General features: G+C 46.7%; 4 protein-coding genes, 1 long non-coding RNA gene and 3 pseudogenes across 7 annotated transcripts; 3 read left to right on the forward strand and 5 right to left on the reverse strand.

Moving 5' to 3' along the window:
- The first annotated feature begins 361 nt into the window (after positions 1–361).
- Positions 362–65899, forward strand: LOC149362067 (neprilysin-1-like). The gene is made up of 4 exons (XM_089568218.1): positions 362–553; positions 58833–60158; positions 63584–63916; positions 65534–65899. The coding sequence occupies exons 1-4, from the start codon at positions 362–364 to the stop codon at positions 65897–65899; spliced, it is 2217 nt and encodes a 738-aa protein (XP_089424344.1).
- An 8069-nt stretch (positions 65900–73968) lies between these two features.
- Positions 73969–74933, reverse strand: LOC149362068 (uncharacterized). Its single transcript, XR_016288980.1, has 2 exons — positions 74624–74933; positions 73969–74245 (listed from the first exon to the last, which is right to left on the reverse strand). It is a non-coding gene; the product is annotated as an uncharacterized LOC149362068 (long non-coding RNA).
- Positions 74934–91608: 16675 nt separating this feature from the next.
- LOC149362069 (uncharacterized) lies at positions 91609–98344 on the reverse strand. Of its 3 annotated transcripts, XM_089572909.1 has the most exons (4): positions 97338–98344; positions 97161–97241; positions 95495–95584; positions 91609–93831 (listed from the first exon to the last, which is right to left on the reverse strand). In XM_089572909.1, the coding sequence occupies exons 1-4, from the start codon at positions 97587–97589 to the stop codon at positions 92632–92634; spliced, it is 1623 nt and encodes a 540-aa protein (XP_089429035.1). In that variant the 5' UTR covers positions 97590–98344; the 3' UTR covers positions 91609–92631. The 3 variants fall into 3 exon arrangements, 2 of the variants coding, with proteins under 2 accessions (XP_089429035.1, XP_089429036.1); XM_089572910.1 differs by having other exon boundaries at positions 97161–98344; XR_016288978.1 differs by lacking the exon at positions 91609–93831 and having other exon boundaries at positions 95343–95584.
- A 2540-nt stretch (positions 98345–100884) lies between these two features.
- Positions 100885–102699, forward strand: LOC149362070 (uncharacterized; annotated as a pseudogene).
- Positions 102700–103234: 535 nt separating this feature from the next.
- LOC149362071 (uncharacterized) lies at positions 103235–121298 on the reverse strand. The gene is made up of 6 exons (XM_089568219.1): positions 121254–121298; positions 120141–120229; positions 117202–117320; positions 111433–111600; positions 110977–111060; positions 103235–104969 (listed from the first exon to the last, which is right to left on the reverse strand). The coding sequence occupies exons 1-6, from the start codon at positions 121296–121298 to the stop codon at positions 104629–104631; spliced, it is 846 nt and encodes a 281-aa protein (XP_089424345.1). The 3' UTR covers positions 103235–104628.
- LOC149362072 (uncharacterized) lies at positions 109293–110969 on the reverse strand (annotated as a pseudogene).
- Positions 121299–121671: 373 nt separating the features above from the next.
- LOC149362073 (uncharacterized) lies at positions 121672–124285 on the forward strand (annotated as a pseudogene).
- Positions 124286–126281: 1996 nt separating this feature from the next.
- On the reverse strand, positions 126282–142348 carry LOC149362074 (uncharacterized). Its single transcript, XM_089572911.1, has 4 exons — positions 138976–142348; positions 138223–138283; positions 137994–138159; positions 126282–126996 (listed from the first exon to the last, which is right to left on the reverse strand). Exons 1-4 carry the CDS (start codon positions 140122–140124, stop codon positions 126876–126878), a joined length of 1497 nt encoding a protein of 498 aa, XP_089429037.1. The 5' UTR covers positions 140125–142348; the 3' UTR covers positions 126282–126875.
- Between the last annotated feature and the right edge of the window lie 1459 nt (positions 142349–143807).

A 143807-nucleotide genomic window follows, 5' to 3' on the forward strand; every position in this document is an offset into this window, starting at 1 on the left:
CTAAATGAAGCTTCCAGCGCCGTGTATTTGTCGGGATGACTGATGGTGGGGATGACAGGCTGATTTCAACAGGCAGATGATCGCTTCCATATGGGTTGTCTAAAACATCCCATTTAAAATCGCTAAAAACAGATGGAGAACTAAAAGACAAATCTAAAACACTCATTTTTCTAGAGCTAGGACAGCAATAAGTGGGCTTACCGCTGTTTAGTAGACAAATATTATTAGATAGTATAAAATCCTCAATGACATGACCCCTGCTATCAGTTTTCTCACTGCCCCAAAAACAAGAGTGTGCATTAAAATTTCCCGCTACCACGTACGGCTCTGGCAACTGTTCTAACAGGTTCTCTAATTCATGATGTGTTACTACGAAGTGTGGTTGAAGATATATGGAACAGAGTGTGATGGTTTTGTGAGCAGCCACAGTGGCTGCTACGGCTTCGAATCTAGTTTTCAGTTTGAGCTCGCGGGCTGCTACTCCAGGCTGCACAACGATGGCTACGCCTCCCGAAAGTCTGCTCGCCCCTTCTCGGTCCTGGCGGAAGACAGTGTATTTTTTTAGCTCCTTTGTGTGCCGAGGACCTAAATTGGTTTCCTGCAGGCATCAAGCAACAGGAGAATTCGTGTTTAAAGTGTCTTTGATATCTGTATAGTTATTAACGAGTCCTCGGCAGTTCCAGTGTATTATGAAAGCCATCTTTATGTTGTGTGTGCGTGAAGAGAATGCCGAATTAACTTGGATTTGGCCCCGTAACTCGGAACCTCAAATTTTTCGATCTATCCAAGGAGCTTCGCTGTCCGCCCGACGTGGACGGCACGGGGCTGCCTTGGGTTGTGTCCATCGCCTCTGCAGAACGCTGGACGACCGAACAGGAGGCATGTTGATTTTCAAGTTAGACCTCGACCTGTGGGAAGAGGTCTTGAGGCCCGCCGACCCGGGGGTCTGCGTTGCCTCCTTCGGGATTGGCGGAATAGCACTAGCTACTCCACTCGGGGGCACGGATGGCCCCGCCACAGGCTCACTGCGCGTGGCCTGGACAGGTGCTGGAACCTGGTGTGGTGTGCCGCGCCCACGCACCACATTGGCGAAGTTTGTTTTTGCACTGAAGGAGAATGTGTTTCTTTTAGCATATCGCCTTCTTTCTTCCTTGAAAGAAATTTTTTCGGTAGTCTAGAGAGTAATTATTTCTTTTTCTTTCTTCCAGAACGTACAAGGCCTGGAGTAGGCAGCATGGTCTCCTTCACAGTTTACACCCCGGGTGCTACACTCCGCGGTGTAGCAACACATTCTTCAGATTGGTGTTCCTTCGACGAGCATTTTGCTCAAGTATTGCGGCCGCGACAATTCTGTGAGCCGTCGCCGAATCTCTCAAAATTGAAACATCTTCGTGGGTTCGGTATATATGGTCTTTCATTTATTTTCAGGTAACCAGCTTCAATGCTTTCAGGCAGTGTGCTCGTATTGAAAGTTAGGATCAGGTGTTTCGCGTCTATTTCCTTGTTATCCTTCCGGATCTTTATGTGCTGAACATTTATGACATCTTGGTCAGTAAGGCCCTCAAGCATTTCTTTCTCAGATAGGTGGATGAAGTCGATTTCAGATATGACGCCTCGGACAGTGTTTAAAGGTCGATGTGAAGTGACGGAGACCGGGATTTCCCCAATGGACACAAGGTTTGGGAGTTTAGATTGTTGGGCAGTGTCACGTAGTTCCAGCAGTAAGTCACCGCTGGCCATTTTTGATACCTTGTACCCAAGGCCCAAGGTATCTGTAAGGCACTTTGCTGCCAGGAACGGGGATATCAGTCTTGCTTGTTTTCCTTCTGCTTCGATATGCACAACATGAAATTTTGGGAAGGATAGCTTTCTTCTCTGAAAAAAAATTATCTGCATCGCTCCGCCCTCTTTTGAGAGAGCGATCTGGTTTGGAAAGGGGGAAGCCATAAAAAAAATATGTTTTTCGGTCATGGTGCCAGCCACCCACAATGGAGACCAACAAGGGGACGGGACAGGAACTTACAAGCAAGCCCTGCCCACGCCAGCTGTACACCCCAACTATAACCAAATATGACGCAACTCAGGGTAGTTGGCCACACAAGGTTAACCCTAGCCGCCTATGAAGAGTGAAAAAAAACGAAGAAAAGAGGAGAAGACCGGAGAGTTGTAAGAAATCGATAGGAAAGTTAAAGATAGAGGGGAGGATAGGAAAAGGAGACTGCCGATTTCCACCGGTCGGGTCAGGCCGGAGGTGCCGTCTATAGGAAGCTGGGGCCAAAGTGGTGTGTTGCCTCCGCCGAGGGATCCTTAAAGGTCCAAACGCTCGGCATTGGCTCAACCACCAGGATCCCCTTTTCCCCGGACACGGCGATGCCACGCACGGCTAAGCGCGGATGCTCGGGTCCGTGGTGACGCATTGTTCACCATCATCCCCCTGCGGGGATGTCCCTGCGGATGCTCGGGTTAACCCCGTGGTGTCGCCACTCACCAACGTCTGCATGCGGGGTGCAGCTGAGTCGGCTCTCTCGTTACCCTCTATGCCGATGTGGCTCGGGACCCAGCAGAATTTTACCATATCTCCCCACGTTGCGACTTTTTCGATGCTGAGAATGACGCCGCCTACTAGGAGTTCGACTGCATTTCCTGACTGTAGCGCTGTGAGTAAGCTGAGGGAGTCAGTGTAGATTATACTTTTTTCGATGTTCTCATGTCCAATTTTGTCCAGAGCAATACGTCGCCAGGTCGGAAAAAAGCGACTCGAGTATTCTGGAATCTCTCGACACGCTTAACCAATGGCGACACGTGCCCGATCGGATGGTGAAAAAGCGGTTGTATGGCTGACGCTAAGTTGAACCTCGTTACAACGAACTTGGAGAGGCCGAACGATTAATTCGTTACAGCCGTAGCTTCGTTATAGCCCATAACGACCGAGCTTTCAATGAGAATCACCATTCGTTCGTTATATCCATTATTTCTGTATAAACCGTTGTTATAATGACGTTCGGATGCATATGTACGTATGTGCGGGCCTTCATTGGCGAAAAGTGGCCAACAAACGGGGCGTGACCTGTTTATGAGAGACGTTAAGCGCCATTGCTCAACCCGTGTCATAGTTTTAGTGGTTTTAGTATCGACGCAGTAGTCCCCCACATCATCCGGGTTAACACCACTCGCTCAGCCAGGGACCTGCGAGGCAGGGCTCACCAGTCTTCGGGAAGGGCTCATCGCCATCCTTGGTCGTCGGACTGTCGTAGTGCCCTGAGGAAATTGTTTTCTTTTGCTTCCTTGTTCTTGTTGTTGCAAAAGCTTTCCTTGTATTGAAGCCTCTCTCTAGTGACACTTTGCATGTATTGCATTGTTTTCGAGAACATTGTGCAGATGTTCCTACGAATGTTACGCAAATCATCTTTATCATCTTTTTGCTGAATAAAGTTTGTGTTTTTTGTTAACCTTTGGCTCCAACCCATTCCCTAGATCGCGAACAGCGGAAGCTGGACACGAAAGAAAGCCCCCCCCCCCCTCTTTCTCCTCCATGTCACTTGGCTGCTGGTTTCTGCTACCCCCCCCCCCCCCCCCCCCACGCTCTAAGGGTGTCCGGGAGCGCAAACAACCATGGCACTTGCGACACCTGCGTAGCTTCAGATCGTCAGTACACAGAAGGTAGCAACACCGTGACCAGGTAACCAAGCGTCATTTCAGGCGTACTGCTGATCTCAGCGGAGCATGAACGTGGCACCAGCTCATTCTGAATGAGTGCATCTAAGCATAGCTTGCCTAAAGACTGGGTACATACTCTAAGTGAAAGAACCTCTGGACTAGGCGTGTGCGAATATTCGGAAATTTCGAATACCGAATCGAATATGATCCGATTCGTTTATTCGAAGGAATCAAATAGTGTATGTTGAAGATTCTTAGAAGCCAATCAAATATGCCCTCAAATTTTCCGACACATTTTGAAAAATTGGTGCAAAGTTCGAACCCCCCCCCCCCCCCACCAAAAAAAAATGATGATCAGTGTTTCGTCTCTAAATAGATACAGCTGTAACTGCGAAATCTGTTCCTCAAATCGCGAAATCGCTGTTCCTCACGATTGCTCATTGAATATTCGCTCACTGAACACTCAAAATATTGAATCCGCGATTCGGTTCGCTCACTGTTCGATTCGTATTCGATTGGGTTATCAGCTAAATTATTCGTATTCAATTCGTTAGGAAAGCTACACTTCTTTTTTCGGCTCGATCTGCAAAAATTGCGAGGAACTTTAGCGGCTAAAGTGCTGAAAGGCGAAAGCCTGAGTGCTGCATTCTGCTACACGATTGTTCACTTCACATTTTGTTGGTGCATTAATTAACTCCCAATTAATGACCCTTAAGCTTCGCCTTTAGGAGTGGAACGCGACAGCGTGTTGTAGCGCTGCCACGGAGTCCATTGAACGCCACCACCCGTTCGGCGCGATGCCTTGCCCTTTGAACGCAACGCTTTTTAAGGAAAGTAAATGGCGCAGTAATTCTCTGTCGTCTCGGTGGACACCTGAGCCGCACTGTACAGGAAGGGAGGAAGTAGAGTGAAAGAAGAGGGGCCGTAATGAAGAAAATGAAAATTGTATTTGAGGAAAGGAAATTACGCATTAACTGTCTCGCATACATCATAGCCGAAAATTGTATTTGACGAAAGAAAGTTGCGCAGTAACTGTCTCACATATTTCGGTGGACACCCGTCAAAATTCGCGCGTGGTGATATCACGACAATTTGGACCAATCTGAAACGCGGACAAATACGCCTTGCTCGTCAGTAAATTGTTTTTTGAGGAAAGGAAATGTATCTGTCTCGCATATCTCGGTGCACACCTGAACCTCGCCGTAACGGGAAGGGAGGAAGATGGGAGTGAACGAAGACACCGTATTCACTAGACGCACCTTTGTTCATTCCAAGCCATCGAGCTGGCATAGCCGAGTGGTAGTGTGCTCGACTCGCACTCCGGAGACCGGGGTTCGATTCCCAAGCTCGGCCAATTTCTTACTCGGTTTTATTTATTTATCTGGCCTGACTAGAAGGGTTAATTTGACTAATTGGTTAAGTAAGCAATTAAATAAACTCAAACTTACTTGGAGCATCACTATACGATCCCTTTAATTGGTTGCATGGTTAGTAGCCAAGGTACAATTGGCCCCGTTTGAAATTCGCGCACTGTGACGTTACGACCGTTTCGACCAACTGAAAAGCGTGAGATTTCTTGTCGACAGCTCCTGCTTACAACGATGAGGCATTAAAGGCTTCCGCCTTAAAAAGTGCAGTTCTCACGCCCCTAGTGGAGACTTAGGAGCCTGCATATGCCAGCACGCTTTACGCGTGACTTTCGCCTACACTGTACATTTTTCGGTGTTCAGGTTCGACGCGGAAGATCGGCGAAGAGTTGCGGGACGGCAACGGGAATAGCGGCAAATTGACGCGTGGAAAGTTCACATCTTGCCTGTTTACAATGTGCTTGTAGTCCTTAATAATATCGCCACGCTCAAAATCACACTCACTCAATTTAGACGCGCGGAACAGCTGTACTTCGGACGCCATATCTGCTCCCAACTATTACACAGGGCGTCATCGGGGGCAGGTCTGAAAAAAATTACCGACGATTACGTTACTTCCTAATGCGAAATTTGAGCGCAGCAAATAAGCTGTTTCACCTTTTCGATAGATTGAGGCAAAGAAATCGAGCAACACATGTATGCGCTATCACAGAATTTTTTTTTTTTTTCACACGTATTCGCAATTTCGGCTCGGGCGGTGCACATATACAGATCCGCCGCCACCGATCTGGCTCTCTGATTGCCACCGCACAGGGGTTGCATTGGAGGAGGAGCGAAGAAAGGAATTAAGTTCGAGCCGGCGCTTTGACAACCGGAGACTCGCAGGAAGAGGGGGGAGGGGGGGGCGTGTACACCCAGCGGCAAATGATGGGGGCAGAAGCGCGCGCAGCAAGCGGACAACACGATAAAGGGAGGAGGGAAGAGATAGCAGCGACTGACTGACGCCGCTGACGCCGATAGCGCTGGGGGGATGAAAGGGGGGCGGAGCTGGTTACGAGGCCGACGCCGACGACGACGCGAAACCCAGGAACGGACGCCAAAGAGCTGCGCTCTAAAATGACAATCGATGGTACTGTTTCTATTGTTACGTTTGGCGCTGACCGCAAAGCACATTGCATGTGTAACATTCGCTGCAAGTCATCATGAGCACAGATTTCACCAAAAAGAAGGTTCCACAATCTCTGCGAGCACCATACACGCAAAAACCAGCTTGAAAGTCGGACTAGCTGTCGATGTTGCAGCGAACGATGCTCCAGACGTTCCCTTTCTTGTGTGCGTGTCTTCGTTGCGCTGAAAATCCGGGCAATATGTCGGGATACTCCGCGCGGAAACTATGCAGAAGAGCTCGACAACAGTGCGATTAGTTTCCGCGACTCAAGCCTCAGCGCTCCTCGTGAGCTGAGCTTAGAAGACTACCTTGTTTTAGAACGCTGGTCATGGGCAATGAAAATACAGAAAAAAAATTTAAGCAGTAAGCTAAGTTTCTGCAATTCCAATAGAATATTGAGTTCAGCTTTTAAGCTATCCCACAGTGCCTGAGAACGGAGCACTCTGACGACATTTCTTCGCTACTCGAAAACTTTAAACTACATTTCAAAGAGTTGAGTTAAGTTGAGTTATTTGGTGCTGCAGGTGGCCTTGCTTATTCTGCCGGCAAATGCTCCATCGTAGCGTCACTTATATGTTAATAATGTACTAAAACCGTTCAGATTTTCCCCGCTATGCCCACAGACGCTTATAATAGAACATAGGCCACTCCCGCAGTCACCATCTATGCACACATTCACTTACAGCACAACAGTATCCACTCCAGAAGTCACCATCTATGCACATATTCAGTCACAGTAGAACATAGTGCCACGTATTATTGTAGCGTCCGTTCGTTCGCGCAGAAAAGGGGTGTTATCATTTTTGTTCGTGACGCGAGAAGCGACCGGTCTAATCTCGATTGTTCACAGCCATGAACAGCTGCATCTACGTGTTTCCAGATTACTCTAGATGATCTCGACCTGTTATCTCGAAGTTTCCTTGCCGGCTTTAAATTGAACGATGCCGCGAGCAGCGGACATTCGTAGTTCGACGATTCACGAGCACGCGTGTTGCTTACGCCGCCACCGAGTGATTCAGTTGTTTTGCGGGCGCAAGTCAGCCCAAATAAAGAGCTTCGTTTGCAAGTCTTTCTGGTGTCTTCGTGACCGCTGGACTGCCGTCACTACAAAGTGACATCTGGTGGAGGTGCTGGGTAGCCTTCCAGGTACCGGACAACCCCTGCAAGTCGTGACGCCAGCCCTTTGAGTTATTCACCGGAGGACCTGACTCCAGTCTACCACGCAGCCTCTGGAGCCTGCAGCCATGACTTACGCCGTAGCAGTGCGCCGTCCTGTACCTCGACGACGGGACCCAAGCCCCCATCGCCCTTAGCCAGCTGCGCTGGAGCGCCGCCCTCTCGGCCTAACCCGCCCGTCCTACGAGCGTCGCACACGGCCGAGGAAATGCGAGGAGTGGAGAACACCCGACCAGCGCCGCCCACTATGCTTCCACTGTGGACAAGCCGGTCACATTCTCCGGTACTGCTCATACAGGAGAATGGGCATCCGAGGCTTCTCTTGCGACGCCCCACGACCACCACCCGGCCAGCGACCAGCCGAAATCGTAGTTTTTGCGTCGGGAGGAATACTCATCGCCCGGCCGCCTATCACGTACCCCGTCGCCATCGTCACCGCGCTATGTATCTCCTGGCCGAGGCTGCGCGGTGCGTGTACGCTCCCCCAGCCCTCGAAGGTACAACTGAATAAAGCAGCCTCTGGAGGTGAGGTTGCTTCTGGGCGCAAGAACTGAGTTCCTGCATCGACGAAAACGCAAGACTATGCCTAAACTACGACGAGAGCTACGACGACCCCTACTACGACGACAACTACGACGATGAAGACAACTACGACGATGAAGACAACTACAACGACGACGACAACTACAACGACGAAGACAACTACAACGACGACGACAACTACAACGACGAAGACAACTACAACGACGAAGACAACTACAACGACGACGACAACTACAACGACGACGACAACTACAACGACGAAGACAACTACAACGACGACGACAACTACAACGACGACGACAACTACAACGACGACGACAACTACAACGACGACGACAACTACAACGACGAAGACAACTACAACGACGAAGACAACTACAACGACGAAGACAACTACAACGACGACGACAACTACAACGACGAAGACAACTACAACGACGAAGACAACTACAACGACGACGACAACTACAACGACGACGACAACTACAACGACGAAGACAACTACAACGACGAAGACAACTACAACGACGAAGACAACTACAACGACGAAGACAACTACAACGACGAAGACAACTACAACGACGAAGACAACTACAACGACGAAGACAACTACAACGACGACGACAACTACAACGACGATGACAACTACAACGACGAAGACAACTACAACGACGACGACAACTACAACGACGAAGACAACTACAACGACGAAGACAACTACAACGACGAAGACAACTAAAACGACGAAGACAACTACAACGACGAAGACAACTACAACGACGACGACAACGACGACGACAACTACAACGACGACAACTACGACAACGACGACAACTACGACAACGACGACAACTACGACAAGTACGACAACTACGACGACAACTGCGACAACTACGACGACACGGCTGGACTTGAAGCTTTTAGCGCTGCCCTTAAACCTTATTATGAACGCTAAAGGACTCGAAGTTAGCATTCTGCGCGTTTATTTTCATTTTAAAGCATCGAGACGATGCTTCTTTGAGAGGGGGTAGTGCCACGTATTATTCTAGCGTCCGTTCGTTCGCGCAGAAAAGGGGTGTTATCATTTTTGTTCGTGACGCGAGAAGCGACCGGTCTAATCTCGATTGTTCACAGCCATGAACAGCTGCATCTACGTGTTTCCAGATTACTCTATATGATCTCGGCCTGTTATCTCGAAGTTTCCTTGCCGGCTTTAAATTGAGCGATGCCGCGAGCAGCGGACATTCGTAGTTCCACGATTGACGAGCACGCGTTTTGCTTACACCGCCACCGAGTGATTCAGTTCTTTTGCGGGCGCAAGTCAGCCCAAATAAAGAGCTTCGTTTGCAAGTCTTTCTGGTGTCTTCCTGACCGCTGGACTGCCGTCACTACAACGTGACCATAGTCCATTGCAGAGTCACAACCAATGCACACATTCACTCACACAATAACTTTGGAGTGGTCAAGTAGACCACTCCAGAAGGCACCTTCTACACACACATTAAATCACAGAATACCATAGACCATCCTTGCTGTCACCATTTAGAGTGAGTCAACATTCCTGCAGTGTCCAGCAGGAATGTTAAAAGAATGCGTGAGGCCTCTCGTCCGCATGTCTGGTTTCCACTCGGGTAGAGAATGTCCTGAACTGTACTTTGAAGGACTCCTCTCCTCTTGAAGGAGGCCAACATCACGTTCCTTTCCGCGTTGTACTCTGGGCAGAACATAATATAATGTTCTATATCCCCGCACACACATATAGAACATGACGGAGACGATCGGTGGTACTGTTTCAAACTTTCAAGATTTCAAACTTTTCCCTCTGTTCGGATGGTTTAATGCATAAAGCATTTAACCTGGAACATTTAACTCTCTGCTTTCAGTGTTCAGCCTAACCTTCGAGTTATTTTTTAACGCACTTCATCTAAGTGACACACAAGTGCACTTTGGCACTCCTGCTGAAGTTGAATATTAGGAATTTGAACATTTAACCAGGAAAAACTTAAGCGGTGCTTTCTGGAGTAGCTTTGCTCCAATCGCGCTAGTGGGTTTAGGGCGCTCAGCGCGCCCCGATGCACAGATGTGCCCGCAAGATAATTAATACGCTTGGTTGTCGTGCCCAGACGCCTTACTAGACAAATTGCCAGCTAAGTTCTTGGTTCTTTCTTTGCCTGAAGTGCTTCCACCAAGCAGGACGAAATGAATAGCACCTGACGTGCTCTTACGGCTCCTGAAGAGATCTCAAGTAGACCACCGGTGATTACGACAACGAAGGGAAAATCGGCAAACTCAAACTCGTTAACCGACTGCTTTGTGTGGAGGAATTCAATATGGACCGTTGTCCGGCGGAGGAGCCATTTTCATCGGCCCTTCAATCAAGGGCTCGAGTGAGTTCTTCGTTTGTTGTTGCGGTGTTCTTCGTTAAGTGTTCCTGAAGGCCATCAAGCTTCGAATACAATTACCATGCCTGGCTTCTGTTAGTGCCTGTGTCCCGTCGTCTATTGTTTCCTATCTTGGTTATGGGAGAGGGTTTGCGGTTTTCGTCGTTACGGGCAGATTTCTACCCTGATCAAAAACAGCACTCGCAAATCTAGTTAGAGCAAAACAGACCTGCGCGAAGATGACAGGACAAAAGAAGGCACGAATACACACACACAAAGCGCACTGCGCTTTTTGTGTGTGTGTGTGTGTGTGTGTGTGTGTGTGTGTGTGTGTGTGTGTGTGTGTGTGTGTGTGTGTGTGTGTGTGTGTGTGTGTGTGTGTGTGTGTGTGTGTGTGTGTGTGTGTGTGTGTGTGTGTGTGTGTGTGTGTGTGTGTGTGTGTGTGTGTGTGTGTGTGTGTGTGTGTGTGTGTGTGTGTGTGTGTGTGTGTGTGTGTGTGTGTGTGTGTGTGTGTGTGTGTGTGTGTGTGTGTGTGTGTGTGTGTGTGTGTGTGTGTGTGTGTGTGTGTGTGTGTGTGTGTGTGTGTGTGTGTGTGTGTGTGTGTGTGTGTGTGTGTGTGTGTGTGTGTGTGTGTGTGTGTGTGTGTGTGTGTGTGTGTGTGTGTGTGTGTGTGTCTTGCCTTCTTTTCTCCCGTCGTCTTCGCGCAGTTCTGTTATGCTCTAACCATGAACCGGCTAGACCAACATCATGTCTTACTGCAAATTTAGTGTTTCATCATTTCACAACGTACCTTGAACGTCATTATCGCCGGGTAAAAAACTTGGACGACGCTTAACCTAAACTTCACAGTAGTACGATGCGATATAGCACTAGAGATCCCTCCCGTGCAAGTACTCGTCCTCTTCCGTAGATTCATAGATCACGGGAAGTCCTCATAGCACTGCTGCCGCAGTCGTGCAGCCGTTAACCGATGCGCCCCCACTGATCTCCACTAGGGGCTGGATGGCGCATCGGGCGCCCGAAAGTGAAGCCACAGGAAGTAAGCGGCCTTGTCCCGGAAGTCAGCCTTTGTAAGTGCACGAAATTGGACCTCAGCACGGTTTTGCAGTTCCAGTTTTGTTATCCCACTTATCATTTCGTCTTTTCGCCGTTCTCGTCTTTTTCCACGACAGTGCCTACCTGTTGCGCAGTCAGCTGAGCGAGGAGACCAGCGAAGTCTTCGGGAAAGACGTTTCAAAAATAAGGGTCCATTGCATCGCAACGGGACGACACAAGCAGACGACAGGACGTCGCTACATGCAGCAAGTATGGAGCCTCGTCTGCTAAGCTCTATGCCGTCCCGTTGCGCTAGCGTCGCCAACTCTGCCGTTTACTGCGATGTACGTTCCCGCGCTCAAGCCCAAATTATGCTATCAATCGTGGACAAATTTAAGAAAGAATAAGTGGAAGCTTTCACCAGGCAGCCGACTTTGCAGTGACCCTTTTACCAAATTATGTTTAGACCAAACCGGAGCGAGGGCGAGGCTACTGTCTGGGGAGTTTCCGGAGGCGTTCGGAGGGTTCATATTAGCGCCTCCAAAAGGTGTGGCACTGCTTTTTCGACGCAGTGTGTCATGCACTGTTTCGTACTGCAGCATGTTATGCCTGAATGGGCTTTTATTCGTGAAGCTTGGTGCAGTTGACTTGTAACCGCGCTTCTCACGCACGCTGCAGCATTCGTCTTTCTCGTCGGTCATTTCTCTCGTGCAGTGCTGCTGAAGTGTGCCTGTGCTTTGGAGTTAGGTTAAAAAGTACAGGAGATATATGACGCCGCAAAGCGATAAACATCCCCTGCCTTCGACGAGAAGAGTCATAGTCCGCCACCAGCTGGAAACTGTAACTGCGGCAGCTGTATAACGTATAGTTCTTCGAGTGTAAGGATATCCGCGCCATCGTTCGCCTTTTCATTGCTGAATGAAAATTCGGGTTTAAGAAGACTAAGCCTCATTGCCATTCCATTACTTCTCCTTTACATTCGGGCGACAAGTACCAGCTAAGAACATAGTGTTTAAAGCACGTGCTCCTTTGCCGCGGCAGGGTGAGACCTGCATGCTTGTTTTCTTCGGTTTATCTGAAATTACAGGGCTCTGCACACAATGCTCACATTTCTCGCGTTCAACCTGCTTGTTCCTTTCATATAACAGCAGACATTACACGAGAGCAACGCAAAAAACTGAGAACGAAAGGGCGAAAGACGCGACTTTTTTCATTGAAATACACAACAGACACCCGACTTCCGGGACAAGCCGTCCAACTTCCGGTGGCTTCGCTCGCGCTCGCCTCGGAAAACGGGAATGCGGCATCCAGCCACCTAGTGGGGATCACTGTGCGCCACTGCCTCGATAGGAGTCTATGGTAGAGCGAGGGCAGGCACATGGTTTTTTGACACTCATAAAGTGACTAAGGTAGGGGAAAGCCTCAGAGTGCTTGCCAACGTTTCGGCAAGAGGGCTTGTCTGGCAAGCACCCTGTGGCTTTACCCTCCCTTGTTCATTTTGTGAGTGCCCAGGAAGGCAGTTTCAAACACAGCCACCGGTGGAGCTTGTGATGCCCGGGCTGCTGTTCCCGCGCTCCCGTGAGGCTTATTTGCGGTGCAACATGACAGCCGAGCATTAATATGACGCAGATCACAGAATCAGCTTCCAAGATGCCACTATTTTTGCAATCGAAATCAACTACCAGAAAATACTGCTACCGAATCCCTGGAGCATTCAAACACTTCGAACGATGTAAACGGCTTACGGAGCAACCTCCCCAGGGTTCATGGGCAGGAACTTTGCTCCGCAGCTCGCAGGAACGAAAGCAAAAGAAGAACAGCCACCAGAAGCCATCCCCGCACAATCTTCAGAAACTGGCACCGTGATTTAGAGCCGTAGCACGCAAGTCTACAACTTTCCCTCCACCCCGGCCGCACCTTTCACAACGTCTTATTCTATCTCCGAGCTACCGCTTCCTGTCAACTTGAAAGCTGGAAAACAAACTGCCCTCCGTCACCCCTGAAGAAGGTGCCTAGCCAGGACTGAAACGTCGAGAGTTCTTAAACTGAAAACTTTCGGCTGAAAAAAATGTCTCACGATATACAATAGTATCCATTGAGTATCCTTTTCTTGTATTTTATTCACTCGTTCACCACTACTATTAGACAATCTACGTAAATGCTAATTGATTTGTTTGAGAAGATATGCGTCACAGTTTTTTTCCTGATGCCAACGACGGTGAAGCAACAGTGCAAATTCACGAAGCACTACGATTTATGAGTGCCCTACGTCTATAAGTTCAGGGTATATATCGGCAGGGAACGTCGAAAAAGGCTCTCTCCCATTACGAAAAAAGGAAAAAAAAAGATGAGACGAAGTAGACACTCACAGACGCCAGACATGTTATTGGGATATCAAGCTTAAAGGCCTTGCGGAACACTTTACACAGAGAACGTAGGAACAATAAAAACATAAATAGAACAAGAAACATAAATGCCCTACCGCGTTAGAGCGCTTGAGCAGGGCAACGAAAACGCCGGTGGACGGTCGGTTAATGAATATGGGTTTGCCTAATAGCGCTACGCATTTCAACAACCTCTTTAACAGCCATGATTTCTGAAGAGCCCCGTTTGTGAGGAGCACGTGTAATGGCATTCACTCCGCCAGGCAAAATGGGAGAATTCTAAGTAAAGCAAAGCAAGAATTCAGAGCTTTCCAGCCAAGCACTCTAATTCAGCGTCCCGACAGGGCGACTGAACGTACCGAGTACCGTGAAGACACAGATGTGCATCGGAGGGCATATAGTTCCCGGAAGCCATCAGCGCGTTAGGACCAAAGATCTACGCGGAAACGCTCGCTAGGACTGTGTTTATTCAAAAATGTTGAGATTCACACGTCAAACCTAAACAGAGCTTACAAAGTGCACGTGTCTGTCACGCATAGAAAAGTCGATTCTTCGGCGAAAAAAACTCAAAGGATAACTTTATGAATGTGCATGCATAATGCACGTTCTATGTTAAAGGTTGTCTCGCATTAAAACAACCTGACCGTAATCGAGAATTTGAGATCTGCTATAGGAGGTTCGAGCAGCGAATCGGCGTTATCATAATGCTCTCTTCTCGCGTAATACACCTCAGGCACTTAATTGAATACTCTCTTGAGTTACAGCTGAGCCTACTGCTTTTGTGTTTCGCGCATTTATATTGCGTACGATTTCCGTTTTTGTGTGTTATGTGCTGAAGTGTGTCCACTGCGAATTCCCAACTATTTGTGAGCACACTAAAGCTAGAGCCCATATCTTTGTTTCAGACGAATTCAGTACTCATCTCAGCGCAGGAAGTTGAACACTCGTGCTCGCTAGCGAATTCTGCAATAACATTCCTCAATGCAATGAGCTTGTTAACACAAAATCAGATAAAGTTGTGTGGAGCGACTTTATAACCCTTAATATTTATACGGACCAGAAGACGAGGAAGGGAGCAGAAGCGCGGAGCGCTTCGCCTAGGCCCCCAGCCATTTTTATTTCTGTCACCATGCTGTGTATTCATCCGCTTTACACCGTGTTAAATTGCGGTGGAGACGCTAAAGTGCATCCTCATTCCAAACCTGGAGCTTCGATATCTTCCATCACCATTCGTCGTCCGCCGAGTGTTCCAGGGTACTACCTCCCGGATTAGCCTCAGTCCTCTCTGACATCACCAATCCCTGCGCTCTTCCCTGCCCCGTCCCCAGCCCGGACAACACGGCACTACGACTAGTTGAAGACGCGACACGACGATACGGCCTTACGAAGCATCACTGCCGCCGCGACGACCATAGACACTATGGCACCCTCCCCATCTCCCTCTTCGCTCAAGCCGTCCGGGGTATCCATGAGCCTTGACCTTCGGCTTGTAGCGACTGCTGGTCATCAAGCTCCTGGGATTCGAATTCATCAGACCCATTCATTCCTCGCAGTGCAAGCGTGTCATTCTATCCCTTTCTAGCCCACATCCGCTGTTATCTTACCCCTCAGATTTTCATTCATTGATAGGGGGTGATCGCTCGGTGGTCCCAGGTAATGTAAAGGACAAGATGATGATGAAGCGGGAACAAGCGCAGCGCTCGTGCTAGGCCTGCAACCGTTAAATCATATTTCATGCTGTCACCCTGCGTTCATCCACGGGATGTAGCCGATGATAACATTATAATTTTTTCTGCTGATCTAGCTTCACATGTATCTAAGAAAAAAAATACTTAATTTCTGACCATGGTGCTTAATCACACGGCCTTTTGTATATGCCCCAAAAGACGCGGGTTCGATCCCTGCCGCGGGAGTCGAATTTCGACGGAGGCGAAATTCTAGAGGCCCGTTTATTGTTTGATGTCAGTGCACCTCACAGAATCCCAGTCGCGCGAAATTTCCGCAGCCCTTCCCTACGGCGTCCCTCATAGCCTGAATCGCTTTGGGTCGTTAAACCCCCATTAAACCTATACCTTTTGTAGATGCCTGAAAAAAATAACAACTGCTCTTTTGCGTAGCACACCTGACTAAATAGCTTTCTTGAAGCCTGTACAGAGGAGTATTTTGGCGATAAAAATAATTTTGAAGAGAAATACTGACTGAAATGCAAAATCAAAATTCCTCGTGTAACCCCCGAACGGAGGAGCCTATAGCAGGGTCTGAAACGTCGAAACCTTTTAAGATTAACAAGTTGTGGTGGAGAAGATGCATCACACTTTCGTGTAAGTTATTCCCAACCACCTACTACAGCACACCCTCATCTTCTGTAGCACAAAATTATCAGAAACCAATGCCGATTTGTAGGCAACGTCATCATGGTGCAGGCGGGCGAAACCTACTTTCGGTATATGCAGCAAGTTTGTCACGGTCACACTATGGGCTGGAACTTGTCCATTATTGATAACAGGTTATCAACACCACACGAGCATATGTGATGAATGTTCTTTATAAATTGACAACCGCATTAGACGACTACATTCGATTCTTCTTGAAAGCTCAACACCCGCTATAACTAATTTTCTCGCAATCCCTAGCGTCTTAGCGCATACTGAAAGTACCAAAGCTTGAAACAAACCTTTGTAGAAGTTTCCGCCCGCAAAATGCGGCTCCTAGCATCCCATGATGTCACACTGACAGCAGAAGTAGTGCCCAGCAACTCGTCCTCTCATGACGTTCGGAGTACGGCAGCACGAGCGGCACCACTTCGCACTTCGCACGTGCTTCCAATGCTTTGCACCCCACCACATTTGAGGTAAACGCAACAGTGTATCTTGCAATCGAAAGCACGTTTTCAGATACTTGCTATGCTCTTCATTCAGTTGAAGGACAACCCCAGCTTGTGGAAAACAGTCCTTCAGATGGAGTTTAACATAACCGCACCAGTATCAGTGCAATTGACTGGCAGCAGCGACGGGCTGACGGGATGTTCGTGCGGTCCATCCCGCTCTTCTGCTCCCAAGCAACGCTGTCGCGGCTCGCTGAGAATATGAGAATAGCGCCAATCTGTCCGTGTTCCCTTAGGGCGCGCCACCTGTGAAACGTTGGTTGAAGCTGCCGGTTTCCGCCGCCAGCGCCATCTCGTATATTTCGATCAAAAAAACTGCTCAACGTCTGAGCGCGAAATTGGCGATGTAGAAGTTGACCTCCGTTTTTTAACATCCGTTGTTGTCTGTATGCAACTGTGTGCTTGGGCAATGTCCAAATTGTTCTTTTTTTTTTTGCTTCGGACACTAACATCTTCCGACAGGGTGTAAAAAGGCATGATGGCATAAAAGATAAAAATTCCTGTTTTAGTGTCTTGTTATGAAAGAAGATGCTGTGGAAAAGACTCAGGCGTGAAATATTTCTGCGAACTCCTAGATTAGTCACCCCAAGTTTAGTTTTCATTAAAGAAACACTAGCCGTGCGAGAAAAGTTGCAAAGTATGAAGCGAGCTCTCCGGTTCTGAACAGATTCTATAGCATCGATTAAAGTTGTTGTGTTGTGTTGTGTTTAATGGCGCATAAGCAACTAAGGCTATCATGCGCCAAGCTCGGGGTAAAGAAAATTGTTTTATATAGGATGTTATACAAAAGACTAAATGAACGGTGGTGTAAAGGGCCTAAAAAGTTAATTCATGCAACCTAGTATAAACGTAAGACAAAAGTTTAGAAGTGACTTATGGTCAAAGCTTTAAAGAGGGTTGGACACCTCAGCAGCCATCCTTGGCTGTGCAAGGATCTCGAGGTCCCCAACCAATGGAATAGGGACCTCAGCCGTCTTCTCGGGAGTGAGAAAGTGGCCGAGGTGCATTAGAATTAAAACAGACCAGTGGGTAAAACACATTTAGAGACACTTAAGAAATCCTGATTCTTTAAGAAAGCTAAAAACATGTGATATATCAACAATTGCATTATCTCCTAAAAGCAGTTTAGGGTGAAAAGGGATGTATTCGTTATAAAATTGAGTAAAGTACTTTTTCCTTATTTTTTCCAATTTTGTACAAGAGAACAAAATGTGGTTAATCGTAACTTCAACTCCGCATTCCTCGCAAATAGGTTGATCTTTTTTTGTCAGTAGGAAATTGTGTGTCAGGTGAGTGTGTCCTATGCGAAGACGACAAAGAATGACTTCTTTGAAGCGTTCTTGGTGGGTGCAGGATTTCCATTCTCTTAAAACTGGTTTTATGAAGTGTAGTTTGTTGTTGGCTTCATTTTCCCAGGCAGACTGCCATTTTTTCTTTATTTCACAAAGTACCGAGTTCATGCAATCTTTAAAGGGAATATCTACTTTCGTTATTTGCTTGCTACGAGCCTGCGCAGCGCAGAGGTCTGCTCTCTCGTTGCCTTTAATTCCGACGTGACTCGGCACCCAACAAAGTTTTATGTTTTTTCCTTGAGCTATGGCTTTTGCTATGTTGTGTATGATGTCACCGAGGATCGGAGTAATTGCATTTCTAGAATGGAGAGCTGTAAGTAAACTAAGAGAGTCTGTGTAAATTATACTGTTTCTGAGGTTTTCATTTAATACTTTTTTACGGCTAAGCCTACAGCATAACATTCGGCTGTGAAAATTGATGCACACTGTGGAAGTCTGATTATTTCTTTCTCATGACCCCGTACTACTGCACTTCCTACGTAGGCATCTGTTTTTGAACCGTCCGTATAAAAGTCCGTAAAACCATTGTATTTTACCTCGAGTGCGAGAAATTCTTGTACTAAATGTTGTTGTGGGGTTTGCGTTTTGTGAAACTGTGTAAGAGTGAAGTCGCATATTGGAGGAAAGTTGTACCATGGAGGTAGTGGCTCTCCTCTGAGCGCAATGTTAGGCAACGTGTTTAGTACCCCGAGACTCTCGCACATCTCTTCAAAACGCAGGAGGAGTGGCCTGGTAGTTTGTGGTTTGGTATTAAAAAGTGTTCTGGATGGACACTTTGTAACTATTTCGTAACAGATATGTTTCGGTAGGGAACGGATTTTTAGAATGTATGAGCATGTGAGCATGATTTGTCTGTCTGTAAGTGATGGTTCATTACATTCAACATAAAGACTGGTTATAGGCGACGTCCTATAGATAGATAGATAGATAGATAGAACTTTTATTCACGTCAATTGCCAGACAACATAAATCAGGCCTACCAAAGCCTCAAAGGGCTTGAGTGGCAGCGCCTGGCAGACAGCTAACATTGGCAAAACAAAGGAAAATAGAGACGTTGCAATGAACTTTGCAAAAAAAGAAAATGGTCACCAAACAGAATGAAACAAATATATAACTATTACAACATCAAGAAAGATTACAGTGATTTGAAATTAATACAGTAAATAGCTGAAATAACTACGGGGCAGGAAGCAACACGGAGACATACCGCAAAGTTTTTTTCAGGGTGTATTTAGTTTTCATGCGGAGTACAGTAGGAGGCAAGCTATTGAAACAGGCAGGTACATAGTAATGACGTGTGCGCTTACCGTACCGGGTTGAGGAGCGAGGAATGCAGTAGCGGTATTTTGGTCTTAAATCCCGAGCAGGGACATATGGAACGGTGAACTGACTGTACCAGAAGTGTTTTAGCACAATAGTTTCTGTTAATAAAGAGTTAAAACTTGGAAGCTTTAGTCTTCTGAAAATATCAATGTCATTACCAATGGACAGGTCGTAAGCAATATTCTTTAGAAGCAAACGCAAAAGCGAATTCACCCTATGTTGCCAGCGAACCGTGCAGTGACCATAAACAGTAATTCCGTACCTAAGTACACTATAGGCTAGAGCATGTACAACACATTTACGGACAGAAAAAGGCATAAAATATCTAATGTTATACAGGACACACGATACAGCACGAAGCCTTTGGCAAACAAAAGAAAGGTGCGATTTCCAAGAGAGATCACTGTCGAAGGTCAGGCCAAGATATTTGACCGAATGCGCATATTCAACTGGTACACAGTTGCAATTAAGACAAGAGGAAGTATGCAAATAAACAAGGTCAGTTAATTCAACTTGTTTTAATGGGTTATGAAAACAGATCAGTTTTGTTTTAGAAGTATTAACATTAATAAGATTAAACTTAAACCAGTCCATGGCTTTAATAGCAGCTATCTGTAATGCTGTAACAGCATCAGTGTATTTCTTTGCACATGCAACAATAACAGTGTCATCAGCATACTGAAACAGCAAAGATGGCACACTGTTAGCAAGGTCGTTAACGTATAGATTGAATAATAAAGGACTTAATATAGAACCTTGCGGGACTCCAGAGGCAATTGCCGTGAAATCGCTATGGAATCTTGAAATCGACACATATTGGCGCCTATCTTGTAAAAAGTTAGTAAGCAGTTCCAAAAACGAACCTCGAAATCCCAGCGCAGAAAGTTTATCAAGCAAAAGAACGTGGCAGATGCTATCAAAAGCCTTGCTAACGTCCAGAAAAAGAGAACATGCGACTTGATTCTTATCAAAAGCTGAATTTAGCACGTCAGAGAATTCTTCAAGAAGAACCGTTGTTCCTTTTCCTGCTATAAAGCCGTACTGACAAGGTGATAGAACACTGTGCGTATTCAAAAAATTCGTCATGGTGAGTAATAGATGCTTCTCAAAAATTTGGCCAATGCATGGTAGAATAGAGATAGGTCGGTAATTACTCATAATGTTTCTGGAGCCACCCTTGTACAAAGGTATAACTTTAGCAGTTTTCATTGAAGCAGGTATTATACCAGTAGAAATGATAGTGTTAAGGATAACTAGTAGAACACCTTTAATTACTTCAAAATTTCTGCACAATTCAGAAATCGTGAGGCCGTCATGACCAGGAGATTTGCTACGTTTAAGACTGAAAAGTATACACCTTAAATCACTTTCAGTAATATCAGGAAGGAAAGCAGATTCCATCACACTGAGAGGCATAGGACAGTCGGTAGGAGGGGTTCGAGATGCACCAGAGACCAGAGAAAAAAAATTGTTGAAGTCATTCGCAATGCTCTGTCCATCTTTATGAAAATGCGAGATGAAATATGTATCATTGTAGATAGCAGCGCTCCCTCCTTTCAGACTATTCACCAATGACCATGTTTTCTTGCTGTTAAAACGTGCGTCATTAAACTGAGACCTAAAGTGGTTGCGCTTGGCCAGACGGATCATGGCGTTGACACGGTTTCGTTCATGTTTAAACTGCAGTCGTAGCTGAGAACAGTTTGGGGCACGTCTTGATCGAGCCCAGAGCAGATCCTTCTCTTTAATGGCTGCCAATATTGCGGGAGACATCCACTTATTGTCTAAATTTCGTTGTTTAACATTCACCATGCGGGAAGATTCTGCTTTGTGTGAACGAAAAACATCGACGAACCGATCATATAGGTCCGCAGGGGACACACTGTGTATAAAAGAATCCCAATCATGCTTTGCTATTCTTTCGTCAAGACGCTTATAATCAAGTACTGAGACCTTTTGCTGGCTGTGCATAGATGCAGGATGGCTGGAACTATCTGTTAACGAGCAACAAATGAAATAGTGGTCTGCAAGCTTGACCTCAACCACAGTAGACCGCACCGACAGGTTTTGAGAACGCACGTTGATGTGGTCGATGCAAGACGCGACCAGCTGCCCAGCTAAGTATTCCTCACGTGTAGGGCTGTGGATTGTAGTCGCTAGCCCCCACTTTGATAAAGTGTCCAGATAATCTGCGACCGTTGACACAGTGGGGCGTAAAATATCGATATTCATATCACCGATAATGCACACGTGTTCTTCGCGGGAGAACGATGATAATGCAAAATCTAGCTCAGCTAAAAAGATTCGACCGTTACAACACGGAGGGCGGTAAATTGTGAGAAGAACCAGCGACAACCAAGGTGTACTTAGGCGGAGCGCAACTACTTCTGCTTGAGTGAAAGGAACACTAATTTCAGAAACGGACCAAGAATCCTTAACAAAAACTGCGATTCCTCCTCCCAATCTTTGTAAACGAGTGTAAGAATATAACTGGTAGCCTGGCAGCGAGAACTGTAGTAACACGTCTGACGAAGCGTTCACTTCCGTGAGAGCAATGACGTCAAAACTTAAGTGAAAAGGGTGAATTAACGCACAAAAATGGTCCCAGTGTTTCCGTATACTGCGAATATTAACATGAGTAAACTGAAATGAATTGCCTGTTTGATACTGAAAGAACTTCCGGACTTCAGAAAAATCGGAACACTTCACGAAACCTGTATCAGACATGGTTATGTTAGTTTCTCAAGATCCGAAAACTTGTTGATGCGAATGAGAGGTGCGCCTTCGGACCGCTTTGCAAGGACCTTCCCATTTTTGGTCCAGACGAACTCAAAACCCTTTTGTTTGCCCCGAGACCTTGCTAGTCGGAACAGCTCGCGATTAACCCGAGACAGGTTATCGTTAAAAAACAGCCGAGGAGACTGGTCGTCTTGCACCAAATCAGGAAGGCCCTTCCGAGCTCCGAGCCATTTCTGCTTAACAGAAACCGACTGAGTCTGTACTAGGATCGGTGGGATATAGTCGCCTCTGGACGGTAGCCGATGGACTGCTGAGATATCTGCTGGTTGAAAATCGGTAATGTTTAGTTTGCCTGCTAAGGTACTTAAGAAAGTGTGCAAGTTTTCATCAGATTTGACCGGAAGGCCGTGAATCTCGAAGTTACATCGTCTGCTGTATTGTTCGAGATCATTTATCTCTCCACTCATCCTGTCAATCACTTCTTTCTGGGAAACTACTGTTGAAGACAGTGATTGAACTTGTGACCGAAGATCTGCAAGCTCAGCCTGATTAGTGGTCACTCCAGCAAGCACAGAGTCATACCGTGACGAAAGGAAGTCAATAGCTGACTGTATGTCCTCGACTGCTGAAGCAACCTTTTCACTAGCTTCCTTGACCAACAACAGTTCTTCCATTTTCCCCATCAGTGCTGATACAGTGGTAGTCAAAGTATCCAGCTTCACATTCAGAGCAGACAGTTGCTGCGAGAACGAACCACCATCGGGGTTGGATGCTACGTCAGGTTGCGCCACCGAATCATCCTTGCATGAAGGACACTTCCATGTTTCACGTGTTACCGTACTCATCTTCTTGTAGGCGTTATCAGTAACTGACGAGCAGTTTTTCCCCAAGTGAAATTCGCCCTCACAGGCACAGCAAGTCATAAATTTCCCATCTTTCGGTATGGCTTTTGAGCAAGAAGTACACAAAGAAGACATGGTGCAGTCAGCGGCAAAACACGAAAAGTGATGAATTACAACAGGTGTAACCAACACTCACCTGCCAAAAGCGAAGCAAACGTTTAGACCGGGACAAAGGTTTGCCGCTGACTGCAACGGTCCACGAAGTTGACGGTCTTTAAATAGTCGGTGATCGGCGCCAGGGGGACATCTTTGGCAGGTCCAGAGCGAATGAAGGCAAGGATGGCTTGCGATGTCGAAACAACAGCTTTCTTGAGCCGCATGCGCAGATCAGTCACCCGAAGCAGTTGCGAAGGTGATAGCCGTTGAAGATACGAGCCGCTTTCCGGCTGATACTGTCCCCTGGCTTGCAGAGCTCACCTGCCAAAAGCGAAGCAAACGTTTAGACCGGGACAAAGGTTTGCCGCTGACTGCAACGGTCCACGAAGTTGACGGTCTTTAAATAGTCGGTGATCGGCGCCAGGGGGACATCTTTGGCAGGTCCAGAGCGAATGAAGGCAAGGATGGCTTGCGATGTCGAAACAACAGCTTTCTTGAGCCGCATGCGCAGATCAGTCACCCGAAGCAGTTGCGAAGGTGATAGCCGTTGAAGATACGAGCCGCTTTCCGGCTGATACTGTCCCCTGGCTTGCAGAGCTCACCTGCCAAAAGCGAAGCAAACGTTTAGACCGGGACAAAGGTTTGCCGCTGACTGCCAAGCACCAGTTGAAAGACCTAAACCTAAATTGTGCACTGGGTCAAGTCGCTTCAAGTACGAGGGTCTTGCTGAACCATATATTATACTACCATAGTCTAATGAGGATCGTACCACGGAACGATAAATTTTTAGAAGGCTTGCTCTGTCAGAACCCCAGTGTTTATGCGAAAGGACTTTGAGTATGTTTAGTGATCGGGAAGTTTTCTTTTTTAACGCGTTAATATGAGGCAGGAAAGTGAGTTTTCTGTCAAATGTTATGCCTAGAAATTTATGTTCATTTTTTACGGGTAAATCTATTTCGTTCAGGTGTAGGGTGGGGTCTGCCTGTAAGCCTCGTTTGAGTGAAAACGGAATGGCCACTGTTTTCTGTGGTGAAAATCGGAAACCGTTTTTGTCTGCCCATGTTGTCAGTTTATTGATTGTCAGCTGTATTTGTCTTTCACATGTTGATATGTTGGAGGATGTGTAAGCTATCTGGAGGTCGTCCACATAAAGTGAATACATAACAGACTTTGGTATTATTTTGTTAAGAGAATTCATTTTTACAATAAAAAGAGTTGTGCTTAAAATACATCCTTGAGGCACTCCATTTTCCTGAATAAAATCCCTCGAAAGGGTTGAGCCTAGACGGACATTAAATGAACGGTTAGATAAAAAGTCTTTAATGGAGTTCAGCATTCTGCCACGGATGCCAAGTTCAGCTAAGTCCTGGAGGATCCCGAACCTCCAGGTTGTATCATATGCTTTTTCTAAATCAAAAAAGACTGCAAGACAGTGTTGTTTGTGTATAAAAGCTTCTCTGACTGCATTTTCGAGACGGACTAGGTGATCTGTAGTTGAGCATCCCTTTTTAAAACCACACTGGTGGATATCAAGAAGTTCACAGGATTGAAGAACAAAGGTTAGTCGTATATTTAGAACACTTTCGAAGGATTTGGCGAGGCAACTGGTCAGGGCTATGGGTCTATAACTGCTAGGAGAGGTTGGGGGTTTACTAGGTTTAAGAAGCGGCACAATAATAGCTTTTTTCCAGGCTTCAGGTATTTTTCCCGATATCCAAACTGTGTTAAAGAACCTTAAAAGTGCTTCTACGGCAGGTTGAGAGAGATGGGCCAGCATTTCGTAGTGGATTTGGTCGGGTCCTGGAGCGGTTTTTTTTCCAGCAGACAGTACTGTATTTATTTCTTGGAGGGTAATCACACTGTTATATTTTTGGTTTGCCCCTCCACTAGTTGGAAGTCTTTGTTTTTCGGCTGTGTTTTTGTATTTTAAGAAAGACTGTGTATAGTGAGATGAACTTGAGACTGCAGCAAAATGTTCCCCTAATATGTCTGCCTGTTCCTCTATGCTTGTTTGTGTGCCGGGTGTTGTTAAAAAAGGAATTGTGAATGGTGAAAAGGTGCCATTTAATTTTCGAACCTGCTCCCACATTTTTTTAGATGGGATCTGACTGTTGATAGATGAAACATAATTTTGCCATGAAGCTTTCTCGGCACTGCGACGGACGTACCGAGCTTTAGCTTTTGCCTTTTTAAAATTCAAGAGATTTTCATGTGTCGGATATCTGCGGAATTTACCCCACGCTCTATTTTGCTGTTTTTTTGCTTCTTTACATTCCTTTGTCCACCATACTTTATGGTTTTGTCGCCCTACTCCTGACGACTGAGGAATAGCTGTGAGTGCGGCAGTTATGATACAGTTAGTGAACTTTTCGTTTATCTGGTCGATGGAGAGATTATCTAAAAGTATATTTTCTAAATTTGCATTTGCTCTAAAAAGCGACTAGTCGGTGAGGTGAAGCTTCCAGCGCCGTGGCCTTGTGGGGATTATTTCCGGTGTGGATGTTAAAGTGATTAGTACAGGGAGGTGATCACTGCCATAAGGGTTGTCAATAACGTCCCAGCTAAAATCGTTAAAAACAGAAGGTGAACTAAAAGACAAATCTAGACAGGCCATTTTACCTGAGGCAGGGGAGCAGTATGTGGCTTTTTCTGTATTTAAAAGGCATACACTATTTGTGAGGATAAAATCTTCGATTATTTGACCCCTAGAGTCATAGCGCTCACTTCCCCAAAAAGGGGAGTGAGCGTTAAAATCCCCGACTACTAGATATGGTTCTGGCAGTTCATTGATGAGTTCCTGTAGGTCACGGACTGTTAATGTTATATGTGGAGGAAGATATACAGAACAGATAGTTATAGTTTTGTAGCTGACAATGCTGACCGCAACTGCCTCCAGTTTTGTTGTGAGTCTGATCTCTTGAGCAGGGACGCCGCTTTGTACGACAATCGCGACGCCTCCCGAGAGTCTATTTGCCTGCTCACGATCTCGTCTAAAAGTTTTATAATGCTTCAGGATGTTCATATGTTGTGGACCTAGATTGGTTTCCTGGAGACATAAGGCTACGGGTGACATTGACCCTAAAATGTTTTTTATGTCATCGTAATTTCTCAACAATCCTCTACAGTTCCACTGAACTAGAAAAGCCATGTTTATGTTTGGGGTAGGGACAATAAAGTGTTTACTTATTTTCTGGGCCCGTTATGAGGGCCCTGTCCTTCTTCCGCTCAAGAGAGCTGTTCCGCCGCTGTAAAGCAGGCGGGCTGGGGGTTAGATCCATCACCTCGTCAGAGGTGCTGGAAGACCGCGGTGAAGCCGCGGGCGTGTGGAGTTCAGGCCTCCCCCGACGGGGGGAAGTCCTGCGGGATGCTGGCCCATGGGCCGGCATTCCCTGCTTTGGGGTTGGCAGAGCAGCTTTCGCTGTCTCTGCCTGGGGCGTGGGTGGCACTGCCACAGGCGCGGTGGAAGTGGCCGCGGCAGGTGCAGGAGTGCTGTGTGGTGCTACGCCCCTGCGCACCACATCAGCGAAGTTTGGTTTCGCTGTGAAAGAGAAAGTGTTCGTGACTGCGAATCGCTTTCTTGCTTCTCGAAATGATATATTCTCCTTTGTTTTTATGGTGATTATTTCCTTTTCCTTCTTCCAGGACGGACATGCCCTGGAGTACGCAGCATGGTCGCCTTCACAGTTAGCGCAGCGTAGAGCTGCGTCACATTCCTCAGAATGGTGGTCCTTTGACGCGCATTTCGCGCAAGTTTTGCGGCCTCGGCAACTCTGTGATCCGTGTCCAAACCGTTGACAATTAAAGCACCTTCGGGGGTTAGGGATATAGTGTCTAACATTTACTTTGAGGTATCCAACGTCGATGGTTTCTGGCAATGTGCATGTGTTGAAAGTCAGGACCAGGTGTTTGGTATCTACATCTTTGTTGTCCTTGCGGATTTTGATTCGGTACACATCAATGACGTTTTGATCGGAAAGGCCTTCCAGCATTTCTTTTTCTGTGAGATGTAGAAAATCATTTTCGGAGATGACGCCACGGACAGTGTTGAGGGATCGGTGTGCTGTGATGGAGACAGGTGTCTCCCCCATACACACTATGTTTGCGAGTTTGGAAGTTTGAACATTATCTCGGAGTTCCAGCAATAGATCGCCGCTGGCCATTTTTGATACTTTGTAGCCGGGGCCCAAAGCTTCTGTTAAGCATTTCGATACGATGAAGGGGGATAGAATTCTGGCCTGTTTATCTTGCACTTCACTGTGGACGACATGGAATTTGGCGAATGTTGGTTTCTTTTTGGAAAAAAAGTACTCTGCTTCGTTCCGCACTCTTTTAAGAGAGCGATCAGGTTTGGAAAGGGGGGGAGCCATAAAAAATTGATGTTTTTCGGTCATGGTGCCAGCCACCCACCATGGAGCCCAACAAGGGGACGCGACAGGAACTTGAAAGAAAGTCCTGCCCACGCCAGCTGTACACCTTAACTATAACCTAATATGACTCAACTCAGGGTAGTTGGTCACACACGGTTAACCCTCGCCGCCAGGAAAAAGAGGAAAAAACGAAGAAAAGAGGAGGATACAGGAGAGTTGTAAGAAAGGAGATAGGAAAGTGAAAGATGGAGAGGAGAACAGGAAAAGGCGACTGCCGATTTCCCCCGGTCGGGTCAGGCCGGAGGTGCCGTCTACAGGAAGCTGGGGCCAAAGTGGTGTGTTGCCTCCGCCGAGGGGCCTTAAGGGTCCAAACGCTCGGCATCGGCTCAACCACCAGGATCCCCTTTTCCCCGGACACGGCGATGCCACGCACGGCTAAGCGCGGATGCTCGGGTCCGTGGTGACGCATTGTTCACCATCATCCCCCTGCGGGGATGTCCCTGCGGATGCTCGGGTTAACCCCGTGGTGTCGCCACTCACCAACGTCTGCATGCTGCAGACGCCTCCCTGCGGGGATCGATTAAAGTGAGTTGTGCGGGGTCCCATATTGATGATGCGTATTCCAGTTTTGGCCGTATTAGTGTCTGATATAAAAGTAATTTCAGATGGGATGGAGCCTGAGATAAGTTTCTGCGTATGTAACCAAGAGCACGGTTTACATTGTTAATAACATTTTCTATGTGCATGCGCCAGGATAAGTTGTTAGTGATGTGAACACCCAGATATTTATAAGAGGAAACGTTCTCTAATGAAACTCCGTTAATCTTGTCATCAAATGGTTTAGACGGGTTAGATTGGCATGAGATGAACATAATTTTGCACTTTGATGGATTGAGAACCATGCGCCACCTCTGACACCAAATTAGGACTTTATCAAGATCGGACTGAAGGAGGGAACTGTCGTTAATGTTATGTATTGTGTTATGTTATGGTTAGTTGTATGCATCAGTTGGAATGTTGTTAATTGCACAAATTGCTTTTTTTTCTGTAGTACATGGAGTTTTGTAATATTGGAGACAGTGGTTGCACCCCAGACTAAGAAACAATAATTTATAACACTGGTGAACGAAGAGTCGTATAAAAGTTTTTTTATGCATTGTGGAAAGTAGTACCGAAACTTGGACAGCATACCTACTACTCTTGAAATTTTGGCAGCTGTATTATCAACATGAAGATCCCAAGATAAGTTCTCATGAAATGTGACACCAAGGCTTTTAACGGAAGAGGAGACGTGTATTTTTGATGAACCGATTGATAACGTTAACTCAGAAACATACTTATTCCGAGGTCTAAAAAGCACAGCTTTTGTTTTGCTTATATTGATATTCAGCGAATTGGAAAGTGACCAGTGGCGTAGCGAACGCAGGCACCGCGCAGCATCTGTTTCAAGACTAGATACTCATGGTTCTCTGAAAAATAGGCTGGTGTCATCAGCGTAGATAACAAAAGTTGTGTTAGGGCCAATGTTTACAATATCATTAATGTAGAGATTAAAAAGTAGCGGTCCGAGTATGCTACCCTGGGGTACGCCGCCGTCAGCAATACGCTTTGGGTCAGATAGTGTGTTATCAATTACAACCTGCTGAAAACGGGCCTCTAAATATGATTTAATTATACTATAAAAACAACCTCGGAAGCCATTTCTGTCTAGTTTTAGTAATAAGGTTTCGCGATTAACGCGATGGAACGCCTTAGAAAAATCTATAAAAATTCCTAGTGTTAGTTCTTTGTGTTCAAAAGAATCTAAAATCAGCTCCTTCTGTGTAAGAAGAGTGGTCTCAGTGGAGTGTAATTTCCTAAATCCATGCTGACTGGGTGTGATCAGCTTATGCTTTTCGCAAAAACCTAGAATCCTGCTATGTAATAGATTTTCTAAACATTTGGAAAATAACGGGAGTATAGATATCGGACGGTAATTGGATAAATTGTAAGCATCTCCTCTTTTATGAATTACGAAGACCCTCGCAGTTTCCATCCGACTTGAAAAGGTGCCCTGGGTGAAACAGCAGTTAAAGACATGGTCCAAGATAGGACAAAGGACATCAATTACATGTTTGAACGGTTGGATCTGGAACCCATCCACGTCCTTCGACTTGCTATTTTTGAGGCTATTAAAGCATCGCTTACTCGTTTTGGTCTGCTGGAGCCAGGAAAGCGGTAAACGAGTTTGATTGACCAAGATATCTCATGCAAGTAGGGTCATGAATGGTATGCGCAACAGACACAAAGAAATCGTTAAAAGAATCAGCCAGCTTTTTTCCTGATAACGTCTCATCATCTATCATGACTTCCAATTCACTAGTGCTCTTGGATGGATTAATAATGGTATTAAGTTGTTTCCATACTTCATCACTTCGCTTCAGAACACCCTTGTTGTATAGACTATGCAAGTACTCCATCTTTGCTGACGCAGAAATGATGTCACCTTGCTTCTGTACGCCTTAAATATATGAAAGTCATCAGTGCTTCTATTCTTAATGAAACGATAATAAAAGTAGTTTTTGTGTTTTATCATCTTTAAACATTCTTTGTTTATCCATGGCTTACGAGCACTCTTTGGTTTTCTGGTGTTCCGATATGGGAAGCATTCAATATACACAATATAGCATTGCTCTTCTGTTTGCAAGAGATGGTTTATTTGTTTCTGCAAATAGATTGTTTATGGAGGATGTTCTGTATGCACCAGTTAATAGACGGAGACGTAGGTTTCGCACAGGATCTAGTTTTTTGAGGTATGATGGCCTTGGAGACCCATACACAATGCATCCATAGTCCTAAGTGGACCGTACTACGGAGCGGTAGGTCTGTAGAAGGCATAACCTATCGGACCCCCAGTGTTTCCGTGAGAGCACCTTCAGTATATTTAGAGATCGGGAAGCTTTCTTTTTGCGAGTGTTTATGAGGGGTAAGAATGTCAACTTTATGTCAAAAATTATGCCTAGGAATTTATGCTCTTGTTTTATTTGTAGAACAATTTCATTCAAGTGCAGGCTGGGATCAATCTGCATGGCTCTTTTCAGTAAGAAAAGGACGGCAACTGTTTTTTTTTTTTTGCGGAGATAACTTAAATCCATTTTGGTCTGCCCAAGTTGCTAGCTTGTTCAGTGTAACCTGTATCTGTATTTCGCATGTTGATAAGCTGGAAGGTGTGCACGAAATTTGGAGGTCGTCAACATATACGGAGTACATGATGGACTTTGAGATTATTTCCGATATTGAGTTCATTTTTACAATAAAGAGTGTGGTACTGAGAATACACCCCTGTGGTACGCCATTTTCTTGGTAGAATGTTTTTGAAAGCGTGCAACCTAGACGCACACGAAATGAACGGTCAGAAAGAAAGTCCTTTAAACAATTCAGCATCCTGCCACTGATACCTAGATCTGCGAGGTCATGAAGAATCCCAAACCTCCAGGTAGTATAATAAGCCTTTTCCAAGTAAAAAAATACTGCTAGACAGTGCTGTTTGTGTATGAATGCTTCGCGGACTGTGTTTTCAAGACGGACGAGATAGTCATTTGTACATGCTTTTTAAATCCACATTGGTGGATATTGCCACCTAGCATTGCCAGGTGGCGCATAGCTGCTGACGACGACGAAGAAGGGCTCGCGCCGTGTGGAATCTACGAAGAAGGGCTCGCGCCGTGTGGAATCTGTCGCCCTTGCTGCCCCAGCTTGCGTGGCCTTGTCTGTCTTCGCACTTGTTATTAAAGCCCCCCTTCGTCAACAAGTACGTTACAGTTTGGTGGAGGTGCTGGGTACCCGTGAGCCCATGCAAGAGACCCCTCCAGGCAGCCGTCGCGCCAGCCCTGTACCACTCGACACCCCGGTACACCGCTTCAGTCGGAGGATCCAGGGACTGCCTTCGGAGGTAGGACTAGTAGAGAGCGGCGTCATGGAGACAGCCGCTCCTTCTCCTCTGCAAACTGCCGCTGCCGCGCCATCCCACTACACCCTGCAGACTCCGCGGATTCCCAAGACGTTCCGTAGGGAACTTCTTGAGGATGTGGAGGACTGGCTCCTTCATTTTGAGCGCGTAGCTGCGTTTAACCAATGGGACCACGCAGCCAAACTCCGGAACGTTTACTTCAGCCTCGAGGATGGTGCTCGCATCTGGTTTGAGAACCGAGAGGACGTTTTAATCTCGTGGCATGAGTTCCGTCGTCGGCTGCTGGAGGCCTACACAAGCGCTGATCGTCGTGAACGAGCTGAGCGTGCACTACAATCTCGCATCCAGCTGCCGAACGAAAGTGTCCAGATGTACGTCGAGGACATGACGCGCCTTTTCAGAAGAGCTGACCCGGCCATGCCGGAAGACAAGAAACTCCGGCATTTGATGCGTGGCGTCAAAGAGCAGCTTTTCGCAGGCCTCGTGCGCAGCCCACCATCGACCGTTGCTGCATTCCTTACAGAGGCCACAACGATGGAAAAGGTGCTGCAACAACGTTCTGCGACCTACGACCGGCCCGTGCATGCTGCTGCTGTCACCGCATCGTTTGCTGCCTCCGGGAGCCACCCTGACGATCTGCGTGAACTTATTCGCACCATCGTGCGTGAAGAGGTCCTGAAATTTTGCACCCCTTCGCAGCCAGCGCTAGGTTCGATTTCTGCTCTTGTTCGCGAGGAAGTGCAACAGGCGTTCAGGGCTCCTGCTGTCGAAACACCTCCCCTACCAGGAGAATGCCACCGCCCCACCTATGCTGAAATTGCGAGGCGCCCGGCTGCGGTTTCGCCACCACCGTTTCCGGTAACGCCTCCTCAGCCGCGGTCCTCAGTGCCACCAGTGCAGTATTTCGACGATCGCCGAGCGCCCTTGCGGAAGGCCGATGTCTGGCGCACACCTGATAACCGGCCACTCTGCTTTCACTGCGGAGAACCAGGACATCTCTACCGTAACTGCTCTTATCGACGTCTCGGTCTACAGGGCTTCCGAGCCGATTCACCCAGACCCCGGTTTGGCCATCGGCCCCCTGCCATTGAAGATTTCCTAGCGGAACAGCGAATTTCAGCCCGCACGCCGCATCAGCCGCGCTCATCGTCTCCGAGGCGCTCTTCCCCGAACCCCCACAGCTCCTCGCGAGCACCACAGGGTCGCTCGCCCAGCCCTCGTCGGGAAAACTGAGACCGGCGACCTTCGGGGGCGAGGTCGCTGGGAGTCGCTGCGCTGAAGACCTCCCGTCGCCGCCGCTACGTTCCGACCGTGAACAGATGGCACCGTCATCCGACCTAGACAGCCCCGTTTCTTTGGACATACCTGTTCTTCTCGACAGTCACAGAGTCAGTGCATTAGTGGACACCGGGGCCGACTATTCAATTATCAGTGATAAATTGGCGACTCTTCTGAAAAAAGTGCTTACTCCATGTTCTGTGGTGCATCTTCGTACAGCCGGTGGTCATCTCGTTACCCCAAAGGGCATTTGCACGGCTCGCGTTCAGATTCATGGATCTACGTTCGTCATCAGTTGTGTAGTTCTGTGCAATTGCTCCCGCGATCTCATTATCGGCATTGACTTTCTGCGGGAGTATGGTGCTGTGATCGACCTCCGCCACCGAATCATCAGCTTTTCGACCAGTCAAGCCACCCACCTCGCCGACTCTTGCCACCGCAGTGCCGCCCTTCGAGTTTCTGCTGACAGTGTCACGTTGCCGCCACGGAGCAGTGTTTTGGTTGAAGTCGCCTGCAACGACTTGCATGACGCAGAAGCAGTCGCCGAGGCTAACTGTTCACTCCTGCTTACTCAAGGCATCTGTGCCGCTCGCAGTCTACTAACGCTTCGTAGTGGCCGATCTGCGGTGCTGGTCACAAATTTTTCTAATGAATACCGACATCTTTTTGCAGGAACCGCTATTGCTTCTGCCGAACCTTTTATCGATACTCCTGTTTGTTTTGCTTCCGCGGCAGCCGGCACTGACGAGCCCTCCCTTAAAAACGTCGACATAAACTGCCACCTGCCTCGGGAACAACGACTGGCTTTGGAGCTTCTGCTGAAGGAATACAAGCCGTGCTTCGCTTCTTCCTCGAAGGTTCGTCAAACACCCATCACGCAGCACCGCATCATCACCTATGACGACGCTCGCCCTATACGACAGCAGCCTTACCGTGTTTCTGCTAAAGAACGGGCAGTTATTCAAACCCAGGTTCAGGAAATGCTTGATGATGGCGTTGTTCAACCTTCCCAAAGCCCGTGGTCTTCGCCTGTCGTCCTCGTTCGGAAGAAGGACGGCGCTCTCCGGTTTTGTGTCGACTATCGCAAACTGAACAGTGTGACCAAAAAGGACGTCTACCCGTTGCCGCGCATTGACGATTCGCTGGATAGATAACGGCGTGCTAAGTACTTCTCATCTATTGACTTGAAGAGCGGCTATTGGCAAATTGAAGTAGATGAACGGGACCGCGAAAAAACCGCTTTTGTGACTCCAGATGGCCTCTATGAATTCAAAGTGCTTCCTTTCGGTTTGTGCTCCGCCCCGGCTACGTTTCAAAGGATGATGGACACCGTCCTCACAGGCCTCAAATGGCAAAGCTGTCTTGTCTACTTGGACGACGTCGTCGTTTTTTCGGAAACGTTTGATCAACATCTCCAGCGCCTGCGGGCTGTCCTCGACGCTCTCCGCTCGGCTGACCTTACCCTGAAGCCCCAGAAGTGTCATTTCGGTTACGAAGAGCTCAAATTTCTGGGTCACGTTGTGAGCGCTGAGGGAGTGCGGCCGGACCCCGAGAAGACTGCCGCCGTCGCGCGCTTTCCCGTTCCAACCGACAAGAAAGCTGTCCAGCGCTTCCTGGGTCTCTCTGCGTACTATCGGCGCTTTATTGCGGACTTTTCCACGATTGCCGAGCCGTTGACGCGTCTCACCAGGAATACCACCTCCTTTGTCTGGACCTCTGAGCAACAGACCGCTTTCTCTACGCTCCGCCAGCGCCTTCAAACATCTCCCGTTCTTGCGCCCTTCGACGAAGATGCCGATACCGAGGTTCACACCGACGCCAGTAACATCGGTCTTGGAGCTGTCCTTGTTCAACACCAAGAGGGCCTTGAGAGGGTTATCGCCTATGCTAGCCGTACTCTCTCCCGCGCCGAGAGCAATTACTCCACGTCTGAAAAAGAATGTCTTGCGGTCGTGTGGGCCACCATGAAGTTTCGCCCTTATCTATACGGCCGCCCATTCAAAGTCGTAACCGATCACCACTGCCTATGCTGGCTGGCAAATTTGCGAGACCCATCTGGACGCCTGGCACGCTGGAGCTCACGGCTCCAGGAATTTGACATCACTATTGTCTACAAGTCCGGCCGCAGACACGAAGATGCCGACACACTGTCGCGTGCACCAGTTCATCCTGGCGACGCAGCGCCCGATGACGACAGCGGATTCCTTGGTACGCTCACCGCCTCCGACCTACTGACCCGGCAGAGGGCGGACTCGGAACTTCGCCCTCTCATTGACGGCCTTGAAGGTAGCGATACGGCTATACCTCGCCACTTCTCTCGACGTCTTGGCTCCTTCTGTTTGCGGCAAGGCCTCTTGTACAAGAAGAACTCGAGAGGCAACGATAGACCTTACCTTCTGGTCATTCCAGCCGATCTCCGAGGTGACGTTCTTTTCGCCTGCCACGATGAGCCCACATCTGGCCACTTGGGTTTTTCACGTACGCTCGCCAGAGTGCGGAACATGTACTACTGGCCTGGACTTTCTGATGATGTCAAACGCTACGTTAAAAGCTGCCGAGAATGCCAGCGCCGGAAAACGCCACCACTTAAGCCGGCGGGTTTTCTCAAGCCCGTTACAGCCCCTCGCGCTCCGTTCGACCAGATCGGTATGGACCTCCTCGGCCCTTTCCCTTTGTCGCAGGCCGGCAATAAGTGGATCATAGTTGCTACCGACTATGTGACTCGCTACGCCGAGACCAAGGCGATCCCTCGTGGCACAGCTTCCGAAGTCGCGGAGTTTTTCATGCACAACATCGTCTTGCGACACGGCGCCCCATCGCACGTCATTACAGACAGGGGGACGGCGTTTACAGCGCAGCTAATCGACCACATCTTTCGGCTGAGCTGCACAACGCACCGCAAGACCACAGCCTACCATCCGCAGAGTAATGGCTTGACCGAAAGATTGAACAGGACCCTTTCGGACATGTTGTCCATGTACGTAGATGTCCAGCACAAAACTTGGGATGAGGTCCTGCCGTATGTCACCTTCGCCTATAACACCGCCCTGCAGGAAACTACGCGCTTTACACCGTTCCGCCTTGTGTACGGACGTGAAGTTCAGAGCATGCTTGATGCCATGCTCCCGTGCCCAGAGGATGACCAACTCGACCCAGACGCCCAACAATTTGCCCAACGTGCTGAAGAAGCCCGTCAGCTGGCCCGCGTGCACATCGGGCAACAGCAGAGCTCCGACGCGCGCCGTTACAACCTTCGCCACCGACAGGTTGACTACAAACCCGGTGACCAAGTCTGGGTATGGACTCCTGTCCGTCGCCAAGGCTTGTGCGAGAAACTGCTCTGCCGCTATTTTGGCCCTTACAGAGTGATCCGGCGTGTGAGTGACGTAAACTATGAAGTGGTTCCGGACGGTGTTGCGCAACCCCGACGCCGACAGCCCAGCTCTGACATTGTGCACGCGCGCGTTGTACGGCTTAAACCGTACTATACTCGGTGACGCAGACGTGTTGATGTCTTGGAACGGTTCACTTGCGGAACTTTGCTCGTTTTTTGTTTATTTTTTTTTGTTACGTCGACAGCGCTCTTTTTTCATAAGGGAGGAATAATGCCACCTAGCATTGCCAGGTGGCGCATAGCTGCTGACGACGACGAAGAAGGGCTCGCGCCGTGTGGAATCTACGAAGAAGGGCTCGCGCCGTGTGGAATCTGTCGCCCTTGCTGCCCCAGCTTGCGTGGCCTTGTCTGTCTTCGCACTTGTTATTAAAGCCCCCCTTCGTCAACAAGTACGTTACAATATCAAGAAGTTGGCGCGATTCAAGGATGAACATTAACCTAATATTTAACACACTTTCAAAACTTTTAGCAAGACAACTCGTAAGTGCTATTGGCCTGTAACTACCAGTCGAAGTTGGTGACTTCCCAGATTTGACGAATGGCACAACCACGGCCTTTTTCCATGCCTGTGGCTTTTTTCCAGAGTGCCATATTTTAATAAAGAATTTCAGAAGAGCTTCTACAACATCTTCACAGATGAGCAAGCATTTCATAATGGATTTCATCTGGGCCTGGCACTGTCTTTTTACTCTATCGATTTCGTGTAGTGTAATTAAATTATTGCAATGTTCATTTGCACCGCCACTCGTCGGTAGTCTTTGTTTTTCGGCTGTATTTTTATATTTTAAGATTGACTGTGTGTAATGTGAGGAACTGGAAATTCTAGAGAAATATTCTGCTAGTATGTCTGCCTGTTCCTCAATACCTGTTTGTGTATTCAGATGTGTTAAAAAAGTAATTGTGAACGCAAAAAAGGCTTCCATTAAGTTTGCGGACTTGTTCCCACATTTGTTTAGAATTAACTGAACTATTTATAGATAAGTAGTTTCTCCAGGATGTTTTCTCGGCATTGCGACGAATGTAGCGTGCTTTTGCTCTCGCCTTTTTAAAATTTCTGAGGCTGTCGTGTGTGGGGTATCTTCGGAATGTTCCCCAGGCTTTATTCTGTTTCTTTTTTGCTTCTCTGCAATCTTGGTTATACCAAACCTTGTGGTTTTGCCGCACTACTCCGGACGACTGCGGAATAGCTAGACGTGCAGCCGCAATGATACATGCTGTAAAAGTTTCATTTAGCTCGTCAACGCTTAGATTATCACAAAATATTTTCTCCAGGCCGGCCTTCTCTTGAAATAGTGGCCATTCCGCTAAGTGTAGCTTCCAATGGCGTGGTTTAGTTGGAATGTTGGGGGTGGTGATGAAAAGTTAATTAAAAGTGGAAAGTGATCACTTCCGTACGGGTTATTACAAACATCCCACTTAAAGTTAGCAAAAAAAGGTGGAGAGCTAAAAAACAAGTCTATACAACTCATCTTTCCTGAGGATGGAGTGCAATATGTGGGTTTACCCGTATTGAGCAGGCAAACGGTGTTGCATATAATAAAATCTTCTAAAACCCGACCTCTAGTGCCTGTCTATTCACCACCCCAAAATGGGGAGTGCGCATTAAAATCTCCGACTACCTGATATGGCTCTGATAATTGATTTAAAAGTGCTTCAGGTCATGGAGTGCTACTGTCAGGTGTGGTTGAAGATACACTGTTCATATGGTAATAGTTTTAAACCTAATGACGGTGACTGCAACGGCTTCATAATTCGTCTGGAGCTTTATTTCATGGGTTGCAACACCGCTCTGAGCTACAACAGCAACGCCTCTATAGAGTCTGTTTGCCTGTTCACGGTCACGGCGGAATACTTTATTATTATTATTTATTATTTATTAGTTACCTGCATCGCCCCGCCGAGCATTACAGCAGGGGGGTACAAACTTCATTATAGGTATCAAACAATTATTGCAGTGCATGGAAAAATGCATCATTAGATTTATACTTTTTAAAAACATTTTTATGAGAAGGTCCCAAGTTGGTCTCCTGCTGACACAGTGCTACAGGAGATAGAGAATTTAAGGTATCTGTTGCATCACTATAGTTATCCAGAATTCCACGGCAGTTCCAGTGGATAAGAAACGCCATGATGATTTCGGGCGGGGGGGTGGGGGGGGGATGTACTGAGACCTTAGGTCTGTTCCTGTTGAGGGCCTGTTATTAAGGTGTTTTTTTTTGCGATCAAGAGAGCTTCGCCTCTGGAGCGGCCGAGGCGAGCTCTGACTTGTGTCCATCGCCTCAGTGGACACATCGCGGTGGAGTTCCGCGGAGAACCCGCGGGCAGAGGGGTTGCGGGCTTCTCCCGAACGGGGGAAGCCTTGCGGGCTGTCGACGTGGTAGCCGGCGGGCCCTTTTTCGGCGGTGGAATAGCAGCTCTCGCTGCGTCTGCCGGAGGCGCGTAGCGCCCTACCTCAGCCTCACTATATGTGAGATGTGGTGCGCCGCGCCCGCGCACCACATCGGCGAAGTTTGTGTGGGGTGTGAAAGAAAAAGTGCCTTGTGACATTGCATAACGCCGTCTCGCCTCTCTAAATGTGGTATTCTCTTTTTTCTTTGTTGTAATTATTTCCTTTTCTTTCTTCCCAACAGAGCAAGTTCTTGAATAAGCAGTGTGGTCGCCTTCGAAGTTTCAACAGAGTGGTGCGGCATCGCAGGCGTCTCATTGGTGGTCATTTGAGGCACAGTTAGCACAGGTGTTACGGCCGCGGCAGCTTTGGGAGCAGTGGCCAAACTTCTGGCATTTGAAACAGCGTCTAGGGTTGGGTATATACGGACCAACGGAGATTTTTTCATAGCCTACCTCGATTGACTCGGTCAGGGTGCAGGAAGCAAACGCCAGGACCTTGTGCTTTGTCGGAATCTCTTTGTTGTCTTTGCAGATTGTAATTTTATGAATATTGGTTACATTTTGAGGAGACAGTCCTTCAATCATTTCTTTCTCTGTTAGGTGCTGAAAGTCATTGTCTGAGATGGCACCACGTACTGTGTTCAATGATCTGTGTGGTGTGACAGAAACAGGAATATCGCCAAAGATTTCAATTTTTGCAAGCTTTGATATTTGAGTTATGTCGAACAGTTCGAGCATGGAGGTCGCCATTAGCCAATTTTGTGACTTTGTACTGAGGGCCCTATTAATCTGTAAGAACTCTTTAAACAAGGAACGGGGATATTTGTCTGGCAGGCTTTTCTTTTTTCTTTACTGTGGACGATGTGGTACTTTGGAAAAGTTGTCTTCTCTTTCTTAAAAAACGACAGCGACATCGGTCCGCCCCCTTTTGAGAGGGCGATCGTCGGAAAGCAGGGAGGAAGCCACAAAAACCATGTTCTTCGGCCATGGTAACAGCCACCCACCATGGAGCCCAACAAAGGGGCGGGACAGGAACTTTAAAAACAAGCCCTGCCCACGCCAGCTGTACACCATGCACTGCTATAACCAAATATGACGAAACCCAGGGTAGTTCGCCACACAAGTTCATCCCTAGCCGCCAGGAAAAAGGAAAACCAAAAAGGGAGGAGGAGACAGGAGAGTTGTAAGAAAGAGATAGGAAAGTGAAAGATAGAGGGGAGGACAGGAAAAGGCGACTGCCGATTTCCCCCGCTCGGGTCAGGCCGGAGGTGGCGTCTACAGGAAGCTGGGGCCAAAGTGGTGTGTTGCCTCCGCCGAGGGGCCTTAAGGGTCCAAACTCTCGGCATCGGCTCAACCACCAGGATCCCCTTTTCCCCGGACACGGCGATGCCACGCACGGCTAAGCGTGGGTGCTCGGGTCCGTGGTGGCGCACTGCTCACTCATTTTCTGCGGGGATGTCCCTGCGGATGCTCAGCAACCATGGTAACAGTGGTGTCACAACTGACCAGCACCTCCATGTAGCAGATGCCCCTGCGGGGGTTGGTTTGGTTTGGTCTATGGCGGTTTAACCCGTTACCCTTAAAGACCAACGGTTTTCTTGCCTTCGCATTACATGCCCTGCGCAAGCCCATTTCTTCCTCTTGATTTTGGCTAGGTGTTGTGTTGGGTTTAATGGCGCACAAGCAGCTAAGGCTATCACGCGCCAAGCTCAAAGTATAGGATATTTCTTTTATGCAGATTTCTGCTAATATGTGAAAAAATGGTGCAGAGTGTCTAAAGTTTGTTCTACTGAGTAATGAGAGAGGGAAGAAATTTTAGAACTATCTACAAGTAAAAGCCTTTAAGGAGGCCGGGTAACCTCATCAGCGGTCCTTGGCTGGGCAAGGAAATTGAGGTTCCCAGCCAATCAAATAAAGACCACAGTCTTCTTCTCGAGGATGAGAACAAGGCTGAAGTGTATTATATATAAAGCGAAGCAGTGGATAAAATATTAGTTTTTCAAGAACACCTGCTTCTTTTAAAAAGCTAAAAACGCAAGACGAGTTAACAATGGCATTTCCACTTAAGAACAACGCAGGGTGTAAAGGAATGCTTTCACTATAAAACTGAATAAAATGTTTCTTAGTTTTCCGAGGTCTGAACATGAGAGTAAAATATGGTTTATTGTGAGCTCGCCTCCACATCTTTCACAAAGAGGTTTGTTTTGTTTCGTTAGTAAGAAATTATGTGTAATGTGTGTGTGTCCAATGCGGAGACGACATAAAATTACTTCCGGAAAGCGTTCATGGTGCCTGCAGGTCTTTCATTCACCCATGACGGGATTTACCAAGTGCAGCTTGTTGTTAACTTCGTTGTCCCATGAAGCCTGCCATTTTCCTCCAAGTTTATTTTCAACAAACCTCATGCAGTCCTTCTGCGGTATGTTTACTTGTTTTACCTCACGACTGCGGGCAAGTGCGGCACATGCATCAGCGCTCTCGTTTCCGCTGATTCCCACGTGACTAGGAACCCAGCAGAACTTTATTGTACGCCCTTGTGTATCAGCTTTTATCACATTGTGTATTATGCTTCCTATTATGGGTCCGACTGCATTCTTGGGGTTTATTGATGTAATTACGCTGAGGGAGTCAGTGTAGATAACACTGTTCTTTATGCTTTTCTTCATTATTTGATCGACAGCTACCGCATTCTGCTGTGAAAATTGAAGCGCACTGGGGCAGCCTGACAACTTTCTCCCATTTACCTTGTATTAACGAACTCTCTACATAGAGTTCTGTTTTAGAACCGTCCGTGTAGAATTCGAAATAATTCTTGTATTTTATTCTTACTGCAAAAAACTCTTGCTGTATGTATTCCTGTGGGGTTTGCCTTTTGTGAATATGTTTTAGTGCGAAATCGCATACATAAGGAAACGTGTACCAAGGGGGCAACGGATCGAGGCTCCGTGCAACATCGGGGAGTGCGTCTAGTATGCTTGTTTCTTGACTTTTTTCCTCGAAGCGGAGGAGGAGTGGTCTGACAACTTGAAGTTTGTTGCTAAAGAGTATTCTGATGGGGATTTAGTAACTATGGGGTAACACAGATGTTTTGGTAGCGACCTTATTTTGAGTAAACATACACAGTTAAGCATTGTTCTCCTGTTGTTGAGAGGTGGCTCACTTGCTTCTACGTGAAGACTATTTACAGGGGATGTTCTCTACGCCCCAGTTGCGAGGCGCAAACCAAGATTCAGTACTGGATCTAGCTTTTTAAGGTACGATGGCCCCGCAGACCAGTATACTATACAACCATACTCTAAGAAAGAGCGCACTACTGACCGATAGATGTGCAATAGGCACATCCTATCGGACCCCCAGCGTTTTCGTGAAGGCACTTTAAGTGTATTTAGGGACTGGGTTGCTTTCTTTTTTAGAGCGTTTATGTGCGGTAGGAACTTGAGCTTTTTGTCGAAAGTTAGGCCTAAAAATTTGTGTTCTTGTTTTACTGGAAGTACGGCTCCATTTAAGCGCAGAGTGGGATCAATCTGCAGTCCTGTTTTGAGCGAGAAAAGAACGGCAACTGTTTTTCGCGCGGAAGACCTAAAACCATTTCTGTCAGCCCAGATTGCTCATTTGTTTATGGTAAGCTGTATTTGTCTCCCACAAGTTGATAAGCTAGAAGATGTGCATGAAATCTGGAGGTCATCGACGTAGACTGAGTACATAATGGACTGCGGAATTATTTTTGCTAGGGAATTCTTCTTTACTATCAACAATGTAGTACTTAAAATGCATCCCGGAGGCACACTATCCTCCTGGATGAAATTCTTCGAGATGGTAGCATCGAGACGAACTTGGAATGAACGGTTCGACACAAAGTCGCTTAAACATTTATCATCCTCCCGCGGATGCCAAGCTCTGCCAAGTCACGAAGAATCCCGAACTTCCATGTTGTGTCATATGCCTTCTCCATATCGAAGAAGACAGCAAGGCACTGTTGTCTGTGTATAAACGCCTCTCGGACCGTGTTTTTAAGGCGGATGAGATGGTCAGCTGTGGAGCATGCTTTTTTAAAACCACACTGGTGGACATCAAGAAGCTCACGGGATTCTAAAATAAACATTAACCTAATATTGAGAACATTTTCAAAAGATTTGGCTAGAGAGTTTGTAAGCGTTATAGGCCTGTAACTGCCAGGGGAGGTTGGTGGTTTTCCAGATTTTATGAATGGAACAGTAATGGCTTTTTTCCAAGCCGCTGGTACTTTTCCTTCTACCCATATTTTGTTGAAAAAATTTACCAGAATTTCTACAGAGGGTCCAGATAGATGAGACAGCATTTCATAATGAATTTCATCGGGACCTGGTGCAGTTTGTTTACCTATAGACAGTACTCTCTGAATTTCCTGAATTGTAATCAAATTATTGTAGGGTTCCTTTGTACTGCCTGCCGTAGGGAGCCTTTGTTTTTCGATTGCGTTTTTGTATATTAAGAATGACTGTCTGTAGTGTGACGAACCAGAAACTGTTGAAAAATCTTGACCCATAACGTCTGCTTGTTCTTTAATGCTCGTCTGTACACCGGGGTCTGTTAGAAGAGGAAGTGTGAATGGGGAGTAGCGGCCGTTTATTTTTTTAACCTGCTGCCACATTTTTTTTTATGTTATTGTGCTGTTTATGGAGGACACGTAACATTTCCAAGAGTTTTTTTCGGCATTACGACGTATACGTATATCGTACTTTAGGTTTTGCCTTTTTCAAACTTATGAGATTCTCGTGACTTCGATACCTACGAAAAACATCCCAAGCTTTATTTTGTTTTTTTTTTTCGCTATCCTACATTCTTGTGTCCACCAAGCCTTGTGGTTTTGGCGCACCCCGCCTGTGTACTGGGGAATAGCTAGGCGTGCAGCATCGATGATACACTTCGTGAGAATTTCATTTAGTTCGTCTACGTTAAGTGTGTCTGAGAAAATGCTTTCTAAACTGGCTTTTTCGCTGAATAATGCCCAGTCAGCTAAATGGAGCTTCCATCGTCGTGGTTTAGTTGGGAGAATGGTAGGTGAGGATGATAGGCTAATAAAAACTGGCAGGTGATCGCTCCCATAGGGGTTGTCTAAAACATCCCATTTAAAATCGTTAAAAACAGATCGTGAGCCAGAACACGTCTAAACAGCTCATTTTTCCAGACGTTTGGGAATAGTATGTGGCCTTTTCTGTATTTAAAAGACATAGATTATTTTTTAGAATAAAATCTTCGATCATCTGACACCTAGCGTCACAGCGTTCGCTTCCCCAAAAAGGGGAGTGAGCGTTAAAATCCCCTGCTACTAGCTATGTTTCTGGCAGTTCATCGATGAGTTCCTGTAGGTCATGGACTGTTAATGTTATATGCGGAGGAAGATACACAGAACAGATTGTTATGGTTTTGTAGCTGACAATGCTGACCGCAACTGCCTCCAGTTCGGTTTTGAGTCTGATCTCTTGAGCAGGGACGCCGCTTTAAACGACAATCGCGACGCCTCCAGAGAGTCTATTTGCCTGCTCGCGATCTCGTCTAAATGTTTTATAATGCTTCAGGATGTTCATATGTTGTGGACCTAGATTGGTTTCCTGGAGACATAAGGCTACGGGTGACATTGACCCTAAAATGTTTTTTTTATGGCATCGTAATTTCTCAACAATCCTCTACAGTTCCACTGAACTAGAAAAGCCATGTTTATGTTTGGGGTAGGGACAATAAAGTGTTTACTTATTTTCTGGGCCCGTTATGAGGGCCCTATCCTTCTTTCGCTCAAGAGAGCTCTTCCGCCGCTGTAAAGCAGGCGGGCTGGGGGTTAGATTCATCACCTCGTCAGAGGTGCTCGAAGACCGCGGGGAAAACGCGAGTGTGTGGGTTTCAGGCCTCCCCCGACGGGGGGAAGCCCTGCGGGATGCCGACCCATGGACCGGTGCTCCCTGCTTTGAAGATGGCAGGGCAGCTTTAACTGTCCCTGCCTGGGGCGTGGGTGACACTGGCTTGCTCGGTAAAAGTAGCCTCGACAGGTGCCGGAGTGCTGCGTGGTGCACCGCCCTACGCACCACATCAGCTAAGTTGGACTTTCCTGTGAAGGAGAACGTGTTCGTAAGTGCAAATCGCTTTCTCGCTTCTGTAAATTAAATATTTTCCTTTGTCTTTATGGTGATTATTTCTCTTTCTTTCTTCCAGGACCGACATGCCCTGGAGTACGCAGCGTGGTCTCCTTCACAGTTAGCGCAGCATAGAGCTGCGTCACTTTCCTCAGAATGGTGGTCCTTTGACGCGCATTTCGCGCAAGTTTTGCGGCCGCAGCAACTCAATGAACTCAAGAAAAGGAGAATAATTGCTTTGTGGCACAGATTCGGCCCCAGAGCGTATGATAGGGCGTTCAGAACACAGCTCAACAAATGGGCACTAAAGCACATTTATCATAGCATCTGATTGCTGTGACGTCAGTGCTGCAACCGCCGGAGAGAACATCGTGACACACTCAAGAATATTGGGAGGATCTACACGTAAGAAGCCCAAGCATGCCTCACCTTGTGCCTCGTTCAGATATCGTTCGTCTCAACGTCGAAAAGTGTATCCTTGTGCCCACCAAGCAGAGTGGTCTTTTCGCCATGTACCGAAACAAGTTACGCTATATTCTTGTTTGTTCAGGCCGGAAAATAATGATTTCGTCTGCAGTTACGTGTGCAGAGTCTTTCTGGAGGCGTTGCAGACGATGAGAGACATGTAGAAAAGCGCGCCTGCAGCGCTGCTAGTTCCAGCGACATCCACGACAGCGGTGCAAGTGAGCGGCAGGTATGGAAAGCTGCGAAACGAACTGGCTAAGAAAGGCAGTCTCGAGGATTAGGCAAACTGCGAAGGCAGATAGGCGCAATGAGCATCAAGTACAGAGGGCCAAATTCATATCTATAACCGCCGAATTGCGTGCTCCGGGCCGCTCGGAACTACGTGCGCGACGTCTAGCGATATAACGCCTGGTTCGAGACGACGGAGAGTAGGCATGCGTGGCCAAACTGATAACGCTGCCTGCCTTTTCGTGGCTCGCAGGCGGCCGCGGCTTTACCTCCTACTTTTGTCGTTAGTAGCGCTGATTTGCGCTACCGTCGGCGAAAGGGCATACGCGGCAGAGCGCACACCACTGGCTTCCTTTTTTTTTTCTTTTTGTGAACTTGCAAAGCTCTGGCGAGGAGCGATTCACCGCATCGTATACGCTCCGGTGTACTACATCGTCATCGCAGCTATGAGCCTTAGATAAGGGAGCGAGTTTTGGCATTTTGCGTTCTTCGGCAACTGCAGGAAGGCAGATAGAGTGTTTATAGCGTGCCATTGTGGTCCGGCCGCAGAAGACGACGACAGTCCCAGTACTCCTGCCAAGCACGCGCAGACTGGATTTGGTGGCTTTTTAACTGCAAGGCCAGCGGCGCGCTGTTCCGTTCCCGCCCGCCTGAGCGCGTCGAGCCGAATATATTTGTGGAGACCCGACGACGACTGGTGTCTACGATTCGTCTCCACATGTTCAATGTGCCGGGAAGCACAGTCGCCGTCAAAAGTAAATGGAAGGCGACTTTGTCAAAAAAAATTAATTTCTTTAAATCTAAAGCATAATGGTCCATGTTTGTTGATGAACAGTGCAATTCGCACAATGACAATTAGCCTGCACATATGTATTCAAGGATGCATGAATTGAGAGGGCAATGATTAAATCTTTTCGTTAATATTGCCTTCCATTCACTTTTGACGGCACCTGTAAGCGTAAGCGACGGGTTTATTTTTATCGCACTGTTTTTTTTTTTGCCTCATAAAAAATGCAAGAGATCACTGGCTTCTCATTTCACGTTGTATTATTTTTTCCACAGGTTTTGGAGGGGACAAACGAATAGCGGATTGGGGCTCCCCCAGAGACTTCTTTAGGCTCTCGATTCTCCTCGGGAGTGACTCGTTGAGGGAGCCGACGAGAGAAAGGTCATTGCGGAGGCGTCCCCACTCCCTTTCAATGGATTCCCACAGCTGATCTTGGTTGCTATTCGAGAGCCCCGATTTCTTGGATGGGCTTTCTTTTATCAGTCCTCTCTTGTTTTCTAGAATGTTTAGGTTGGGGCTTCTTGCAGGCCACGGAATAGTCGTAGCGCCAAGGCTTTCAAGAAGGTCTCCGACAGCCTTGGTTGTGTGCACAGGCGTTCCATCTTGTTGAAAGTGATACAACCCATCCGGAAACGGCCCATCAAGCACAGAAGGCAAGAGGACCATCTCTACCACCTCCGCGTAGACCTCGGCCGTCATACGTCCAGGAATGCGGTACAGGGGTCCTAGCCCATTGTAGCTGATGGCTCCCCACGCGCTGACTAAAACACGGCCGCTGCTACGCACATTCCAAGTGTATTTTTCTTCGTCCCTGCATGTGGTGAAATGGGGCGTCATTAGAGAAACCAAATTGTCATTAAACGTAATGATACCTGATGTGGTAGCAGTGAACGACAGGAGGCGACGAGAGAACAACGCATTGAGAGATTGAAGGCATTATGGTTCGAAATATGGAACGTCAAAATCTCCATCCGCGAGCTCGTTATGCTGGCTTTCCAGCTTTGTAGGTTTTCAATATGGCGTCGCAGCGCATCGAATAATACCTGAAATTAATCTAGTGTATTTTATATCGTCATAAAATTCGCGCACTGTTTAAGCTTAAGAATACAATTTTGTGAGGGTGCAGTATAAAAAGGTACCTAACGAACAATTAAAAGCGCGATTTTGACATTGTATATTTCAAATAACATTGTCGATTCTAAACACATAAAAATTGAGCTTGCATTATACATTCAGAACCTTCAATTTTGCAATTTATCATTTCGCCCTGAAACAAAAAATAAAATTAGTCATTTAAGTTATATATGCGTCGTTCATCTCTATTTCCAACGTAATTTCCACTGTGCTATACACAAGGGAGGGGAAAACCTCAGGTTGCTTGAGCCAACGTTCCGACAAGGGGACTTGTCTTCGTCTGCCCAGACGAAGACAAGTCCCCTTGTCGAAACGTTGGCTCAAGCAACCTGAGGTTTTCCCCTCCCTTGTTCATTTTGTGATCGCAAAGGACCATCTACCACACCCTCTCTCTACCATGGACTGTGCTATACAGTTTAACAACTCAGACTGCGCCCACCTACCTTTCACTGGTTTTAAAATATAAAGTTGGCAAATTAAAAGAAGCCGCCCTGTGCATTCGCCGACCGGCGAGCACATTGAAACACACTACAATCCTACCGTGCTTTTCCCGGCCGCCACACCCGCTTCTGCTGGTCCCAGCGTTTGCAGAAGGTGGCTTCATCGCTGAACACCGCTGCCCTCCAGTTTTCTGGTGTCCATTCCTCCACCACTGGTGCAAATTCCAGGCGCATGTCCCGATGCGAATGTCCAAGTTGCGTTTTCTGAAAAGCTATTCTACTTTTCACGCCCGCTGCATGAAGTCTTTTTTTTTCTCTCGTTCAAATTTAAGCAGCGCTAACTTTTAGGACGAATACACAGAGGACATGACAGGACGGGCGCTGACTCCAACTATGTTTATTGAACACGTTTTTCGTAGAACATACAAGAAAAGACGACCATGAGCGCATGCGCATCTGTGTCTGACCATAGAAGTAAAGGCCAAGAAAACGGGACGGGGGCAAGAGTAAAGTGAGGTCGCTTTCTTTTTTTTTCTCGAAGATGACAGCAAAGGTAGATTAAGGTGAGCGGAACGTATACTTCGTCCCTTATTTTCAAGCAATCTGAATTCGCTGGCATGAAGGGAGACAGAAGTGGTGCTGACACACATGTCGCCTCTTGTCTTGATAAAAAATGCTTCGGATAATTCCCGAGCTAATCTATCTTTGCTCCTGGTTAGAATTTTGATTTTGTCAAGCCGCGGCTCACAGTTCTGATCGTTTAGGTCCTTGCAAGAACGCAATGGGCGGGTAGATTCAGGCATGAGTCGGATGCGTTTTCCAAACTTCGTTCATGTTCCCTGGCACGTTCGTTAACACAACGCCCTGTCTGGCCAACGTATACTTTGCCACAAGAAAGGGGGATCTCATAGACCACACCCGTGGCACACCGGACAAAGGGCTTAGCGTGTTTTTTTCCACAGCCGGATGTTGCAGGGCCACTACTGCTGAATTTAGGGCACATCTTGGCCAGTTTACAAGGCGCAGAGAACACCATCGGAACGCCGTACTTGTTGCCCACCCTTTTTAGGTTATGGGACACCTTGTGGATGTATGGCATAACGACTGGTTTGGCGTTCCCGGGTCTTTCTTTTCTGCGTGTATTTTTTTGCCTTCCCTTGAAATTCTGTAGGAGTGCCTCGATCACAGCTGTCAACACGTGATCAGGGAACCCTGCTTTTCGCAGTCTTCCTACCTCGCCCCAAAAGCTCTCTTGCATCATGTGAGGACACGACTTAGCAAGTGCGGATTCTAGAGAAAGGGTCGCAATAGCCCTCTTAACAGTTTTTGACTGGGCCGAATCAAAAGGCAAAAAATCTTTCTTGGCTCTAGGGCGGTATAGCACCAGTATACACACTTTTCTCCGATCATGATGTTCAGGTCCAAAAACTGGAGGCGGTTAAGCCCCGGTAACTCTTACGTAAAAGAGAGCCCTTTTCCATGTTGTACAAATTGTTTTAAAATATTACAATATTTTAGAACAATTTGTACAACATGGAAAAGGGCGCCTTATAACTTGAGCTATAGCTCTTTGGAACATTGTCCGTCACATCTCGGGGATGGTTTTTCTGTGGTCTAACGTCAGTCGTGGCGCCATCGTCTGTGCCTTCACGCATCTGGTCTGTTTCACTTGCAGGGTGCGAAACTTCATTCCGGTTACCGCATATCTGGTCTTGTGTGTCCACTTCACCTCAGGCCCCAGTATGCTTTCAATAATCACATGCCTATTTTAGCATTTGCCGAAGAACGCAAAATGCCAAACCTCGCTCCCTTATCTAAGGCTCGTAGCCGCGATGACGATGCAGTACACCGGCGCGTATATGATGCGGTGAATTGCTCTCCTCGCCAGAGTTCACAAAAAGAAAGTAAAAAAAAAAGAAGCCAGTGCAGTTCGTTCTGCCACGTATGTCCTTTCGCTGACGGTAGCGCTACTAACGACAAAAGTAGGAGGTAAAGCCATAGAGAAACCAATATCTTTCTCTATTGTAAAGCCGCGGCCGCCTGCGAGCCCCGAAAATACAGGCAGTGCTATAAGTTTGGCCACGCATGCCCACACTCCGTCGTCTCGAACCAGGCGCTATATCGCTAGACGTCGTGCACGTAGCTCTGAGTGGCCCGGAGCACGCAGTTCGGCCGTTATAGACATGCATTTTGCCCTCTGTACATTCCGGAAAGCAGTACTTGGCCTGATAACAGGAAGGGTTCCTAGATGGTAACAAGGGCCCCGAGTGAGCTGTCGAAAATGCGCTCTCATAGAGTCGACACGAATGCATCTAGTAATAGAATGTTGACGAGCGATAACAGTTGTTGGAATAGAGGCACATTTCGGCAGGCCAAGACAAGCACAAAGAGCTTGCGCTTGTACACTGTGGAAGAAGTAAAAAACAGCGCAGCGACGACGGGCAAGACGGAAGGAAGAAGAAGGACAAGAGCTGACTAACAACTGAGGTTTATTGGAAAAAACACATGTATTAATACCCTCCAAAAAATAACCACGACGCATGCTACCCTGTTCTAATCATAGGAATCAAGATACTTTATCTCACAGTCGCAGAGAAGCACCGAGGCGGTGCTTACACACGTGTCACCATTCACGTGGATGCGATATGCCTCACACAGTTTCCTTGTTAATTTATCTCTATGCCTGCAAACAGCTTTTGTCTCATAGAAAAGAGGAGTGCACAGTTTCTTATCAGGGGAAACCGGGATATTATTCAGGGGGCAATCTCTGTTCTGTAACGCAAGGCTGGATGATGGGGGACCTTTTAACGAGATATTATGCTGACGTGGACAGGTGTTCACACAATTTCCGGTTTGGCCGATGTATTTCTTTAACTGTGTATTTCTTGATGTATTTCTTGAAAGAGAACGGTGTGAGGCATATCGCATCCACGTGAATGGTGACACGTGTGTAAGCACTGCCTCGGTGCTTCTCCACGACTGTGAGATTAAGTACCTTGATTCCAATGATTAGAAGTGATTGCAGGGTAGCATGCGTCCTGGTTGTTTTTTGGAGGGTATTAATACATACGTTTTTTCCAATAAACCTCAGTTGTTAGTCAGCGTTTGTCCTTCTTCCTTCCGTCTTGTCCGTCGTCACTGCGATGTTTTTTACTTCTTCAATATGCACCAACTCGCTCAGTTATCGGTTCTTCTGCAGTACACTGTGGAATGCCAGGGCTATGGTCTGTTTACAATTCCCAAGCCCGCGAAGGGTTACCGCAGAAGAACCATAGATAGCGAATAGTGCAGTTGTAGGATCGATCCCATTAACGGGCCCCGTGAATTTTCCGTGAGAAATGTGAGAACATGGCCAATCCCGCCAGTCTCTTTTTTCATGTACGAGATATAGTGACTAGACGAGAAACTATGCGACGGCTTCTCTGGTAAGGAATTGTTTTACTCTTACATCGTTATCAACCTAGCTAAGCGCGATGTAGGACATGTGCTTTTCTCATTTCCATCCAATGAACCCCGTACTGTGCCAGCTGGACACCATAGCCCCGCAGATTTCATAATCTCATCCGCCCACATTACTTTCTGCCACTCTTAGTACGTTTGCTCTCCCAAGGGATCCATTCCGTGCAGGCCCAGTTACCTGCACTAATTTCTTCTTAATTATCACTAGAAAATTATCAACTTGCGTTCGTTCTGTGACCCATTCTCCTCTCTCCTTATGTCTTGAAGGTATAACTAGCTTTCTCTTTCCGTACCTCGCTGCGCTGCCCTCAACTTTTTTCTTTAGCCTCCACGTTTCTCCTCTAAGGTACAGATCTTATATACTTGCCACTTGTGGGATATTGGTAAACTGCTATTCTTCACCTAAGAGTGCATACCAAATGCTCTCCGCCGCATTTTTAAGTGCCTAATTCTTAATTCTCGTGGTCAGAGTCAGCGGTTACGCCGTGTACTAAGTAGGCGCATTTCCTGAAAACCTCCAATCCTGCGCTGACTATCCTAAACCGTTCTGCCCTTCCAAGGCCACTGAAACTTAGTTTAGATTTTTCTATATCAATTATTAGGCCCAACGTTCTGCTCTGCCTGCCGTAAGACCTTGATCACGCTTTTGTAAGACAGACCTTCGGCTCCGGAATCTTCAGCGGCTGGCGCTTAAGGAAGAAAAGTGCTGAACGCTCAGACGCTCGAGCGTGCTCTGAACTGACCGCTGCCACTGGTCTGAATCTGGTCTGTACTGCAAGTTGTTCGCGACGCAGCGACTTGTAGGACGTTCTTTATTACACATTGCAATTTGTCCGCTTGGTACTTATAGCAAAGCGATGTCATCAGCGAATCGCAGATTACTCATGTATTCTTCATTATCATGCACACCCAACTTTTCTCAATCCAATTCTCTGAATACCTCCTCTAGATCCTCGGTGATAGTATAGCAGCCACCACAGTAGGAGCTGCGGGGTTCGATCCGCAGTGCCGCCTGGTATTCCCAAGGAGGTTACAAAAGGTACAAGCTTCCCAATGGCCCGCTGCTTGGCTTCTGAGATGTGAAATGCTTGGAAATGGGTCCTTCACCCCCACCCCCCTTGCTCATCGAAATACTTCGAGTCTTGGCTCTCCTTGACCAAAGCTGTCTTTGTGCCATTAAAATTCATTACCACAGACAGTACTGGAGGCATCGTGCCTACCTGCCTGCCTGCCTGACCAATGCCATATAGAAAGACAAAGCATGAAAATTTCCTCCTCCCCATGCGACCGAAGTCGTATGGGTGGTCGGCGCCTCCGTGGCGGATCGAATCGAGCGTGGACCAACCTTGCAAATGACTACTTCCGCGGATGGCTGTCTTTCAGAATTCACAACAACCGCTTGCTTCATCCTGACCTGCGATATAAAGCAAACCTTCCGTCTCATGATTACTTTTCGTGGCTCACAATAAATAACATGCAGCCACGCTCGTTTTCCAGCTAGATGCAGAACAAGAACGCTCTCACTGGTTCGTTCAGACGTCTGTGCCTCTCACGAATGATAAAAATCTTCTCCGGCAAACATTTGTTTTCTACCGTCTCAACAACAGGAAACGGTTGAAGAACAAGAACGTAACGAAGAAGACGAAACTGGCAGTGGCGCGGGACTCCCGCTAGGCCAGCGGCCATTAAATCATCTCTTGTCCAACGTTGATCACGCCTTATTCTCTGGCTGGCCGCCACGTAACAGTATCAAGCCGCTGCTCTGCTCCTGTCAGTGGAATTAGCCCCAAGTTAAAGCATTTTGGGGGTGAAAGATTGCAGCACGACAAGACCAAAAAGGAACAGCACTGGATGCAACACGGCGCTGCTTAACGCTGACTGTTCATTCGAATCGCCAATCGCAAACGCTCGTGCCCTTCATCTTAAGGAAAAACAAGGAAACACGAACCACCAAAAACCGGCCACGATGTACGCATACGCAGTGATTTTCGTACATTCCACACAAAACAACCGTGAGTGAAAGTCAAAAGCATTTTCTTAGTGTGAAATAGGGATGTATGGCGCTCCCACGCAAATGCGCTGGGAAAATGTGCGTGAGCACTGCGTCTATCTTGCAGTAAAATAAGAAAGCTCGTTTTCTTGACACAAGCGCACACAAACACAGTCTAGTCTAAAGGCTCTGTACCATCTACACTGTTCGTTTCCCGCAATATGAAACAATTGTTCTCACCAAACTGCTCCAGAAAGTATTTGCATTAGTTTTCCATGCAACCGCAAATACCACTGTGCGTCTTCCGCGCTGCTAAAAAAATTGTGTTCCATCAACCCGTTCAACCACCTGTGTCCACGAACTCAACCTTTCGCATCGCCTTATTAATGCAAAATGTAAAGCTAAGAAACACTTCCTTCATGTATCCTTTTTTAAACACAGCACACCGACATGGCACATAACTGTTAGAATCAACAATGTCCTGCCGCACTTATTCATGATTTAGAAGGTAAACCCTAGCTGAAAACACGCTTACATCAGAGGCTGTACAACTGACCAGAGGCATCAGAAGTGGAAGTGTGGTTAGAAGGGAGATAGCATGGAGGAAGGAAAACTCAAGAGAAGCCCTCGCGATCCCAGCCACACGCCAAAAACGGTGCGGGAAGTCACGCGCTTTCGCAAGGACTGCGGGAGTCTTTCATCGACGGCGCAGCCAACAGTAATGCTGGATGCAGCGGCGTCGTCTGCTTCAATGCTTGCTGCGCATGCGCAAGCGCGCCCAGACGGCGGCGGCCAAGTAGTCAGGGGAGCAGGGGGGAGCCGGCACCAAAAAGTGAGACCGTCCTCCATGGCAGATAGAACCATTTTGAAGGACCAACTAAGTAAGGATAAGGCATGTTTCACAGGGAGCACTAATATAATTATTAACAACGAAGAGTGCTTTGGTTATTTCTACTGCGCATGGAGTTTTTTGCAGATATGCCCATTGCGGAGGGCATGCCGAACGCAATCACACTAGAGGTGAAACAATAGTACGTCGCAACCAGACTGTAAAAAAAAAAACTTCTGACTGCTACGACTCCATAGTTCGTATTCCTGGCTTCTTCGCCTCCTTATTCTCGCATTTCTGGTAGTGTCTAGCTCACTTCTTGTTTTACCAGGCTACTCCCTCTACTTGATAAAGTTGTTAACTTCAATAGCTGCTTCGGCAGATACAGAAGCAGAACAACATTGCAGCCGACGAAATACGGGTGCCTCACCTGTGCCGCTTAATCTCATTGTGCGTTTGGGGTTTCCCTAGTCCTACCCGCTGACGCTAGACGTGGCTTCGTCGATGCTTTGCCGTTCTTTTTTCTGCATCAGTGCTTACAGGCGGCGTCAGAATGACCCAGCAGGTTCCAGAGAACGCTGTTTCTCTGCACTGTGGCTTGGTATTGTGCCCGTTGTTGCGCTGCTGTAGCTGAGCAAATATTAAGCGTGGAGGGGCGCATACAGCTTGAAGGGAGGTCATTGCACTTTCTGGCAGATGAAAGCATCCCAGCAAACCAAAAACCTCTAAGAGACGTCTAGCGAGACGTCTCTGAGAGGTTTTTGATTTGCTGGGATGCAGAATCGAAACCCATTGCTCCCTGGCAGTTTTGTCGTCTTGGAAGCGCACTTCGAATATTTCGGATATAGCAAGACAACTTGGTCAAGAAAGATATTCTTCCATTAGCGTTCGCACGCTTATTCCTCCGTCACATGGCAGAACATTCTTTCAGTTTTATACCAGCGACGAAAATCGATGGGGAAAGGGCGAAAACCGGGTGAAAAAAGAGATAAAAAACTCCTAGAGGTAGACCGTTGGACAAATAAGCTCTCAGTGCGCACATCTAAGGAAAATAGGAAATGGAGGACATGAATTAGCAAATAAATGCTGCCCACAGACAAGTGCGGTGAGCTGAAGAAAGAAGAAGAATGAAGCCTGCCGTTGTTTTCCACATACGTGCCGTTGTTTTCCACATCAGGTTCACGGGTGCGCGCATTCTATTTCGGCCTCTGCTCGTCATTTCCGCAGTTTTCTTGCCTACCAGAAATAATAGCAAGCCACACACTAATGCCCACCACCAGCAGCACATCCGACAGCACAGACCATCTTGAAACAGAAGAAGAAGAAGCCTGCTCGGAGATGCCTGCGTTGTCGAAGAGCCGTCGGTCTTCAGCAGCCTCCAGAATTGCGAAATCAGCAAGCTCGCCGACGCGATCGCGCCGTCGACCGAAGAATGAGACACCTCAGGCAGCGAGGAACAGAGGGGAAAAGCCAACTACAGCCAGGCGCACCGTTCCTGGCAGCGAGGCGGGGCGACAACCCAGCGGCCTCTGCCACGGGGGCACTGATTCAGCTCCTTCCTCTCCGCGGACCGAAGGGCGATGCTGTGCGGTGAGTTCGCACGAGGAGCGGGCACGGTAGTCAGAATTCTTCTTTTCTTTTCTCATAAACAATGTAGGCCTTCCACCTTCTCCCTGTGCGAAGTGGACAGTGCCCATTGCTTGGCTAGCACTCGGTCAGGATCCATGTATTCGCCAAAAATTTTCGGTTAGAACACAATATTTATACATTTATTTAAGCAACGGCACACAGGATACTTTGCACGATCTAGTTCAAATGAGTTCATCAGTGTTTGCAAACTACAGCGTAGTTTTTTCCTAAGGCAATATCATGAATGTATACGTCACCACACCGTCAGATGTCGCTCATAAAATACGGACGCAACGCCTGGTCATTTGAATTACGTATTTCATTACATACAATTCATTCACCCGCAAAAAGCTTATTTTTGAGGCGCATATCATTTAAGAAGACATTTTAATGCGGCCTTAATGCTAATCCATGTGAAACGCCTGAGTGTACAGTCTTTGTCAAAAGAATACAGCCCAAGGGATCTGCTTCTCAGCCCTACAGCGCGACTCCTCTTGCATACTGAGGGACAATATTCTCACCAAACAGGGAGCAACTTAGGTCCTCAACAGTCCCAAGCTTAGGACAGTCATATATGCTTAAAATCCCCGCCACACGCCTTAGAAGCAAAACCCTTTGGGCTGTATATTTGTGTCAAAGACTGTACAGGCGCGGACAAAAGTAAACGGTGCACGCAACCGTCTTCGAATATTTTTTACGCGTCACCTAATTGAAATTTCCAGCAGTGGTACGCGCATGCTGGTAGAGGAGGTTGGTGGGCTTTCTTGTAGACAAACAACGCTTCTTCATTACCAATGGAGAAAGCGTGATTGCACTTCGAACGCAATAGCGTGCTCCGTTTACTTATGGCCGCGCCTGTACGTCTGCGGAGGTCGAAGCTCCACCATTGACTTGAGCACATTGTTTCCGTACTGACAGGTGTTCTTGAATACAGTTAAGCAAGGTGTTGTTCTTTAGAGTGAGTTTTTGTCTGAGCAAACATTAGAAGTGACGAATGGGGTCGCATGGTTTTTCACAATCGAGAAAGACAAAGGCAACTTGGCTTTGCCAGTCTGAAGCTGTTGCTAAACAGTGAACTGTTTCTGTGAGCTAAGTTACGGTCGAAAAACCATGTTGTCTTGCGTCAGTTATTGTGTTGCCGGTCAGGAAGAGGGAGATGTGTTTTAAAAATTCTGCGTTTGAGGGATTTTCCGCATCTGCGGAGTGAAGAAATTGGCCAGTATGATGTGAATAGGGACTGATTTTTCGTTTTAGTTATCCACTCGGTTGGGAGTCCCCGCGCATGACTGTGATTTTTAGAATATTAAAGGATAGAGACCTAATTTTAGTGGCATTTTTTTCCTCTACAATGATGCGGAAGACAATATTATGCATGAATCACCATGTGGTATTGGCCTCCGACCGCTAAATAAATTACAATCAAGATTTTTATGCTGTTTAGGCTTCGATTTCAACAGCCGAACGATGTCTGTGACGTCAAAGTGTGGTTATGTCACGTGAGGCGTGCGAAAACTGCGATATAATCGCTGCTTTATCGTTTTAATTCACTACAGTGCTGAAGCCAGCCTTCCTCAAGAGCCTGAATGACAGCGAATGTAAAAGCAGCTAATGTATCGCAACTTTTTCATCCCTCACGTGACCTATAGCCACGCTTTGATGTCACAGTCATCGTCCGCCTTTTGAAACCTAATTAGAAGAAGCACGAGGAAGAAATTCGGTTATAAATTATTTAGCGCTCGTAGAAGAATACCACATGGTAATTCATGCATAATGATGCCTTCCGCATCACTACGACGACGAAAACACGCAAGCAAAAATTAGGTGTCTATGCTCTTTTAGGTTTAAATACTCAAAAGATACACAAAAAAGGTTTCGGAATGCCATCAGCTCCAGGTGATTTTTTTTAACGTCGAGATTGCTAAAAACAAAATCGTCTCAGGTGAACAAGGCGACTGCCAACGATATACAACGGGCTCGCTCACCTATACTTTATATTTCAGCCTATACTATTTTTTTCACCTATACTTTTCAGCTGTCATGGAGGCATTGCGGAATCAGGGTGTAGAAGAGTGCTATGTGAAAATATTGGAAGATATTTATAACGATTGCACAGCTACTATAGTTCTCCATAAAGTCAGCAATAAAATTCCAATACGGAAACGTGTCAGGCAGGGAGACACGATCTCGCCAATGCTCTTCACTGCCTGCTTACAGGAGGTATTCCGGGGACTGGAATGGGAACAGTTGGGGATAAGAGTTAATGGAGAATACCTGAGTAATTTGCGATCCGCTGATGACATTGCCTTGCTAAGCCACTCAGGACAAGAATTGCAAAGCATGATCAATCAGTTAGACAGGCAGAACAGAACGGTGGGGCTAAGAATTAACATGCAGAAAACCAAAGTAATGTTCAACAGCCTAGCAAGGGAACAGCAGTTCGCCATTGGTAGGGAGGTGCTGGAAGTAGTAAGAGAATATGTCTGCTTAGGGCAGGTAGTGACCGCAGATCCGGATCATGAGAGGGAAATAACTAGAAGAATAAGAATGGGGTGGAGCGCATATGGCAGGTTCTCTCAGACCATGAATGGTAGCTTACCAATATCCCTGAGGAGAAAAGTATACAACAGCTGTATCCTACCGGTACTCACCTATGGGGCAGAAACGTGGAGGATAACAAAGAGGGTTCAGCTTAACTTAAGAACAACGCAGCGAGCTATGGAAAGGAAAATGATAGGTGTAACGTTAAGAGATCGAAAGCGGGCGGAGTGGGTGAGGGAACAAACGCGGGTTAATGACATCTTAGTTGAAATCAAGAGGAAGAAATGGGCTTGGGCAGGGCATGTAATGCGAAGGCAAGATAACCGCTGGTCCTTAAGGGTAACGGAGTGGATTCCAAGAGAAAGCAAAAGTAGCAGGGGACGGCAGAAAGTTAGGTGGGCGGATGAGATTAAGAAGTTTGCGGGGATACAGTGGCGGCAACTGACAAAGGACAGGGTTAATTGGAGAGACATGGGAGAGGCCTTTGCCCTGCAGTGGGTGTAGTCAGGCTGATGATGATGATGATACTTTTCAGCCCTTGGCTCAATTTAACTTGTACGCCCGGTATATAGAAATGCAGTGCATTTGTTCCGTGCAGTTAGGTCAAGGCGATGCGACGACAACAAGGCCACAAAAGGCACACAGGAAGATCATTAGGTTCTCTATGCGGTTTCACTGCTAAAGTCGCACAACACAGTGCTTGAACGTATTCTGACTCGTAATATCCAGTATAAAAGATATATTTAGCTGCCTTCACAAATTTTTCCCAATACGCATTTATTGATCCTCCACGCGACAAAACGGCACGACACTATCCTTAGCCAAACTCCTTGACTTGTGCAGCGACATGCCCGCGAAGAGACGGATCTGTCCAACCTGCTGTCCGAAAAGAAGAGGCAGCTGCAAAACGCCGCCCTTGTCGGCTGCTTTCTCGTCTCAATCGCCATCTGCGCCATCGTCCTTCTCCTGATACCGCTTCACCTCAGAAGTCCGGAGGTCCACGGGCGGTTCGAGGACGTCTGCAGCTCGAGGGCTTGCTACCTTCACGAACGCTTCTTGCTGCAGACCATGGACCCAAAGGCAAACCATTGCAACGCGTTCGGAACTTACATGTGCGGCCGCTGGACAGACGACTACCCCGCGCTCTGGGACTTAGAAGCTCTGGTGAGAAAGGACGCGCTCCAGGAAGGTGCCAACTGCTTGCGCTTGCACCCTCACAAATTTCGCGTGGCTGAGAAGGCGAGTCGCATGCTGCAGTCCTGTCTACAGCAGCAACCCGAAAAAACCGCGCGTGATGTGGTTCGTCGCTCGTTCCGGGCCTTCCTCCGGGCACGCGGCCTGTCCTGGCCCAATGAGCCACTAGAAGACAGACATCCCCTTGACGTCCTCCTCGACCTCAGCGTCAACTGGGGCATGGACCTGTGGTTCAGACTGCGTGTCCGCAAAGACACGTTTAGCAGACTTCAGATCATGGATGTTCCAGTCACGTGGTCCTTGCTAGGAAGGACCGAGCACGCGGACGATCTCCAGGCCGTGACCGAAGCAATGTTCTACGCGAAAGAGTTGGGCGCAGGCCTCTTGTACAATAAGACGCGAGCAGTGACAGTGTACCGCACTGAGGGGAGCGTGTTAGATTCCTTCCAATCTGTCTCCTCCTTAAGCGGGCGTCCTAATCGTCTTCTCGTCTCGCAAGTAGCAGGGCTTGCACGATGGACGCCGACCGTCACTTCGAAGCAATGGCTGGATTTTCTAAGAAAACACTTGAGCGATGCAGTCAAGGTGCATGCTTCCACAGAGGTCCTGGTAGACAGCGCACATCATCTTAGCGCAGTTGGAGACCTCCTGGGGAAGTTCGCACCAAAGGAGCTGCTGGATGTTATCGGATGGTGGGTGGCTCGCCTTCACACTGACCTCATCGCGCTCGCGGTGAAGAAGGATGAAGAAGCACAAGCTATTGCGCCACTGGTTTGTCAACGTCGCGTGGAAGCCTGCTATGGTCTTGCCGTGGCTAGCGAGACGGTCGCGCTTTACTGGTCTCCAGACCTTCGGGTGCAGGTGGAGAATATATTTGACGCCATTAAGAACCAGGCCATCGTCTTGGTTCATCGGTGCTCCTGGATCGACGTCGTCAGCAAGAGAAACGTCATCCAGAAGCTGGATGCTATCAAGGTAACGCGCATAAGCTACATACTTAAAATATTTTACAACCATTTTTCACACGGGCTGAATAAAACCCACTTCGCCCGGGGTTCCACTCAACACAGAGATACTCGGGAGTACCATTAAGGCTATTTATTCAATTAATTATTGCAAATACCTGCAGCGCCCGTAAGCATTATTGCAGCGAGAGGATATAAGCAGCACGCAAAAGAAATCAGTATTGCAAAAAGAAAACTACATGAGAAGTAAGCACCAAAAGATGACACTACATATATTTACATACCTGATAAGATCATCTGGGACATCGATTCGGACCGACTTTTTACACATTGTTGAGACAGCCGATGCCAGTCGTGTATTCTAAGTGGAGAAAATGCGCTTTGATAAGCGTTAGTTTTGCATTTTATTTTTTTATTTTCCATTCTTGATCCAGTTTTGTTCCAACTGAGAATGCGATAGAAGCGAAATAAATATTTCTACCTTTCCACGATAAATTTTCTATAACAACCCTAACCGAAAGTTCTTTCGGCGTGTACGTAAGAGCTCCCATCCCATCGGTAATTTAACGTTCGTAACAGTACAGGTCAAGTGCTTCGTAAAGTATTCGTATAATCTCGAGAGCAGATCGAGCCGCACAGCTTTGTACACCGTCAATGATATGCCGAATTTACAGCTCATAGGTGCCAAACAAAAGCATACTCTAGTACTGGACGAACATAAATAAAAAATATCTATATTTTACTTAACAATGCCGCTTTAAATTTCGTGTCAGAAAATCTATCATTATACAGGCTTTAGAAGCAACATGCTCGACGTGCTTAATCCACTTAAGATTCGATGAAAAGCAAAGGCTATTTAGTCACATATTCTCGACAGTCGGTTTCAGTCTAATATTTAATCAGCCAGGAAAGGATGATGATGCTTGGTTTGGTTTATGGGGTTTAACGTTCCAAAGCGATTCAGGCTATGAGGGACGCCGTAGTGAAAAGCTCCGGAAATTTCGATCAACTGGGGTTAGTTAACGTGCAATGACATCGCACAGTACACGGGCCTCTAGAACATCACCTTCATCGAAATTCGGCCGCCGCTGCCGGGATCGAACCCGCGTCTTTGGGGTCAGAAGCCGAGCACCATAACCACTGAGCCACCAAGGTGGCCCGGATGATGATGCGTGTAAAGGAAACAAAGAGACACTTTATTGGATTTAAGAACAACTTCCACTTCCAACACCACTGCTGTATGCGGCCAAATTAAGTTGCACTGCAAATGTCAGGAATCTAAATTCTTTCATATGGACCATATGCGTCCATATAAAGACGTCGGTTGCATGATGTCTATATGCACTAGAAATAGCAGAGGCCCTGGAACAGACCCCTTCGGTAGTTCCAAAGGTGCAGCAACATAATCAGACTGGGAACTAATAATCAACAGACGTTGTTTACGTCTTAGCAGATAATATTGAAGCATAGGGTACTAAATGATTCGCTTTTCTGAAATGTAAGAAAGTGCAGTCCGTTTGTACACCAAGGTCGAATAACAAAAGAATATCATGACTAAATTATAAGAGCTGAGCGGTAGTCGAGTGACTTGATGGGAAATCATGTTGAGCATGAGTGAAAAAGTGATTTTCTTCTGAATGCTTCATCAAAGCGTTTGGAATTACATATTCAAGAGTTTTGAAACTTACACTAGTAAGCTATCTCTGCTTGTAATTACCAACAATGTTATTCACACCACTCTTATTACTGGGCATTATGTTACCGTTATTCCATCCTTGGGGTGTTAATCCAAAGATTTTGACTACAGATTAACCAAGTAATGAACAATTACTTCAGCACCTACGTCAGACACGACAGGGAACGACGTCGTCGGGCCCTCTGACCAAAGACACTTGACGAAGCAGTTTTCGCAGGGCCCCCGCCGCTGGCGCCCCGTCAACGGATGAGGCTTCACACATACCTTGTGTTTTCCAGCTTTGCTAATGAAGTAGCGCTATCCTATTAAATAAGCGCAACCATAGACGAGACACCGAATACGAGAGGACTCGCGCAGCGTTCAACTTACCACTGCGTGTATTGGAAAATCTGCATGATATTTAGCATTTAACCCCAACTAAGCGCGGAAGCGCATTGTCAAAACGCTGCACTTGTCACCGAGAAAAAATCGCTCTCCCCTATCAAGCAAGCTCATTTCCTTAAAAGACAAGGCTAGCGTAGCGAAGTCTGCTGAACACAGCCACTTGCTTTCCTCGATATTTGATTAGCTTCTGTCACTTACATTGTGTAACGATCGTTGTCCGCATAGTAGATTTACGCGTCAACAAAAGGCGGCGTACACTTGCAAGTCAAACAGTGCTTTATCAAGTTAGATGAAATCATCTTTAAGGAATCCTGATGCTCTGAAAGTCTCACGTTAATACGGTAGCCGGTCCGCCCTATATAAGTCCACTCCCTCTCGCACGAAATTAAGTAGGCGCAAGGTATGACCTTAATGTCTTATTCCCCGCTCCGAACTAAATGCTAACGTGGGAACAGCGGTCCAAAGAAAAGGAACCATGTTCGTGCTCTGTCAGGTTGCTGTCCTCTACCAGATGCCGTTGGCCTGCGGCCGCACCTATATAGAACAGAAAGGCTGGTGTATTAACGTGAGACTTTCAGAGCATCAGGATTCCTTAAAGGTATATTCCAATAATTTGGCAAAACATTGGTTCAAGCAATGCTTTAATGGCGGCTAGCTCGTTTGTCATCTTCAGATTGGCGCGCTATACCTATAGGCACACTTGCGAGTGTACACCACATTTGGTTGGTACATTAATTTTATATGTGCACAATGATCCTTAGACAAGAGAAGTCGCAGAAGCTTGTCATATATCAAAGAAAGCAAGTGGCTGTGTTAGCCAGACTTCGCTAGCCTTGTCTACTAAAGAAACGAGCTTGCTTGATACGTGACAGAATCGGTGATAAACGCACGTGCGTCTATGGAGCGATTTTTATCGGTGACAAGTGCAGCGTTTTGATAATGTGCTTGCGCGCTTGCTTGTGGTTAAATATTATGCAATTTTCCAATAAACGCAGTTAAAGGTTCAGCGCAGTGTTTGTCCTCTCATCTTCGGTGTCTCGTCTCTGGTAGCGCTCTTTTTAAACAACCGTGAATAACGTTTTCATGATACGTGAAACAGCGCGAAAGAAGCAGCCCGAAGGCGAAACAAAGAAGGGACAGGAAAGAGCGCTGCAAAGAGGAAAATTCAGCGCTCTTTCCTGTCCCTTCTTTGTTTCGCCTTCGGGCTTCTTCTTACGCGCTGTTTCACGTATGTCAGAATGGACCAACTAGCCCAACAAAAAGTTGTGATTGATAACGTTTTCGTCTCACGCTGAATATTACTTGGGGCATTTTTGACCGCTGTAGCAAAAAAACTTTCTTTCAACGTCATGCAGCTGAGCATCTGGCCCGACGACGTAGATGACAATGCACTCGACGATGTCTACAACGAGTTCCCCGTGCAAGAGTCTCTCTACATCGACTACTGGCTCAAGGCCAAGGAGGCCATGCGCTCTCTCCTGGGCAAGCCGGGGGGTCGCCGTCTGCACCAGCACCTGACCGCCGGCTCGGACCCCCTAGCGGAGTACGATTACTGGGACAACACGCTGAGTGTGTCCCTAACCGCGCTGCGCATGCCTCTCTACTCGCCCAACGCGACGCAAGCCATCAACTACGCCGGTCTGGGAGCCCTGTTTGCGAGGGCGCTCGTGCAGGCCTTCGACTTGAGGGTATGTTTTGCACAGCTCTGCACTAGGCTCCTTCGATGCTAGCGCCCCCGTTTAAAGCGCGAACGCACCTCTTCAGGAGTTGCTTGAGATTAAGTGATTTAAGCGCAAATTGGACGGCAACACACAGGAATGTTGACAAGACTACCGCCGTTTCGCAAATGAGGGATTGTCAGAAACACGCACGCAAAATAGGGCTAAATTAGTACACATAAAAAAAGACAAATACAATGATTTGAGCAAAAGAAACGAAGGCCAGATAACTTCAACGTCGCGTGCTATCCAAAATTTTATCGCGATTCTTCTCTGTCACGTCCCTCTTGAGCTGAAGTCACTTAAAACGATAGTATAATCACAGCTCGTGACTTTCGTTATTTTGGGCTTCAAATTACCTATGCCATTAACTAAAAATGCACGCTTCCTCTTTCTTCGGGAACTCGAATAGTTTTCGTTTCAAGAAAAATCGCTGCGCAGCAGACCTGTATAGATATTGAGATTGCTTAAAACGCACATGTTGATAGACCGTTCGACCCCGGAAACAAACACAATCTGTGTACGAGGACAGGGGAGTTACATTCTCCGGCAGTTGGGTTCTGAGACAATGACAGCTCTCCAGTTAAACTGCTGCCATTTCTGTGCGCCAGTACTTTACCGTGATGACGCCATTCGTGTGCCCAAATCGATAAATGCCAAAAACCGAAGCAGAAGTTCGCATGAGTGCTGGCATTGATGTGTGTGTGGCTGAACACTATACGGTATGGTGCAGGTTACGCTAGAACGGATTTCAAGACGAATCTAGAGGTATCCACAGGCTTCACAGTGGACATCGCTAAAAAAAACTGGCGCAACTGAACGAAGACGAAACATTAGAAACAGGACAAGCGTCAATTGCCGGCTGAGCTTCTTTTTCGAAATAACGGCTCATAGCCACTACATAAATACACACAAGGTAAAATGCACAAGCTCCTCCATTGCGCCAGTTCCCTTTTCTTCAGCTGTGTTTCGCAACTACCAACTAGCTCAAAGCAAAGACTTGGCGTACACTGGAATAATTGGATCCCAAGGGAAGGGAAGCCTAGTAGGGGGCGGCAGAAATTTAGATGGGCGGATGAGATCAAGAAGTTTGCGGGGGTTGCGTGGCCGCCGCTGGCACAGGAGAAGGTATGGTTTATGGGGGACATCCCAAAGCGACTCAGGCTATGAGGGACACCGTAGTGAAGAGCTACGGGAAATTTCGACCACTTGAGGTTCTTTAGCGTAGAGTGACATCGCAAAATATACAGGCCTTTAGCATCGCCTCCATCGAAATGCAACGCCGCGACCGGGATCGAACCCGCGTCTTTCGGGTCATCAGCCGAGCGCCATAACCACTGAGCCACCGCGGCGGCGCACAGGACAGCAATAATGGGAGATATGGGAGAAGCCTTTGTCCTACAGTGGGCGTCGTCAGGCTAATGATGATGACGATGAAGTCACACTGTCGGTTAACGTGGCTTCCGGTGTAAATGACAAATACTTGATAGTTGCCGTCCTGAAAAGAATAAGTTTGAAACTGTTATGGCATAGACTGGCCAACGCTTTCCGTTTCGGCGAGCTATGGAATCTGCCTATGGTGCGCAGGGCGTGACGCTGTCGAGCGCCGACGATCGGACGCCCCTGCTGGTGAAAGGCACGGAGCATACTTTGGAAGAGAGGCTCGCATGCTCCGACCCGGCGGCCGAGCTCACCGCAGCCGCCTTCTTCCGCAGCGCGTGGCGCTCTTCATCTGTGCCGCGTGGACTCGAGGTGTCCGGTGTGGCGCGCCCCGCAGCCCAGGTCTTCTTCATGGCCCTATGCCGCATGATGTGCGGAAACACCAAGAGGCCCTTCTGCGCCCACGCTATCCGGCGTGTAGACGCGTTCGCCAAGGCGTTCGGTTGCAAAGAGGTGCCGCCCAGTGTGAAACACAAGGAAGGACATAATACCTCCTGCCTGTTTTTTACGTGACCTGGCCTCGCTGTCCCGGCATAACTGTACTAGGGACTGCTACTGCCTTTCTTAAAAACTACACGGTGCTATCATATGCTGTGTTTCATGACTGTGAACGAATTGTGTTTTGCAACGGAAAGAAGACATGGAGTATAGCAAGGACGTTGAAGCTGCGAAGTGTGAACTCAAGAGCTAATTCGGAGAAGTTTCTCTGGAACGTACATTAATCTCGTTCTCAGATTTTAGCACAGGGTCACTGGCTCCCAGAGGTGACAAGACAGACGAAATGTTTATTAAGAAATATATGTATTTAGTTCTGTAAAGTTTTTTTCTTAAATTAGCTGATTGCAGCAGATATAACCACCCTGTGTTTGTATCCCAAATTGCCGATGTGCAATTAAATACTGAATATTACTAGTAATAGACACATTTCGTACTCAGTAATGGCCGTCGCAATTCTAGCTTTAAGACAGCTGCGAACTGCTGATGACATTCCGCAGTACAAAGCCTGTACACCTCTTCCATCAGTAAAAAATGCCCGTCAATATGCAATTGCTTTCGATATTTCAGATTCACTGGCGGGTGCTTTCCTCTCTGAGGTACGATAACAGTGTACCATTTCTCAGTTCACTCCGAAATATCTCTCTACGCGACCACAGTCTCATGTATAATTCTCGGCGGGCACTCTGCTCTGAAACGCCGTTTACCATTTTTTCCTGGCCTCCTGGCTTTTCGCCACGCCGCTCCACAAGGGGTATTGGTGTGGTTTATTGGGGTTTAACGTCCCAAAGTGACTCAGGCTACGAGGGACGCCGTAGTGAAGGGCTCCGGAAATTTCGACCTCCTTCTTTACCGTGCACTGACATCGCAAAGTACACGGGCCTCTACAATTTCGCCTTCATCGAAATTCAGCCGCCGCGGCCAGGATCGAACCCGCTTGGAACCCGTTGGAACCCGTTGGAACGTGAACGGCGCAGAGCAAAGACAAAGCGGAAGCACCTTAAACTTGTATAGGCCGCCGGGCATCACAAATCCAGTCTTCTCTCCGTCTCTCTGATCCACCTCGGTTTCTCAGTATCCGCTTTTGAGGTCTAATGGGGAGAAGTACCTGGCGTCGCGTAGACGGTCGAGGGCATTATCAATCCTGGGGAGCGGATAGGCGTCCTTTTTGGTCACGTTGTTTAGTTTCCGGTAATCGACACAAACTCAGGATGCCATATTTCTTTTTGACAAGGACTACTGGCGACGCCCATGGGCTCGTCGAAGGCTGGATTACGTCGTCCGCAAGCATCTGATCCACTTGCGTTTTAATCGCTTCACGTTCTTTAGGAGAAACCAAGTACGGGCGTTGGCATACCGGCAACGTGGTCTCATCGATGATGATGCGGTGCTTGGCGACAGGAGTCAGACCGACCTTGGAGCCAGTGGCGAAGCTGTCTTCGAAATCGGTCAGAAGAGCCGAAAGAAGATTCCCTCGATTGGGGCGTCAAGTCCGGGCTAATTTTAACGGTTTGAAGGACATGGCAAGGTGTAGCCTCTTCTTGAGGGTTGGCCCCGACGGTGCATAAACGAGGCGAGGCAGTTTCCTAGGCGAGGTGCCGCCTCTCCTTAGCAAAATTCGTCAGGAGGACAGTAGCACAATCGTTATGGAGTTGAACGAGTCCTCGAGCAATGGCTATTTCCTTCTCGAGAAGTAGCGCGAGGTGCCCATCCGCGATGCCCTCGTAGTCGTGGAACAAGTCATGCCGCAAGAACCAGCACACTAAACCGTGCTGGCACCCTCACGTCATCGTCGACAATACGCAGAACGTTGAGTCCTGGATCCTCGTTTTCAATGCGCCCCACGGACCGTTTCGTCGAGAACGTCACACGCGCTTCTTTCAGGTCAATGACAGCGCCGTTAGTCTACCAAGGATCAAGTCTTTCGAACACTCGCGAAGTTCGACGAATTCTCCGACATACACAAACCTACGGATGCCGACACGCGCTGTGCACTTGCCTGCAGGGGTAATCAAGAGACTCCCCGCCGTGCGAATTTTCGGGCTGGACCAGTGCGTTTAAACTTCCTTCAATTCGCGGGCGAGGCCATGGCTCATTACCGAGTAATCAGCACCGGTATCGAGTAACGCGTGACACCGGCTCCATCAATCTTTACGCACAAATCGAAGGTAGTGTGTCGGATGCTGTCGCTACCTGTCCCAAGCGGAATGTCATCGTATCGGTCGGAGGAAGCGCGTCGGATGTTGTTGCTATCTGACCCCAGCGAAATCTCGTCGAATCGGCTTGACGAGGACGGAGGATCTTCACATTTCCCGACATCAGCGACCCTGCCTCCGAAGGCCGCTGGTATTAGTTTTCCCGGCGAGGGCTGGGAGAGCGACGGCGTCGGGGATACCTTGGACTTGAGGAACGGTAGCTTGTCGGGGACGTAGACCGACGCTCTTGGTAGCCGGGCGTGATAGGATACTGTTGCGCAGCAAGGTGGATTGCGATTTCAGTAGGCCGTTCGCCATTTCGAGGGCAGGGGTCGTCCGGTGCGAAACCCCGTGGGCCGAAGCGGCGATACGGGCACGCCCGGTAGAAGTGACCTTCACCACAATGGTAGCAGAGGGGCCGACGGTCGCGGGCCCGCCACACTTGACTTTTGAGAGGTACGAGTATCGATACACCGCACCTCCCACAGAAAATTCCCATGCTCAAGCTACTGGCCGTTGTTATGGTGGACAGTCCTTCACAGAGCTCTACTTTGGCGATTTCATCCACTACGAGTGAGATATTCTCCAACAGGAAACGAATGCGATTATCCTCCAAGTCCTTCACACTGCTGATATTTCGAATTTCCTCCTGAACAGCGGAAGCTGTGCCAGAGGGTGTGCTTTCGGTGGCAATCCAATCATCAGGTTGTTGCGACTGTATAGATGGCGTGCCACCGTTGGCTGCAGGCGACTGCAATGTTTCTTTCTTGCGTCGCAAATCATAAAAGCTTCGTAATAAGGGAGTAATTACTCATTGACGTCCACCTCAGCGCAGCCATACGGCTACAAAGGAAAGCTATACAGCTTGCCGTCCCGGTTAGCTCAATTGGTAGAGCGACTGCTCCGGTGAAGCGGTGGTCCCGGGTTCGATCCCCGGACCAGGACGAATTTTTCTTTTAACTACAAAGTTTCTGAGAAAGCTGTATAGCTTTCCTTTGTAGCCGTATGGCTGCGCTGGGGTGGACGTCAATGAGTAATTACTGCCTTATTACAAATCTACTCCACCTTGGGGGATTCCCCTAAACATTTGGTCATAAAAGCTTCCCTTCTTCACAACACCACCACTCTTTGAGGTGTGCGGTAAAGGCGTAAGGGCCGAATTCTAAAACGCTCCTTCACTTACACCACTTCCTTACCTTTCATAAGGAGGCCTTCATGCTGCCTAAACGTAAGGCAGCCTAAGGGGGCCACTCGGAATGCTGAAAGCTTCCATGGGACTTCCTCACGAAAGGAGCCGCTTAAGGAAGGAGGGCAGGATCGTGGCCGTACTGGTGTCGAGATTATGCACAATAACTCTTAAAGATTTTAGCAGCATTTGTCACGATTAAACGTAATGTTCTAATAAAATTACATTTATTTGCTCTGCGTCAGCACAGCGTCTACGAATACTTGAGGGACGCAGAAAAAATAGAAATATTAGTCTCGTTTGGACACCAGCTCACGAGGCAGTTCCAGGAAACGAGGCGAAAAACGCCCTGGCTCGAGATCTCTACTTCCGAGCCGCGGCACGACCACCCGATAACAAGGAACTGGACGAGAGACTGATAAATTACACAGAAATAGTGGAAAATTACAAACTAAACAGGAGTCTCTTTCCTCCGCCGGACAAAGAGCTCGCTAACACAGAGGCTACGGCTTGGAGGAGACTACAGGCTAAAAATTTCATACACCTAGTGTGGGCATCGCATGTCTTAAAAGATGAGGATATTGATGATAAGTGTAGGAAGTGCGGGGAGAGGGGGACCCTCGGCCATGTGATTTGGGAATGTGCGGATTCTCCAGGGTTCCGAGAGAAAATAGACAGTAGAGAGGCCTGGGAAACCCTTCTGCAAAGCACGGACCCCGTCGTGCAGAAGAAAGCGGTCCATCTGGCGATAGCTGCCGCGAGGAGCCAGAAGCTCCTTGCCTGTCTCTAGTCGCGGAGGTCCCGGCCCCTGCCCCTCGGCCTGCGTGCCGGAGGTAGGGAGTAGGGGGCCTCCATTCTGTTAGAAAATAAAGGTTTATCAACAACAACAATATAGTTAGTAAAAATTTTGTTTACCGTTCTTAAACGGTCAATTTTTGCGAGTAGCAAACTGAGTCTGGCAACAACAAAAAATCAAGCCGTAGTTGCCATGGCTCCGCTGGGACTGGTAGGGTGCAGTGCCGCTCCTCCTCCTCCCCCCCCCCCCCCCCCCAACTACACCCACCTCCCAATTCCCTTCCCCCTGGTCCCCAAGAGTGATGCCACTAACTAGCCAACATGCGCCAGGACCAGTATCCTGTCCGGGCCGATATGCCCGGGAAGTTGCACTTTTCCGGGGAAGAGAAAGATCTTCAGGAGCTGTTAAGAAAGTACAAGCATGCAGTCGAATGCGAGAAAACCGACGGTGTCTCGCTCACTCCGAAATCGAAAGCATGGGAGCGCTTGTGCTGTGAATACAACAGCATGCCAAACGTGCGGCCTCGCGAGGTGAAGCAATTGAAGAAACTGTAGGACAAACAAAAGCAAAAGGCGAAGAAAGGAAGGGCTGGGATATCAAGAGCAGTTATGGCTACAGGTAAGTTTCCGTGTTTTTCGCAAATGATAAGTGCTAATTAGAAGTGTACATGGTTGATGACAGGTGGGGGTCCTCCACCGGAGCCGTTGGACGAAAGGCTGTCACAAGTAGAAGCGATTGTGCCGCACATCACTACGACCGCAACAAGCACTTTTGACAGTGACCGGCCTCGAGCCAGCGCAGACGTCTCTGATATAATCGATGCGATGGTCCACGGGGATGCCCGGCTCGACGAGAGTGACGGCGGTAGGTGCAACTTACTGGGCTGTTTTTACCATGTAATTTTTTTTTGCTGCTACTACTGTCATAGTTGCATATCTTATCTATCTATCTTATCTTATCTATCATAGTTGCATATCTTATCTATGGCTGTTGGCTTCTCTCATATTTATAATGAGCCCCTCATTCCCCTTTCCTTGTCTGCTTAATTGCTTAACGAGGGCCTCGGTTCTGGCAGCCTTGATGCCTTAGGAAGCATAAGAGGGTTCTCACATAGCTCCCACCGTCGCCGTTCGATGACGTTCTACATCACATCAGCGGTCACTCAGGACGTGCTACGTCCTCCGCTTAAGAACGTGGGTGGCGCTGGTGAACACTCCCAAGGTTAGGTTATTTGTAAACATAAATACCCCCGAAAGCAGAAGGTTTGACAGCCGTCGCCGTAGCTCAGCGGTAGAGCACCGGACGCGTAATTCGGAGGTCGTGGGTTCGGATCCCACCGGCGGGCATGTGGTTGTTTTTTCTTCTGCTTTTCTAATCAATTAGCTTTAAGCGATAACATATTCAGTAACATTATAAATTGATCAACACCACAAAATAAATAAATAAAAATGAAAAAAAAATCCCCTGTGCCCCTTGGTTTCTGCGGCTGTTGGCTTCTCTCATATTTATAATGAGCCCCTGATTCCCCTTTTCTTGTCTATCTCTATGTTAGGCATTTAGCCAAAGAGTAGTTGTCTGTAGTCAGAAAATTTTTAGTTAGCAGTGCTATTATAATGGGATGTATTTTGTCTTTTAAAGAGTGTAATGACCGCGACTACCGGTACGGACTTGCTATGTCAATATATTTGAAGAATAGTTTCGGCGTCCGCTCGGCGAACGACGAGAACGCTTTCTTGTCTTGAGTCGGGTAGCTTTTCGCAGCCTGCAGTCCCACTTGTCACCGCGATTACAGTGGCTACTGCGTTGCCAGAAGCGCCTCGGAGAAAACAAAGAGAGAGAGAGAAAGGAATTTTAATGAGGGAAAGGTGGAGAGGTCGGCCGGTGATAACATGGCCCTGGCCTGCTACTCCACACAGGGGAAAGGGAAGAGGAGGAAAAGGAAAGTGCGAATGAAGGCTGATGATGGCATAATACAATGAGTTTCTCGGGTGGTGTCTACACACACACCACACACACCACACTGGCTGGCACTCGCATCGCGGTGAGTAGACGCACATAAAACTCATAAAACTGGTGTCAGCAATACAAACACCGACACATGTCATTAACCATGTAGGTTGTGCACAGGCGGTCACAGACGAGTATCCAGGCCTGTTTCACACAAAAAGGTGAGCAGGGCCTTTGTCACACGGCACCAATCAGAACGTCTCGTCCTGGCGCCCAGAAGAGTTTCCTCAGAGAGAGGGCGAGAGTCCAGTCGTTTCACGGTCGCCTCCAATGTTGTTCTTTCAGCAGTATAGTTCGGGCACTCGCAAAGAAGGTGTCCAATAGTCTCTGGAGTGTGGCACTGTGCGCAATTTGGGTTACTTTCGATGCCGATCTTGTGAAGATAGTGTTTGGTGTAGGCAACGCCAAGCCGTAGCCGGTGGAGTAGAGTCCCATGACGTCGCACCACCATAGATGGCAAATGTAATCGTGAGCCAGCGTCAAGCTTACAGACGCGGTCCTGTTGATGACTCGAATCATGCCAGTGCGACTGCATTGCCGCTTGCATTAAATGTGCCAACAAGGCTCCAATGTCTGATCTAGAAAAGGCTATCTCAATGAAAGCACCATCACTATGTGCCATCCGAGCCTCGGCGTCAGCACGCTCGTTTCCCGCTATGCCGCAATGGCTCGGCATCCATTGAAACTTTATGATATGGCCGCGGTGGAAAGCTTCGGCTAACAAAACCACAATTTGTTGAACCAGCTGCTCGCATGCCCTTGGTTTTAGATAAGTTTGTACGACCTGCAATGCCGATCTCGAGTCGCAGAATATAGTCCATTGCTGCGCTGGCTGGTGACCAATATAAAGGACGGCTTCTCGTATGGCTGCCAATTCGGTTGCCGTAGAGGACGTTTTGTGCATGAGCCTGAAACGGTGACATGAGGCATGAGGCATAAAAATGGCAAACACAAACATGCCACAGAAAACAAACACAAACATGCAAACAGAAAACAAAGAGCAGCGCATCGAATAGGTAGCTGTCGAAGGGGCCGATTCCCGGAAACGGCGTGGTGTCTCATGGTGTGCTAAGCCGGTTCAGCCGCGCTTCCGGGGTCCCAATGTCGACGGCTGTCGTACGAGCTCCCTTCGCTTCAGCACTCGCGTAGTGTCAGTGCACTTAACAAGGCGGCTTGAGTGCTTCCACCTGACGAATTGGCGGCGGTCGTGCCAACTTGAAGGCCAGAGAAACGCTGGCTTAGCTCATTGTGAGAGCTATATATATATATATATATATATATATATATATATATATATATATATATATATATATATATATATATATATATATATATTATGCCGAACTACCGGCAGAGCAGAGGTCAACCAACATCATGGAAAACTACGCGTTCAGACGAAGAGGCATGTTTGTGTTTGCCATTTTTTTCATGTAGGAATGACAGAACTCTACGGAAGCTGTTCGGCGGGACGCATAACACGGAGCCAGTCATTTCCAGACAATTTCTAAGAATTCAGCAGCTTATTTTTTGCGTGCATTTTCGGGAGAGTATTTATTTGTAGTCTGGGAACTAATCAAGGTTGGAATTTCCTGTGATTGGGTAGTGTAATATATTGACCGTACCTTAGGTCTTGCTGTGGAAATGTACCAAGATGCCTAAACTTGTAAGTTGTGTAAATTATCCCTCAGTCCCATCGCAAGACCGTCTCCGGCGGGGCACCTCTGGTGTGAGAAGGAAGCCTTTCAGTTATCTTGCAGGTCTTTTAGCAGGTGTTTATTCTCGTCCGCTTTATTCCCAGGGATGCAGGCCGTTTTTGTAAGCAAACCTGGTGCCCAATATAAGAGACCAGGCTAACTCATCTACCTGCTGATGGCCAGAAGTCGCAGTTTGCAATCTCCCATGCTTTAAACTTTGAAACTGGATTACAATTCTTTATTTACATTTTTTTACAGAGTCTACTGTGATCCTTGAAAGTGAAGACAGAATTTCTGATGCCATAGTGCTGGCCTCACCAGCGCGTGACATTGGTGCTGCTGGGCCGTCAATTGAGAATGCGAGAGCGACACCACCGCGCAGCCTGGATGAAGTAGCGGAGCCTGTAGCACGCCGCACGCAAGGAGGTCGAGCTGCTGCTGTCGAGCAGGCACTGTCTGCTGAGCTCGAGGCTCGTCTTCAGGCTGCTGAGGATGACGAAAGTCAAAGGCACATTGAACACAAATCAAGAATGAAGATGATTACTGATGAGCATGCAGCAAAACAAGAACAATATGAGGATGAAAAGCACAAGAGAAATGCCATTCACAAATTGAAAATGAGGTTCTTGAGAGCGAAACTAAAAACTGAGCAACTTAAACAAGTTTTTCTTTCAAAGCAGCTTGAAGCAGTGAAAAGTACCAAACACAATGGCTTGAATATGCCATGAAGGGCAAAATAAAGTTCTTTTGGACTCAGGTACATTGCATTGTGCTTTCTTGCATGTGATTTTCTGTTAATAGCTTTTTTTTCAGCCCCCTTATTTCGGGCACAAATTCTACATTACAGTAATCGCATAGTATTACCTCTAATCGGAATCCATTTCTCTGTCGTTTGAGTCACTTGTGAAGCAACATTCGATAGGACGGTTTCTACGCTGCGTGCCCAGGCAACTATCCGGAACACTTGGCCCTGCTTCATCATCCTCTTCACGTTCCGGCTCATCTCCATTAGGCAGTGGGTCCCTTAAAGAGCAGGCAACGTTGTGAAGAGCTGCACACGGTGTGATGATTGCTATCGTTCTTTCAAGTTTGGTTTCCAGTTTCTTGCTGAGGCACGCAAACCTTTTTTGCCACACTCCAAACGCACGCTCAAAAGAGTTGCGAGTTTTTATGTGGCTTCAGAAAAGGAAGATAAAATAATAAGCTCGTATATTCCAATTCACTGCAGTGAAATTGTTTTACTTGCCCTTTTTGCGCAGAAGTACGAGGGTTTCTCAATGGTGTCATGAGATAAGGCAAACATCCGTATCCCTGATCACCAAGTAGAGTGCCAGGTACTTCCTTCTCCTCATACCTCACCGTGACCCTACTGTTCTCAAAAATCCGGTTATCATGGACAGAGCCGGGCCACCTTGCGACGTCGTCATAAAACTGCAGCGCAGGCCCTGTGACAGCCTGTAAAACATCAGTCATTGTGTGAGTTTAACCCCAGGATACGTGGATTCATGTGAAGTGCATTAATTCTGCACTACCAGTTCAAGCAGTCCTGATAGCAGTTATTTTGTTGACATTTACCATCACGTAGTGCCGTTCATGCAAATAAAGCAATATTATGACACAACGATTTGTAATTATTACAGTGAGTGAACATTGGCAGGCACTATTCAAAGAGTGTATGGCGGTCACTTACCTGCACATTTCATGAAAATACACCTTTTCTGTCTCTGTATACTTCAGCGTTATCCCCACGGGGTGCAATCAATGCACCCCGTGACGCCGGGAAACCCACCGATCTCGTAAAATTTGGTCATCGTGGCCCTTGCTTCCGTTGAGCTCGGCGCGTTCACGTACTTGGGAAATAGCCGCACACATGTTAGCTGCGTCATCTCCCAAATGCTTCTGCAGACTGCAGGCTGCGACACGTTCACAAGGTCCCCCACAACAGTCTGCATGGCACCGGTCTCAGAAAACCGGAGAGCAATGAGCAGCTTGAGTGCGGGTGGTAGTGGACCTCCTCTATTATCTCTCTTGTCCTTAATTTGCAGCTCCGCCAGTAAGGCTAGCACAGCTTCTTTGGAGAAACGGTAGCGTGCTGAAAATTCGTGGTCGTTGTAGCATCGTAACGGGTTGAGGCGATCTGCGAGGCTCCGCAGCCGAGGCGACACCAGCGGTCTATACACATCGTCGTGCAGAAGTCCATCTGCGCGGCGTAAAAACCTTGGACAGGCTTCAAAACAGCCGTCGTCAGAGACATAAGCGCGTGACAGCATTCTCGCGAACTCAGGAAGCACACTTGACGAAAATCACGCACCACGGGAAGAAGGACAATGGAGCGGGCGCTTCGCGACTGGTTCGGCGGCGGTCATCTTCCCTACGCGCGCGCGAAGCAGCTGCGTGCCGTCTGCATGAGAACCGCGCGCGGTATCCCGTTGTGGGAAAGCAAGCCTTCAGTCAGAGGAGAGAAGTTAGGAAGCATGAAGGTACCACACAAGCTGCCTCAGCGAGAGGGACCACCAAGGAGGCCTTAGCTTAGTGCCTCTCAATAAGGGACGTTCTACAATTCACGTGAGGCCGCCTTACTGTCGGTAAGGCGACCTGAGTAAGGTAAGGAGGGTTTTAGAATTCGGCCCTTAATATTTATCAACTCTGGATGTTCTTTGTTCGAGTGATTCGAGCTGAAGATTTTGCAGTTGTTCCACGGCTGCTTAATATTTGCCGTCTCCGGATTGGCTGGTTCTACTTTCTTGTCCCGATGCCTGTGCTCGTGCCACTTTTTCGATGGTGATGACTCCTCTATCTTCTGCACCTTCCTTGGGGGAGAGTGACACTTGTCACGGTGCTTGCTTCCCTCTTGCGTCAATTCCTTTTTCTTCCTGCTCTCGCTAGGCTTAGATGAAAGCTCCTTCTCCGTCTTGCAACGGTGAGACATTGCGTCCCTTTCATACGACTCTTTGTGCTCGGCCTGAGCCTTGTGCTGTTTGCGACAGGATTAGGTGCTATTACCGCGACATGATGACCCTATTTTGCGGCTCTTCGCTTTCTTTTTGCCTCTATGAGACGACAGTGTTTTGGACTTGCTTCTCTCCTTGAGCGGGCGAAGCCTACCTAAGCAATTCCAAGTGGACTGCACTAATGGGCAGCTGTCCATAGATGCTTCAGGTTCGCGGCTGATGGCACAGGATGTTTGCGGGAAGCCTGCTCTCAGGTGTCATTGCCGCAGATGCTACAGGGGTCCGAGGCTGCGTCGTCCTGGTAGCGGCCGAAAGGGGTCCGAACTCCGAGCGCTCTCCACGTAGGCGGCGGCGCTGGGGGGCACGACATCGTTGCGGCCATGCGTTTACGCATCTTTTTCGCCCAGGTTCTTACTTTGCCACTGCTGGGTGCTGCATCAGAGGATCCTGACCTACCGTGGAATGGCGCAAGGCATGAATCTGCTTCTGTGTCATTCAACAAGGAGGGCAGCAGTGCTCTGGAGCGACGGCATCGTAGCTTTGAAGCTCATCCGTGTATGCATCCAGGCTTGACTCCGACGCAACAGCTCATCTGGCAACAACCAAGGGACGGTACTTCTGTGGAGCGGCTACTTAAGCGGCCACTCAGTGCGAGGCTCCCGGGGCACGACATCGTTGCGGCCATGCGTTTACGCATCTTTTTCGCCCAGGTTAGTTATTTGTACCCTGCCTCTTGTTACCGGAGTTCGAATCGCTGTGTTATTGCGGTGTCGTGCACCAGCGACCTGTTTCGTCTCGTGCGAGTGTGCCATGTCTTTATAGATTGCGTATTGCTCGGTTTGAGTCAGTTTTTACTGATGCTCTCCGGGGACGTTGAAAGCAATCCTGGCCCTGATTCCGCAAACAGTACATCGAGTACATTGAGTGTAACCACCGATACTGCCACTATCGCTGGGATCTTTGAGGTAGTTAATGCTTAGAACTGGGCCAAACTAATTTCCTTCAAGAACTACAGGCAATAAGAGAGAACCAAAATGCCATGAATACATCTCTGGATGGTCTTCTGGGTAGAGTTGCAGCTCTCGAAAATGATATGGAAGTGATAAAACGTAATGAGGCTGCTTGTGTATCTGCTCAACCACAAGCCGTTGATGATCTAGCGCGGAATTTGGCCGAGCTTAAGACATCGCTTGATGATGCGAACAACAGATCGAGAAGAAATAACCTGGTTCTTCTGGGTTTGGCTGACTCGGCTACAGAGACATGGAGCGAATCTGAAGAGAAGGCTCGTGCCTTCTGTCTAAACCAGTTGGGTGAGCCCGTTCATTCAGAAAGTATTGAACGTGCACATCGTATTGGCCAGTTCCAAGACGATAAAAACCGCCCGATAGTCATTCGGTTCTGCAACTTTAAAGACAAGGAACGCATTTTGTCTTGCGGAAGAGCTGCGTCGTACACGAGTAACCTGATCTGAAACCTTGCTGAGCTTAAGTGATAAATTCATTGAAAGACACGAACTTCGCGATCCGTGAAGATTTCACCCGGGCTGTGCGGGTAGCTCGAGCTAAGCTTTCGCTTAAAAGTATTAGTTGCAAAACACTTGAGCACATAATATATAGCGCATTGATGAAGCATTTGGAACAAAATTAGAATTTAGCCATGATATTTTTTCATCATTTGACAAGGGTCTACAAACGGATTGCATTTTTTTAGATTTTAAGAAAGCGTTTGATATGGTACCTCATGATTTGCTACTGTATACATTATCTTTGATCAAGATTCCGACTTCCCTTCTAAACTGGCTTCAATGTTACCTGCAGGGACGCAAACAACGTGTATTGATTAATGGGTCCCAGTCTGATTATGTTCCTGTATCTTCGGGGGTACCGCAGGGGTCTGTTTTAGGACCTCTGCTGTTTCTAGTTTATATTAATGACATTTCTAAATATATTATTTGTAAAATACGTTTATATGCTGACAATTGTGTTATCTACCATGTTATTAACAGTTCTTCAGATTCTTGTCATTTGCAGTGCAACTTGGACCGCATACAACAATGGTGTTTGAAGTGGCAGATGTTTCTGAACCCAATAGAATGTCAGTTTATTTCTTTCACACGCAAGCATCACCCATTCTTGGCTGAATACAAACTAGATTCTACCCGACTTTCTAGAGTTTCTCACTGTAAATACCTCGGCGTTTACTTTTCGTCCAATCTCACCTGGAATGAGCACGTCGAGCACGTTTCTGCTAAAGCTTATGGCATGCTAAATTTTCTAAGAAGAAATTTTAAAATGGCACCACTAAAAGTTAGAGAGCTTCTATATTTCACCTATATTCGGCCAATATTGGAGTATGCTTGTGTTGTTTGGCACCCCCCTACTTTAAATTTAACAGACATGCTTGAGCGTATTCAGAACTTTGCCGCTCGGTTTGTCTCAAGTAATTATGATTTTAACAGCAGTGTTACTAACATTAAACACTGGGATGGGAGCTGTTACGGAAACGCCGTACCAACTCCCGGTTACAAATGCTGTATAATATCTTTCACCGAAAAATAAAACTAGGTAAAGAAAATTATTTGCTTCCACCGTATTTCAGGTCAAACAGACTTGACCATGGATGGAAGATTAGAGAAATTAAATGCAAAACTAACACTTATCAAAACGCATTTTTTCCATCTACCATTCATGACTGGAATCGCCTGCCCCATGAAATTGTTGAGTGCCGTTCCGAACCTATGTTCCGCGCGTTGCTGTCGGATGTATGAGTGCGCAGTTGGCCTTTTTTTTCTCGTCATGTCTTGTTCTTTCATATTTCATTCATTTGTACTTGCTGTGTCATGCCTTGTTGTATTGCTTTTTATTTCTCTTTTTTTTCTGGCCTATTCTTCTGTTATGCATTCCCACCACCCCCCTGCAATAATGCCTACGGGCGCTGCAGGTATTTCCAATAAATAAATAAATGATGTACCGGAGTAAGCTCCGTAGTGAGAGGTAGGTTATGCAGCACTGGAAGCGTACCCTGCACTGCCTCCGCCTGATTTGTAACGTAACGTTACAAAGAAGTCACACTTGCACCGAAGAACACCAGCAGCCAGTCAGGTCAGCACAAGACGAAACAGTTTTACTTCGTCTTTTCCCAATCGCCCGTATCGCCCTTCGCCATCTTCTAAGGAAGGCATGTGTCAATATAACTAAATTAACTCGCACATCTTATCACAGTGTGCAATGACTGGGGAAAGTATAAAATGTAAACAGGAGTTTAACGTCCCTAGAAATGACTAGAAAAGGGAACAAGACAAAACATCAAACCCTCAGGTGCGATTTTCAGGCCTGCCGTAGGCAGCTGAGTTGACCTTCTCAATCATTTCTAGTGGAATACTGAACCCCGAACTTGTGACATTCCACAACTGTAGACCAAACTTTATCCTCAAGATCGATATAAGGAGGTCATCGGACATCCTGTTTCTCAGCTTGGTCTTAGCCAATGCGACGGTTGAAAATACTCGCTCCGTGTCGGCGTTCGATATAAGCAAAACAAGCACCTTCATGGCTCCATCTGCAAGATCCTCCATGGGATTGATGCGAGATGGATCTTTGTGCTTGTAAACTTTGGCCGAGAAATCAAAGGTGGTTGCTTCAGAGCTCGCAATTTCTGTAGCAGTGAGGTGGCATTTGCAGGCGCTTTTGAAGGTCACATATGCACAATCGGAGGAAAGAAAAGAATTGGCGCTTCACAGCATCTTTCTCCTAATCATTGAAGTTGGATTCTTGAATGAATCCAGCAGGCTGTTGTTATCGTGTTGCTGCAGCACATGCGTCTTGATGATTCTGATCAGAAGGCTCCTAAAAAGCTTTTCCAGCTCTTAAACAAGCCGAGGGGGTCAACGCTTTGTCCTTGAAGAAGTTTGTTCACTCGTCGAATTTCGGAGAGAATTGGTTGCAGGAACATTAGATACGCGCGGTTCTTTGCCTCCTGGTACATTCCTTCAGGAGCCCTATGTTGTAGCCTCTGTCCACAACAGTGGTGAAGCGGTTCTTTAGCGTGTCTGAGAAAATATACGCTCATTGCAGTCAGCAATGGCAAGCCAGCGTGCCCCTGATGGAAAAAGAATCATCAAGGGCTCTTCATTGCCGGTCGCTGTACGTAGCATCGCGGTAGAGATCTGTAGGCTGCCTGCCCTTATGAAAATTTCTTTAGACAGTCCATAGACTGTCTATAGACAAATCCTATAGACTGGTCTATAGACAGTCTATAGATTCATGGCCATACACTTTTAGTAGACTTTTATCTATCGACCGTCTATAGACAAATGTCTACTGAAAGTCTATAGGTCTATAGGAAGTCTATAGACACAGGTCTATAGACAGTCTATAGACGATCTATAGACTTATGGCCACATTTCCTATAGTTTTCTATAGACTGTCTAGACGGACTATGGACGACCTATAGACTTATGGCCATAGACTTCCTGTAGATTACTGTCTATAGACAGTCTACAGACAAAAGTCTACTGGTCCAGTAGACATATGTCTACAGACTGTCTACAGACATTCCATAGGTGTGTGGCCTGGCAGTGTATAATTATAGACCTTTGTCTATAGACAGTCTATCGACTGCTGTCTACTAAACTATTAGTAGACCATCATCTATAGACTGCCTATAGACAGACAGTCTACAACCGTTGAAAAAGGTCACCAGACAGAGCTCACAAATGAAACAATCAATATACTTACAAATTTAGTTTATTTCCAAGCTATCCAGGCTAGGAATATGCAATACATGCACCATAAGAATGCACCACAGTAACATAAATGTTGAAAGTAACAGTCTGGCTAGTTTCCTCAGAAGCATTCTTACAGCCTGTTGTCTGCAGTCAATCATCTGGGCATGTCCACCTGAACAGCACAAAGGAAAAAATAATATGAGGAACTGAAAAAAAATTCTCATTCCATCTCTACACATGTGCTTTAGAATGCAAGGCATATCCTGGCTATGCCATTCTAGAAAGGCAATCTTTATGGGGTTCAAAGACCCAAGGCGGCATGGGCTACGAGACGCTGAAGTGAAAGGCTGCGGAATAATTTCGGCCACCTGTGCAGAGTACACAGGCCTTTAGCATTTTGCCTCTATTAAAATGCGACCGCCTAGGCCGGAATCGAACCTGCACCTTTCAGATCGCTAGACAAACATGATAGCCACTGAGCTATCACGCCAGCTAAATCATTTCAGTAAATACACGTCAGATTATGTGTCTTCATAAAACATTGTAACAAAGACCCATAATACCTGGAGCACTCTACTCTGAATCCAGTACTGATACTGATTTCTGTATGGAAATACTGTTACAGCCAATACTGATCTCTGTATGGCAATCCTTTTACTTTATTTGTATCAGAAGACTTCGAACAATTGTGCCACATATCTGCATTGACTCGCAAGGAGCTGTTGAGAATGCCACCTCCACAAAATACAGATTCAGTGCACCTTACACAGGGATCCAAAAAGGAGAATATTGCGGCATTTATTCTTACAATCGCTATAGAAGAAGCGCTTCAAAATAACCTGCGTGAAACCTGGTACACCCGGCCAAATTTTTTTAACTGGCTCAGGTGTTGCATCGCTAAATGCACCTTGTAAAAAAGGCGCCTTCTGGCTACACTGCTGGCATATTCATGCTGTAATTTGACGAGTGAAATGTCATTTCGTGGTTTCTTTTTGTTCATATAATGTGAGTGGAGTACTTGCGTGTTTAGATCAACGTTATCAGAAATATTCGTCTACCACTATGAACAGCTGAAACAAGCAGCATACGCAGCAATGGATCTGGTACATATGGCCTCATCCTCTGTGTAAACTACCACTCCTTTCATGGCAGACAAGTCGTTTACCCAGAGTAAGTGCAAATGCGCCACCAGAACCATTGCTGCGTATTCCGCTTGTTTCGGCTCTTTGCAGTGGCAGACGATGAATATTTCTGATAACTTTGATCTAAACACGCAAGTACTCCACTCAAACATTATATTAACAAAAAGAAACCATGAAATGCCATCTCACGCGTCAAATTACAGTATGAATATGCCAGCAGTGTAGCCGAAAGGCACCTTTTTACAAGGTGCATTTAGCGATGCAACACCAGAGCCAGTTAAAGATTTGGCCGGGTGTACGTAAGCCGATACTCAAACGGGCACAAGCTATACAAAACCAGCAGGCAGAAGCAACCAGTTCACCACAGATTTGCGCCAATAACTTGAAGCACATAGACGGAACAGCATACTCATACAACAGCGCGTGCTCTTAGAAACAAGCGGGTTCCAGCGCTTCCATGCCGCGCTCATTATTCAGAAAACTCACACAGCAAACAGAAGCTGCAGCTGCGCCGTTTCAAAAGCAGTCGCGAGGTGCTAGAAAAATCAGCGAAAGCATTGAACGCGCTCAAAGTAGGAAGTACTATAATGAAACAATTAACGCCTTCAACAGGTGCAGCTATAATAACACGAGAGCTGAATTGCATTTTAGGCGCTAATAAGCGGCGAGTTACATCGGCGCTTTCGTAACGTAGCAGTTTGAAAGCAGAAACACATACTCTGCCTCTCGCGCAAGTGGTATTCGAGAAATCTGTGCACGGGTGAGCGGGATTCATGAACGAACCACTCGGAACGAAATGTAAGCCACCTCTTCTCGAGCCGACCTTTACCCAGCTTTCAAAATGAAGTGCCCGCAGGCCAGCTGGCGGCGGCGGTCAACGGCTCTGATGACAGACATGGACGAATCCATACGTGTGCAACGAAGGGGGACGGGATGCAGCTCGTGGTTCTTCGCGGTGTTTGAGCACGCCGGCCATTCGCGCCGGCAACCAATTTTACTCACCCATCACACTATAAGCATTCCTCCAGCGCCGCTTGACTGCAACTCTGACAAACATCCCGCGCTCCAATCTACAGCGTTACAAAACACCTTTGCTGAAACGTCGACGTCCACGACGCGCACCGAGCGAGCGTCCACACGTAGCAAGCAATGCACACCTCACAAAGAACAGCACTCCATGGCCCAGACAGGCGATAACACAAAGATTAAAAAATAAATGCAATCCACCACAGAACGAGAGTGTATGTAAGTACAGTCTTTGTCAAAATTTTAGAGCCCAGGGGGTTTGCTTCTAAGCCTTGTAGTGGGACTCCTGAAGCATTCGTGGCAGCCCTGCCCATTAGAGGAGGCAGGACCACAAATCATCTTACCTTCAGGAAATTTGTAGCGCGGGCGATGCATTACGAACCACAAAGTGTGGTTCGGAAGCAAACCCCCTGGGCTCCAAACTTTTGACAAAGGCTGTACGTTTTCGGAGGTGCAAAGTAAATTGAGCTCACACGGCGCTAACTAACGCACAGTTTCATTTCGGCCGTCATTCACAGGCTAAACGACATTTCTGGCCGCGCAGCTACCTAGAAACACGAAAAATCTAGTAGACAGCTCGCTAGGAGCGGCTTATCATCAAGGGCATCGCACAGACTGCCTTTCCGCGCGTTAGCAAAGACCACAAAGCCGGTCGTGGCAAAGACAGCGGCACATAGATAAGCGGCATTAGTCGAGAACCCGTTGGCTTCCGCCTTAGAAACGAAGATAGGACGTTTGTCGCTGCGCCCATCATCTTTTCTGCGCACAGAGCTCTGCTTAGAGTGGTTTAGGTGACCAAATGAATAAAACATAAACGTGTAGACTTACCGTGAGCGGACGATGAAGTTGGATTTTGAAGAAAACGTAATCCGCGAGAAAACACGCCAACGCCACCACTGCATCCATGGAGGAAGAAAAAACTAGAAGGGAGCATGACGTCACAATCTTGAAGGCTAGTCATAAAAAATATAGTGGAATGCATAATGGGAAAAAGGCCCTCACGTGACAAGGCAGCGGTAGCTCTTAGCTGGATTTCGGTTTCGCTCTCTCGCTCTACGAGCAACTGACGGCTCCGTGGTGAGCACAAACTGCTCGCTCGCCGCAGCGGCCACCATCCCCGAGCGACGCGTGCGCTGACTGCGGCGCAGTGGAGATATTGGAGCACATGTTCCTTCGCTGTGCCGCTTCTGCAGTGCCGCGTCGCGAAATGCTCGCGGCCTACAGGGCGCTGGGAATCATCCCGGACAGACTCTAAGCGCTCCTGTGGCCGCGCGGCAGTGCGCGCATCCGTGACAGAACAATAGTGAGCCTCTGTGCGCCGACTAAGCCCTTTCAGCAAATGGGGATGGACCTCCTCGGCCCCTTTCCGACTTCATCATCAGGTAACAAGTGGATCATCGTAGCCACCGACTACATGACCCGCTACGCCGAAGCAAAAGCGTTGCCTAGTGGTACCGCAACAGAAGTTGCAAAATTTTTTGTCGAACAAATTCTCCTGCGACACGGCGCCCCAGAAGTGCTCATCACAGACAGAGGAACGGCATTTACAGCGGAGCTGACGCAAGCCATTTTAAACTATAGCCAGACAAGCCATCGGAGGACAACTGCCTATCATCCACAAACCAACGGACTCACAGAGCGTCTGAACAAGACCATCGCAGACATGCTCTCCATGTACATCGACGCCGAACACAAGACGTGGGACTCCATTCTTCCCTACGTGATCTTCGCTTATAATACTGCCGTCCAGGAGACAACCAGGTTTACCCCATTCCAGCTGGTATACGGCAGGAAGCCCACGACAACACTCGACGCAATGCTCCCGCACGTTTCTGATGAAGACAACCTCGACGTCGCCGCCTACCTTCATCGCGCCGAGGAAGCCCGAAGACTTGCGCGGCTTCGCATTCAATACCAGCATCACACCGACGCCCGACGCTACAATCTGCGCCGAAGAGACACGCATTACAAGCCAGGTGATCGTGTTTGGATATGGACGCCAGTTCGCCGCCGTGGATTGAGTGAAAAGTTGCTGCGACGCTACTTTGGCCCGTACAGGGTTCTCCGTCGCATCGGTGACCTCGACTATGAAGTCATCCCCGACGGCACGACAGCATCTCAGCGACGCCGCACACGCCCGTAAGTCGTACATGTCGTACGCCTGAAGCGACATTATGAACGCTAAAGGACTCAAAGTTTGCATCCTCCGTGTTTATTTTCATTTTAAAGCATCGAGACGATGCTCCTTTGGGAGGGGGGTAATGCCGCGTATCATTGTAGTGTCCGTTCATTCGCGCAAGGCTGCAGAAAAGGGGCGTTATCATTTCTGTTCGCGACGCGAGAAGCGACCGGACTAATCTCGATTGATCACAGCCATGCCGAGCTGCATCTACGTGTTTCCAGATTACTCTAGGTGATCTCGGCCTGTTATCTCGAAGTTTCCTTGCCGGCTTAAATTGAACGATGCCGCGAGCAGCGGGCATTCGTAGTTCGACGACTGACGAGCACGTTTGTTGCTTACGCCGCCGCCGAGTGAGTCAGTTGTTTTGCGGGCGCAATTCAGCCCAAATAAAGAACTTCGTTTCCAAGTCTTCTTGGTGTCTTCCTGGCCGCTGGACTGCCGTCACTACAACGTGACAATATCATCCAAAGTTCTCGAAGGTTGCCTTTGCTTCGAGCGAGGCTTTTGTCCGCGTATAGGGCTTCTCCTTGATTTTAGGCATGCCGACGCGACCACTCGAGTGAATCGCGAAAAGCAATGAGCTGAACCAAACTGCTGAACTGCAGACGTGAGCAAGGAACCGTCCGCGGCTGCCTGAAATGTGTGACGTGTGGTCCGAAGCACTATGGTCCACCAAAGCAGCTAAGCACCGAAGTCGCACGAGTCCACAGCCGCCCGACCACACACAACGGCACGGCGATGGTAACGGTGGCGCGTGGTAACTACCACAGCTACTACATCATAAGCTACATTCTACCAGTGTCAGTAAACGTTGCCAGCCTAAAAGCATGCTAGAAAGGAACAACGCGTTTTTTTTCTCATTTTTATTAGCACATTCAAATATTTTCTTATTTTTTTTATTTCGCAACGAAAGTAAGACTCCTTTAACACAAAAAATTTAATACCTGCATGTTATATATTTCGATAGTTGTTCCACTGCATTGTAAAGTGCCACAGGCGCTGCTTCAGTAGCGACAGTCCACTAAAAAATACTGGAAGCACATGGCCTGCTGGCCCGCATATTTCCCCAAGCAACCACAGATATCCGTCGGACGTACGAGCTAGATCCGAACGTCCTTTGCCGAGATCGGACGTCCATCGGACGAACGAACACAACCGATTTCGGATATCCGTATTCGTACATTCACCGGACGTACGGACAGTGTCCACTTTTGTATATCCGCATGAGAGACAAGGTGTACGTCCGAAGGATGTAAGGCCGAGTATTTTCCCAGGCCATGAGTATGGACGGTTTTTTTTTTTTTCACAGAAAATTCGCGCCTTTAGTGTATGTATACCGTTTCATTTGCATCAGTTGGAGGGTTTGACGCGATGTTTGTAAATTGGTGCGATTCCACTCCTACCTGCAGTGCAACAGCCGCCAACGAGCTAAATTTATCTAAGAGGAGAAGCAGATGTTGGATAATTTTGCATGAACTCAATGACTAGTTTTATATTTATAAAACTTCTCCAAATTAGTGGAGTTGTGCGACATGTCCACCGTTTTGCTAGCTAAACTTGCCATTGAAACCACTCGTAAGTATCAAAACTACCGCGCATTCTGCTATCGTCATCATCATAGTTGTCAGTTCGCGGTCAGTCCAATCCAATCCATCAGTACGGCCAGCCAGTACGGCTCCGTAGCGCTGTTGTTGATTTGTCGCGTAGTGTTGTGCTGCTTTATAGCTCTGTTATTATAATTCGTGGCTTTGTACGGCCTGTGGACGAAAGTAGTTATGTAACTTAAGCAATTCGAAAGATACGGGAAGCGCCTGAAGCTCTTCTGGAACACCGGAATCCCATACTGCGTCGACCTTGGTTTTAAGAAGGCTTAGTGTACATGTGACTTCCTACGAAGGTATGTATCCAGTACACTTCTTGGAACTTGCTTCTAGGACAATGCAGCATGCTCATATAACATTCGTTCACAGGACAGTGGGAGCAGTAAGCGCGAGGAGATGGCTTCTAGAAGTGTGTGCTGTTCTCACACTTTCGGGAGCCTACATCACACAGCTGCGGGAGCCCTCAACTCGCGCGGCTAATTCCCACTCGTCTTCAAAGTTGCGGGACGGAGTATTTTCGCATCTTGTTGATTTTTAAGGCATCGCTAGGTTCACTGTGCCTATAGACCAGATTTTTGAGCCTCTCCTGGGCGCGGCCATTTTGCACCGACTGGCGCGCCGCGGTGCGAGCATTTCCCAGGGGACTGCGGGATAGCAGACGATCGACGCTTTGTCGCTGCTGATGATGGCTGCTTGTTCGGGCGCCGCGGCTGTATTGAAGCTTGGTGAGTACATTTTGGCATCTTTGTATTGTACGATTCGATAGTAAGTGAATGAGTGGTGACAGTGGTAACACGCTGCTGCGCACTTGTGCTGTGCATGTGCGTTTGTGGTCGTGTATTTGACCACCGTCGAGCGCCCTTCTGCAGAGCCGCGAGGCAAGTAACATGTGCGCGCGTTTTTTCAGTTGCGCGAACTAATTCTTTTATTAACCCTTTGAAGGTTTTTGCCGTATATGTACGGCGGCGGTTTTCTGTCCCGCAAGGTCTTTGCCGTACGGGTACGGTTTCGATCTTCAGTTTGAAATTTTGCGCCAAAAGAGCAATGCGTGCTCACTGGGGGGGTGCTGCCACCTCTTAAAACTTACAAGAAGTGTTTGAATTTTGTGCTGCCTTCTTACGGAGATAAGCAGAACTTATGTCTAGCTTTAGCGCGGCGGCACAGACTGCGGCAACACCCCTTTTGTAGTTTTGGTTTCGCCGCGTGATCGCAACGGAGTCGCGCGAAATTTGAGTTTTCTTTTTGTCAGCACTATCTTGCAGGGGCTGCCGAAGTTGATTTCTATCTTTATTGGCGCTGCTCTTAGCTTGCTTATCACCGTTGCTCGCGAGGTATTCTCGCCCTCTGTGGCAACGCGCCTACGCTGTTTCGATTCCGCCGCGGGATCGCAACGGAGTCGCGCGAAACGTGTTTTCTCTTTGTGGGCACTGTTTTGCAGAGGCAGCGAAAGTTGATTTCTATCTTTATTGGTGCTGCTCTTAGCTTGCTTATCACCGTTGCTATTCTATTCTATTGAACGTTTTCCAGTTGTGAGTGATGCTGTCACCAAAGTACTGTGCCTAATTTTTTTTACTATTTATTCTCAATTATATACATTTTGTAGATTCAATATCCGCAATAAAGTAATTTGACCACCTGGGAAAGTTTTCTTCAAAATAATTCGACCCTCAAAGGGTTAATAATGCTGTGGAGGGTATCTCGAAGGTGACCCGATGCAGCTACTTTGTTGTGCAGGTCGGCCACACCGCAAATGGGCCAATTTAATTAAGGGGCACAGACTTAAAATACAACAAAGGAAATGCCGGTATGGTCACAACCGGACCTGGTTTTCAAAGCTCCTTCTCTACGACGGCACGGATGAGCCTACGCGACGTGCAGCCGAATCAACTGTTCGCGACGAACGATATTTTTTTTTACAATTTTGCTTATGTTCCTGGCTCAGGTACCCGTGTTTTGCCGCATCCCGAGACGATCGATCCCGCACAATGGATGGACGATATGAAGTTGTGGCCACCTGTACAGGAGCATCACATAACCTATTACTTGTTGAAATCCAAGGCATGCGACTTAGAAGATGTCCAGGCCTTGAAGAGCTTGGACTCCTACAATTATGTTATCAGTGGGAAAGTGGGACAGCTGCGGATTCATCAAGTGGATGAAGATGTTTACTTTGTAAGGGGACCGGTGGCACCATCACAAGCAGACGACGCTCGACCATATCAAGTTTGGGTGTGCATTACCAAGTCATGCAGCATACTTTCTGCTGCCTGCAACTGCAAGGTTGGCTTGACAAAAGTCTGCAGCCACATAGGTAAGCCCAAGAGCATACACAGCTATTGAAGGCGAGCTTTGGCATAGCAACCTCCGGTGGCACCAGGCAGGGGCTCCAGAACCGCTTTCTGAGGGGGGGGGGGGGTTATTTATTCATTTATTATTTATTTACATTTCTATACTGCATTGTTCAAAGGTGTATTTGTTAATGCACATAACTTTAAATTAAAATGGGCAGATTTATAAAGATGTACATGAGGAGTGACCAACCACATTAAAAAGATTGCATATAGTCTGTTTCATTCTGCAATCATGCTCATGAAAACTGGTCAGTCAGTTAACGACTTGCAAGGGCAGACCATGGTGCTTTGCACAACAAAATTATTATGGAAGAATGGATCATGTCAGTCAAAACAGAATCTGCACAGAATCCTTGAGACTGTGCCAACTGATGACAAAAATTGTGTGCTAGTATATTGTCCATATGTGCAGCACCATCTACGGTTTAGTCCCAATTGTATTTCAAAAGCATTATGCAAAAGCATTACATTATGTATGCTGTTGAATTGGCATCTTCCATGCTGCCCGGCACTGCCTCACAAGCCCTCTGTTCGCTTTTGCAGGCCCGTATATGTACCCTGAAATGCAACAATTAATTTATTATTATGATTATTATGTAGCCATCTGCCAGGCACCACGTACCCCTCAAGCCTTCTTTAGTATGACTGAATTAGTATTTTGTTCACTGCAAAAATATCAAAATTATCTGAGGCGTTATCTTTTGGGACATGATAAAAAATATTTTTTTTCGTCTCTTCTGGAATGACAGGTGCAGTCTTGTGGAAAATAGAATTTGCCAACAAGCAGGGCCTTACTGGGCAAGCCTGCACTGACTGAAGTGCTCTTTGGAATCGTGGGACAAAAAGAAATGTGGTGCCATCGGAAGTCTCCCATATGAGCTTCACAATGAAAAAGGTATTAACAGAGACGTCGGTGGAAGCCAGGAGTGCTGACCCACGATGTTACAACACTCACCAAGAGTACGTGCAAGCCATGAGAAGCTCCGACATAGCACCTCTTCTCGAGGCAAAAGGGAGCTTGCTGCAGCTAACCGTTGATGCTGCAGTACCGAGCAATGCGTCTGCAGTTGGCACAGCCGCACCTGTGCACACATCGCACGAGGATGACGAGCCTTCCTGCATCACTTGTGGAGACTTTTATGAGAAGTGGGTTCGCTTGAAAGAGCCAGCCAGGCTGCAGCTTGCAGAGGCGACTGTGCAACAGGCTGGCCCTCTATGGGAGGACAGTCGCAAGCTCAGGCTGACAGCCTCAAATGTCGCCAAAGTTCCACGAAAAAAAGAGACATTGCCCGACAAATTTGTGACGTCACGCCTTTTTTCACATTTTAGAGGAAATAAAGCGACAAGCCATGGGCAACGGTATGAGCCTGTTGCTCGGCAGACGTTTGAGAAGCTGTGCAAAGTTGAGGTGAAGCAGTGTGGCACCATTGTGAGTGAAACTCACCCATTTTTGTCAGCTAGCCCCGACGGATTAGTTGGTGAAACCAGTATCTTGGAGATCAAGTGCCCCTACATCAATGATTGCTTGGAGCTTGTAAAAAGCAACACCTACGACGTGAGAGAGGATGAAGGAGGAAAGTGTTACCTGGCCAAAACCGGAAGAAATGGATACTATTTCCAAGTGCAGTTTACGATGTTTTGCCTGCAGAGATCCCACTGTTATTTTTTTGTTTGGTCAGTGCTCAACACTGTTTTAGTTGAGGTGTTGTACGATGTGGAATTTGTAGTTGGACACATCAGTCGGTTGTCGCAATTTTATTTCAAGCACTACCTTCCCAGGCTTGTCAATGAAGTTCACAGTGGAAGCCTGGTGTTCTGCAAGGATTATGCTGAACTGTGCGCTAAGTGATAACAAAGAGCTGCTAAATGCTGTGGCAATGTATTTAATTGTGCAATAAATGACAGTGGAAACACAGTAGTTGATTGTTACAGAGAGCTGTGCCTGAAACAATTAGGAAGTTTTCTGAGCAAATCTGAAAATAAAGTGGCTTGTTGCCCTCACCTAATGGGCGAGCTAAAATGGGAAGGTTATGAAAAAAGAAGCACAGTAAAACAGCTGAACCACACTTGAAGGGCTTAATAAAAAATTACCATAATGGAGAGCTCTGGATTAATACCTGCCACTTGCAGTGCTTTCATGAGCACCCTGCTTGTATAGGTGCATCTTATTTATAGAGTAACAAAAAACTGTCCACAAAGCGTCCATGCTAACATATATTAAAAAAATGGAAAATTTCGATTAAACACACTGTGAATGGGATCAGCTTGTTAGTAGTGTACAGTGAAATGCTAATTGCACTAAATCATCAGCACTCCAATGCATTATCGCAGTCACCATTACCTAAAAAATGCAGTACAGCTAGAACCACTAGAAAGTCTGTAAGGTGCATAAAGGCGGCTTATGGCACGCCATCGTATATCCTATTACTGTTCACTGCCCACGAATCAGTATGTATCAGTACACAGTAGGCAGACATTTGCTCAACACATTTGTGTCACTGAACCTGCTGACAGCTTCATAGCTGTTCATGCAATGATATGAATGGCACATTGGCACACTGCAGCACATGAAGCCCCTCAAATGAAAACAAATCATTATTAAGGCACTTTTTCTCAGTCTTTTGCTGGTGTAACGCTCAAAACACGAAAAAGGGCCCCTCTCGTTGCATTAGTGATGTTTCTGTTTAAAGCATTGTCAATAATAAAGGAACAAGAATGCATGGGCACCAGTAGGCTCTGTGCATTTTCACCCTGCCCATTGCCTGAATGGAAAGTTCCCATTTAAACAGCAAAGGGTTCATTTATGAAGTTTCATTCCTAGAAAAACTCCATAATTCAAGCTCTCCATAATGATGTGGAAAACCGTATTTTTCCCTTGCACAGTAATTTTTCAATCCTTCGGGGCAATTAGGGGGCCTTTCAGGTTACACAGACCTGCACAAACACGAACAATGCTATCTATCAAATTCTTGTGGTGTATAGGAAGTGCACCCTTCAAAACTCTGTAGCACTTGATGCGGTTGATGGCACGCTCAACATGTATTCTTAGCCATGATATTCTCCTGGCTGCTGTAGCTTCTGCTTCTGGGAACTGTTCCCTTCCCCTTGAAAAAGGAGGAGCATTCAACTTCACACCTTTCTCCTTCATTGAAGGCGTCAATGTGAACCCCCTGTCGGCCATCACTTCTTGATTGTTAAAGAAGAGCTTTGTAATCCCACACTTCTCAACAATATACTTGTCGGATGCCCATCCACCAAAGCAGCGAGACACAAAAGTTATGAAGCCACTTGGAGCTATTGCCACAAGAAACTTCACGGTGTTTCCACTTTTATAGTGGCTATACGTCTGTCCTCTTTCGTAGAGCTTCTTTGGTCGCTGCAGTGCAACCTCTGTGCAGTCCAGGATGCTCGTCGTATTGCGATATGTGCTCTCCTTGAACTGCTGTGGCAATGTTGCTAGAATTGTCTCTGGTGGTAGCCATGCCACAACCTTTGTCATCAGGTTGTCCAAAGTGGCGAGCGTTGTTCGAAACACGTGCCCAGCTTTGGACACTGAAATGTTGAACCTTATGGCCAAGTCAAAGTACAAGAGCCCCAGCCTCAGGCGCATGAGTGTCAGCAGTACCTGGTCCCCGATGCTCATGGTGCGCCTAGTGCAAGTTTGCAGATTCACTGCAGTCACAAGTTTCCAGAAGACATCACAGCTAAGGCCAGTATAAAAACTGCATACAGCTTCTGAAATATCTTCAGACAATGGCTTCTCAATAGTCTGAACTGCCGAAGATTCTGTTTTAATGGACCGTGCAGCATAAGAGTGGTCCTCCTCTATAGTGCTACATAAATCCTCACACTGAACGCCAATGGTGCACACCTCTGGTTCAGTCTGGCAACTCTTATGACAAGATTTTTCGCCCACAGCTGAAGATTCTGTCTGCAGAAAAACTGATTGATGGCTGGCGTCAAGTGGCTCCTCTCTTATTTCAACCTCATCTGCAAAGTCTGGAGCCAAGTCATCTGCTGCTGGGAACGTTTGATCACTTGCAAAGTCTGGAGTCGAGCCATCTGGTGCAGGGGATGTTTGGGGCATAACCTGGAAAAAAGATGTGGTCTTAAATGAGAGAGATGCACCTGTTGCAAGCAACATCTAAATGAGGGCATGAGTAAATCTAAATGAGGGCATGAGTAAATCTTAACATCACATTGCACAAAGCATGCTGGTACTTCAGACAGGTTAGCCACGCAAACAGGGACTGAGGGGTTCCCTCTGATTTAGCGTATGCAAGGACTCATACAGTTGCTGCCATAACATGGAAGGAGCACACTTTAGGTTGAGGTGTTCACGGTAACTGGTGGTAGTACAGCAACCTCGTTTTCTATGCTCGACAAAGTTGCAAAGACGCAGCGACAAATCTACAGGAGCAAACGTGCGCACAGGACGCACCGAATGCTATCTGCGCACTGCCTGCACACTGCAGTATCACAGAAGGTGGAGATCCCAATTGGGCAAGCAATACACACATGGCCAGGCGGGTTAGCAACGTGTATTTCATGACTGACTTTAAAACTTCTTAAATTGCTGTCATTGGGTGATCACCGGCTGTTGCAGTAGTTTCGGTTCACAGCCCCTGTCTCTTGCTTAACACGCTGCTGCTTCCACTTCATAGGCGCCTTGCCCAGCTGGCACACATGCCCACACCGATTCACCCGCTGCCTGGCGGGGTGCACTTGGCTGCCATTTAACTGCACTTTCAGTGCCGCCTTTTTTTTAAATTGTTTTTTTTTTGGGGGGGGGGGTAACCACTTTATTGGGGGAATCACTGGAGCTGGAAGGCGCTTGAAGTCTCCGCGCTGGTGGGAGGTGCACGTTTTTTATCATTGGGGGCTAGGTTACACACCTCCTGGTTCGTTATAACCGAGCTGTGCAGCCCATTGTTTTATCAGAGATGTTGTGCCACAGAGTACAGAATTTGAGAGTAGCTCCCTCCTAGTGTGTAATAAGTGAGCGTTCATTATATCTCTGGCAGTTACAGGTGGGCTCGACTGTACCTGAATGTTGCCTTCTTTAAAGTGGCAACACCTTTTCTAGGGCACAACAGTTACTCTGGTTTGACAAATGTGGGTTTCGTGTTGACAGATTGCAGCTGCGAAGGGTGGTAGCACATACGTAGGATACAACAGGCTTTGAAGGTGTTTCAACACAGAAGACAGGGCATGCAGAAGAGGTGCTTCTGTAAGCATTTGTACATTCCCCTTATTTTGTGTACTGTGTGCCATGATGCGATGCAAAAAATCTGGCGAAAATTGCCCCGCTGTACTAACACCTTAATAGTGATTGTAAGGGCGATATGTGACATACCACAGCTTCACTGCCACGCACACAAGCACTCATAATAGACACCAACTGGTGCAGTCACCATCTTCGGTCAAGGTCAGTGTCTTGCAGCAATTTTAGAGGAAGGTGGGAAGCATCCTTCCTAAGTGACCGGTTTCCGCACGGGCAAAAAATGTCTTCAAGTGAAACGTGTGGCACTCAAGCCCTCTTGAGGAATGAGAGTAGGGCATCCCTCTCTTCAATGTGATTTAAGTAATACGTCAGGTAATGATAGGAACCACCACACAATTCACTTGGTGTGCACAGCAGTGACGTTGCCAGGCCCGTCGAGTTTGTCACCCTGCATCTAGCATGGTCATACATGTAGCTATAACAAGAGTACGGGAGGGTTAAAAAAAAGCTGTGCAGAAATTAGTCTTACCTTTATTTGTGATCCCTGTGCAGTGACACCTGGAGTAACATGCCCCAATGGTTCACCTTTTTTGAGGATTTGCCTTCGTCCATGTGTAACCTGCGCATTTTGAATTTTTTTAGATCCATTTTGTCCTTACAGGCATGTATTTTTCATTTCCACTGCATAAAACTTGCTATCAAGTACTATAACAATGTCCAAACATTTCAAATAACAATACCTTTAATGGCTCAAGGCCACATAGTGCAAGACTACCAAGGTGTCTTATACATGCAGTGTTTTAAAGTCATGACATGTCGCCAGAACCAAAGCTGAAATATTCTGGTGGAAAAGAAACGCCCAAATGTAACCAAAATACAGAGAATCCGTGCTTCCTTACTTTGAAACATTGTTTTTTTTTTGCTAAGTGAACAGAAATCAGACGTTACTGCTTAAATGTCATGGATGCAGCTGTCAGTAATAGCTGGTAGGCTAAGTAAATTTTTCATTTCACATAGAAATGATGCCATAAATTTCCTTATCTGCAAATAAAGGTATTCACACCTACTTACGAGCTTTCTTCTAAACATTTGACTATTCTATCTTACCTGGATCGCACATTTATAATCTACCTTCCGTGCCAAATACTCAGTGGTCTAACAAAAGTGGCTAAATGCGGAAATTGTACTCTGAGGCTGTTATGGAAAGTTAAGAGAAATTGTTGCTGGGCTAGTTGGTTTTGGTCTCGCCTTGTCCTATGTTTTTCTATCTTCGTCCTGTCTTAGGGCCCTAAATAATTCAGAATGGAAAGTCAAGTCTGCCTAACCTTTGCCAAAGATCATAATTAATTGCACCCATGGGTTAACTGCTAATGATATCAGTAATCACTGATCTTGCATTTGATAATAATTGGTTATCAGAAAGGAAGCGCGCAGCATGTACCTTTCGGTTGACGCCTGAAGCGCGCAGTAGGGAATTGAGGAAGGTTGGAGTAAAGAGATGCTGCAGTGGAGGGCTCGACCACCTTAGGACCTTTTACATGCACTGACATCGCCTGCACACGGGCGCCCTTTGCGTTTCGCCTCTATCGAAACTCGGCCGCCGCGGGATGGTTTGAACCCCGTGTACTCCGGCTATGTAGCCGAGCGTGCTAAACCACTGATCCACCGTGGCGGGCAGCACTCCCTGCCTTTTTTTAGAATGTATCTAAGTGCACACCTTGTTTCGGGCAAATTAAATATCTGCGCCGAGATGAATACACTGACACCTAAATACCAGCGCGATGCAATAAAACGACGCGCACCACAAGTCGTCGTCATAATTTGCGGCGTAATATTTAATGGTAGCTGCATTTAGGTTCATTAAGAAAATTTACATAGCCTACTGCAGTCGAAACAAGCACTCGATCGTGGTCTTTTCATTAAATTGAGCAGCCTGCTGTTTTTTCTTCGTGTGTCGGACCGTATTAAATCGCAACAAATTTTTCCGATGAAAAAGATACGTCGCCAATGCCCCCAATACGCAGTTTTAATATTCGCGACATATATAAATATATATATATAGTTATAGGGGTGAAAGTGCCCTGCTTACGAAATCTCAACGCGCACGGAAACCGTCCGCGGTAAGGAGACTTCTAAATTCATGATGCTCGTTCGGCGCACTAGCCCCGTACTTCCACAAGTCCTTGAAAACTCACCTTTCTTGCGTATCCGAGGTTCAGCATCGGACACGGGTTCAGTTTCGTTGGTTTGCCGTCAATGAAATGGACAGAGCAAACCTGCAAGCAGTTGAGAATTCCGCGATAAACACATCATGCAATACCCAGTTTGACAACGCGCATGTCGTCGGCTTCCAAAGGAAGCATGATACTTACGCGCGCAAGCTTGCTAGGTTCGAAGTCCTCTCTTTTCAACGCGACGACCCATTGCCGTCGGCACTCTGGTGCGGCAGGAAATTTATGAAAGGAATAGACGCCGCACATGCATATGCTTCTTTGGTCGTGGTGCACATCACACATGCCTTGCAAAAGCATTTTGCGCTTTCGTTGGTTGTTGGTGCAACCAACGACAGCGCAGTGCCGTCTAGAGGAATAGCTGCTGTACATTGACAAACACTTTCTATGCATCGACAACAGGAACGACGAGTAGAACAAAAAACGACCACACTACGTCGTATTCGCATTCGGAAAGACAACGCTCATGACAAATCCCGCAGTCCCCTCCGGGAGGCGGCGCCTGGCGTCGAGAGTATGGAGCCGTCCGTGAGCTGCTGATGAGGCTAAAAAAATCTGGTCTATATAAAGAGTGACAACGCGCGAAAGGCAGACCATAGGGAGCACGTGTAGTTCGCAGTGGTTCGCAACGGAAGCTTTGCGGCTTTCTGTGCACAGTCGCGTACAGTGCTGCGCAGGTTAGTGCCTTAAGGCCCGTGATAATAAAGAAAGAACAGATACATTGTGAAATATGGTGTGGAAAAGTGAGAGCTGTTATTGCCTTATACTTATTGAGGTGTTTGTTAAAGTGCATTGTCTGTTATACTTGCAGCATTAAACACTTCTATTAATTGCTTCCAATGTTTTTACTTGGACTGCTGCAGTGTGCCATTTGTTTCACATGACTGATGTTTGCCGTGTTCTTTTTATTTCAGAAATCCTGTGGGTGGGGAGATTACGGATGTGTGTCCCAAGCTTGCCACATTGGAAGAGTCACATTTAAGAAATTTTCCGAATATAACCCATTGCTCTGCTGATGTATCGCCAACCACAATAAAATATGCCTGCTGTGCATCAAATTATTTTTTGTTTTATTGCATCGCGTGAAGTGAAAAAGCACGCATGCACTACATATGCGAATAATCGAGAAAGATCCGCCAATGGACGTACTCAACTGGACATCCGTCGGCGGGCGAAACGTATACCTTTGGCCTCCTATCGGACGGCCGACGGACGTCTACCGTCTGTTTGCGGATGTTCAGTGGACATACGGAACATCTGAAACAGACCTCTGCCGGCCGTCCGTAGGATATCGGTGGTTGATTGGGTCGCACGTGTTTGCTGGTAGTGGTACGACGTGGTGGTGCCGACCAGTGTTGCAGTACGCGATTCAGGCCCGCGCAGCACTTTTGTCTCGTCACGTCAATGCAACAGACTAAAGCTAAGCGTCGCCTCACGATTTACTGCTCTGGAGACCTCAGATCAGATCCTTTCCTGAAACCTTTGTTTTTGTTTCAGACATGTACGCAACTGTCAAATTCAGAGACTCGCAAGAAGTTGAACTTGTCCTGTGCACTTGGGTGGATCGTGATAAATGTTTGTGGCCAGATATCGCTAATGACAAAGCCGCAAGATTGGTGCGGCGCGGACAACCACCTATCCCGGGCTTCCTTGAATATTCGGCTTGAGTGAAAGGAATATTCCGTAAGCATATATCATTTTCTTCTAAAATACATCAGAGCTCAAGCTTGTCTTTCATGATTTATCCCAGGAACATATGACGAAGGGAGGAAGAAACTATACCTTGCGCGGTTCACTTCCGATTTGTCTGCGGACGAGACCCCTACTCCAAAGCGCAGGCGTATTGTGTGGCCGCACCGGCTCCGAAGCCATTGGGACTGGAGTTCTGACTGTAACTACTTTCCCGTCGCACCCCTGGGGCTGTCAGACCCCAGGAGTGCGTGTATGTTTCGTTTACAAACTCACGTGATCAGCCAGGTGATCCACGTCGTCGCATAGCACTGACTTCGAACGCTGTCTGGCACTAAGCGGTTTCACGCGCAAAAAAAAAGCCATGCACCTCAGTTTTCCTGATTTCCCCAGTTTCATTTTTCTAGAGATACTTCTGTGTTCATCCCTACTTTTCAAGTATGTGCATGCTGAAATCACTGCATAGTCATGTGCTGCTTAGCACACTGACAAGGGTGATAATTAGGAGCAGCTAGCCAAAATGTGGCTTTCTTGGTACTTTCATTTTACAAGCTGCATTTATTTCTCTGTGCTCAGCCCCTTGGCAGGAAAGGACTACAAAGGCACGGCTGCCTTGGAAGAAGTCACTGGTAATCGCCTTTAATCTACAATTTGTTATTTTTGTGTTGTTTGGTTTGTTTTTAAATTTATTGTGCACTTATACCCAGCCAACGATGTGACCTGCGATGAACAAGTGGCAGGTCTCTCAGCTCCGGGCAAGTATAAACTGTTCGAAATCGTACAATATTTTTACATTCAGTACCTTTTGTTTTAATTTTTTTACATTCTAGTTTTATCAGCAGTGGCTTATTTTCACACAAATATGGAGGCAGCTTTGAGGCAGTAGCATGTCCAGCTTTAACGAGATACCAAGAAAGAATTGAAGTCGGCCTGTACTGATACATTACCATATCCAAGACAACTGTAATTGAAAACGGAGCTTTCTTAACCTACAAAAGTCCAGGAACTACAATAGTCATTGCTGCCATTGGCTGTTTTCACAAGCAAACTGCAGTGATGCTAAGATAGTTTCTTGCATGTGTATACATTACTGATGCCAAGCTACATTGCCATCCACTCTCAGTCTTATGTTCACAGTTTCTTTGCCTTTATATCACCATAAATTTTAATCACATTTCAGGCGGAAGATGGCACACTTCAAAATCCAATTTTCTCAATGCCAGATGTGCATTTAGGTAGGATGGTGCTGCCCCAGTCTTTTATCCAATGGTAAATTCAAAAACCTAATGGGAGCTCCACAGTTATTTAACCACTGTCTGCATTGCTAACTGTTTTGTCTCCTTATGCAGTGCTCCATGTGCCATCCAGTGTACCAGAACCTGTGAACCGACTATGGCAAATGGCATGAACTGCTGTAAGCTATCTTTTGCTGTTGCTCAATAACCACATATGTTCAAGTTTTCAGACTTTTAAATGACTGTAATTCGGAATCTTTTCCTTTCAGGTGGTGCACAGAAGGCTGCGCGAGAACCCTTGGGTTTGCTGGTGAGTTCTGTTGCTTGATACAGGAAATTTTGGCATTTTAACCTGTTTCCTTGTACTTGCAGACTTTCAACGAGTCCTGACCAATTTCGCAATAAACAGGCATACACAGGCAGAAATCCTAGAAGCCATTTAGGCAATAAGGCAACCTGGACTGGCGAGCCAGGAGCAAGAAACTGTTGAAATGTGTAGAGATCGCCGCTATTCATTTTTAAAGCCACTAGTCGGTGGCTCCCTCTCGGTGGTGTTTCCTGTATTATATGCGCATACGGAATAAAGAGGGGCGTCTTGTTTTGTTCGAGTGTCCGCTGCGTGCCTGTCGTCTCTTCAACGGCTCCCGAGCGTCTCCTCAGGTCGCGGGCCGTTACTCGGCCACACAACATGGTGTCAGAAGTGCCTCCTACCCTAAGCCGCGGTACAGTCGCCGACCGAGACCAACGTCGTTGACGGCAGTGCAATGGCTAGCGAGCAGCCTAGCGTCAAATGGTTCGACCTCAACTTGCAGCCGCCCGCACCGTTTGACTTCGCAAATCCAGGATGCTGGCAGACGTGGAGAACCCGCTACGAGGACTACGCCAGTTTCCGGACTCAGCCAAGCGTCAGAGGACATACGGGTACGCTCCCTTCTGTACTGTACGGGCCCAGAAGCTCGCCCGATTCTCGAGACGTTCTTGCTCGACGCTCCGTCGCTCGCTTCTTACGATGCAGTCATCACTCGCTTTGCCGCCCACTTTGTTCACCCCGCGAACGAGTTGTACGAGTCATCGCGTTTTCACAAGCGGATTCAGTTGCCCGAGGGAAGCATTGACAGTTACTACGCCGAGCTCTGCCAGCTTGTCAAGCGTTGTAACTACCCCTCAGCCGAAGTGGAAGAACGCCTAGTGCGTGACCGGTTCGTCGTTAGCCTACGTGACGGCCGACTCTCGGACACGCTGTGTCGGAACACAAAATTGACCCTCAAGGATGCATGGACGCAGGCACGTCAATTTGAAGAGAAGACGCAGATAAAGAACAAAGGTTGTCTCAACTCGGCAGCGAACAGTCCCGTGAGCTCCATCTCGACGCCGCAAAAACCAGTAAGTCATCATCCTGTCGCCGCTTTGACGCGAAGTACCGTGCGCCGCAACCAAAAGGTGAGCACCCAGGTGAGCCGTCTCCATGCGATTTTTGTGGCCGCGCCCCCCATTCGCGTCATGACTGTCCAGCTCGAAGCTCCGCCTGCAACTTCTGCAGGAAAAAAGGGCACTTTGCCGAAGTTTGCCGCTCGCGGAAGACCAAACAGGCCAAGCTCAGCTGCATTCAACTTATTGCTGTCGGGACACCCGCCAAGGCAAAATTTGTTGATGTAACAGTTGATAACTATACCGCGCCGTTCAAGGTCGACTCGGGAGTGGAAGTGTCCGCGGTTCCAAGCGACTTTCCCTCGTTGCCAGCACAACTCGACAAAGTGGAAACTTCGCTTAAGGCCCCGGAGGCCAACCACTATGTGTGCTTGGCTCATATTCAGTGGCAAGGAAAAACTAGCACTCAGCGCCTGTACGTAGTCCAGTCCCTCACCGTACCTCTTCTAGGCCTGCCGGCATTAGAAGCTCTTGAAGTTAGGTTTCTCGGTGAAATCGAAGCCCCTGCAACAACGCTGCACGATGAACTCTTCCATAGACTCGGCACATTAAAGGACGAGTACACCATATGCCTCAGACCAGACGCTGTGCTCTTCTCGTTAAGCGTGCCCCGTAGGATTCCCATACCCCTGTGCGGAATCGTACGAAGTGAACTGGACAAACTGGAGCAGGCAGGCGTCATACGTCGAGAAGACAAACCAACAGCCTGATGCTCTGGGCTCGTCATTGTCCGAAAGAGTGACGTGTCCTATCGGCTTTGTGTCGACTTGACTCAGTTGAACAGAGTGGTCTTGAGAGAACGTCATATTCTTCCAACTGTCGAGCAAGTCCTTGGATTCATGTGTGATGCAACAGTCTTCTCGAAGCTAGATGCGACTGAAAGCTTCCATTAGGTAAAGCTCTCCCTTGAGTCCCAGGAGCTGAATATCTTCATCACCCCATTCGGCTGATACTGCTTTTGCCGGCTGCCATTTGGCATCACCTCTGCTCCAGAGTACTTCCAAAAATGGCAAGAATTCTGGAAGGACAAGAAGGGGTGGTGAACATGATTGACGATGTCTGTCTTTGGCCACACCCGCCAGGAACATGACTCCAGACTTACTTCCAAAAGCAAACGGCAAGAATTCTGGAAGGACAAGAAGGGGTGGTGAACATGATTGACGATGTCTTAGTCTTTGGCCACACCCGCCAGGAACATGACTCTAGACTGGACCAAGTGTTGTCCAGACTTACAAAAACTGGCATTACACTCAACTAGAAAAAGTACCGTTTTGGTGTCTCTGAGGTACCCTTCCTTGGGGTCATAGTCTCTGCGGAAGGCATCAGGCCCGATACAGGCAAGATCGAGGCGGTCAGAGCCATGGAAGCTCCTAAGGACGTTGGTGGGGTCAGGAGACTGCTGGGAATGGTGAACCACCTGGCCAGATTCTTGCCACACATCTCAGACACCACAGCACCCATCCGTGCCCTCCTGAACAAGTCCGCTTGTTGTAAATTGAATTTGTCGCTATAAAAGCACCGAATGAGCGAGACAAAACTCACTGAGTAACTGGCGTTTTTTGGTTCAGGAAGGCGCAGGTTGTTCAGAGGCTTTATGTCACATGCAAGGCAGCTAACAGCGCTTCAACAAAGAAAACAGCCTTTCCGCAGAAGCATCGAACACTGGCATAAAGCAGACAAAGGATGTAAAGCAATCATTCAAAGCATTTATTACACCAGAAGTTACATTGATTTTTTGTATTTTTTTTACATAGGCGCAACAAGAGACTGAACCCAAAAACAGCCACATAGCCAAATGCAAAATATCTTTTTTACATGGGCGCAACAAAAGACTGAACCCAAGAACAGCCACATAGCCAAAAGCAAAATATGAACGCCAACTCTGACAAACAGCAGCGCAATTTGGCAACCAACCCCGATTGTACAATTCTGCCTTCTACTGTTCTCATTCATTATAAACAGAATCTCCGCTGCCCAGCTGTTTATGAGTACGCAAGATCAGGAGCATGTATTGGAGCCGTCTCCAGCTACCAGCGATGTTGACCGGGACCATGCCGACCAAATGGATGGCGGCCAGCAGTACCAGAACCACGTCGCATCAGGGCAACTTCAGCAACAGCGTCCTCCTTCAGCACCACCTTCTGTGGATAAAGAGCAGCGCCAGCCTGCAACTAGGCAACAAATTGTGCCGGCCGTACCTAAATGCAAGCCCTTGGGAAATGATGATGTGCATGCGTATATGCATACAAATCACGAACATGTACATTGAAAACCTCGTGCGAGTAGGAAGACAGAATGCACAAATCAAAACACATTTCGCCATGGCACAGCAGTTCTTGACTGGAATGTTTCTTTATCACATGAATGCATAACATAATTGGAAACATTCCCATCTCTTTCACGAATAGATGTATAAATGCTGAATAAATGCACAGGGACAAAATTTGCTTATCAGGGTGCATTAGTCACAAAAACACCTAAAAGCTAGGTGCCACATAAATACATAATTGCAGAGCATACAGTACTCAATCCCTTGAGTATGAACTGCATGACAAGCTGGTTTTAGAGTAGTTATGCTTTATCACAGGATCTGTGCTTGTCCTACGGCATTATTATGCTACACAGCAACTGTACAGAGCATGCACGTACTTGAATTGACGGCCAAAATAATGTTGTTTGTCTACCTTAGCAGGGATTCGAGGATTGCAAAGCCTGGGTCTCCAGTTGCTCACAATGAGGAGAGGAATGAATTAAAGGTATACAGAATAGGGAGCTGGAAATTGAGAGGAGGAAGGTGGAGAACGAGGAGCGATGCCTTTTTATAGAAGAACGAAAGGTGGAGCTCGAAGAGAAGAGATTCCGATTAGAAGTATCCTCCCAGGAAGCAGCTCAGCAGAAAATGCTTCAACATGTACAGTAAATGTTTGATGAACAAAACAAAAAATTGTTTGATCTTCTGAGTGTGCACCATATATAATATTGATAACCAAATAATAGTGTATCATTTCAATTAAGACACACCTGTAGTGTTGTGAATAAAAAAAGTGTTCGGTTTAGCAGCTGCGTGGTGTAATGAAGCACTACCGAGGGGCAAGGTAAACCTCTAAAGGTGGTGGATCAAGGTCAAAATACTGCAACACCTGGGCGCTGTAGAGACAGGTATGGCAATTTGCGAGAAGTGCACTGGCTTTGTACATACGTGGCAGGTTCTGTAGGTAAAGCTTCTGATTTTTTTTGAAGTTCACGAAGGCAAAAAGTCTCGTAATTTTGAATGCTTGCTGCTCAGGGGTCAAGGAAACACCGCCATAGGGCTTCAGCAGAAGGGGCCTCAAGGGGTAGGCAGGGTCCCCGTAGATGACATAGTTATGCCCCTGAACAAGCTTTTCCAACTTTGCATATGCTTTGCTGTTTCCAAAGTTACCTGAAAGAGAGAAAACAAATTGTATAATAAGATGAAATTCAATCTTGCCTGTTTCCAAGCACCAAGCATAGGATGAGATAAAGCTGTCCTGATATAAATGAATCAGTTATTAAATAGATGAAAGAGTATTAAGCCAACAGGTGATTACAAATGAAGAGCAGTTAGTTATATGGGGTTTTATGGCGCATAAGCAAATATGGCTATCATGCGCCAAACACAAGGTTAGATGATGTTATGTCAAGCGTACAGAGGTTTCATTATAATAGATTTAAAACATTGGCTTTCTTTAGAAACTTACAAACAAGTGAAAACTCGACAAGTGTTTGCTCGCCTAAAAGCAATGCGGGATGAAATGGAATGTGTTCATTGTAAAATAACGTAAAAAATTTTTTTCTAAGTTCTTCGAGATGTGAACAAGAAATTAAAATGTGATTTACTGTGAGCTCCTCACCACACATTTCACACAGAGGTTTGTCTTTTTTTGTTTATAAGAAGTTGTGGGTGATGTGTGTGTGACCTATGCGTAAACAACATAAAATTACTTTAATAAAACGCTCTTTATGGCGGCAAGATTTCCATTCTTTTAAAATGGGCTTCATGGTATGCAGCTTGTTGTGTCCTTCATTTTCCCAAGAAGCTTGCCACTTGGCTCTTAGTCTGCTATGTACTAACTTCATGTAATCCCTAGGAGGCAAATTCACGTTTTATTTCCATGGTTCTGGTTTGTGCAGCACACATGTCGGCTCTCTCATTGTGCCTAATGCCAATGTGACTGGGAACCCAGCAGAATTCTATAACATGTTTTTGTGTTGTGACGTTTACAATATTGTGTATGATGCTTCCAATCAGTGGCTCCATGGCATTTTTGGAGTTTAATGCTGTAAGGACGCTCAGTGAATCTGTATAAATGATGCTGTTTTTGATGTTTTCATTTGTTATTTTCTTTACCGCAACACTAATAGCATAACACTCCGCGGTGAAAACTGTAGCACATGAGGGCAGTCGTACTGCATTTTCATATTTTCCTTGTATTACTGCGCTTCCTACATGAGCATGAGTTTTTGACCCGTCAGTATAAAATGCAGTGTAATTTCTGTATTTTTCTTGTAGTGCTAGATATTCTTGTATTATATGGTCGTGTGGTGTACAGGTTTTACAGAGGCGTGTTAGTGTGACGTCACACACTGTGGGGAGAGTGTACCATGGTGGTAGCGCTTCGTGTCTTGGGGCAATATTTTTAATTTCGTTTAGTATGTTCAGAGCTTGGCATACTAAACGATTCATGAGGACTTGCGCCTCTTGCACGAGGTTGTTGCGGTAAATCTGTTTGCAAACCCCGGCTTGTGGAAACTTGTGTTGGGCAACATACTAGCAGCGGTGCGGCGGGAGCTCACACTACGGGCAGTGCGAGACCGAGTCGACTTGCTGCTGGGGTATTTCCGTCAGCAAGACAGAACAAACCTGAAAAAGTAAGTACTTGCGTGCTAACTGCTTTCAGTGCTCTAGATCTAGGTTACAAATGACATGCATGTTCACAAAATGTAATCTGATTTCTATCTCAGATCCGGCACAGAGCAGCAGTACGGAGAACTACAGCAGCTGCTGCAAGAAGTGTCGAATATCGCTAGTGAATTCGAATACGCGCCGCGAGCGCAACCAAGGAAGGGTAATGGGACTGTGGCAGCGAAAATGCTGATGTCAGCGCCCGTTTCAAACTTTAACAGAAAGCGTGCCACGTAAAACTTGCGCGACGGCGCATTGGAGTTGATGGAAACGGAGAACAGCCAGGCAGACGACATTCAAACCGGTAAGCGATGCAATAGTGCTTATACATGTTCCAAAGAATGCCTTGTGCGCCGCTCTGCCTGTTGCGCTTCGAAGGCGCAATAAATCGCTCACATTAGTTGCGTAGGGGAGCTGGCATAAAAACACGACATTCCTATTGCCATGTAGCTGGTTCTTAGGGGTTACAGTGATAAAAACTATTCACAAGTCGCCGTTTTCCTTTGCGTGACTTGCCACGGTGCTAACACTGATTTCTTGTGAAACAGCGCAATGGCACAAGGCCAGAAAAAAAGAAGGGACAATGCACAGCGCTGCAGACATGATTTCTTGTGTAACAGCGCAACGGCACAAGGCCAGAAAAAAAGAAGGGACGATACACACTGAGCAGCACTGAACTGCTGAATTTCAAAATGCTTGCCCTTTCGACTGATGAACACTCTACATGACTTACTGCTGGTGTATTTGATGCAGTTTGATTATTGTTGTTCACTTTGCAGTGTGCAGCTTGATTCGGTGAATGTCTATGACGTCTTGGTCACTCAGACCTTCGAGCATCTCTTTTTCTGTGATGTGGGCAAAATCATTTTCGGATATCACGCCCCGAACGGTGTTCAAAGATCGTGTGAAGTCACGGATACAGGAATATCTCCAACAGACACAATGTTTACGAGTTTTCAGTGCTGGATGTTGTCTCGCAGTTCGAGCAGTAAGTCACCGCTGGCCATTTTTGATACCTTGTAGCCAATGCCCAAGGCTTCTGTCAAACACTTTGAGACTAGGATGGGAGACAGGATTCTTGCTTGCTTATCTTGTACTTCACTATGGATGACATGGTATTTAGGAAAACTCACTTTTCTTTTTTGGAAAAAACATCTGCTTCGTTCCGCCCTCTCTTGAGAGAGCAATCAGGTTGGGAAGTGGGGGAGCCATAAAAAATCCAAGTTTTTCAGTCATGATGCCAGCCACCCACCATGGAGCCCAACAAGGGGACGGGACAGGAACTTGAAAGCAAGTCGTGCCCACGCCAGCTGTACACCTCAACTATAACCAAATATGACACAACTCAGGGTAGTTGGCCACACAAGGTTAACCCTAGCCGCCTATGAAAAGAGAGGAGGAGACAGGAGAGTTGTAAGAAAGAGATAGGAAAGTGAAAGATAGAGGGGAGGATAGGAAAAGGCGACTGCCGATTTCCCCCGGTCGGGTCAGGCCGGAGGTGCAGTCTACAGGAAGCTGAGGCCAAAGTGGTGTGTTGCCTCCGCCGAGGGGCCTTAAAGGTCCAAACGCTCGGCATCGGCTCAACCACCAGGATCCTTTTTTCCCCGGACACGGCGATGACATGCACGGCTAAGCGCGAATGCTCGGGTCCGTGGTGACGCATTGTTTACCATCATCCCCCTGCGGGGATGTCCCTGCGGATGCTCGGGTTAACCCCGTGGTGTCGCCACTCACCAACGTCTGCATGCTGCAGACGCCTCCCTGCGGAGAGAAATTGCCTAATTAGAAATCCAGCAACGTAGTAGGTTGCAGAATCCTCTACTACTTGCGAGAATTTCTCTTCAGCTAGATGAGAAATGTCATCTAAAGCAGGCAAGTCAACGGGGGGGGGGAACAGGAGCCACAGTGTCGCCTACAGATTCCTGTTTCAAAGAAAAGGGCGTCACCGCATGCAGGAGATCGGACCCATCGTTTTCAGAATTTGCGTATTCTGAAACCTTGAACAGCTTCCGGATCATAATGTGTTTCAGCCCAGACGTGAATTGAGACACATTAGGATTGGTACTGCATCCGTGTTTCTGTCCCATGTGGCCAAAGATGTTTCCCAGGGAATCCTGCTGGAGGCGGCGCGTGAGAAGAAACGAGAAATCATAATTGTTTGCGATGTCTTCCCACAGCAGAAGAATGGCTCTTATTGTGACCAGCCCAACAGTTGTATGTGGTTGACGCTTTCCTTCAAATTGCCACTTCGATATCCACAATATCTGACTCTCGAGAAACTCGGGCAACTCAACGTGGCCTTTACGGATCGCGTGCTGCAGCTTCTGTTCTCTCTTTTTTACACGTGAGCTATTCAAGCAATCAAATAACTTGTCCATGCGCTCACAAAAATTAGCAGTTGCCACTGCCTCCTGAGGGAGCTCTTTGGCATACACCATAGCGAGCAAAGCGATTGACACAGAGGCACTGAGGACTTGCGTTGCCCGGTTTACCTTCATTGCAGAGAACGGTTTCTGAAATATGTGCCTATCTGTAAGTTTTGGAGCCAGCTGCAGTCTCAGCTCATGTGTTGATTGATAGAGTTCGATGATATGAGACCAATCTGAAATTTCGTTTTTGATGTGAAGCCTGTGTGCTTGCAAATTGTTACGGGTAGTGTTGATCAGGTGTGGGACATCAAATATAAAGTAAATACGTTCATCATTCACAAAAAAGAATGGCGTTTTAGTCGACACATTCAGTGAGTTGGCGAGGCTAATGTTAGTAGCTCGCTGGTCACAAATAACAGCCTTCACTGTGATTCCTATTCCTTTGAGCAGTTCAATCAGAGTAAGAAGTAGGCGACGAGTAGCAAAATATGTTGTAGACGCATGCCCAAATGTGTAGGCAATAGGCTGAACCCATTTTTTGGAAATTCCAGACAGAAGGAACACCATGGCCCTGTCCGCTATTGAGGATGTTCTTTCATTCCCATCATCAGTAAACCCATGAACGACATCTTGTGTAACATCATAGGCAAGATTTTTCTTCAGTATTATTTCACCAAATATTATAGAGCACACGCAATCACGTTGGCTCCATGACTTTGTTTTGGAGCTATTGTAGGGAGTATTCCAGGAATAATTGCAGGGCTCATTTTGACGTTGCTCAGCCATCGTCTCAAAGAACGCTGCGTGGGAAGTGTGAAGTAGGACAAAAAGCGGTACGCTCGTGGGCCGCGAAAGTGCAAGTGCAGGGCGAACTTCTTAAGCCACAAAGGAAACCGCTTTCCTCTGTCCTTTGACCGCATCTTTACGTGACAGACGATGAGTTGAAATACCTCATCCGTTACATGAGGCCGAATGCAATCTAGAGCTTCCGAAATTGTCGATGGTGCCTTGCGTTCCATTTTGCGCAGTCTTGATATAGTCTTTTTGTACTTGGACACTTTGGCCTGAAGTCGCCTGATGATGTCCCTCGCTGAGTCGCGGAAGTTCCGTGCATGAGCTGCATTCATAACAGAAGGAGCTGACATAAATACATTGTATAGATTTCATTTCTATATGCACTTACTTTAAAGCCTGTATCGCTGCTTCTCACATGATCTGAAGAGTAATGTAAAATGCTCCACGAAACTCACTACTCATACAAAAAAAAAATCTTGTTGCAGTATTAAGGTGCATGAACTGCATTGTGTCCCATTTCAGGACCACTCAAAAACACATAAAGGTTCATTAGAATGTCATTTGTGTGGAGCGGGCATATTTTATGTACAATGACATAAGCCGTCTGTAGAAAGCATATAAAATGAATGATATCACATATAATCGTACGCGTATGTCGAACATAAGCGCAGTGAACAAGCGCCTCTGCCAGGCGTAAGATCTCTTCATTTTTGCTCCCCTCTCTGCAAGTGCTAGAAAGAAATTAACTCAACTTGAGTAACATGTGAAATGCGACAGCTGGGACAGAATGTCTTTTTCTAGCAACCCGGAACATTTGAGGTAGAAAGTGTCTTAAATTATTATATGTATAAGTTTTAAATACTGACTAAAACCTCACGAAGGTATGTTTTCAAGCAAACTATCATTCATCTTTATCATTGCACTAATTTCAATCAATCATTACCTAAATTCGAAAGAATTTCTAATTCTTTAGGCACGGCACATTGTACAACAAAACTATCCTGCCTCCTGTGATGCTAACTGCAGGCATAGTTTGGTGTTTCCATCTGACTGAAAGAAATTGTGTTGTGTTGTGTTTAATGGCGCATAAGCGGCTAAGGCTATCATGTGCCAAGCTCAGGGGAGAAAAAAATTGTTTTATATAGGAAGATTGAAAGAAAAACTTGACTATTTTCGTAGGCTGAACCAAGTACAAAAAAGATCGAAAGTTGGCTTAGTCTTACGATGACATCACTGCTCCTAAATTAGAAGACCTACAGTAGGGCAGTGGTTTGTCCTCTGTCATTCTTCGTCATCGTATTTCGTGCTTCTAGAGTGAAGATAACGAAATGAATACATACTTGTGCGAAATTTCCGGGCAGCTACAGAATGTGTTGACCTCGGAGATGATGGTGTGGCTGTCGTGGGCTTTGGGGCAGCAGTGTCTGCGTATGCAAGTGAATAAGCAACAGTCAGCGGTTCCTGGCATGACAGCAAAAATGACACTACTGTGTACTGCTGTTAATTTGCCTTAAGGTTGCATGTAGAGTAGGTAACAGCCATTTACAGAACACAAGGCTCTCGGTAATTGTGAATTTCTGCTCGTTTACGGTAAACTAGTTCTAATGCAATGAATTCCTATGGCGGTCGTGGTAAGTATAGCACAAGCCGAAATTTAACATTAAACTATGTTAACACAGTCAGTCGGTTTTCGACCTCACTATCGCAAACCTCATGTGTCGCAAATTATTGGTGCAGCTGTATGCGACATCTTATGAACGTCTAGAATTTCACTACTTAAGGTTTTAAGGCTGTACCATTAGTTGTTGGGTCGGCAACTTCTGCATCCAGTGCAAGGCTATTTTGACCAGGCCCTGCTGCACAAGACTGTAGAGGACCGGTGTCGCTCGAAAAAGGGCTCAGGCATGCAGATGACGATTGTTCCGATGAAGCGACCACTGCGATTGTGTGTGAGGATCCAATACCTGCGAAAGCACCAGTGAAGCAGAGTTTAGAGCCGAGTGAATGAACAGTTCTTTATATTGTTACGTGGCAGGAGGCGTTCACGCCACAAAGAACACTGGTGCACTCACGCTGAACAGAACACAAGCACAGGGCGCACCGGATGCCAAAACACAGGCCACCGTCCAGGATCCGGAGCCCGAGCACGCGCCAAGCGCCCTCACACTTCGTCGGCCTCATCTTCTCTGAGTCGACACGTAGCATGACCCCCGGGCGCAAAAGCACCGTCGCGGTGCTGCTTAGCGAGTGGCAGAAGAAGGTAGGTGGTAGGGCTTGAGGCGCGACACGTGCACAATATCGGAGGGTGGAGTACGGGAAGTGCACTCGGGGAAGGCAGGCTCAATCTCGTATGTGACGGCTGTGACTTGGCGCAGCACACGATACGGGCCCACATATCGAGAAAGAAGCTTTTCCGAGAGCCCTACACGGCGAGAAGGCACCCAGAGCAATACAAGGGACCCAGGCAAGAAGGCACTGTCCAGGTGGCGGCGGTTATAGTGCTGTTGCTGAGAAGCTTGGGAGGCTTGCAAGCGGGAACGGGCGACTTGGCGAGCATGGTCGGCATGGGCAATGGCTTCACGGGCGTATTCAGAATGTGGGGGACGAGATGTTCGATACAATGTGTCAAGCGGCAGTTGAGGCTCGCGGCCGTACAGGAGGTAAAACGGAGAGTAGCCGGCAGTGTCGTGGCGGGATGAATTATATGCAAATGTAACGTATGGGAGTGCGACGTCCCAGTCTCGGTGATCAGAGGAGACGTACATGGCGAGCATGTCGGTAAGCGTGCGATTGAGTCGCTCAGTGAGGCCATTAGTTTGGGGGTGGTAAGCGGTCGTCAACTTGTGCTTAGTTGAGCACGCGCGAAGAATGTCGTTTACCACTGCTGAAAGGAAGGTGCGGCCTCGGTCGGTGAGCAGTTGGTGGGGTGCTCCATGATGAAGAATGACATCCTGAAGAAGAAAGTCGGCGACATCAGCGGCAGTACTCGTGGGGAGCGCACGTGTTATCGCGTACCGGGTGGCATAGTCTGTGGCTACTGCAACCCATCTGTTCCCAGAAGTGGACTCAGGAAAGGGGCCGAGAAGATCCAAGCCGACACGGTAGAACGGCTCCGGAGGGATGTCAATGGGCTGAAGATAGCCAGCGGGAGCAGATGCAGGGCGCTTGCGACGCTGACACTCATCGCAAGAACCAACGTAACGGCGCACTGAGCGGTAGAGGCCAGGCCAGAAGAACCGACGGCGGATGCGGTCGTACGTGCGAGTAACGCCTAGATGGCCAGCAGTCGGGAGGTCATGGAGTTCGTGGAGAACGACTGTTCGTAAGTGCTTCGGGACGACGAGGAGAAGGTCAGGACCAGTTGGTTGAAGATTCCGGCGGTATAAAATACCATCAACGAGAGCAAAGCGGTTCAGTGAAGGGTCGGTGTGGGCGGACGTTAGGCGATCGATGATGGAGAGAAGCTCCGCATCCCGACGCTGTTCTTCGCCGATAGTTGTAAACGGCGATAGAGAGAACAGGTCAATAGCGCTTGCGCTCGTCACAGTATTAGTGTGGGCAACAGGGTAACGAGAGAGGCAGTCGGCATCTTTGTGCAACCGTCCGGACTTGTAGATCACAACGTAGTCATATTCTTGGAGTCGTAGCGCCCAACGACCGAGGCGACCGATAGGATCCTTCAGAGAAGAGAGCCAGCACAGTGCGTGATGATCTGTAACAACTGTGAATGGCCTGCCATATAGGTAGGGTCGAAATTTGCCAACAGCCCAGACGAGGGCCAAGCACTCTCTTTCGGTAATGGAGTAGTTCTTCTCGGAAGGGGATAGGAGGCGGCTAGCATAGGCAATTACGCGATGTGTGCCGGATTGACGCTGGGAAAGGATTGCCCCGATTCCATGGCCACTAGCATCAGTACGGACTTCCGTAGGAGCTGACACATCAAAGTGTGCCAAGACCGGTGCAGTGGTAAGCTTCCTTATAAGGTGGGCAAAGGCGTGGTCTGGGGAGGACCCCCAGGAAAAACTAACATCTTTTTTAAGAAGATCGGTGAGCGGCTGAGCAATGTCGGCAAAATCTTGAATAAATCTACGAAAGTAAGAACAAAGACCCAAAAAACTTCGAACGTCGTTGCTCGTACGGGGTACTGGGAAGTCCTTTGCTGCTCGGATCTTGTCTGGATCGGGACGAACCCATGTAGCATCGACGACATGGCCTAGTATAGTGAGCTGACGACGCGCGAAACGGCATTTTGAAGAGTTGAGCTGCAGCCCGGCATGACGGAAGAGGGAAAGAACTTGTGAGAGGTGGTCCATGTGGGACGAAAACGAGGGAGAAAACACAATTACATCGTCTAAATAGCAGAGGCAAGTGGACCACTTAAATCCTTGCAGCAAGGAGTCCATCATGCGCTCGAAAGTTGCTGGGGCGTTACATAAGCCGAAAGGCATAACCTTAAACTGATATAATCCATCAGGAGTAACAAAAGCAGTCTTCTCCCGATCCTGGTCATCCACAGCAATTTGCCAATAGCCAGAGCGGAGGTCTATGGAGGAGAAGAATTTGGCTCCGTAGAGGCAGTCTAAGGCATCGTCGATGCGAGGAAGCGGATAGACATCTTTTTTAGTGATCTTATTCAGGTGACGGTAATCCACACAGAAGCGCCACGAGCCATCTTTCTTCTTGACCAAGACGACGGGCGAAGCCCATGGACTGTGAGAGGGCTCAATGATGTTCTTCTCCAGCATTTTTGCCACTTCCGCCTGGATTACCTGTCGTTCTGCATGGGAGACCCGGTATGGTCGGCGGCGGATCGGAGGAGCGTCGCCGGTGTCGATGCGGTGCGTAACGGTAAGAGCTTGGCCAAGGGCGCTGTTATGGAGGTCGAAGATGTCGGAATAGGACTCGAGAAGCGCACGCAACTGACAAGATTGAGCAGGGAGCAAATCGGAGGGCATCATTGCCGTGATCGCGTCAGTCGAAGTAGGAGCGTGAACAGGATCTGCAGGAGCTGATGCATGGGCAGGGTCCAATGGGGCAACTGGGCAGGAGCCAATAGGGGAGAACGTTGCCACGCATATGCCAGGTGGAAGGACTTGGGCTGAATAGCTGAAATTAATTAACGGTAATGACACGCTGTTTCCCCTGATTGTAGCGACAGTATGGGGCAGTGCAACGTTGCGGTGCAGCAAGACATCTGCAATAGGGGCGACTAAGTAGTCACCATCGGCGACTGATGAGGTAGGACGTAGGGTAACGAATAAGGCGGCTAGTGAGGGCAGAGAAACTTGGTCGGGCGAATACAGTCGGGGAGAATGCAAGGGTTCAGGATCTATGGTTGGGAGATCGAGGTGTAGGACGCCTTGCGAGCAGTCGATCAGGGCGGAGTGTTCTGACAGGAAATCGAGGCCGAGGATGAGGTCATGAGCACAAGGGTTCAAAACAGTGAACTGCACCGGAAGGTCATGGCCAGCAACACTAACGCGTGCAGTGCAGAGTCCGTCAACACTAACTGTTCCACCGTCCGCGACACGCACTCGAGACCGAGCCGGCGTGAGAACTTTACGTAAACGACGACGAAGTTGTGCACTCATGACAGAGATATGCGCACCAGTGTCGATAAGCACGCACGGGGACACCATCAACACAAACACTAGTTGGTTCAAGTGGGAGGTCTGTAGAGGATTTGTGGGCCTGGTCGTGGATGCAGCGTCACCTCCGGGAGCTGCATCAGCTAGTTTTCCAAGTCAGAGCGGTCGTATGAGGCTGCCGAGGATCGAAGGTGCTGCGGGGATCGGAAACGCCGGCCTCGGGGAGATGGAGAGCGGGAAGAACGACGTGGTCGGGAGCTGGCGAGATCATTAGCCGAATCTGATTGGTCATGAGGTGGTCGGGGCGGAAAACGGGGGGGCATATCTGAACGGTTGGCATAGGAAAGCTCGGTGCGAGGAGTCGGAAACCATCTATTGCGGCAGTGCCGGGAAATGTGGCCGACACAGGAACAATTGAAACATATTGGGCGATCATCAGGCGTCCGCCACTCTGCTGGATTACGGTAGCGACGAAAGTACGGAGCCCTTGGACGGAAAACATTCCTGGTTGGTGGTCGGACGCTAGAGTTCCCGATGGAACAGATAGCGTGTGAGAGGTCCAAATTTGCGAGTTCCTCTCGCACGACGGCTTGAATGAGGGAGACATCGGGCAAGGGGTGACTGGGGGTGGTAGGTTGAGGGGCCGCAGGTGCACAGGCCTCGATTTCGCGGCGAACGATCCGGGTGACTGCGTCGGTGATATTGAGAGGCGAAGTGGGAGGTGGGCTAGGTGGTGGCTGCTGCAAAACACACGTAGATGTGGCGGCCGTATGGGGAAGGCGTTCAAACTGTGGAAATATGCGCCGGCTCTTGACTTGCTCGAAGAGACGGCACTCCTTAATAACGGCATCCACGGTATCACATCCTTTGCACAGAAGCAAATGGAAAGCGTCGTCCGCGATCCCCTTCAGGATGTGGCCCACCTTTTTGTTTTCCGACATGGAGGTGTCAACCTGGTGGCATAAGGAAAGGACGTCTTGTATGTACGTGACGTAACCTTCACTGGAGGACTGAGCACGCGACTCAAGGTGTTTTTGGGTTGCGAGCTTCGAAGCATCCGGAGGTCCGAACAGAGCGCGAAGCTTTTCCTTGAAGACGTCCCAACTCGTTAGTTCGTCCTCGTTGGTGTCGTACCATTGCCTTGCTGTGCCAGATAAATAGAAAATTACGTTTGCCAGCATGACGGTGGGGTCCCACCTGTTATGTGTGCTGACACGTTCGTACATGGAGATCCATCTCTCGACGTTTTCAGTTGAGGCACCGGAAAAGATGTCGGGGTCACGGGGATGAGCCATGACCATGAATGTAGTGGCAGTGGCACTTGGCGAGTCGCCGGGCTTCGTCATTGTAGCGGTCCCGGTGTAGCGGCCGCTGCGAAGCTCCGTGTTGGGATAGTCCAGAACGAGAGGAAGGGGAAAGTCCTCACCTCCACCAAGATGTTACGTGGCAGGAGGCGTTCACGCCACGAAGAACACTGGTGCACTCACGCTGAACAGAACACAAGCACAGGGCGCACCGGATGCCAAAACACAGGCCACCGTCCAGGATCCGGAGCCCGAGCACGCGCCAAGCGCCCTCACACTTCGTCGGCCTCATCTTCTCTGAGTCGACACGTAGCAATATCAAGAACAAGCTCTGCATTAGCGTACACACAAAATTGGAGTGCCAGGTCTTTCACGTAACATTAATTGATACACTATTCACGAATAAACATTCGGTACACCTTTAATGAATGAGACAAGCATTGCATTGTTCATACAGTCACCTTGAGTTACCAAGAGTATTTTTAAATGCTTTCAGTTAACTCCTTTGTTGCGTTTATCAAGCATGATCTTAGATAACTAGACAAAAGCTTATTTAATGTTGCAGAGCGTGCTGAGAGACCAAATGCGCGACTATATGCTTATGTAGTTACCTTGGCTATCTCTATACATGTTTCTTCTGAGCATGTGAAAGAAGCAACGCGTCTACTCTCACCGATGGCAGTTGCAGACGGGCATAGAGAACTACTGCTGGAAGTGCTTGAGCTCGAGAGGAGGGATGAGGGTGGTAATGGCTCGGTTACTGCGGCATTGGGACTTGAGTGTATATAGTGCCTGCAAAAGTAGTACACGGATTTGCACAACTGTATATTTTATCGAGAAATGTACATTTTAATCGCTTGGATTACATCGAATGGGTCCTGTGGTAATCATAAATCGTAGCTAGAAAAAGACAATTCAAAGCTTCATTGGACGGGCGATGTTGTCGAGCGTTTAAATACGCGACAAGCGCACACTGAAAATTACCTTGAGCGAGCTGACAATCCCAGTATCCTAGAGGCTGAACAGTCGGAACAGCCATCTTCTTCACCGAAGTCATCCCGGGGTCCATGAAGTCATCACCGATGAAATGGTCCCCGCAGATGTGGTACATGGCGTATAGCTGGGTTGGTGACTTTTCTAACAGGTCGCCTCTCTTGGCATACTCTATCCAAGCCCTCGACCTGAAAGAATTAAGGAACAGTATAACCTGCAATTATTCACTGGCTGACTAAAAAAAACGTGCGCATGGTAGCCGGTTCTAACAAGAGATTGGCAGCACTGTTTATATTTTCTTCAAAGTACACAGAAAAGGCGTCAATCACCTGCTGTCACGAGGAATGCGGAAGAACTTCGTCCCCGGCTTCCTTTGCCTTCGCTCGTTGTTCCCACACCACAAAACACACCAGTAGCTCCCGTAATTTAATCCGCTCCGTGGCATATTAGTGTGTGCTTGTGTGGGCTTGGCTAAGAGAAATATATCGCAGAAAAAAAAAGATGTAAAAGAAAGATAAACCCGCTGATGACATTTATTTATATTATGTTAGCAGGCAAGCACGTTAACACATCGTTCATGAAAAATTGAGCTGGACTCGCATAACCAAGTCACGGCCATGGCCTTCTCTTGATCGCTGTATGACCGCATTTTCGGCGATGTTTTGCGCTTCTTTGCAGCAGAGAGCATAGAGAAATATAAACATACTTACGTAACCCTATGCAGAGAGCACGAAGCAAACATAATTCACTCACCAACTTAGCATTAGCTTAGCACAGCTGCCGCCGGTGACAGAAAAACGAAAGCAGAGGACGCGAAACAAAGTTGTAAACGCTTTATTGTGATAAACAGAAACCGAACTCATTGAAATTGCGGCAATTTTATGCAAACAATGTTTTCTATGTCTAACATTAATAACGTGGTCAAGAAAGTTCTTTTAAATAAACCGCGCTGCCTCCCCTACATACACTCCTCAGTAGAGGGCTCGTTTCTCCGGTGGGTGCGAGATGGCGCCACGAGTACCACTGCTGCGAAGTCTTTCGGTTTTGGTTCGCCGTCGCCGCAGACGATGGGGATTTCCAAATAATTCTGACTGAATCAGGCAAGTACCCCATCTAAATGTAGTATAAAACAAAACTGCTCAAAAATGCAACCTCTGTGCAAAATTTGAGCCCGAACAAATGTGCGGTTACGCCGAGATAATTTTTTTCGATTTTCTCTGATTTACGCAACACGCGATATATAAAAGGTTTGTGTTACGATACGGGCGAGCCATCGATAAATTCTGTGTTTTAAACAGAACGTGTTGCAAGTGACGTTTGGAAAATTACGCTTTTGAAGTAATGCACATGCTCTTCCAGGAAAGAGAGTACAAGAACAAACGGATGGCGCCAACTTCTATATAGATACGGACCGCTTGGATACAACCCGATGGACATGTGATAAGCTGTCGACCTTTGAAGCAGAGCGGAAGCAACATAGGCCATCTGGCGGGTGGTCAGACCCTTTTTTGTTCAGCCGCGAAACAGCTTGAGTGTCCACTCTTTACGCAAGTATATTTCTCTATGCCCCAACTGTTGCTGCAGAGCCCAGTCTGTCCACACTGAGCAGATTCCTGTAGCAGACAGCCACTCTGACACTGATGACAGTGCTGTTCCTGGAGCACGTCAAGCAAGGGCGCAGCCACAGCGAAGGCGGCTGCAGCGTGTGCAAGATATGCCCAAAGGTGCAACTATATATAAAAATACTGCATGTAGATCGAGCGCAACACAGGGATAGTGCTTTCATGTTGAAAGCTAAAGCAGGCACGTTTGACATCATGATGCTTATTACCGATGTAATGTGCAAGAAATATGCGATTGGCAGACCATACGCATTCTTTTTCATACAAGGTGCCACGAAATTTCATTGTGTGATGTGATCGGGGGCCCAGCCAGCGGAGAACGGCGAGCCGGGCTGGCGCCATCGGGCTACACTGATCAAAGGCGCTGTTTTTAAGAGAAGACTCGAGGAAACGCTGGCCTGGGGGCGGCTTCTGGCGACGGCGTGGACAAAGGCTCTAATCCCCTTCGCCGGCGATGCTGAATGCGGCTCTGTTACCGAACTGCGCCCCTGGGGACTAGCAGAGGAGACAGCGAGAGGCGGCGGTGCCAACCCATTGCCCGCGTGTGCCCTAAGCAGCCGACAAAGCGGAGGTGGTCACGGCTGATTTGTCCCCTCCACCGGTGGGAGCCATCACCACTCGCGTCTCCCACGATCAGGATTGTCACTCAGCAGCGAACGACTTTTGGGCCTGGTTGGCCCGCAACAATCCAAACAGTTCGCGACAGCCAGGCGCCAAGTTCCTCCCTGCCAGTGTGTGTGTCTGTGTGGTGTGCATGGTCACGTGGTGAGGGCGGAGCCTAAGAGGAGGCTCAGGGCCCATTGGACACTCGCCCAGAGATCAGATTCCCTAGCTGGGTGCCTGGGGAATGTGAACTACATTTAAGCAGCAATCTGTGCTGTGTCAGAGAGCATAATCCCTTTTCTGACTTTTGGTCTCCTTGCTATACTGTAAATATGTAAAATAAACCTTCAAGCTTGCTATTCCTCCTGAAGACTTCCCTCCGCAGTCTGCCCACCTCATCCTCATGCGGTGAAGCCCCTGGTCCCAACCACCAAGCACATCAACTGGTGGCAGCGGAGGGGTGGTCTGCACGGCGTCCTGGCTCTGGTATGGGTAAGTGCACGGTCTTGTCGCTGAGTTTTGCCAGGTTGTACAACTTTGGAAATTTGTTAACCTAGGTAATGTAATGTGGCTCCAGAGATTGCTTGGGAATATTCTCTGACCACGTAGTGTAGAGATTAACCGTCGCTTGAGAGCAGTCATGGACTGGAAAAAGCTGCGCAAACCGGACCTAGTTCTAATATGCGGGGAATTGGGCATTGATTGTGGGTCGATCCGTAGGAAACCGCTCTTAATTGAGGCAATTGAGGCAAGCGGTGCAGACGTGGAGGAGATAGTCGGATGTTGGGAGGACATTCAGGAGGAATTAGCGAAGGCACAGGATATCGAGAAAAAACGGCTCGATGAAAAGAAGCGAGGGGATGAAGTAGCTCGAGAAGAGCGGGAAAGAGAACGCGAAAGAGAACTGCGGGAAATCACACATGAACTTAACTTGATCAGAATGCAAACAATTCAATCTAGGTTAAGTGTTTTCAGGACAGGCGAAAATTTCAGCAATTTTCTTCAAAATTTTGAGGGAATTTGCACGGAGGAGCAGCTAGACCCGGGTTATTGGTCAGTTATGCTGCTGGCTTTCCTCCCGTGTGAAGTCGCCAACGTACTAGCGCGCCTGTCGGACGAGGATGCGAAAATTTCAGCAATTTTCTTCAAAATTTTGAGGGAATTTGCACGGAGGAGCAGCTAGACCCGGGTTATTGGTCAGTTATGCTGCTGGCTTTCCTCCCGTGTGAAGTCGCCAACGTACTAGCGCGCCTGTCAGACGAGGATGCGAAAATTTCAGCAATTTTCTTCAAAATTTTGAGGGAATTTGCACAAAAGAGCAGCTAAACCCGGGTTATTGGTCAGTTATGCTGCTGGCTTTCCTCCCGTGTGAAGTTGCCAACGTACTAGCGCACCTGTCAGATGAGGATGCGAAAAACTACGCGAAAGCTAAAAGTGCACTCCTCCGACACTCCGAATTCCCGCAGAGGTCGATCTCAAAAGCCAAATTGACTGTGGTCAGGTATACCACGAGAGTGTCACAGGGGTGCAACAGTTGCGCCAATTGCGCCATTTTGATACAGCTGCATATTTCTGCGCCAAGCTGCGCCAAAAGTGTGAAATTTGTTAAAATTGCGCCATGCTACACCAAAATGCCCGATTAGACGCGAAAGATTGTAGTCTTGCTAGATTTGGCGAAAAATCGGAGCTGCGTTGGCAACATGTAGTGCCGGTGGCCAATCCAATCCAGCTAGAGGCTTGATTGCTTGAAACTATGCATGAAAAGAAAGAAAACACGTGCACGGTGAGCGCAAGTTGGTGAGTACCGTAGCAACCGTAGATTGTGTGTGCGGCGGCTTGTCGACGCCGAGGGACGGTCTTGGACACTTACCTCAGATTGGTTTCCTCAGCTGGTCGCACCGCTACAGTGTCGATAGGCGTTCATCATGAGTAAAGGTGAGTGCATTCAAACTTGATTCATTCGATGTGTGTTAGATGGAGATCAATGAGAGAGGTGCTGCAAATATTAACGCCGTCTATTTGGGGTGGGGGCGATATGCTGCCAAAATCAACGATGTCATCGTTTGCCAGGCTTCAGATGAAGCGGCAGAGCAGATGGGCAGGAATTCGCGGTTGTATTTTACTAGTATGGTTGTGTTTAATGCGCCACAACCTTTTAATGCATGTGCCACATTGTGTTGCACGACTTTTTGTGCTGCTGCTCGAAGTTGCCGGTATTCTGTTGCGCCATCCATGCACCGCGAAATCAGTACGTTTTCTCGTTGATCACATTCACATCGTAAGATAGGAGGTGAATCAGTCGCGCCTTGCGCGTGCACTCAAAAAGCAACACGGGGGTGCCGATAGCAGCAGTCGGGCTCGTCGAACTATGAAGGCCCTTTGCATTCGGAAGTGGTCTATTTAAAGTTAGCTCAGGAACATCGAGAACACTCAGCCAAGGCATACTGGTAAAGTCCGGAATAATGCAGAAGCAGTTGTGCTTGCCTGCAGTCGTCATTCCAGACTAAGCTCTCATCTCGTGCTACAAAGGAAGTGTTCACAAGATCAGTCATTGCACTACAGTCACAGTATAATGTCGCATGCCGGCGGCTACTGAAAAAAAAAACATTTCAAAGGTTTTCGGCAACATCTACTTACACCTAATATCCCGAGTCATCGCCCGCACCTAGAAAGCGTAAACCACGTGCCGAAGACGAACTCGCCAGTTTTGTTTGCTTACAATTCCCCTACTTATCTGCTTTCAGCATTTGGCCCCATCTAATTTTGCCCGCTGATTTTTTTTTTCAGTGTACGTTCCCTTCCTAGCTTGTAAGTTGTAATTCGGATGCCTTTCTGTCACGCGGCTTTGCCCTGTTACTTTTTATTTTTAAGGTTTAATGCCTCATCGTTGTGAACAAAATCTGTCCCGCTTTTGCGGCGGCTCTGATTGGTCGAGACCGGATGCCCAATCACCATATTGAATCGATATTTAAAAAATAAATTAATAAACCTTGTCTACCAGGGAATCAAACCTCCATCCCTTGGATCCCCAGCTTATTGGGTTTTTTTTTGTGTGTCGTACTGCGTTCGTTTTTGGTCACAGGTTGATCGCAGTCAGATTTGTGTTTTGTGTTGTGTTGGGTTTATTGGCGCATAAGCAGCTAAGGCTATCATGCGCCAAGAACAAGGTATGGAAAAATTGGCTTGAGCAGAGTTTGATAACGAAGTAGATAAAAACTGTGGTGTAAAGGGCCTAAAAGTTATATTTACTAACTAGCTGATGAAAGACAAGAATTTCCATAATACTGCAGCCGGCGCTTCTTCAAAACAGAGGTTAGTGGTTTCTAATGTGTAAAAGGTACAGTGGTGTGCTCTGTGTAGTTCATATAAGCTGCATTTGGTAAACTATTGCTTGCAGGCCAAAATGAGTGTGATGCTGTGCATGGCCTGCTGCTTCTGCAGAGGGCAGCAACAGAGAAAGGCGACATCAGTGACACACAGGCGTCAGAAGAAAGCTGCCCTCAAAGTATCGCAAAACTACTTCAAAAAACCTAGCTCATAAAAAGGAGCAGAAAAGTGGAAAGTAAAATGTAAAAAACTGGAAAGGCGGATACTTTCTGCTGATAATACTGACCCAACTTCATTCAAGTTCTATACTGGGCTTGCAAATAGAGGACTGTTTGATGCCTTGTACATTCATGTTCTGAATATTGCAAACATAATGCAGTACTGGGACTGTGCAGAAAAAAAAAGTGAAGGAAGTGGAAGTGAACATGGAGACAAACAGCTGACAAAAAAAAAAGAGGAGCTTTTTATGGTGTTATACCGACTGTGCACGGGAACATGTGCAAAAGAGATAGCCAGAATATTTGGAATTTCCGATTCCACAGTGAGCAGGACATTTTGCACACGGGTGAACTTTCTAGAGAAGGAATTGACCTCACTGAACAGCTTTCCCACACTGGAGCAGGTAAAGCAAAACATGCCAGAGGCGTTCAGGCCGTTTCCTGAGACCAGAATAGTGCTGGATTGCACTGAAGTCAGAATTCAGAAGCCGTCTCGCCTCAGTGCTCAAAAGCTGACGTTTTCTTCTTACAAACACTATAACACATTTAAGGCACTAATAGGAGTTACGCCAGACGGCTATGCATCATTCATTCCTGACCTCTGGGGAGGTCACGTAAGTGACACAGAAATTGTTGTTACAAGCGGTTTGCTTGAACTCTTGCAGCCAGGAGACTCAGTGATGGCTGACAAGGGCTTTCGCTTAGAAAGCAGTCTTTCTGCAGGTGTAACACTTAGCATAACCCCCTTTAAAAGAGCACCTCAGGTTTCTGTTGAAGAGGTGAGAACAACAAGAAAGGTTGCGAGTGCCCGCATTCATGTGAAACGGGTTATAAGGCGGATCAAGGAGTTTCATTTCTTTGATAAGCCCATCCCGATAAAAATGCTGGACATAGCAGCAGCCTCTTCAGGGTTTGTGCATTCCTGTGCAACTTCCAGCCACCTATTATGGAAGTGCGCCGATAAGTACTACTTCCTTCATGTCACATTTGGCTCGTGGGCGCCCTCACTATACACTGTAAAAAATATTTATTGAAAAAAACAGAAATTTTCTGGCAGTTGGCCTGCCAGAAATTTTCTGTTATGCTATGTTTTCGGTTTTTTACTTTTTCTTTCATTTTACAGATCTTTTCTGTTTTCGACTAACAGAGAATTTCTGTTAAGACGATAGAAATTTTCTGTTATGGTATGTTTTCTGTTTTTACTTTTTCTGTCATTTCACAGGGTTTTTTGTTTGCAATTAATAGAAAATGTCTGTGAGGATGACAGAAATTTTCTGTTTTTACTTTTTTCTGTCATTTCACAGGTTTTTTCGGTTTGCTGCTACCAGAAAAATTCTGTGATGTTCCATTTTCTCTTACCATATTTTCTGTCATTTAACAGCTTTTTTTCATGACTCGCAGAAATTTTCTGTGAAGCTCCATGTTCTGTCATTTCACACACTTTATTTCTTTCAGATCATCTTTTAATGACTGACATAAAAACAGATACAGAACATTAGGAGTGCTGCCACATTTAAACAGAATAAAATATTTCACTGCTTTTAAACAATCACAAGCAATGGGAAGGTCGCATTCAAGAATATTGGAAAATATGCAGTGTTAAACAACGCGATCACGGCTGGTATTTTACTATACCGTAATGCCTTTCAGCATCACTGAATTGAGGTAAACGGTAGGTGGGTGGGCAAAGAAAAAAAGAAAATTGCATTGCCCTGCCTGCAGGCATACAGTAAAAGCATGCAAAATATGCAGCAATGGCAAGTAAAGTAGAAACGAAACCTGTGCCTTCCTGTCATACAGAATGGCATGAATCACTCTAAAATAGCAAATACAATACAATGAATACGACGCAAAGTAATAATACCTGAACAATGAACACAACCAATCACTAAAGTAATGGCAAGCATAGGCAAAAGGAGAGTGTATTCGAAAAATATGCTTTGCTCACGACTAGTGCTGCATTAAGCAGCAAGATGCCAGCAACAGGACATAAGGCATGCCACGGGCTGTTTGCATTATCACACTGTAACTGCAAAACATTTTTTACTCTACTTAGTACGTCCAATCTTGAGAGTACAATAAATTTAAAATGAAAATAGTAACACATACAATATAGATAGTGTTGAAATTCATACAACCAGCCACTAAAGTGTAACAGCAAATATACGCATAAATAAGGTATCTTGGGGAAATTGAGTCTTGGCTGACACTAGTACGGCATGAAGCAGGGAGATAGAAGCAACAGGACATAAGGCATGCCACAAGCTGTTTGACTTATGAGTGTAACCATAAAACATTGGTTCCCCATATCGCGTGTTGCGGAAATAAACGTGCCCCGTAAAATGCTTCTTTCAGCTAAACGGGCTCATTGTTCGAGCTCAAATTTCGCATAGAAATGGCATTTGGTCGGCAGAATTGTTTAATACCACGTTTGCTTGGGGTACTTACCTGATTCTAACAGAATAAGTCGGATATTCACATCGTCTGCGGCGACGACGAAGGAAATTAAGCTGCTCTCTGTCAGCTATTGCACCGGTTGTGCCATCTCGTTTGTTCGTCATGAAGAATCAGCAAAGGAGGGGGATTCGGGGGGTTTGAAGTCGCTCTTTCAACTAGTTTTTTAATGCTCACAAAAAATTTAACTTGCTGAAAACTTAGCTTGGCAAAACTAAGTTTTCAGCAAAATTTTTTTTGAGCATTAAAAAACCAGTTGAAAGAGCGACTTCAAACCCCTCAAACCCCCTCCTTTGCTGATTCTTCACGACCAACAAACGAGATGGTGCCACAGGTGCGATAGCTGACAGAGCAGCTTAATTTCCTTCGTCGTCGCCGCAGACGATGTGAATATCTGACTTATTCTGTTCGAATCAGGCAAGTACCCCAAGCAAACGTGGTATTAAACAATTCTGCCGACCAAATGCCATTTCTATGCGAAATTTGAGGTCGAACAATGCGCCCGTTTAGCTGAAAGAAGCATTTTACAGGGCGTGTTTATTTCCACAACACGCGATACATAGTACATACACTCTTGTGACTACAATATAAAAATGAAAATAGTAATAGATTACAATCAATACAATGCAGAAAGTAGTTTTACATTGAATACAATCAGTCACTACAATGTAATAAAAATGTACATAAAAAAAGTGTCTTAGGTAAACTGTGGCTTGCGCCTGAGACTAGTACTGCATTAAGCAGCAAGATGCAAGCAGCAGGACATAAGGCATGCCATGGGCTGTTTGCATTATCACAGTGTAACTGTAAGCATTCAATCTTGTGACTGCAACAACTTTAAAAATGAAAACAGTAATATGGTACAATAGAATGAACACTACAAGTAATACAGCCAGTCACTTAACTAACAGCAAGTATACGTATAAGCAAGGCTCCTTGGGCAAATTGTGGCTTGCTTGAAGCTAGTACTGCATGATAAAGCATGCCACAGGCTGTTTGCTTTATCACACCGCGTAAACATAAAATATTGATTTAAAAAACTCGAATTTCAGGAAAATCAAAAGTCAAAGCTTTATCACACCGCGTAAACATAAAATATTGATTTAAAAAACTGTCGAATATCAGGAAAATCAAAAGTCAAAGTCTTGCAGCGATGTGATGAGGGAAGCAACCTTTGGAGAGAGGCAGTGTTGCTTCTTCTTTGAGCGCTCTGCCTTGGTTCCCCGGACAGGGTTCACAGCGGCAATGGTCCTGAAGCAAGGGCAGAGCATTGTTACTCTTTGGACAGTGAGAATATCTATATTGTCTTCAAAGAAATAATAAACATTGCGAGAAGACTGCACCCTTCCTCCCCCCAAAAAATTAATCCTTTGAAGCCCACATTTCAGTTTCATCATGTGCACTAGTGAATGTATTCAGTAATCTTTAGTATTCAGTACAAAACAAGACTTCAAGCCAAAATGAACCTTTCCTAAATGTTCACTTTAATAAGGTTTTTAATGATCATAGTGCTTTGTTACTGCTTTGTTACTTGCGTGAAAGCTGCTCACTGAACTCCATCACTAGGTTTTAAAGGGTTGCAAAAACAACGCCACGCAACCTGTTGTTCTCGGGAAAAATCCACTTTGTCTGCACTTTCCCAATTTGTTGATGTCTGGGTAGCAGCAAAAAAATGCATTTATTGCTGAGAAAACTAAACTGAAAAATTTTCCGGTCACTCAATTCAAATTGTGGCATGTGCGCCGAAAAGAACTTCATGACCACATTTTGAAGTTAGTTGCGGGGCTCCTTAGGGCCTTGTGATCCGCACTCAGAAATCTGACTTGTCAATAGACTGCAGTCTACTCTTAGAAAATGAGGCAACTATGACAACACCTGTACTTTGTTTCTTCATTTTAAGTAGCTTATAAAAGCACCGCTTCAGTCTCTTTGCAATAAGACCACAGTAACCTGTTGACAAAGGTCAACTTAAGTTTGCATTCAATGTTCCTTCAAAGCGCTCTCTGACACCAGGGCAGCAATGTCTACAAATACACAGGCCGAATCATCAGCATGCCTATTTTGTGTCACCCAAAAGTACAGCCATGAGCAAAAATCTTTTTTGACAGGTAATAAGTTTGCAGTACATATTTACGTTCTCTGTTTTTACAAAGATCTAGATGCGTGACAAGGGATATGCACATTTTAGTGAAGCTGGAATTAGCAGAACTGAGCAGAGGATTGTTATTACTAATGCCCCACTAGTGATATGTGAGTCTAAAATGATGTCTAGTGCTGCAGAGCACGCTGTTAAGGGAATGTGACATTACCCTCTCACATCTGCACACAGCTTCCACTGTCCCAGAATAAAGTGCCTGCTGCACACAAAATATTCTCTGTAGGCAGAATCAAAACAAAATTAAGCAATAGCTTCAAATAAAACTTCTGGTTGAGCATTGGAAGTCGCACATTTTCAGTGCTGTAGCATTATCTCCAGACGCCATTAGTACGGTTAACATGCAGGCCTCAATAATGCAAGTATTAACAGCCTTTTTCAGTATCCTGGCTTACACTCAGTTTGAACTGGGCTGCAAGGAAAAGGTACTTTCACTATCATGCTTAGCTGTCCTCGAGGCTAGTCAACACAGCTGAGCGTGTCTGTACAGCATCCTGGGCTCCTCACTCCTTCCACATTTACTTCCCCCTACAGATGCACTTTGGAAGAACTATGTGTGGCTTATAGCGCATCCATAAAGAAAGCTTCATGTCAAATGCAGCAATAACAATGCTGTATCTCTCATCAGCAATCCTCACGTAATTAACTGAGGAGCCAATTTATTCAGACAGCACATAGCGATGCGTGTGCCACCACAATATACAATGCTGGATGCATAGGTTATCCTGTATAGTATACAGCTCAAGACTGTAGGCTCAGATACCGCTGAAAGGGAGTCTTCCAGCTGATGGCACCAACCAACCATTATGATGTCGTGGTTATTTTGGCTAATTTGTGGTTAATCCTTTCCCTTTGCCAGCTGGTGTGAAGGATTAGCAAGTGCATGGGAATTAACCATGAAGTCATGAGAATCAGTCGACACCATTGGTTTTTTAGGGGCATTTGCCGGTGCATTCTTCAGCTGTATCCAGCTATAGTCACAGTGCCTAACAATTCATGCTGAAATGAATGCAAATCAAAATACGCAAGAGAAAAAACCCAAACTTTCCATTAGCAGTGAACCTTTCTCCGACAGGTGGGAGCCATGCCAGCCTTAGGGGAGGGTGACTGGTGCAATTGCACAAGACGTCACCAAGATGGGGATGTTGAGTTGCCCTGTGGGTGTCATCCTACACCCTCCCATCCTCTACCCACCCTCCCTCTGTCCCTTGACCTTCAGAACAGACATTTCCAGTGCTCTTCAAAATGAGGGAGACAATATGTATGCCTGAAGCTCGCCAAAATAATTGTATAACTCTCTGCTACAGAGGGTTGCAAAGAGTGCATGTGCTTACAGACGTGGCATAGTTTCAGGCGTCGTTTGTTGCAGGCAGGACCATCTAAATGACATTCATTCCACCCATAAGCTTTGCTGCGGCAGAAGGGAAAGGGGTAGGGGAGGACAGTTGTGCTTACAGAGCTTTGTCAGTTCACGGCTTAGCCCTTGTCCCGTCTCAGTTGTGCTGGTTTGTTCTATCGAACTTAAAACTGCCTTCAGGATGCCCTTTGTATTATCTGAATTAGAACACATCTGACTGTGTCAAGCTGTATTGCCGTTAATGGTGGTAGGAAATAATGTGTGCACCATTTCTCCCTTGTGCATACTCTGCTCTGTGAGATTTTCATTATAACTAGTGCTTCTTTTAGGCACCCAGTGGTTGCCACTGCAAAGTGGTACTGCTTGATTTTAGGCATTAATTACAAACCTAAATGTAGACTAGGCATTGTGCTAATCATCACCTTTTGAAGCACAGGATTTTGGACTGTGAGCCCATATTTACTCGTCATAAGAAAAACTTGTTGTGGACAAAACAAATGTTTTCAATTCTGAATGGCAAAACAAAATGGGCACAGAAAATTGGAATGATTTTGTAGAGAATGGTTGTAGTGCTACCATTGTTGCTATGTGCATAAATCTAGACAATAATTTTGTGCAGTGTTCTGGCAACTTAGAAACAGATTTAATTTCCTGTGCCTGGCATTATGTCGGCAGTGTTTGTTTTTATTTTGAAATTCATTTGCTTCCCCCAGTCTCCTGTCCTGCCTCTTGCATTGTAGTCATGGACTGTGCTAACGAACTCTCCAAACAAGCTGTCTTGCCTTGCCTTGCGCGCAGTTCTAAGCAAGACAATTTATGAAAGAAAAAGAAAGCCGAAGTGCTAGAATTGCTGGTGCGTTGTGACAGTTTTCAAAGAAAACAGAAAAGATGAAAAGAGCCCTTTTTAATGTACAGGAAAAAAATTATCATAGTAAGGTTAAAACTAACCTGATCTAGCCAGGCTAACTTCGCACAGCCTGCTGTTTAAGCTGAGCAAGTTCAGTTCATGCTGACAATAGCTGTTTCGCCCCACTCAACTTTTGCCCATGTGTACGAAGAAAAGTGGTATGCCAGACCTTCACGCCAGTTTTCAGCCAAGGCACTGTAATACTTAGGTACAGAAGGAATCCGTGATGGTTTGGTTTATGGGGTTTAACGTCCCTAAGCGACTGAGGCTATGAGAGACGCCGTAGTGGAGGGCTCCGGAAATTTCGACCACCTGGGGTTCTTTAACGTGCACTGACATCGCACAGTACACAGGCCTCTAGAATTTCTCCTCCAAAGAAATTCAATCCGTGATGATAAATATAATGCTGGTATAATCTTCTATATTACCAACCGGAAAAAGGTTTCAATTCCACTGTCACCCATTTTAACGCTTTCAAAATTTTGCTATGCTGTCTTTTCTGTAGGCACTATTAAGAGCGGAGCATGGAAGACTAAAGCATCATCTTCATGAGCTAAATAACGGTTTCAAAAGAAGTGGGAATGCCATGGGAAAGCCAGTATCGTCTTTAGGTCATAATACTGACGACAGCACAAATGCTGAAATGCAACAAGAAAAATTTGTCACCACCCTATGCAAGGTGCATGGACTCCATAATGCGCTGTAGTGAAAGTGCTACCACTATGGTTCACCTTTTTTTGCTGGTGTCATTGTGTTTTTCCTCATTTTTCAAGATTCCTCATTGATACTCGCTGAAGTAAGAGCAAGGAAAGTGACCTGAAGCCATGCATGAGCGTGAAGAAAAGGGGTCACGTTCTGGCTACCACGATGCTTCAAGTAAAACTCAAGTTTGGGAGAGTTGGTTCGTGTTGAAAGAAAAAAACTGGTGATGGCGCAAGAAACGGGGACACAGAAGGCACACAAAAGACAGGATTGACGCCAACTCGGACTTGAGTATCTTGCAGACGCACCTGACGTGCCCCCAAGTTGGCTGCAGAACACAGAATAGTGACTGAACCTCCTAGGGAACTATTTTTTGGTTCAAGCAGTACGAGACCACTTGAGACTGGCACATTGAGATGGCAATCAGGTTGAGACATGTAATGGCAGGTTCGGTGCGGAAGCTTCGAAAGAGGAAAGGGCCCATTGTGGGAGAAATATGGTCAAGTAAAACTCTAGTTTGGGCGAGTTGGTTCATTTTGAAAGAAAAAACTAGAGTTTTACTTGACCATATTTCTCCCACAATAGGCCCTTTCCTCTTTCGAAGCTTCCGCACCGAACCTTGCATTACGTGTCTCAACCTGATTGCCGTCGCAACGTGCCAGTCTCGAGTGGTCTCGTACTGCTTGAACCAAAAAATAGTTCCCTTGGAGGTTCAGTCACTATTCTGTGTTCTGCAGCCATCTTGGGGGCACGTCAGGTGCGTCTGCAAGATACTCAAGTCTGAGTTGGCGTCAGTCCTGTGTTTTGTGTGCCTTCTGTGTCCCCGTTTCTTGCGCCATTACCAGTTTTTTCTTTCAACGATGCTTCAGTGGAAGTTCTGCCACTCCATTCAATATGCAGACATGATGCACCTCCCATTTTTTCAATCAACTGATAATGTGACTACGCAAATTTTAGTAGACTTCCACTAGCATTTTAGTCTGACTGCTTCAGCATTCAGCATCCAGCTCATTTTCTTTTGTGGTGGCAGCCCTTCCTTCTACAAGCTCAGCTCTAAATATACAGGCATAGGCGCTTTAACTGGTACTAAACTGACTGCTCATACTGACAAAAACGTCAAGACATACTCTAAGTGACTTTTTACTTCACACAAGTTACACAAGATTTTGCTGAAAAAACTAGCAGTCCATATGAAATAATGTTTACCAATAAAAACAAAAGCTGCCTTCTGAAAAAAAAAAACACGAGAAAAGATTGAATTATGAAAATATATATATATGGGTGCGTTCAGATAGAATGGTAATCGAGGTCCCATGACCGTTTTTTGTTTTCAATTAAATTTTTTTATGTGATGGATATGTCTTCACAAAGAAATGAACCTTGGTTTTGCAACAAACACTGTAGTTTTCTTGGGAAAATATCACATGTTACAAGAGGTGGAGAATGTCATCTTTCTCCATCTCGGAAAGTTGCAAGTTTGGGGCCCTCCGGCATGCACCATAGTTTTTGTCACGCATAAGTACTTCCTTAGTTAATCTTTAGCACCTTGACTGTACTTTTGCAAACATTAGACAACAATTTACAACAAAATGTATTGAGATATCCCCGCTGAATCTTTTTCTCAGTATTCCCCAGTTGATTGTCCTCATTTGAGGTGAATTTCTTAATTCTGGACCAGTAAGTGTTTTCTTTATAGCGCCTCAAAATTGGCAAAAATTCAGAAATGCCAAAAAAGCGGCAGGTTTGCAGCGGATTAAAAAAAACATCATTTTCGATTTTCTTTAGCATTCTCTAAGCACTCCTCAGTACCTCGTAAGTATAACATACTAAGAATGCCTTCTAGCATATTGTTTTAATTGCGAAAGTAAATACATAACTGAGGGCATGTTCGCATTCTTTAGTATTGCGTAGTATTCTTTCTTACAAAGCGTATCCATCAGATATTAAACTGGACACAGACCAAATGAGGTAACAATTTACCTCGTTTAATATCAAAATCATTTTAAATTTTTTGCAGCTTGTTTTTGCAATCGTAATACGTAAATTCACTATTTTGAGGAATTTCTCGGGAATTACCCAATGTTGGCAGAACATTTGGCGTACTCCATATTTTCTACATTGTCGGGTGCTTTGGTATAGAATAAATGTTCTATTGATACTAGACTCTTCGTTACTTCATATAAAAATGAAAATTCTAGTGGTTTTGGAAGAAATCTACATCTAACACCTCGGGGTTAAATCATTCTTAAAGGGACACTGAGGAGAAATTGAAGTTGGCTTGTATCGACAGAATACCAGCTCCTGATTACAAAAACGCCACTCATACTGACAACAAAGCTCTTGTAACGTAGAAAAGAGCAAGAACCAAAGTACAGGTATCGCCGCCACAGGCCAAACTCGCAAGTACAAGCGTGATGAGATCATAGAACAAAACAGTGTTGCTAGAACGAATGGTTCTAGCAACACCAGGAACCGAGAAACCATGCATCACTGAGGCGCAGCCAATGCATGCGCAAATCTCCTTGACGTCGCCAGATGGCGCCACGTGCCCGGCTGCTACGCGCGCTCCTGAAGCATCGGGACAAATCAGCGCCTGTTTTCCGGCGGTAGGCGGGCTCCCGGTATTCCGCTAGCGGTAACAAGGTACACGGTATGCTAAAGGTGTCTATTTGCGAGAACTTCGTTGACGACTTCGAGAACGAGATCCATCGTAACGCTGGCAAAACGCCAGTGCAAACGTAATCGAAGCGACTGTAGCGACGGCCGCAATAGCCGATAGATGCCTTCAACGTGCGGCCGGCGGTAGCTTTCTTTTCGGCTGCTGCTAGGCCGCACTGCTGGCAGCCAGAAATCACGGAGTCTGCGTTACGTCATGTGCACGTCATGTTTCACGTCATGTTTCACGTCTCTTAGTCCTCTGTCGTCATAGATGAATCCCAAGTTTGAATCAGAGCGGCGGGAAAAACTTTTTCAACTTCGAATCCAAATTTCTTAGAAATAAATGCATCTTTCGCTGCCGGCCAAGTGGCAACAAAGCCATGACATGCCGAACTATCGGATTTTACTATAAAAAAAATATTAATAGTGCTCTCCTCAGTGTCCCTTTAAGGTGCACTGGAGACAAAATGTCTTTTCTTCTGTGGGTACCATTTTATTTTCAGTTCCTATTCAGGACAAGTATAAGTCGGAACGCAATTCTAAATATGGTGCCGCTTTATGTACAGGTTGTAAGTAAAGAAAAGCATAAACAAGAAATAAAGGTTCCATTAAGAAAAGACATGGTGGGGCCAGTTGCTGATGCGTTTCTTTTTCTGGCATGTCAATCAGTGCTACTTTTTAGACAAGCAGACAGAAATACATGACAGGACGCAATCAATTAAACATGGAGTGAGCACCCGCCCTATCGTGCCTTTCCGTGTGCTCGTGTAATAAGGCAGCACTGTAGGACTTTGTGGGAAAAAAAATAAAGGCAGCAGTTTGTGCGACATTTGCGCAGTATATTGTGCAGCATGAAGCCAAAACCTCTCTTCCACTCCTAACAGTGGTCGAATCCACGTAGCAAGCGCTGCCTTCATTTGACTGAATGCACTTCTAGATGTGGAGCATCTAACTCTATGCACATTCCTTGCCGCTTTCCACTCTTCCTTCTTTTTCTCTTGGGAGGCTGTAAGCTTGATTGGCGGAAGCTCCAGAACGATAATATCCTTGAGTGTTTCTTGAATCGTGCCTACAAAGCCGCTGGCTATTTGTATGGCCTGACTTGAAGGCGCTCGCAGGTTGTGGTGTGCTGCTCATTGTTTTACTAAGCCACCAAAGCCGTAGAAGTAATTTTACAGTGCCCAGTAGCATAAAACATCCATTTTGCCTCTTGACAATGTGCGTTGTATCTCATGAGACGAATTTATTCTTTAAGTGAACGGGAGCCTCGTCACTTACATAAATTACCTTTGTGCAGATAGGCGCATTGTCCTTGAGGTGGCCTTTATTTCTGACAGAGCCAAGCATGCAAGAGCTGAGGCATGATACACATTGTCGAAAATAGCAGCACAGATCCCCGCCAATATTCTTGCCATGACAACGAAGGTAAAGAAGCTGACTTTTTGCCAAAGGTATGCTTTTACTGCGTCTGGAAGCAATACTCTCCTGTTTTTGGCGAAATCAAAATGCAGAACAGCACAGTCTTCCAGCTGTGCTTTTCTTCATGTATAGCCCTTCCTTGTACACATCTCATAGACGTAGGTAATCCATCCAATGGTCATTCTTTCAAATTCTGTCATAAATGGTAAAGGTGTCAGTTTTTTTTTTTAACTATATAGCTCATCGGATTCCAATGTGGCAGTGAGCCCCTCGTCGTCACTGCTCATTTCAGATATTTTGCAAGTAAAACTCCATCTTGTTTGCAGCGCCAAGAATTCCTGAGGAAACAAGGAGTAGGTTCTTGGCATGCACAGAGACTGCACATCTTCAGGAGAAAGGGACCTTCTGGACGCGTCCTGCAGTCCCTCAAGGCACACCTCAAAGTTAGCATAGCACGTGCCACTGCAGCGAGCGTTTCAGCCACTTAGTTCACAAGGATATGAAATTTTATGAGGCGGACATGGCTGGCAGGGTGAGCTAGCTTGCAAAGACGGTAAGCTTCTCGCGAGGACCGGATCATGAAGTGTTTAAGTACTGATTCCTTCTCACCTTCCTTCTCCATTCTTATGGCATATATTTAGTGTTCAGAATTTGTCTGGAGCGATCGAGTGTATCCATAATGTAATACTCTAAAACCGCGTTGATATCACCATGCTTTTGCTTATATCTCGTGAATCTTTCCTCTGTTGACCACATGCCTTTTTCATACACCAACTTCTTTGCTTTTTGAATAACACATCTTGTTGCCTGAGGAATGATTACCTACAAATCTAGCACAGTGAGGGTGCGTGGTAGCACTGTCAGCAGCTGGGAACATTCTTGAAAGGACGTGTGGTGCTATCAACTTTCGGATTTCGCGAGGCATTATGTAGCTTCAGAGCGGCTGCCAAGCGCGGCTGTTTTCTGTAGCGGAGGTAGCTCAATAAAGGCTTCTTTAGAGTAGCGACGGGCGCATTGAATTCTTATGTAAACTCCCAATAAACACAAGTTAACCCCGCCTTTGTCGCTCAGCGGTTAGGGCACTCGACTGCTCAGCCCGAGGAATACGGGTTCGATCTCAGCCATGGCGGCCATGTTTCGATGGAAGCGAAATGCAAGGCACCCATGTACTGTGCGATGTCAGTACACATTAAAGAACCACAGGTGGTCGAAATTTCCAGAGCCCTCCACTACGACATCTCCCATGGCCTGAGTTGCTTTGGGATGTTAAAAGCCATGAAACAAGTTGGTCCTAAAAGGACGTGCTATAATATGCCTCGAGCCATATAAGTCATTGTGTTAAAAGAATATGCAAAGCAAGTAGGACCATGAAATCTTTCATTATAGGAAAATACACACTATGAAATTACACCTATGAACTCAGAAACTGCATCGTTTCAAATTTAGCCACTTAGATTCAGTACTATATCCATGTTCTGATGCTTGCGCTTCATAAAACAGAATACTACGCAATACTAAAGACTGAAAACATGGAAAACATGAACTCTATTTTGTATTTATTTTTCAATTTCAAACAATATACTACAGACCATTTTAGTATGTTATACTTACGAGGTACAGAGGAGTGTTCAGGGAAATTTTTAGGAATATCAAAGATGTTTTTTTTTTTCAAATCCACAGCAAACTTGCCGCTTTTTTAGCTATTTGAAATTTTGTCAATTTTTACATACTATAGAGAAAAAACTTACCAGTCCAGAATTACGAAATTCACCTCAAATGAGGAAAAGTAACTGGGAAATACTGAGAAAAAAATTCAGCAGTGATATCTCAACACATCTTGCACAACGGTTGCGCTGAAAAGTGCCTTTTTTTGCCGTTCTTGAGAAAAGTTCATGATTTTTTGCCGGAAGAAGAAGGCAAGAAACAAAATGTTATCTAATGTTTGCAAGAGTACAGTCAAGGTGCTAAGGATTAATTAAGAAAATACTCATGCATGACAAAAATTATGGTGCATGCAGACGGGCCCCAAACTTGCAACTTTCCGAAATGGAGAAAGATGACATTCTCCACCTCTTGTGATAAGCGATGTTTCCCAAAGAAGGCTATGAATTTTCTTGCAAAACTAAGGTTCATTCCTTTGTGTGGACACATTTGCTCATCACATGTAAAAATTTAATTGAAAACAAAAAATGGTCATGGGGCCTCGATTACCGTTCTTATCTGAACACACCCATATATATACAAGCCAGAATGTCCGAATCGTAGCTATAGCATACTCTCCAAATAATGTCAGAACCACGTCAGCTGCCAGAGCTCAAGAACAAAGAAGCCCCAGCAGCTGTAGTGAAAATACGATCAAACCATCAGAAAGTTTGTCTCACACTTAAAAGAACACAAGTCCTCATACTTACAAATAGCGAAAGAATGCTGACAATTTCTGCGAAGTACCACCTATGACTTATCAAATCCATCAAATCTACATGGTGACACATTCAAATCTATCCATAAACAATGGATGGTTACATGGCGACAAAAGGGTTACTGGCATTGCGTGCACATGTTCACTCTTCAGCAAAATCTCTCCCCCAGGTCCTGTGCTGCCCTGGCCAAATACCTATGACCCCTATGAGCAAGCAGTGTGTATAACTTCCACCAAAATAGCCATACACTGCTACAAAATCTCAGATGCAATATAGTACCACCCTCTCCAGGCCTTTCATATTAGTAACTGGGCACCATGCAAATCAGGTAGTACAGCCATAATCTGTGAAGAAGTGGTTGAAGATCAATTCCAGAAAAAATAGTTTTATCTGTCTTTCCTTTCTACATATTTCTTTAGAGCGCTATTTTACCAGCTGCAGTAACAAGCAGCAGCAGCAGCAACAAAATTTCATTCCATAGCTGATTAGTTGTCTGGGTTCAGCAAAAATTTTTTTACTTTTTGAAGATTGCTTACCTATAACTATGATCATCACTGCTTATGCGAGAAGTGCCAAACCAAAACCAGAAAGATTATCACAACTCAGTTAACAAGTGAGATAAGTACTTACCGCTGTGTGAACTCTAAGCAGAGGCTTGTTTCTTTGGGGTACACCACATTGAAAGCGAAGTGTGCCAGAAACATCAGCTTGAAAGCCTGGCACGGGTTGGTTGCATGCATAACTGGCAAGGTGTCGATGGATACAGTGAAGTTCTTCGCCGTAAGGAAACTGCCTCCTGCACAAAACAAGTTTTAAATCAGGAATACTCGGCCGAGTGTGACACCACAGAGGATTATACCTTTTGCAATGATGAAAGGAGAACATGGCACGTCCCCGATGTCATCATCACTGGCAGATTCCTGGTGTAAGAGAGAGTTAAATGTGTATAAGAATTGTCTACTAAAGTAGCACCACGTGAAAACTGCAACTTTAAGCCAGTTACAAATAAGCATGTAGCGAAGCATAAGTATAAATAAGGCATTTCTGCGCTCAGGCTCTTATTTTTCCCAACAATGCGTGGTGAAATGCTTTGGATTTTAAACAAATAAGTGTCAACCACATGTTAAAGCCCTAAAAATCTACACAGGCATTTACATGTGTTGGATTGTGTACAATACATAAACACTGCATTATTTTAGTCAAATGCAGCCCAAGAACAAAGCATAAATGCCTTTCAAGAGCAAAAGAGGCCCTCCATCAGGTGGTGTCAAGGGACTGTCCTAGCACTGCAGTTAATCCGGCAGACCGGTAGTGAATAACCTTGCACCTGCCAGCCCCCTCAAATGTCACAGGGGATTAACCACGTCATTGACAGGCTAGTCTGTGAGGCAATTACCGCTACATTTTTTAGTTGTAGCTGCTTTAGATAATGTTGGGTTATCTAATCGTATTAGATGATGCTACCTTTAGATAATAACAGTAATGTAGAAAAGAGATATTGCAATATAGTATTGCATGTGGGGCTGAAAACGCCAAACTGACACTTGAGCTATGAGGGATGCCATAGCGGACAGCTCCGGATTTGATCCATATCTTAGACTGCAATGCTTACCTCGACTACACTGCAGAATAGCTCCCGGTCTTCATCGAAGATGGCAAGTAGGAGGAGGGGAGTGGCTTCGTACTCTACGGTCATTGATTTCGTTTCAATTCTGGCTTTTTCAATCTCCTCTAGGCATGCCCTGACGGTTGGCTTCTTAATTAAACTGTGAGCATACCTAAAAACCTGTCGGCCAACAGTCTTCACATGATCATCAAATGTTTGTGAGGCATTGAACCCTAGCAATACACTGACATGTGAAAACAAGTATGTTTCTTTGAAGAGGAACGGCCAGTTTTCTCTCACAATCAGCACACTTCTGCTGCCATTGATCATCTTCCTCTGCGATGGATATGTATCGTTCATTAGCTGGGCGACCCGAGAACTGTTTGGTGAAGCCAGCCTGAATTCGGTTTGCAGCTCTTCTCTTTTTTTCTCTTGAGTTTCAGCCGTTTCCGTCAAAGGAAGGTCAGGCTGCCAGGCTACGCAGCCATAAGAGTCTTTTTGTAGTTGCGGCTTTTTTGTGGTCAACTCTTCCGCTTCTGAGACACACCGCTTTGTACTCTGAGAACTGTGCCTTCTTTTGTTATTAATACAATTCTCCAGCTTCCATAGAAGAGTTTCCAGTCCTGTTGCTATGACGGTACCATTCAGGGTGTCCTCAAAAGTTCTTGGAAACTTGCTGACAATTTTACTTGCAATGGCTCGCAGCTCTTTGAGCCCGGGCTTCTGGTAGCAGGTAAGCACCCTTTCACTTATTATCCTGACCATTTCATTCAGATCACTTTTCAGTGGGCGCCTGCCCTCTTGACAAGCTTTTATGAGTCCGGGAGAAAATGCATCCCATGGAATATCAAAAGATTGGGATAACAAGCTTGTAGATGCTTCACTTCCTTGTGGAATATTTACTTGCTCGGCTGGGGAAGCAGCTGTCTGGAATTTTTCAAGTAGAATGCGTCTGGTGACTGCGTTCAGGAAGATTAGGTCAGCCTCCACAATATACTTAAGGTGCTCAATTGACTGAACGCCACAGTCGAGCAGTTTCTGTACAATATGTTGCACCACTTCATTGTCCAGGTGCGGTAGCCAGTTGGAAATATGCTGCTGCAAGTCCATTCCACCTGTCAAAAGCAAGAAATCAAGGAAAATCCAATATAGCATGCTTCAAGACAACAACAGGGTACTTGTTGCGGGCAAGTTTGTACTGCACTAATGGAGTCCAATCAAGGAGGCTTTCAAGCTTCATGCATTTGAAAGGACCGTCACTGCTGACAATGTTGTAGAACTGCATAGCAGGCTCATATCTTGTGTGGACAGTCCTTAATAAAAAAAAGTGGTTGTCATTGCTAGCAAGAATAAGCCTGATTTCCCCAAAAACAGGAGCCCCGTCCACCCGCCTCATAACGACAAGCATATCTTGTTTGTAGAGCAGGCCGTGGATAGTAGCTTGACATGCTGATAATATATTTCCTTGGTCAGAGATCACCTCCTGTACTTCTTTTTGTATTTCTGGTGTGCAAAGCTCACTCGAGAATGAGGAAGCATTGACTAAGCCATCAACACCTTCTCCCGTGTTCTTATATGCCTGGTAAAGCTGATGGCGCTCAGAAAGCGTGTGTCAGGTTTCTGAAATTCTGGCAATTCCTTGCACACTTGCGGAAGTAGCCGTGCTTGGTTTCACATCTCATTGTCCACATTTTTATCAGTGGACCAAACTGCATAATCAGAAAGGGGTAATGAAGCAGGTAATGATGCTTAGGTTTCATGGCAACATCAGGGAAGAGATTTGCTCTGCCTGTCATGTAGTCCTCTATAATGTCTTGCAGCCTCATAACCATGGGGAGTGTGACTGCATGTGCAGTAACAAGCTGGACAATCTCAGAAAGCAAAAGAACTTGTTGCCAGATTTGATTTTCAGTTGACTGAATTGAACCAAGCAGGAACAACGGAAGAAAGCGCAACATGTTCCAGTTTTGAACAGCATGGCCTCCTAGCGTTTTTTTGAGGTGAACTTCACACGGTCGGTCAGCCAAATCACCATGTTTAAAATGAAAACAACTGATGCGCTGATTTAGGTCTTGTAGAGAGATCCACTTGAGGACTGTTAGAAAATGCTGAATATACAAAGTGAGGTCAAATGAAACAATGCCCTCGAATAAATCATGTGCCAAACAAGGAGGAAGACCTGGAGAACACACATGGAAGTACTTCAATTGATTGAATAAGGAATTGAATTTCACTCCTTTCTCTATACATGAGCCACTGGCTTGTAGGGCTAATATAGCACTATTGTAATTGGCTGGTGTTCTGATTTCTGAAACACCTGACAGAGCATTAGGAGAAAATAGGTCAGCTCTGTCAGCCACGCAAAACCTACAGATGTGACTTGCAGAGCTAAAATTTTCCACAAAGCCCCCAATTCCGTGGCTTCCAAGGTTATCTCCAAGGATGGCAACCAAAGTGCCAAACAAACGCATTCCTCTCGAAGTTATAAAGTGGCCAGCTTCCAGTTTCTTCAAATCATCGAGCAAGGGTGCGAACACTTTGGCCTGCCCGAAATGTGCAAAATCATTTTCATTGCAGAGCAAGCACAGTTTGAGAGAATGAGTTGTGTATCTCTTCCATGGATAGAGATTACCAAGAATTAAATAAACAGCTAGAAGTTTGTGTTTCTTTTTTGCAGAACCAATTGGATTCACGACCTCAAATGCGTCTTGAAAGAGCATAAGCTTCAGTGCTTCAGGATGCTCCTTGTAAAGTAGAATAGATTTGAACATGTTTCCATCAGTAAAATCTTTCAGGACGCCAGAAGTCTCAGGCAGCATACTATCACACTGTGCAATCACCTCTTCATTCTCCAGCATGGCTTCAAGTGTACTTAGTATTGGTACATAATGGAAGGTGGCATTCTTGTTCTTTTTGTTTTTCCCCAATAATATTTCAACAGGCGATACATACAGAAACTGCTTTTTGAAGAAAGAGGAACGGCTATGTTCTGTCCTGAACACACCATCTGGTGCTCGATGCAGTGCCAAAACATGATCGCCTTGAAATATTTCATCTATCAGTTTATCTATTTCATCACTGCCAAGAGCCTCTTCCTTGAGCTTTTCTTTGAGACAGAAAGCCATTGCAGAAGCATTTGCATTCTGTATGTCATGTACAGCCTCAGCAATAACTTGAACAGTAGATGATGGCACATGGAGCTCAGATAAGAGTCGCAGGTACAGATGAGCAAAAGCAGTGCTAACATGGTTCTTACAGGTTTCTTGTATGCTACCTTGACATGGCTCCATTGCGCTACATAGCACTTCCTCTTCAGAGAGATTGCTCCCAGTTTGTTCAGCATCATGTGGAGGGGTAGTAACCATTGCTAGAATAGGCCTAGCCTCTTGAACTTCCACATCTGGTGCTGTGCAAAGGGGCTTCCTGTGGTAACGGGAAAGATGGGACGAAAAAGATGCCTTCTTTTCATATGCTTTCTCACATAATGGACATCTTACTTTTGTACCTTGTACAATGTGAAGTTTCAGGTGGGCAATTAGAGACTTATAATCTTTACAAACTTGTATGCAGCTATCCACTGTGCAGACTAAGTCACAAGGCTGTACACTGATGGCAACACAGCCTTCTTGTTCAGCACGTCGAATGCGTCTGTGTTCACGGCAGAAGTGACTATAGAGTGAGCCAACTTTGCGAAATCTTTTGAAGCAGTCTTGAAAGGGGCATTTGACATTAAAACTGTTCACATTTTTGTGTAAAGCGATGTGCCTGAGAAATGCAGAAAGTGTCGAGCTAACGCAGCCACAAATGCTACAGGAATACATCTGAAAAGACCACAACAGCAATGAACAGCATTACTCAAATGAAACAGTATTGGGGAATGACCATACTACATGATGTGCAGTCTTAAGAGAAATCATCCTTACGGTACATTTCATTGATCTCATTCCTTTCACTTTGAGCATGTTTTTAAATACAGGGCAGCAAAAATGCTACAGCCGAGTTATACAAGTGGGTTTCAACAGCTAGGTAGCTCTTCAAATCCAGCAATGTAGTGATACAACAATGTTGCAATTCCATCAATAATGAACAGCTGAAATTCCCAAGACACAAGTTGAGCATATTTTTAATAGCCATTGTATATTTAGAAGTTCTGATTGTTAGACTTTATTCTCATCCTCTTTAGATGTGGCCGCTAAATGACATCTTATGAATTCACATGCTTTAACGTATGAGAGAAACCTTCCCTACCAATTCTAAGCTCTGGATTTAGAGCATGTGTAGTCAAAATTTCTCTGTGTGGCTAACCTGATCACCCACAGGCCACTGTGCGTCCTACTAACTTGCTTCATTCAAATGGGTGCCCATGAAGACCACATGGTCTTCATGTGCACTCAAACTTCGAAATATGTTCAGGTACGTTCAAAATAATTCTTTACTGCAGAATATTAGACGGTAAGTTTTTTCTAAGTGCTTTATTGAGTTTCTAGACTGATTCACCAAAAATTTGTAGGGAAGTTCACAGGTGATGCCGAATGAAGCACGACAAATTTTGAAAAGACATATATAGCTCCACTGGTGGAGCTTGTCAAAACTTCATTAACATATGTCCTGCCTACCACAGAGTTTTATACCCGTGTACAAATGGCATTTGAGTCGGCATTTGGCCTTGACAGACTTCTGCGATGCTTCACGAGAATTTCCAATTGCATTCAAAAAATTCAGGGGGCACTTTGGCTCCCTAAAGTGCTGCAAGGCGAAAGCGTTTCCTGGCGCACTGTTTTTTTTATTTATTTTTTATTTTTCATATCTTATATTTCCAGTAGAGTTAGTTCTTGGGC

The sequence above is a fragment of the Amblyomma mixtum genome, chromosome 2 (genome assembly GCF_055824585.1).
Source record: "Amblyomma mixtum isolate Tamu chromosome 2, ASM5582458v1, whole genome shotgun sequence".
Classification (NCBI taxonomy): domain Eukaryota; kingdom Metazoa; phylum Arthropoda; class Arachnida; order Ixodida; family Ixodidae; genus Amblyomma; species Amblyomma mixtum.

Bases quoted from the DNA above. Each gene is read 5' to 3' on its own strand.
- LOC149362071 (XM_089568219.1), bottom strand. From the start codon at position 121,298: ATGGCGCAATTGGCGCAACTGTTGCACCCCTGTGACACTCTCGTG. The intron at 111,061-111,432 runs GTACAGCCTTAA...TTGCATACGCAG, and splicing joins TGCCGACCCAACAACTAATG to ACACTGCTGCCCCAAAGCCC. The intron at 104,970-110,976 runs GTATGTATTCAT...TCTCTCTTTCAG, and splicing joins TGCCCGGAAATTTCGCACAA to GTAACTTTGGAAACAGCAAA.
- LOC149362067 (XM_089568218.1), top strand. From the start codon at position 362: ATGTGTTACTACGAAGTGTGGTTGAAGATATATGGAACAGAGTGTGAT. The intron at 60,159-63,583 runs GTAACGCGCATA...AACGTCATGCAG, and splicing joins AGAAGCTGGATGCTATCAAG to CTGAGCATCTGGCCCGACGA. The intron at 63,917-65,533 runs GTATGTTTTGCA...TATGGTGCGCAG, and splicing joins TGCAGGCCTTCGACTTGAGG to GGCGTGACGCTGTCGAGCGC.
- LOC149362074 (XM_089572911.1), bottom strand. From the start codon at position 140,124: ATGCTATATTGGATTTTCCTTGATTTCTTGCTTTTGACAGGTGGAATG. The intron at 138,284-138,975 runs GTAAGCATTGCA...CTCTTACACCAG, and splicing joins TATTCTGCAGTGTAGTCGAG to GAATCTGCCAGTGATGATGA. The intron at 126,997-137,993 runs GTAAGTACTTAT...CCCTTGCTTCAG, and splicing joins TGCTTAGAGTTCACACAGCG to GACCATTGCCGCTGTGAACC.
- LOC149362069 (XM_089572909.1), bottom strand. From the start codon at position 97,589: ATGCATAGAAAGTGTTTGTCAATGTACAGCAGCTATTCCTCTAGACGG. The intron at 97,242-97,337 runs GTAAGTATCATG...AACTGCTTGCAG, and splicing joins AACCTAGCAAGCTTGCGCGC to GTTTGCTCTGTCCATTTCAT. The intron at 95,585-97,160 runs GTGAGTTTTCAA...CAAAATGCGCAG, and splicing joins ACCTCGGATACGCAAGAAAG to GTTACACATGGACGAAGGCA.